At 36.4% G+C, this 141,307-nt stretch overlaps 1 long non-coding RNA gene across 2 annotated transcripts; it reads left to right on the forward strand.

The window, feature by feature from the left end:
• The first annotated feature begins 6,172 nt into the window (after positions 1-6,172).
• Positions 6,173-61,115, forward strand: LOC144617437 (uncharacterized). 2 transcript variants are annotated; one of them, XR_013549765.2, is made up of 5 exons: positions 6,173-6,424; positions 7,102-7,168; positions 57,646-57,838; positions 58,792-58,909; positions 59,447-61,115. It is a non-coding gene; the product is annotated as an uncharacterized LOC144617437 (long non-coding RNA). The 2 variants fall into 2 exon arrangements; XR_013557985.2 differs by lacking the exons at positions 6,173-6,424; positions 7,102-7,168 and adding exons at positions 47,042-47,405; positions 49,024-49,288.
• The last annotated feature ends 80,192 nt before the right edge of the window (positions 61,116-141,307 follow it).

The raw sequence follows: 141,307 nt of genomic DNA on the forward strand, positions 1-141,307 counted from the left end.
TAATTTTTTATATAAAAAGTAAACTGACATGAATGCATTAAACTTTACTAGAATAATCTCATCTTATTAGATGTTCAGTAAGTGCTGGCTACTTAATACTTTATTTTTCATCTATATGTTACTACATTGAGTCCTAAAAACAAACTTATGTGGTTGCACAAGATGAGGACAATGAAGCACAGGACAGAAGGTAAGTTGTCTACAGTCATACACCATTACATAGTGGACAAGGAATTTAAATCTGGGTCCCAATGACAAATAAAGATGAAACTTGAGCTCAAGACTCCCATCCATATGGACATATACAATATATAGCTAATCTTTCTAGCATTTATATGCATAGCATTAATTTTTTGAACAGTAAATTATATAGACAAAGGTCAGTGCTTTCAAACAGTTAACATTAGTTAAAATTTAAAAAATTTATTGACAGACATATATAGGTATATACATACTCTTGAGCTAGAAAATAACACAGAAAACTTTCATTCCTTTGAAATACCATTCTGTCCCATTTTTCTTACTCCTTTACAGAGGTAATGATTGGTGTGTACAGTGTATATTGTCCCACTCCACCTGTTACATTTTAAATCCATATACATGTATCCATAACCAATTATATTTTCATGTGTGCATTTGAAACATTCATACAAATACCTTATGTTTTCCATTTTGTTTTGAAACTTGCTTTCCAAATTTTTATTTCATCTTATGTGTTTGAGATGTACCATTTATATAGTTTTTTTAATTTTTTTTAACATTTATTTATTTTTGAGACAGAGAGAGACAGAGCATGAACAGGGGAGGGGCAGAGAGAGAGGGAGACACAGAATCTGAAACAGGCTCCAGGCTCTGAGCTGTCAGCACAGAGCCCGACGCGGGGCTTGAACTCACGGACCACGAGATCATGACCTGAGCCGAAATTGGAAGCTTAACCGACCGAGCCACCCAGGTGCCCCTATAGTTTTAAGAAATAGTTCACATTTTTAACTATTTTAAACTTAGTTGTCCATGGTGTGAACACTCCATTAATTATTTTTTTCATTTCCTTATTGGTAGTCTTTTTTTATTTTTTACAGGTACAAACAGTTGCAGTAAATACCTATGTATGCATTTCCATGTGTATCTTTGTGAGTGTTGCTTTAATGCACATAGCTTAGAAGTGGAATTATTAAATCACAGTATAAGCACATTTTAAAATTTTGTAGACATTGGTAATGTTCCTCAAGGAAGCTGACAATTTACACTGTGGACTCTATTTGCCAACCTGATGGCTATGATACAGCATCTTCTGCTTTTAAGTTTTCTGTTCTCTTGAGTAAATACCTGGGAATTAGATGGCTGAGTCACATGGCCCTTCTATGTTCAACTCATCAAGAGATTGTCACCTGTTTTTCAAAGGGGTTGTACCATTTCACATTCTTGCCAGAAGTGTATGACAGTCCAGATTCATCTACATTCTTGCCTGGTTCCTACATATTCTCACAAACACAAGGTGTGGTCAGTGTCTTTCATTTTAGGCGTCTAACGTACAGTGATCTTGGATTGTGCTTTTAGTTACATTTCCTGGTCACAGATGATACTGATCTGTCTGTCATATACTTAAAAAATTTTATATTTTATATTTATGTTTATAAAATTTTCATATTTAAAAAATTTATTTGTCTTCAGACATTTTAAGATAATTATAAACTCATGCAATTGTAAGGAACAATACAAAGGGATCTCATGAATTCTTTACTCGGTTTTCCCCAATGATAGCATCTTGCAAAACCATAATACCATAGCACAACCGGGATATTGATATTGATGAAGTCAAGAGAAAGAACATTTCCATCATCATAAGGATCTCTTACATTTCTCTTTTATAGCCACACCTATGTCCTTCCCATCCCCACCCCCTTCTTAATCCCTAGCAACCACTAATCTGTTCTCTATATTTTTTTTTTTCATTTTGAGAATGTTATATAAATGGAATCATACAGTATGTAGTTTTAAGGATTATTTTATTGAGTATAATTCTCTGGAGATTCATCCAGGTTGTCATATGTATCAGTAGATCATTCCTTTCTATTGGATAGAATGGATGTGTTAACAGTTTATTTCTTCATTGGTTGAAAGAAATCTGAGCTTCCAGGTTTTGTCTATTATGGCTAAAACTGCTTATAAACATTTATGTACATGTTGTTGTGTGACCATACGTCTTCATTTCTCTGGGATAAATGCCTAGGAACAAAATTGTTGGGTTGTATTGTAGTTGTAGATTTAGTTTTTTAAAAAACTGCCAAAATGTTTTCCAAAGTTGCTGTGCTGTTTTACATTCCCATTATTTACATTATTATTTACATCATTATTTTGCATACTTGCCAGCATTCTCTGTTGTCACTCACTGTCTTGTATTTTGCCATTCTGATAGGTGGAGTGCTATCTCATTGCATTGGGGTATTAATTTGCATTTCCCTAATGGGTAATGATGTTGAACACCTTTTCATATTCTTATATACCATCTGTTTATCTTTAATGAAATGTCTTTTCTCTTGCCCATCTTCTAATTAAATTGTTTGCTTTCGTTGTTTTAAGATCAAATTTTCATAGTTCTTTATATATTCCAGATATAATTCTCTGTATATGTGGTATGTAAAGATTTTCTCCCATTCAGTAGCTATTTTTTTTTTTATTTTTTAAACAAGGTCTTTCACAGAGCACAATTTTTGAATTTTCTTGAAGACTTACAGTTTTTTTTTCTTTTTATGGATTGTGCTTTTCTCCTTTTATAGATCAGCCTAAGAATTCTGCTTAGCCTTAGAAGCCAGAAGATTTCTCCCATTTTTTTTTCCTTATAGTTTTGGAATTTTGTGTTTTACATTTAAATTCATAATCCATTTTGAGTTTTTTTTTTTTTTTTTTTTTTTTTTTTTTTTAACCTATGGCTGTCCAATTGCTCTAGCAGCAGTTGGAAAATACTATCTTTCCTCCATTGAATTACTACTGCACCTTTGTCAGAAATCCATTGGGCATATTTATGTGGATTTATTTTTGGGTTTCCTATATTCTGCCCCATTGGTTTATGTGTCTATACCTCTGTCATTACCACAGTCTTAATTATTGTAGCAATATACAAAGTCTTAAAATCAGATATACTGATTTCTCCCAACTTATTATTTTTTAAATTTGTTTTGGCACTTCTGGGGTTGTTTTTTTTTTTTTTTTTTTTTTTTTTTTTTTTTTTTTTTGCATTTCTGTATAGATTTCATTTAATTTTATTTTTAAGTTTATTTATTTTGAGAGAGAGCACGCATGAGTTAGCATAAGAGAGGGAGGGGTAGAGAGAGGGAGAGAGAGAATCCCAATCAGGCTCTGCCCTGTTAGTGCCAAGCCTGACATGAGGCTTGTACTCATGAACCCTAGAGATCATGACCTGAGCCAAAATCAAGAGTCTGATGCTCGACCAACTGAAATACCCAGGTGCCCATCCATATAGATTTTTAGGACAAAATTTTACTACAACCATGTCTGAAATTGAGTTAAACCATGTCTGAAATTGAGGGAGAATTGGTATCTCTACTTAGCTGAATCTTTTGTTCTATGAGTATATTGTTACATTTATTAAGATCTTTGATTTCTTTTGTCAACACTATGTAGTTTTCAGCATTTAGGCCCATGCAATTTTTGTTAGATTAAACCAAATGTTTCATTTTTTAGAGGTTATAAATTGCATTTTTAATTCCAATGTCCAAGTGTTCATTGTTAGTATATGGAAATACAATAAATTTTTGTATATTTATCTGGTAGCCTTTAATCTTGCTGCATGTACTTAGTTCTAGGAGTTTTTGGTTTTTATTTAATTTGTAGATTCCTTGAGATTTTCTGTATAGACAATGATGGCATTGCAAATAACAGTTTTAGTTTTTACTTTTTTATTTGTATGCATTTTTTTTTTCATTTTCTTGCCTTACTGAACTGGCTTGAACTTGCATAATATGCTGGATAAGAGGAGTCAGCTCAGACATCTTTGCCTTATTTCCATTCTTAGGGAGAAAGCATTCAGTCTTTCTCCATTATGCATTATGCCAGCTGTAGGTTGTTTATAGATGCTCTTTACCAAGTTGAGGAACTTCGCTCTATTCTTATTTTTCTGAGAATTTTTATGAAGAATATTAAATTTTTTCAAATGCTTTTTCTGCATTCGTTGATATAATCATACAATTTATTCTTCTTTAGTTTGTTAATATGGTGTATTACACTGATTGAACTTGAATATTGAGTCTGTTTTGTACCCTTGGAATAAACTCCACTCAATCATGGTATATAATTCTTTTTATATATTGCTGAATTCTATTTAATATTTTTTAAGGTTCTTCTCATCTATACTCACAAGGAAAGTTAATATGTGATTTTCTTTTTTCTTTCATGGATTTTCCTTGTCCCTCATTTTGGTATCAAGATAATATTAGCTTCATAAAATAAATTGAGAAGTGTTAACCACACCCCAAAAGAGATTGTGCAGAATTCAGGCTAATTTTTCCTTAAATGTGTCATAGAATTTGCCAATAAAACCATCTCCTCTGAAGGTTTCTTTTGGGGGAGTATTTAAATCAAAAATTAAATTTTCTTAGAAGAGCTGTTCTAGTTATCTATTTCAAATTGGGTGAGTTGTAGTAGTGTTTTTTGAGTAATTGATGCATTTTGTCCAAGTTGTCAATTTATGTGTAGATTTACATAGATTTTTTCCTAGTATTTCTTTTTGTCTTTTGATGGCTGCAGGATCCAGTAATCCCTGTTCTAGTCCTGAAATTGTAATTTGTACATTCTTTTTTTTTGTCTTAATAGAGGCTTGTCAATTTTATTGATCTTTCTGAAGAACCACTTATTTTATTGATTTTCTCTGGTATTTTTCTGTTATATAAATTTTATCTATTTCTGCTTTTATCTTTATTATTTCCTTCCTTTTCCTTGTTTGGGTTTATTTTGCTCTTCTTTTTCTAGGTTCCTGAAGTGGGAGTTTAGATTATTGATTTGAGCCCTTTCTTCTTGTCTAATGTGTCCACTAGTGACATTATGTTTCCCTCAGCACTGTTTTAGTGTGTCCTGTACACTGTGATAAGTGGTATTTTTATTTTCATTTTCCAAAATATTTTTTTTTATTTCCCTTGAGACTCCCTCTTTGAACTATGGATTCTTGAGAGTATGTTTTTTGGTTTCCAAGTGTTGGTTTCCTGTTATCTTTATGTTATTGATTTCTAGTTTGGTTGCGTGGTAGTTGGAAAACATGATTCCTTTATATTGTTTTATGATCCAACATATGACCCATCTCAGTATAAGTTCCATGGGGACTTGAAAGGAATGTGTATTTCAATATTGTTGAGTAGTGTTCTATAGGTATCAACTAGATCCTTTTGTTTGATGGTGTTGTTGAGGTGTTCTACTCCTTGCTGATTATCTATTTTTTTCTATCAATTCTTGAGTAAAAGGTATTGAAATATCTAACTGTAATTATGAATTTTTATATTTCTCCTTTCAGTTCTGTCAGTTTTTACTTCATATACCTTGTAGCTCTATTTTTGGTGCATAACCATTTAAGATGGCTTTGTCTTTTCAGTGGATTGACGCTTTAATCATATATTGTGTCTCTCTCTATATTTGGTAATTTTCTTTACTCTGAAGTCTACTTTGGTATCAATATAGCCATTCCTGCTTTCCTTTGATTAATACTTTTGTGAAATACCTTTCTACATTCTTTATTTATAAACCTATCTATATTATTGTATTTCAAGTGAGTTTCTTATAGACAACATACAGTTGGGCCAGGTTACTCTATTCCAATCTTTCAATTTGTATATCTAGATGAGTGATAATTACATTGGTAATTATTGGTATGTCAGTGCTTAAGTCTGCTTTTTTTCTCCTTTTTCTCTATTTTTCATTTATGTTTTCTCTTTGCTGCCTTACTCTGGATAACTTGAACAGTTTTTACAATTCCATTTTAATTTATTTATGTTGCTTTTTGATTGTATCCCTTCTTACAGCTTTTTTACTGGAGGTACTACTGCATTAATGCCTTATGGAGATACAAGTGCAGATCAGCCTCCATTAACAACTGAGCCTCCATTTCCCACTCAGCCTCCATTAACATCTGAGGTGGTGGGGTGGGGGAGGGAGAGTGGGAGTTCTGGCTCCTTTTGTGATTTACACTGACAGTGTGGTCAGAGTGGCCTCGTTACCATTGTATGATGGTAGAATTCCAGACTCCCTACATGGTCCCACTAACAATGGAGGGAGGAAGAGTTGCCTTGTTACTGGCTGGAGGGGATGAAATCCTGGCTTCCTACTTGGCCTTCTCTTCTACCAATCTGGCAAGGATGTTGGATGACTCATTACAGCCTCCCAAATGTAAGAGTGTAGGCTCCCAACTCAGCCTTTGCTGGTAAGGGAACACATGGGGCCATGTCTTTTTCATTAGTGTCTGGTTAATGTAGGGAGGTTATTATCTTGAATTTTCTGTCTTGTTAGGCTGTCCCTTTCCTGTCCTTTAGCTAGAAAGGGCAGGCTTTCAAAGGGGCTTTTATTTTTGTCTGTGCCTGTAGGTATTTCCAGGTTGCTAGCTTCTTAGGATTGGGATATGTAAGTTAAAAAGAAAGCCTAGGGAACTCCTCACCATATCGTTGCTCAGGTCCTGAGGGTCCAGCCAGTCTGCTTTCTTCTCTTAACCTCTCAGAGTCTTCTTAAGTTCCTTTTATAAATAATATCTCACATTTCTAGTTATATTTAGGAGAAAAAGGGAAAAGTCCATCTACTCCATTTCCCAGAAATAAAAGTTCCAGTTTCTAGTGTGTGTTTTTGCCATTTATATATATTCTTTGAAGTGTCTATTTAAATCTTGTGTCATTTACTGATTTGGTTGTTAGTTTTCCATTGTTTACTTTTCGAGAGTTCTTTATATATTCTGGATACAAATCCTTTGTTTTATACATGCTAGCAAATATTTTATCTCCATCTGTGGCTTATCTTTTCATTCTTTGAAGAGTGCCCTTTGAATAGCAGAAATTTTGTATTTGTATAAAGTTCAATTTTCACTTTGTTCTTTATGTATCATGTTTTTAGTGTTGCAGTGAAAAAAATCTTTGCCTAATTCCACATCAAGATGATTTTGTCCTGCTTTCTTCTAGAGGTATTGTAGTTTGGGATTTTATATTTAGTTTTGTTACCCTATTTGAGTTAATTTTTGGATATGGTGTAAAGTATAAATTGAGGTTATTTTTTAAAATATTTCTATCCAAATATTCCATCACTATATATTTAGGTTTGTACTGATTTGCCTTTTCTGTGTTGATTTTCCTTTTTACTTTCATCAAAAATCAATTGTCCAGAAATGTATGAATACACTTAGGAACTCTCAACTCTGTTCTATTTAGCTTTTAAAAATCATTTTGCCAGTACCACACTACCGTTACTTCCTTTTAACCTTATAATAAATATTGAAATCAGTTGATAGTTATTCAACATTGTTTTTGTGTTTCAAAGATGTTTTGACTATTCTTTGTCCTTTATATTTCCATATAATGTTTAGAATGATATTATTCATAATTATGGTTCCAGTTTGTTTTTACACACACACACTTGAAATTAGGGTGAGGGGAATGAGAGGGAAGAGAAGAGAGGGGAAGATTTAATTTACATATGTCAGTAGTATAAAATTATTTCTCTGTTTACTATTATACTTGCATCATATTCTTTGCTTTGAATTTTTTTATCTTTTCCTCCTAATAAAGTCCTTTACTTCTTTTAATGACAGCATTTTTAATAAAATATCTCAGTTTTTGAATGTCAGAACATATTTTTATTCATTCTCAAAATATAATTTTGCTTGGAATAGAATTTGATGTCGATGGCTAATTTTAATTAGCATTATGAAGATATTTACCACTGTCTTCTGGAGACTGTCATGACAGCTATGAAATCTGTACTTAATCAGTATATGCTAAACCTTCAGGGGCCAGAACCCACTTACCAACTTGAATAGGTTAAGTTTAATGTAAAGAATCATCAACTGTGACAAGGGATTGGAATATCAAGGAATTAATTTGATAGTGAGAAGGAAAGCAGAATATAAACAATATAGGAATAACAAATATAAGAAATTGTTTCTAATGCCAGATTGAGATTCAGACCACCTTGAGTTGTACACACTTGTGACTCACTCAACCCCAGTTTTGACGGTTCCACAATGGTAGAAATTTATGAAAATATGCCTTCTAGGGATTGAGGAGAGCTATTTATGGGGAGTTATTGCATCAGAGGCACTCTTCCATGAAGCCATCTGTGTAGTAAAGATTTAACCTTACCAAAAGAGAGGTCTGGCCTTTGCCCTGGGTTCTTGAGATATATTCTCTAAGACCTTGGAATATTCTGCCTGGTATCTTTGTTTACAATATTGGATAGTTTAATGATGTGATTTATGGTACAGACTTTGAGCCATGTCATATCAGCTCAACTTCCAGAGGGGATGGAAATCAAGGTTGGCCACACAGGTGGTCAACTATGTCTGTGTGACCCAAAACAATCTCCACACCAAGACTTAGGTGAACTTCCCTTGTTGGCCATATTCACAGCATATTGTCACATATATTTGCTGAGAGGAGTTAACACTGACCATGACCTCAGTGGGAAGGGACAACTGAGAGCTCTGTGTTTAGAACTCTTCTGGACTCTGCCCCTGCATCTCTTCCCTTGGCTGATTTTAAGAAATCAAAATTAATGTATCCTTTTGTTGTGATAAACTATAAACGTGTGAGTTTAACAGCTTTCAGTGAGTTCTATGAGTACTTTTAGTGAATTATCAAACCTAAAAGTGGTCTTGGAGATCCCTAAACTTGCAATCCATTTCAGAAGTAATGATGATTTTGTGTATTGTTCTCTAACTGTATACCATCCAAAAGAGATGCCAAGGGAATCTTCTGGGTAATGAGTGCAGCTGACAACTGGGCAGTGCAGAAGGAGGGTGCTGAGGAAGCCATCTGTAGTACAGCAATGCAGCATTGGAGAAGTTTCCTGCACTGTGCTGCAGAAGCTGGGATTTGGGGAGGCATCTGTGTTGCAGGAACTGGACATATACTGTAGGAGCCTAATAAGAAGGTACACTGAACCAAGAAGCAACACCTCTATTTCCTGCCTTGTCTCTCCATCACCCTTTACTGTTAAAATTTAGTATCCTGTCAGCTGGAAAAAGAAAATATTTAAAGGGTCCATCTCTGTTTTTGCATAGCATTTAATAAAGTATGAATTTGAAGTTGAGGCACTATAAACATAGAGCTGGCACAATTAGATTTTAATTTCTGTTTGCATGATCTATTTTCTTTATTAATTTTTAAGACTTTTCTTAAAATCCTATAGTTTTACTATAACTAGGCCCCTTTCTTGCTTTCTTCCTCCTAGTCTGTCTGCGTTCTTTCTTTCTTTCTTTCTTTCTTTCTTTCTTTCTTTCTTTTGATTGTTTAATCTTGCTTGGTACATGAGAAGCCAATTCAATTTTAGAATACATGTTTTCATTTATCTCAAAAAATTAATAGATATCCTTTAGCTTCAATACCATTTTTTAAAATTCATTTCTTCTAGGACTTCCACTACAAGGATTTTAAACTTTTTTTTTCTGTCTTCACTGTCTTTTAGGTTTTCCTTCATTTTTTAAAAAGTTTCTTTTGTGTCTTTGTGAAGCATTTTTAGAGACTTTGTCAGTGCTTTGTTCCAAAGACAAATTTTCTCTTCATACATGCCATTCTATTATATATAGTCTACTGTGGTTTTATATCACTGGCTGTCACATTGGTTTATTTATTTATTTTTGTTTTATTTTTTTTAAACCATTTATCTTTACTTATACATCTAATTTTGTGTTCTTGGATGTCTTCACTAATTAGGGATTTAAAATGCACATAATATCTCTTTCATTGATAAAAGTTTTTCAAACAATTGCTGTAGGGTGTTTTATAATATTTGTCTTTCTTGTGTGCCTTATAATTTTTACTTTATGGATGAGTTTCAAAGGAAATTTTTCACCAGTAGTGAATCTTCCTTTAGGGTATTTGCCATTTGCCTTCAGTCTTGACCCATAGGATGCCAAGATCTGAATAAGCTCTTATGCTTGAAATTTGGTTTGAAGCTCCAACTGCATGTGCAGAGAACTGGCTTTCAAACTTTTTCCCCATTAGAACAGCATTTTTTCAAATGCTTAAGAGAAATACCAATAATCAAATATCTGAACTTTTCCTTACAAAGAGAAAAAAATGAGACTAAGAATTTTTTTCCTCTTAAATTTTCTGAACTTATTTATAGCAAATTCAGAGGCAATTGCTCCCAAGACCACAGTTCTAAGGAACAAACTTATGAAGTACTGTCTAAAGAATTTTGAGTACCTTGCAAAAAAAAAAAAAAACGATTTACTAAATATATATGCATGATTAGTGTGTCGACATGACTGAAACATTTTGAAAGCCCTGGATGATAGGCATCACATTGAAATATGTGCAGAGAATTTTTAGGGAATTATATGAAGACAAGCAATTTTTCAGATGTAAAGTGTGCTATTGAACATGAAATGTTGAAGGAATAGATGTGGCCAGATATTGAGTTTACAGAATATATTAATGAAGCCTCATTTCTCACCACTAAATATTAGAGAAGGAAGGACGTGAAGAAAAAGTATGTTGCCAAAATTGAGACTCAAACATTTAGCACAAGTTAAGATTTCACCAAGTCTATTACATTGATGTTTTTACATTGCTGTTTAGTGTGAACATTGTACAAATAGCTGTGTAGTCTGTTAGTTATAAATACTGATAGGTTTGTGCTATTGTATAGTCATATGACAAGGTGAAGAGATAGGTGCTTCTTTCTGGTAATGAGGGAAGCTTATGCTTAGTTTGAGCAGACATGAAAAGAGAAACATTTGCTCATTAGAAATGAGATCCCTTACTGGTGGATTAGGTTCAAATGGCAAATTAAAAAAAAAAAAAGCAGGGTTCATATCTCAGCTCCATAATTTTCTAATTCAAATAATTATTTTTTGTGAGGACCAGCATAACAGCTTTATGACTGTCCTCTCTGATATGATATGTATCTTTCCCTGATCACCCCTTTCAAGAAAAATCACTATACTGAATTTAGTGTTCATTGTTACAATTTAATGCATTTCTTGCTAATATTAGTATAACTATATGTATGCAATACAATATATTGTTTTGCTCTATATGTTTTAAAACTGATAGGGAGTATCTGGGTGCCTCAGTTGGTTTGTTAAGCATCCTACTCTTGATTTAGGCTCAGGTCATGATCTCACAGTTTGTGAGATCGAACCCCATGTTAGCCTGCTTAGGATTTTCTCTCTCCTTCTCTCTGCCCCTCCCCTGCTCTCTCTCTCTCAAAATAAACTTAAAAACATTTGACATAAATGCAACTTGTGTTTTTGCTTAACATTATGCTTGTAAGATAGATCTATGTTGATCCATAAAAGTTTACCTGTCTTAATGTTCATTTTTCACTGCCATATAACATTTATTTTTATGAATTTGACATAATAGATTCATTACCTTCAGTAACATTTTTTTATTCTCAATACTGCAATAATTATTATTATGCATAGGTATTTGTGCAATAATTTTTCTAGATGTATAAGTGAAATAGCTTAGGAATAGCATATTTGTGTCTTTAAGTTATCTGATATTACAAAATTGCTATCTAGAGTAGTAAATTTACCAATTTACCAAAAACAGGAGTTCACTATCCACCCTTAATAAAATGTGGTATTGTTAGGTATTTTAATTTCTGTTAATTTGTTGAGGAAAAGATGTTATCTCAATGTGGTCTAAATGGAATCTCATTGATTATTAATAGATAATATATACTCACCTGTTTATTGGCTGTTTTGGTTACCTCCTATGTGCCTATTCATATCTTTTCCTTTGAACTGTTTTTCTTTTATTCACTGATTTTTAGGAATAGTTTGAATTTTCTTCTCTTAGCTTCTAAGGTGTTTTTTTATGTATTTTATAATATTTCTTGATTCAAATCCAAGGTAATATTTATTCATTATTTCTTAACTTATTTCATTTTTAGTGCTTTCTTTGTCTTGTTTTAAAATATGACATATTTGGGGCACCTGTGTGGCCCAGTCAGTTTACCTATATGACTCTTGATATCAGCTCAGGTCATGATCTTGCATCGTGGGATCGAGCCCCACATCTGACTCTGCTCTGACTGTGGAGCCTGCTTGGGATGGTCTTTCTCCCATTCTCTCTCTGCCCCTCACCCACCTGTTCTTTCTCTCTGTCTCTGTCTCTGTCTCTGTCTCTCTCTCTCAAAATAAATAAACATTACATTTTTTAAAATTTAAAACAAGACATGTTTTTATTTGAAAGATAAAAAGTTTCTATCCCTTCTTATATGCTTTTAATCCAGCTCTTAGGACATGTGTGTGTATGTGATGAAAGAATTCAAATATGTATTATGGAATCCCATTATGGCATTCCTTAAGGATTTTTAAAAGAGTGAGTAAATCCTATCACTTCATTCTTGTTAAATTATTTGTAAATTAAATTATTTGTAAATGTGTCATTCTGGCCCTACTGGTAGGAAAATTACTCTTGTATTACTGCAATTTTAGTGTATCTGCTGATGGAGCAAGTACAATTTAGAAATGAAGTAAAATACAAAAGTATTGGGTGTGAGTGACAATTTCTAACATTATGTTTGTAAATGGATATTTCACTGAGAAAAATTCTACTTTCACCCAAAATATTTTCTCTATCAATATAACTTAATATGAAATGTAGAAACTTTGCAATTTAGACTATTTTCTCTCTACCTTCTGATGTCTTTTATAAATTTGTATTAAACAGTCATGTATATTTGGAAGAAGTTAAGACAAAAAATAGTTTGTCATTCAATAAGATATTTACCATTTCTGGTGCTCTTCATTTGTCCTTGAAGATCTGAATTTCTCCCTGGTGTCATAACTTTCAGCCTAAAGAACTCCAAATTTTCTTTTATTGTAGGTATACTAGTGACTAATTATTTGTTTTCCTTTATGTAAAATGTGTTTATATCTCTTTAATTCTTGATAGATATTTTTGCTGTATAAAGAATTCCAGATTGATTTTTTTTTTCTTTTGTTTTCTTCTTTGGTAAGTTAGAGATATTTTTCACTGTCTTTGTCCTCCATGGTTTTTGATGCAAATTTTCTGGGTATGTTGTCTGTTATTCTGTGCTTGTATGTATGTATGTATGTATGTATATATGTTTTCCTGACCTCAAGATTTTTTGTCTTATCTTTTGTTTGCCACCAGTATATATGTATGTATGTATGTGTGTGTGTGTATATATATGTATATATATGTGTGTGTATGTATATATGTATATATATTTATATATGTATGCACATATATGTATATATGTATATGTATACACATACATGTGTGTGTGTGTGTGTGTGTACGTATACACACACACACACACACCTGGCAGGGTATATGTTGGGGTGTTTTTGTATTCATTCAGCTTGGAATTTGCTGAGCGCCTTGAATCTGGCTTTCATCAAATTTGTGAACTTTTCAGCCAGTATTTTGTCAGATTTATTTCTGTCCCCCTCACTCTCCTTTGCTTCCTGGACTACAATTACACATATGTTAGATATTTTGATCTACTATAGGTTTCTGTGTCTGTTGATTTTTTATTTTTAATCTATTTTCTCTTTCTCTTTTTTTTCAGATTATTTCTGTTGACCTCTCTTTAAGTTCACTGAATTTTCTCTGTCATCTCCATTCTATTATTAAATCCAACTAGTGACATTTGAATTTCTAATAATGTATTTTTGCTTCTAAAATTTCCATTTGGTTGCTTTCTATGTATACTATTTCTCTACTAAGATTTCATATTATCTATTTCAAGTATATTTTCTTTCATATCATTGAATATATATTTATTATCACCTGCTTTAAAGTCATTTTGAGATAATTCCAACTTCTTATCATCTCAGGGTTTGTCTCTGTTGACTGTCTTTTCCCTTTAAAATTGGTCAAATTTTCTTGTTATCTGTATGTGACATAATTTGGATTGCATCTTAAACATTATAAATGTAATTCTGTGTAGCTCTAGATTCTGCTATATTTCTTAGAAGACTTGATGTTTTTTGTTTTGAAGGCAATTAATTTGGTCAGATTCAAACTGCAAACTCTGATTCACCTGTGGTAGATGACATCTCAAATCAAAGTTTAATTATTTTATATTTGGATGGTTTACTGGTAGCTTTCCCTAGTTGGTAGCTTTCCTTATTCATGCATAGTTCAGGGATTAGCCAAAGACTGGGACAGAGTTTATATGCACAATTTAGAGATTCCCCTTTTCTGGTTCCCTCTTTTCCATGATTCCATTATCATCTGGTTGTTGGGATCATTCCCTGGTTCCTCCATTCCCTGGTTCCACATAAATATGGAGGTCTTTCTATCAGAATATTAGAATTTTAGCCACTCCTCACTGAGCCAAGTCCATAGGAACATAAAGCATATATAGTACTATTCCCTTTTTCCTAGTGATAACTTCTCTTCAGAACCTGCCTGTCTTATTTCCTCCCCAAAGTCCTCAAGATGTTTGCAGTATTTTGTTCAGGGTTTATAGTTGTTATTGGCAGAAAGACTGTTTGATGCTGTTAGGAGCTTATTCAGCCATCGCACCAAATTTTTTTCTATAGAATAATGAAGGACTAGCATGGAATGGATTTTTTAATGACTAAATAAAAATTATTAATTCCTATGATTTATTCTCTCTAGATGTAGTCATCATAGGAATCTATTCTGGAAAATGCTGACTTTTTCAACATATGTTTAGCACTTCTTTAGGAATTGCCTTAAGAGCCTGTGATACATTTTTCAATTTATTAAGAATTGGCATTTATCTAAACACTGTCATCCACCTCAAGAAAAAATTTGATATTTCTTATATAGGCAAAAAATTATTTGGTACTAAATAAAAAAATAAGATGATTGTTATGGACTGAATTGTGTCCCCCTAATATTCATGTTGTGGTCCTAACCCCAATAAAAGTATATTTGGAGATAGGACCTTTAAAGAAGCAAATGAGGCCATAAGGTGAAGTCCTAATGTGACAGAACTGGTGATAGTGTAAAAGAGGAAGCGATATCAAAGCCCTCTCTCTTTCCCTGTGCACACACAGAGGAAAGACCATGTGAGGAGGTGGACATCCACAGCCAGGAAGAGAGGACTCGCCAGAAACCAACCCTGCTAGAACTTTGATCTTGGTCATCCATAGAACTAGGACAAAATAAGTCTCTATTGCTTAAGCTACCCAGTCTGTGGTATTTTGTTATGGCAGCCCAAGCACATTAATAGAATAACTTGTTTATATCATGTTTTGAGGGCACAAACGCTGGAGGTATATAAAGCAATGAAAAAAAGAAACTTGGGAAAGGAGAGAAACGAGTTCAAAAGCAGTCTGTACAATAGTAACATGCTTAAAGTCAGCAGTGTTCTAATGCAGCAACATTTAAGAGGAACAGTCTTCATGATGAACATCTGGGCTTTGGGGGAAGAAGCAGTTTCATGGCATGATGTTAACAATACACCTAAATGTGCACTGGTACATTATTTATCCCGTTAGTGACACTGTGTTAGACTACTCTAAAATGGCGCAGTGCAAATGTGTTTTAGACTGTAGAATGGTCAAAAAATACAATTTGTAGCTCTCCAATTTCAGTTCTCAGCATGCTTTCAACATGTATGAGTTTTTATTTTAAGCAGATATTTATTACCATGTTTAGGAACCCTTTGACCCCAGGTTGAAAAGATACTATTTATTTGGCCTAAATCTGTAGAACTGTCATGAATCCACAAGAGAAGTTACTTATGGAGCTTAGGGGAGATAAGAAAATAATCACTCATTACTCTTCCATCTAGCAGCTGTGACCCCAGTGGTGAGTGTTTGTGTGTGTGCCTGTGTGTTTAAATTTGCTAAAGGAACGCGATGGTAAATCACCAACAATAACAGGAGGATCAATACTCTCTCTTGCCTCTTTTGTGAGATCTGGAGCATGGCCTGAATCTGTTAGACGGAATTAAATGGCTCAGGGTGTCAGGGAGGATGCCAACAAATAGACCTGCCATGCTGTCCATTAACAAAGCCCCAGATGACCGCCGTCACCATTGTAGCCACTTTAAAAAAAAGAACATTTGGGACCTGCCGGTTAGAAATGAAAGGTGGTCTAGTTATTCACAGCAGAAATTATGTGCATTTCTAACCAATAAAGTGCACAATAATTCAGTGATAACACTGAATAAACTCCATGGAAAGGAGGAATCATTGTGTTTTACCATGACGGGGGAAATGACATTTGATGAAAAAAACAGATAGGGGCGGTTACTGTGAAACTCAGGAGCACAGCTCATGGCTTGCTTGCAAGTTTCCATCACATGCACACTCGTTCCTTTGCAAAGGCTAATGCCTCAGGCTTTCTGGGTTCTTTTGTCTTTGTACAACAACAACAGCACATCATGCATCTGGCCAATTGTGCAGTGGGATACCACAGGGAGGGTTTCCATCCCAGCACCAGCTGGTGATGATTTTATGGCTACCAGCATGAGGATTGATGGCTTTCATAAATTCACATCCAGCTAGTGTACCCACAGATGCTATTCTTATTCTTATCTTGAAACTTTACTAAATTTTAGCCTGAGAAATATCCTGCAGCAGTGAATTCTGAAAGCTGATTATGCACCACATAAAAAGTCTTTTTATCCATTTTCAATCTGCTGCCATTTGAATTCCATCCAGCTTCTGCTCTTTCTCAAATTAAGGTGAATGGGAGTATGGTATATAATTAGGCTATGTTATACTATTCACTACTTCATTCACCTTAATCTTATTATCTCTGCAGACATGCTAGGTCAATTCCAGAAACATCTGAACAGAAGATGTGGTTAATTTTAAATGAACTGGATATAACTAATAATACATTTGATTGAGATAAACTCTAAACTGAAAGAAATTGTCATAGGAACTTTATTTTGTTATTAACATTGACAGGAGGGACATAGGCATTTTACAGGCACAGTGCTGGGGCCAGAGTGTCTCTTTGTATTTGTGAAAAGCTGTGAAGACATGGGAAAATGTCTATAGATTCTCTATTTACTCTGCATTGGTTAAAGGTGAGTAACAGATTGTAAATTTTCATTTATGTGATTGTGAGCTTTCCAAAGGATGAACCTGTAGCATACTTCTGTAATAGATCAAAAGCATATAGTCAGCAAATTCTAATACTTGGCATTTCTAAAACAGAATGTTAGCATTGTAGGAAACAAATGGTAGTATTTTAGTGAACTGTAGTCTGCAAAAATACAGTAAATGCTTATACATTCCTGTAATGGAAATCAGATATAGATTGTTCTTATGCTGAAAAATGAAAGGAATATTTTGTAGATACATAAGCATTGTATTTACTACACGTATTAAATACATATAACCTATGATTTAACATAATTCTTCTTACACTTATAACATTTTAGATCATACGCTTGTGAATAAGCCACACTGAAGATCTGTAGAGTCCCAGTGCCCTGATTTCTGCACTGGTTTGCCCTTGTATCCAGCAATTTGGGGGCACTCTTAACCTCATTAATATTCTCTCTCTCTCTTTCTCTCTCCCTTTGTCTTCTCCTCTTGCCCATATTCTTCCCTGGTGTCAGCTACATAAAAGATTTCAGAAATCCGTTCTCTATCTTTACCTTTTTTTTGTTAGGTTCCCTGATTTATCTGCTTTCCTCTATGGACTCTGAACTGGCCAAATGTTCAGGTTCATTTCTAGTCTAGCTCAGAGCACATAGGAAGCTTCATAGATAGGGAGCTCAATATCCCCTTGTATGATTTTTGTCATATGATTTTTGTTCTTTCTTGGCTTTTGACTTTCTACTTGAGTACTTGACTGCCTAACCCGTTTTAACCACCTGATTTTCTTTGCTTATATATCTGCGGCCCGTACCTGCCAGTTTTCTGATTTCCCTAAATCATGAGTGTGCTCTTATTTTACTGCAGTATATGCATGGACTTTTGATTCCCTATCTAGTTTGTGATGCCCTGTCTCACCAAGACTCCAATTTCCCCCTACCATGCCTCATTACTTTAGCTGCAGCTTGGTTTTTCTAGGAACCATATTTATTTTTCTACCTTTCTTTTTTTAATTATTAAACATACATGGTTCTTGTGAAATAGCTGCAAATTACCCATAAAGTAATTCTGTTACTTTAACAGTATTCTGTTAATACTATTGTTAAAAGATGTTTCTAAATAAAATTTTGACGAATATTCTTCTGTGTAAATATTTGCCTGCATTTCACATACCTTTCTTGGACTAAATTAATCAAATTGAAATTATTGTGTTAAAGTATACAAATATTAGAGGCTTTTGAAATATATAGCTATATTATATAGTACAAATGGAGCAGAACTAGCACTGGAGAGTTATTCCCATTAGGTACATGGAAGTGCTTGTGTAGTCAGGGAAAGGGAGTAGGTGGAGAACACGGGCTTCTTTATATGAGACCATAGTATGAGAGAAACACGGTTTGTGCAAGTGCAAATTCAGACATGACCTTGGGATAAATATATGCATATTGCCCTCTGGTGATGCGTGCCACATTAATGTGCCATTCCCTTTTTGTTCTAGGATTCATGGTGGAATTTTCTTTCCTGTATCTCATTTTTATCTGTACTATTTAGTTGTATCATCCAATCTTGAGTTTTCAATATTTTCACTCTCTATGGCTCTGTTAAATTATTGTATTTTCCCCATTCCCACTCCCATTCTATTCCTGGGCCATCTTCAGCACATGTCAACTGTCTTTGGTTCTCAGTTGTTTCTTATGAGAAGCCAATGTTCAAATGAATTTTTGTTTTTCTGTATTCAATGTCATTTTTCTCTGGCTGCCTTCAAGATTTTATCTTTGGCCTTTGGCAGTTTTACTGGTATGCTTGGAGGCATTTGCTGGTACTCACTCTGCTTGGGGGCTGCTGAAATCTTTATAAATTTGTCTTTCACCAAATTTAGGAAATTTTTGGCTCCTATATGTCTTCAAATATTTTTTCAGAAAGCCCCTGTAGGACTCCAATTACATGTAGTCTATGTATTTTAGAATTGCCCCACAGACTCCTGAGGCACTATTAATTTGAAAAATTCTTTTCTCTTGTACTTTTTCAGATTGGATAAGTTTAATTGGTGTATTTTTTAATTCATTGACTCTTTCTTAAGAAAGTGTTATTTTGCTATTAAGTACATCCATAAAACTTTCTATATTAGATACTGCATTTTGTTTTTATTTCTAGAATTCCACTTGGTTTTGCACACACACATACACACATGTGTGTGTATGTGTATGTATGTGCATATATATATATATATATATATATATATATATATATATATATCCTTGTTTCTGGCACAGAGCTCCTAAAACTCTTGGAATTTTCTAAGCGATAGGAATTATAAAGGTCTCTTAATATTCATAATAAACCCCTTCAAATACACCTGAGTTTATTTTGGTGAGGTGAGTTTTGGACTTAACCTAAGGATGGGCACTGGTTGTCAGGGAAACCAAGCACATGATTAGAAGGTTAGAATTTTCAGTCCCATCTCCCTGATTTCCTGGGAGAAGGGAGGGGCTGGAGGTTGAATCATCACAAATGACCAATGATTTAATCAGTCAAGTCTATGTAAAGAAGCCTCCAAAAGAATGTGCTAGGAGAGTTTCCAAGTTGGTGAACACATGAAAATTTGGAGAGTGGTATATTCTGAGGTCAAAAAAGCTTTTTCCTCTTTCCTGTACCTTGCCCTCTGCATCTCTTCTATTTGGCTGTTCCTCAGTTAGATTCTTTTATAGTAAACTGATGGTCTATTAAGTAAAACATTTCTCTGAGTTCTGTGAAACACTCTAGCAAATTAATGTTACCTAAGGAACAGGAGGTGGTGGGGGTGAGGGGCCATTGAAATCTTCAACCTGTAGCTAGTGGGTCAGAAGCACAGGTAACAACCTGGACTTGTAACTGGCCTCTGAAGTCTTGTAGGACTGAGCCCTTAACCTGTGGACTCAGATGCTCTCTCCAGGTAGATAGTATCAAAATTAAATCAAATTATAGGGTATCCAACTGGGGTATCTGAGAATTACTTGTATATGTGGGCAAATTCCTCCTCTCCAAACACTGGAATTAGGTGTCAGAATCCTTATTTACTTATTATATTTCTTTTTATTTAATTAAAAAAATATTGATTTATTTTTGAGAGAGAGGGAGAGAGAGAAAGAGAGAGAGGAGGGGCACAGAGAGATGGAAACACAGAATCTGAAGAAGGCCCCAGGCTCTGAGCTGTCAGCACAGAGCCTGATGCAGGGCTCGAACCCATGGACCACAAGATCATGACCTGAGCCAAAGTCAGATGCTTACCTGACTGAGCCACCCAGGCACCCCTACTTTTTATATTTCTATTTCTCCGTTGGGATTTATTTATTTATTTATTTTACACATTACAAGCATATCTTCCTTTACTTCATTGAGCATATTTAAAATAACTGTTTTAAAACCTTTGGTACTTCCTTGCAGTGTCTGGGTGGCTCAGTGAGTTGAGCGTCCGACTTTGGCTCAGGTCATGATCTCACGGTTTCTGAGTTTGAGCCCCGCATCGGGCTCTGTGCCAACAGCTCAGGGCCTGGAGCCTGCTTCAGATTCTATGTCTCCCTCTCTCTCTCTGCTCCTCTCCTGTTCACACTCTGTCTCTGTCTCTCAAAAATAAATAAAGATTTTTAAAAAAAATTAAAAATACAAACTTTGGCAGTCCTAACATCTGCATTATCTTGAGGTTGGACTTTATTTTTTTCTCTTGAAAATAGATATTTTTGTAGTTTTAACATGTAATTTTAGAATGTAAGCTGGATATTATGAATTAGGTGCTGTAGATTTTGATTCTAATATATTCCTATAAAGAGAAACTCGAAACTCTGAATTCATTCTTCAGGGTTTTTTTAAGTTTTAACTGGGCTACTTGGAAGCTACCTCTTGAATGTATACTTATAGGGTTAGCCAGATATTTGAACAGAGTTATTTGAAGAATTTGCAACTTCCCCATTGTTCTTTTCTTTCTAGGATTCACTGCTTCATTTTCTAGTTCCTATGGATTTCCCATATTGGGTATTCTGCTTCCTCAACGTTCTGGTGTCTCTTTCTGGGCTTTATCCACATTGAATGCCAACTGTGGCCTGCTCTTAGGCTAACAACTATTAAAAAGTGGGAAACTTACCTTGTGTTATTTCTTTTATGTGTTGACTGCCCTCTGATATCTGGGCATTTTTGTTTTCTGTCTAGTCTCTTGAGTAGTTGTTTTCTGTATCCTGTCCAGAGGTCATAGTTGTTATTTACAGCATCTTAGTTTGATAGGAACTACTTGAGCATTATCAAAGTAGAAGCTCCCCACCGCCCATATTTTCTGTGCATGCATGTCTCATTCTCTTTCATTTGCAATTGAGGTCTAAGGCAGGTATATTACAGGTGGAGTGACTACAGCAGTCCGATTTATGAACTCTGAGGAGAATATTCCTAGAGTGGCTGGGCTTACCTTCTCACAACTGAGTCTAACTGCTGGGGGTTAGACTGTCCTGCCTCATCTAGAGTTCTGCCAGGACATTAAAAATGGGTCAGGACATTGTTGTCAGAATTTTAAAGTAATTTCAAATCCCTCATGTCTGCAAATGGAGGCAGAGTGAAAGATACCACAGGGAGAACTGGAATATCACTCTCTGTTTTCCAGAAGATGGGATTCTTGATTAACTGTCAAGAAGCAGGCAGAATGACAGGTTCAGCTTATACAAATGTACCTCAAGGTGCAGTCACTGAAGAACTTTATCAGAATCATCTGGAATATTTGTTTAAAAAAGGAGCTTTCTAGCCCACCTCAGACCTGCTGAATAATAAGCTCCACAGATATTTACATTCATATGGCGGTGATACCTACATTCATTAAAGTTTGAGAACCACTCCTCTGTATCAGTGGTTCTTAAGCCTGGCTGCACATTAGAGTCACCTGGGAAGCTTTTAAATCTTACGGATTTTAAGACTCATCCTCAGAGGCTCTCTAAATTGGTGTGGCTTGGGACACAGGCATTGGTGTTTTAAAAGCTGCCTGGATGATTTTAATGTGCTGTCAGCATTGAAAAGCACTGCTCTTTGTGAATAGTCTTTGCTTTTAGATGGTCAATAGAGTGACTTCTTCTAAGACTCTGAGGACAATGAGATAAAAGATGACATGAACTAGTAACTCTTCCAGGACATTTAGGCAGAAAATAAACCTATGAATATGGCACTAACTTCTAGATACTCTTGACACATCTGGAGGGATAAGACAATGCTATGAAGTCATTTTACAACGGCACAGTGGTACTTCTGATTTGTAAATCCTCAATCAAGACTGAACATGTTTCTTTATTATGAAGTTTGTGGACCCCAATTTGTAAATATCCCAGAGAGGGATATGGTACACCACTTTTCTCAAATTTAATTATGTGACCCTTTTTACTTGTGCAACATATGAACATCTTGCACAACCAAATCTTAGAAGCATTGTTCTAAGTGCCATTCATGTAGAACAAACATACTGGTTAATCAGAACTTAGAATAATATTATTTGCAATGTAACTAGTAAGTTTTTTTAATATCTGTAATTTTTTTAACCTTGAAAGTTTATGCATCAGAGAGGAAGGCAAATTATTTACTTATACAGCAACCTCACATTAGTATTCTTTTTCCCCCTAGGGTAAGGTAATGATGGCAGATGTCACCTGCATGTGTAAAAGGGAGTTTTACACTATAGATGAGGAACTCCAAAACTCTAGCTTTCAGAGCTTATATAGGAATTTCTCTCCCGGAGACAGGGAGAGAAATTTTTTTCTCTCTAATGAAAACAAATTCTTTCTGGGAAGAGATGGAGAAGATTCCTAGGTATTTATAACCACCACCCTTTAAAATGTAAACAAATGGCTCCTGATTTTGTTACTTGATGAAACAGAAACAAAAAAAGTTTTCAGGAAAATAATTCTTTAATTTTTTTCTAGATGTTTCTATATTAGTATTGCTGTTCAATCATCCTTTAACCCATGTTGCTAGCAATCTTTGCTCAGAAAGCTCTGAGCAGGCCAAACCATGAAAGTATTAACATTTTATTCATAATGCCATCTACTCTCAACTCAGAACATCCTCATTCATTCCAAGTATGTTCCCAATTCAACAGTATTTTCTAGTGTCTGGCAAAATGGTCCTTTCGTGATATAACAACCCAGATGAACTTCAGGACATACAGACCGACTTACAAAGCACCTTGTTACATGAGAAACATAAGTAAAAACAGATTGTCAACTCTCTGAGTCCATTTGGGCTACTTTAACAAAATATCATTGATTTATTGCTTTATAAACACCAATTTTATTTCTCACAGTCTAGAAGCTGGACATCTGAGATCAGGGTGCTGGCATGGCCCTCTTCCTAGCTTCAAACTGTTGACTTGTCAGTCATGTCCTTACATGACAGAAGGGGCAAGGTAGCTTTCTTGGGCCTCTTTTATAAGGGTACTAATTTGGGATCTAATCACCTCCCACCTCCTAATACCATCACATTGGGCGCTACGTTTCAACACACGAATATTGGGGAACACAAATATTCAAATCTTAGCATCAACCATCATGCAAAATGTTGCCTTATGTCTGACTACACTCATCAATCTTCCCTTTCTCTAAGACTTTCCCCAGTCCTTTACCTAAGATATTAGAATTGATGCATAGTCTTTTATATAATGAGCTACAATGCTAATTAATGATGAAGGTTACACCAAACCCACCATATAACCTTGTTATCCTAAGCTCAATATAATATTTTACTGACACTGCCCTCATTAGTCAACCATGGATTTTCACTATATGTGGCACAATAACACCATATCCTCCCTTGATAAGAACAAAAATCCCATCCATATATCTAAACTACCTTATGGGCATATAACTTCTATGGACATCTGCCTTGCTTTGAAGTTTTGAATGGAATGGAACTAAAGATATACCTGACAACCAAAAATAGACAACCATTTCAATTTCCTGAAAGCTTTGGAAGCTTTCTAAGATTATACCAGTCCTTAGACTGGTATATACAATTCCTTCATTGTATTCAGTTTAGGTATGAGTAACTAGACTCCTCAATCTAAGTTACAAGGCCTCTCTAGAATCTAATTTATTGATGAGTACATATAGGTTTTTTATGTTACTAATTCAAAGATACTCTTGAAAATTGTAATTTGCCATGATAGCTTATACACTGTCCTAACAGCACCATGATTTTTTTCCTTCCTGTTTTTCACTTCTCAAGACTGCATACAGCATTATGGTTAACAGGAGGAGCTCTGGCCTCAAACTGCCTAGGCTCAAATTCTAGTTCTGCCATTTTCTAGCAGTAGTAGGTATATTATTTTTTTTAATGCTTTTATTTATTTTGAGAGAGAGAGAGCACGAGCAGGGGATGGGCAGAGTGAGAGGTGATCCCAAGCAGGCTGTAGGCTACCAGCACAGAGCCCAATGCAGGGCTTGAACTCAAACCATGAGATCATAACCTGAGCCCAAATCAGGGGTTGGACGCTTAACTGACTAAACCACCCAGTTGCCCTGATTAGTAGGTATATTATTTAATCTCTTTGTTCTCAGCTTCCTCAGTAGTAAAATGAGCTTAACTATTACTTATGCTAAAGAGCTGTTAGAGAATTAAGTGATGTAATCATGTGAAGTGTTTAAAACAGACCTTATCCCTTAGTTCTCCGTAAATATTAATTACAATACAGATTCTCTAAGTCTGGTTTGTTAATTTCATCTCCGTATGTTGTGATTTTACCATTTTTCATCTGTGTCTATATCACTTCTTCCAGATATGGTGAAATGGGCTTCAACACAGGTACAGTTCACAAACTTTAAGTGTTAATGGCAAATGAGTATCAGGCCTAATTCACCTTATGAAAGTTGGCTGAGGGGATGGTAGTAAAGGATAAGAGATGGGGTGGAGGTTGAACAAGCCAGTCAGTAAATAAGTCAGTAAGCAAGTCAGCAATATATTTTTCCATGAAAAAAACTAATAGGATTTAAACAATTTGAGCCATAAATCTCAAGTTAGGGCAAAGAGTTAACCTGGGACAAAAGGAAATCAGTTATGACCGTAGCTGTCAGACAAAAGGCTGTGTTGATAAATGCCAACAGCTTGGCGTCTGCTATTTCTGCTGGTTCTTACTGTCCTAATAGTATGGAAGACACTTTTGCCCCTAAATTTTCCTACAGGCCTTTCAAGGATTTAGAACCTGCTGGAAAGATAATTTGGCAGAGAGATCACTGATAATATTTTCTCCCACAAGGATAAAAAGCATTCACAAGCCTATGTGCTTCCAACTCACTAGTCCCCAGGGCACTTTGCATGCTGTGATCATGCGTGTCCACTCTACATTGTATTCTGTAGCTGTTATTCACCCTTGGTTTTATTTTAAAAGTTTTACCGATGCTACAGTTCATTCTGGGACAATTTCTATTTTATTGTAAGAGTTTATGTATATATGTATGTATGTACTTAAAGGAATTTGAATTTTGAGTTGCCGTGGATATTTCTTATTGAAGTATAATTAACATATAGTGTTATGTTAGTTTCAAGTGTAAAATATAATGATTCAGAAATTCTGTACATTACTCAGTGTTCGGCAAGGTTGATAGTCCCCTTTATCTAATTTATCCATCCCTCTGTCTACTTTCTCTCTGGCAGCCACCAGTTCTCTGTACTTAAGAGTCTGGGATTTTTTGTTTTTTTGTTTTTGTCTTTTTTCTTTGTTCATAAAATTCTGCATTTGAGTGACATCATATAGTATTTGTCTTTCTCTGACTTATTACACTTAGCACTGTAGCCTGTAGATCCATCTAATTTGTTGCAAATGGAAACATCTCTTTCTTTTTTATGGCTTAGTAATATTCCATTGTGTGTGTGTGTATATATGTGTATATATATATATATATTATATATATATATATATATTAATCTTCTTTATCCATTCATCCACGAATGGACACTTGAGTTACTTCCATACTGTGTCTATTGTAAAAAATGTTGCAATAAACATAGGGGTGCATGTATCTTTTCAAATTCGTGCTTTTGTTTTCTTTGGATAAACACCCAGTATTGGAATTACTGGATAATATGGTAGTTCTACTTTCAGTTTCGTGAGGAATCTCCATACTGTTTTCCACAGTGGTTACACCAGCTCACATTCCCACCAACAGTGCACAGGGGTTCTTTTTTTCTCCACATCATCATTAACACTTATTATTTCTTGTCATTTTGATTCTACCCATTTTGATAGGTGTTAGGTGATATCTCATTGTGGTTTTGATGTGCATTTCCCTGAGGATTAGTGATGTTGAACATCCTAATGTGTCTGTTGGCCATTTGTATGGCTCATTTTGAAAAATGTCTATACAGCTCCTCTGCCCATCTATAATCAGATTGTTTTTCCCCAGTATTGAGTTATATAAATTCTGCATATATATACATATTAACCCCTTTCTGGATTATATAATTTGAAAATATTTTCTACCATTAAGTAGTTTGCCTTTTGTTTTGTTGATGGTTTTCTTCCTTGTGCAGAAGCTCTTTATTTTGGTGTAGTCCCAATAGTTGAATTTTGTTTTTATTTCCCTTGCCTGAGGAGACATATCTAGAAAAATGTTCCTATGGCTCATGTCAAAGAAATTAATGCCTATGTTTTCTTCTAGTTTTATGATTTTAGGTCCCACATTAGATCTTTAATCCATTTTGAGTTTATTTTTATGTATGATTTAAGAAAGGGGTCCAGTTTCCCCACTGTATATTCTTTTCCCTATTGTATATTCTTACTTCTTTGTCAAAGATTGACTGACCACATAAGTGTGGGTTCATTCCTGGGCTCTCTATTTTCTTCCAGTGATGCATGTGTCTGCTTTTGTGCTAGTATCGTAGTGTTTTCATTACTGTAGCTTTTTAGTATATCTTGACATCTGGGTTTGTGATGCCTTCAGCCTTGTTCTTTCTCAAGATTGCTTTGGCCATTTAGGGTCTTTTGTGGTTCCATACATATTTTAGTATTATTTTTTTATCTCTGTGAAAAATGTCATTGTTATTTTAATAGGGATTGTATTAAATCTGTAGATTGCTTTGAGTAGCATGTACATTTCAACAATATTGGTTCTTCCAATCCAGGGGCATGGAACATCTTCCCATTTGTGCCATCTTCAATTTTTTTCATCAGTGTTTTACAGTTTTTGGAGTGCAGGTCTTTAACCTCTGTGGTTAGGATTATTCCTAGGTGTTTTATTATTTTTGGTGTAATTGTAAATGCTATTATATTTTTAATTTCTTTTTCTACTACTTCATTATTAGTGTACAGAAGTGTAACAGCTTTCTGTACATTAATTTTGTATCCTGCAACATTACTGAATTCATTTATCAGTTCTAGCAGCTTTTTAGTGGAGTTTTTAGAGTTTCTACATATAGGATGATGTCATCTGCAAATAGTGAAAGTTTGTTTCTTCCTTACCAATTAGGATATCTTTTATTTCTTTTTCTTTACTGGCTATAATGTCCAGTAGTATGTTGAATCAAAGTGGTGAGAATGGACATCCATGTTTTGTTCCTGATCTTACATGAAAGCTCTCAATTTTTCACCAATGAGTATGATATTAGCTGTGGATTTTTCCATATCTGATCTTTATTATATTGAGATATGTTCCTTTTAAACCTACTTTGTTGAGAGTTTTTATCAGGAATAGATGTTAAACTTTATCAAATGCTTTTGTTTTTCACTAATCTGTTGATATAATCATACGGTTTTTATCCTTTATCCAGTTAATGTGATGTGTCATGTTGATTGATTAGTGAATACTGAACCACTCTTTATCCCTAGAATAAATTTCACCTGATTGTGGTGAATGATTTTTTTTTTTTTTTGATGTCTTGTTGGATTCAACTTCCTAGTATTTTGTTAAGGAGTTTTGCATCTGTGTTTATCAGAGATATTGGCTTATAGTTTCCTTTTTGGTAGTATCTTTATCTGGTTTTGGTATCGGAGTCATGCTGTCCTTATAGAATGAATTTGGAAGCTTTCCTTCCTCTTCTGTTTTTGTAATAGTTTGAGAAGAGTAGATGTTAATTCTTCTTTATATATTTGGTGTAATTCACCTGTGAAGCCATCTGCTCCTAGACTTTTGTTGATTGATAGTATTTTGGTTATTGGTTGAATTTCATTGCCGGTAATAGGTCTGTTCAAATTTTTTATTTCTCCATGATTTAATTTTGGAGGGTTATGTTCATAGGAATTTATCTATTTCTTCTAAGTTGTCTAGTTTGTTGATATACAATTTTTCACATTATTCTCTTATAATCCTTTGTATTTCTGTGATGTTGGTTGTTATTTCTCCTCCTTCATATCTGACTTTATTTATTTGAGTACTCTCCTTTTCTTGAGGAATTTGGATAAAGGATTATCAATTTTATTTTCAAAGAACTGGCTCCTGGTTTCATGGATCTGTTCTGTTGTGTTTTTTGTTTTTGTTTTGTTTTTGTTTTGTTTTGTTTTGTTTTGTTTTTTGCTTTTTTTAGTCTCTATATCATTTACTTGTGCTCTAATCTTTATGATTTCCTTTCTTATACTGGATTTGGGCTTTGTTGTTCTTTTTCTATCTCCTTTAGGTATAAAGTTAGGTTGTTTATTTAAGATTTTTCTTCTTGAGAAACGCATATATTGTTATAATCTTCTCTCTTAGAACAGCTTTTGCTGCATCCCAAAGATTTTGGACTGTTGTGTTTTCATTTTCACTTGTTTCCATGTATTTTTTAATTTCCTCTTTGTTTATTTTGTTGACCTATCATTGTCTAGTAGCATGTTATTTCCAGATTTTTTTCTTATGAGTTTTAGTTTCATACCATGTGGTAAGAAAAGATGTATAATATGATTTCACTCTTTTGGAATTTATTGAGAATTCTATTCTGGCCTAATACGTGATCTATTCTGGAGAATGTTCCCTGTACATTTGAAAAGAATGTGTATTCTGTTTGGGAATGGAATGTTCTGAATATATGTTAGGTCCATCTGGTACAATATGTCATTCAAATATGCCACTATTTCCTTGTTGATTTTCTGTCTGGATGACCTATTGATGTAAGTAGGGTGTTAAAGTTCCATACTATCATTATATTACTATTAAAATCCCCTTACTATAATTGTATGATTGTCAATTTCATCCTTTATGTAAGCTAATAGTTGCTTTATGTATTTAAGAGTTTTCATGTTGGGTGCATAAATATTTACAATTGTTATGTCCTCTTGTTGGATTGTTCCTTCTTATCACTAGGTAGTGTCCTTCTTTGTCTCTTGTTACAGTCTTTGTATGAAAGTCTATTTTGTCTGATATAAGTATTAGTACCACAGCTTTCTTTTTGCTTCCCTTTACATTGTAAGCATTTTTCCATTCCTTCACTTTCATTTTTCATGTGTCTTTAGATTTTAAGTGAGTCTCTTGTAGGCAGTTTCCAGATGGATCCTGCATTTTTATCCATTCAGTCACCCTATGCCTTTGATTGGAGCTTTCTTTAGTCCATTCACATATAAAGTAATTATCGATAGGTATGTACTTACTGCCATTTTTTGTTACTTGTTTTATGGTTATTTTTGTAATTCTTTTCTGTTCCTTTTTTCTTCTCTTGCTTTTTTCCCTTATGGTTTGATAACTTTTTTTGCCGACATGCTTGATTTCTTTCTCCTCTTTTTTTTGTGTATCTATGTTTTTGATTTGTGGTTACCATTAGGTTCATGTGTAACATTTTGTGCATATACAAGTCTATATTAAGTTGATGGTCATTTACATATGAACATCTTCTAAAAGCACTAAAGTTTTACTTCTCCACTTCCACTTTTTATGTATATGATGTCATACATTAAATCCTTTTATTTTGTGAACTCTTGACTGATTTTTGTAGATGTAATTGCTTTTACTGCTTTTGTGCTTTAACCTCTGTATTAGCTTTATAAGTGATTATTCTACTACTTTGATTATGTTTGTATTTATCTGTGATTTTTTTCCCCTTAATAATTTTCTTATCCTGATTATGGCCTTTTCTTTCCACTCCAAGATTTCCCTTTAACATTTCTTGTAAGCCTGGTTTAGTGGTGATGAACTTATTTACCTTTTGTTTGTTTGGGAAACACTTTATATTTTCTGTTCTGCATGACAGCCTTGCTGGGAACCAGCCTTGCTGGTTACATGTTTTTGTTTTTGCTTTTCCCTTAAGCACTTTGAATATATCAACCCATTCCGTTCTGGCCTGTAAAATTTCTGCTAAAAAATTAGCTGAGAGCCTTATGTGGTAACTGTTTTGTTTTCTCTTGCTGCTCTTAAAGTTCTATCACTACTTTTTGACATTTTAATTATGTCTTTTGGTGTGGACCCCCTTGGGTTAATTTGTTGGGTGCGCGCTGTCCCTCCTGGATCTGGATGTCTGTTTTCTTCCCCAGAATAGGTAAGTTTTCAGCTATTATTTCTTCAAATAAATATTTCTGCCCCGTTGTCTTTCTCTTTCCCTTCTGGGAGCCTTATCATGCAAATGTTATGATTGGTTATGTTGCTGAGTTCTCTCAACCAATTTTTATTTTTTATTATTTTTTTCTGTTCAGCTTTGTTGCTTTCCATCACTTTGACTTCCAGTTCATTAATATGTTTTTCTGCTTCTTGTAGTCTACTATTTATTCCCTCTGGTGTATTCTCAAATTTTAATTACAGAGTTCTTCATCTCTCATTGGTTCTTTTTCATATTTTCTCTTTGTTGAAGGTCTGAGATCCTCCACTCTTTTCTCAAGACCAGGGAGTATCTTTATGACATTCATTTGAATTCTCTATCAGGCACATTGCTAATCTCTGTTTCATTTAGCTCTTTTGTTGTGGTTTTGTCATTTTTTTTTCATTTAGGACATATTCCTCTATCCCCTCACTTTGTCTAACTCTCTGTGTTTGCTCCTATGTGTTAGGAAAGTCAGTTATGTGTCCTGATCTTAAAAGTGGTGGTCTTATGAAGAAGAGGTCCTACAGTGCCCAGACGTGCAATATCCTTTGTTCACCAGAACCAGGTACTTCATGGGTGTCTCCCAAGTAGGTTATGTGTGTCCTGCTGTTATAGCTGAGCTTCATTTGCCTTCAGTCCAGTTGACTGCAGTGACCCACTTTGTCTGTTGTGGGTGCACTGGGCAGGGTTTGGTCCCTGGAAGTCTGGAGCTGCCACAGCCCTGTAGTTGGGCATTGTCAGCACTCACACCAAATGTCTGCCCTTAACCCATCTCATGGGGCTGTAGTCACACAAACTTTCAAGGCACTCTGTGTGCCTTGTCTTCTGAGAGGCTTTCTGTGGTGGGCTATATCAGATGCCTGGACCCCGTCTGGGACTGATCAGCAGGGCACTCTCTGTGTTGCCAGTTAAAGGTTCAGTTGCTGGGACTACAGGCACATTCATATTTATGGTTCTCTTCCCCTTTCCTAGGGGCAGGAATCACTTTGGAGTGGCTCAGGTCCCTGCTGGAGTTGTTTGCTGGGTATGTGGAGACAGGAGCTGCTTTGGAGGTATGCCTTCCAAGTGGGTCAGGTTGGATGGGGCACATCCATGGGAGAGCATGGAGGTGAGGCATGCAATGTTATGAAGATAGGTGGAGAATAGTCTTGCTGGTTCCTGCAAGTATCCAGCTATTTAGGATGGGGGTTGGGGGGGAGAGGCTGGCACCAGAGAAATGGTTCCCACCAACACTTTTGTTCTTGGAGAGGTCTCCCAAATTTTCCTGCCCCTCCAGTGCACATTCTGAGATTAGTAAATAAGTCATCTTCAGTATACCCCAGGCCACAAACTGCTACTTCTATGCTGTATCTCGGCCAGGTTATTTGTTATGCTGGCTCTTTAAGGAAAGGGGCTCAGTTTTCTGTGACTCTCTCAGAGCTAAGCCTCCTGATTTTTAAAGTACCCAAGTTAAGCCCTGAAGATTGTAAATACTCATGGTTAAGCCTCACTGGTTTTCAAAGCCAAATGTTCCCAGTGTAGTCCCCCATGCCTGGAGTGCCTGGTGTGGGATCTGATCCTCCCACTTCTCTATCCTTGTGGTATCCCTCCCATTTGTGGTTAGTCTTACCAGGGGTTTAGTTCCCAACTGCGTTTCTTTCCCTCCTACACTTTTTGATGTGGCCTCCTCTCTACAGTTAACTCAGGAAAGTCTGTTCTGCCAGTCTTCAAGTTGCTTTCTGGGTTAGTTGCACTGATGTGGCTGTTATCTCAGTGTGTCCATGGGACAAGGTGAGCTCAGGGTCCTCCTACTCTGCTATCTTCTCTGGGAGTTCCTAGTTGCCTTTGATCTTGATCATCTTGGGGGTCTTCCTCTTCTTTATGGCTAGGTACTCTTTCTGTGTTTTAAAAGCTTTTTCATCCATGACAGTCTCACTTTTATTGATGCAAAGCTGATCCATTTATTTATTTAGGTTTATTTTTATGTGCCATTTTGATCTGCATTTTGGTGTTTCTAATTCATGTGCCACATATATATTGGGTCTCCAGTACATATGCCTGGAAATAATCTCCAAGTTTTCTGTATATTTTTCACTTTTTACGTTACCCCCTTTTCAGTAACTTAGTGTACCGATTTAAATTGCCATTCAGTTGCATAATTTAATTAGCTCATTTTTCTCAAGTAAGAAGCTCACTAGACACATAGTAGGGATTTATTGACTTTACAAAAAGAGGTTACAGTGCACTAGTATTCTACTTAATAGCTATTGTAAGCTATCTTTAGGCTTTATATATAGTTAATGACATAAATTAGAGTTAAGAAAACTAATGTTCACAGTAAAGCTCAAATGATGTAAATTAGAGTTAAAAAAAACTGTATTCTGAGCAGTAGTAAGCAGAACATTCATTAACTAGATGTAATTCCGATAAGGAGTGAGCCATAGCTGCTATGGAGATGGCCAAAGACATGACCAGAATATTTGATATCCCTATAATGCAGAAATCCCAGATTGTTGTGTGCTGATAAAAAGCTACATAGGACTGCAGCTGCTACCTTAAAGCTGGAGCGGAGAAAGACTCTTACTTCTGAAGTAGGCCACTGACACATGCTGTGCATATTTCCACAGGCCAGCCACAGGTGACCCAGCTGGTTCCTAAGAGGCATTAAATTTAAATGTCAGACTGATTAGCAACTGTATGTGTAGAAATACATGTGGTCTATTTGTGTGCATGTGTGAGTATGCCTATGAGCATGTGTGTGTCTCAGGAGAAAAGGGCATGGAAGAGATTAGAGTACAGCTGACCAAAGAAGCTGTATTTTCCATGACTGGTTTCGTTTGAGGGATGAGGCTTTACAGCCACACCCTCTAATAGATCTGGCTTGGCAATTTGTTGTATACAATTTTTCTGTATCAGTTTAAACTCAGAGTCCCAAAACATTTGTGCTTGCATCCTCTGGCTCTAAATAAATCTCCTATTTTCATACCTCCACCACAGCAGTTGGCCAACTGATACTTCAGAATAGCATTAGATGGCCAAATAAGTAGCACCATCTGCTGCAATTTAAGGGAATCCTCAGTGGTGCTGTGACAGCTGTCTGGTTCTGAGTCCTGAACACCAGAATTCATTTGTCAGAGAGGACACATATCCAGTGTTAGAATGGCCATTTTATATAAAAGGAATGATTTTTTTCTAGCAATGCTGTAGCCTATTTTTATGGAGGTCAGACTTCTGGAAACCATTGTCTCTTCTTTAAAATATAGCCCCAAATGTGAATGTTGACAAAATAGTCCCTCTGAGCTATTAGATTTAAAGCCCAAACTCTCAAGCCATGCTTTAATGTATGAAAAGTCATTATACCCTCCCTAAGTGCCTAATTACATTTATTTAATACACAGTCCTTAATAAGCTTGATTATCTGGTTTGTGAGCATAGAGTATCATAGAAGCTGCAAGCTAGAATTAGACATGGTAGGGTTAGAAGTGACTCAAATTCAATAATTAGAGGTGAAGAATCTGGTGGATTACTAGGTAGAAAATACTAAAATGCAGGCCATGATTTTAAACATGTTACAATGGCATACTTGTGCATTCATTCATTTAATCAATACCTATTTACTATGACTCAGGCACTTTTCTAAATACTGAAGTACATAGAAGAGTTAGTAAGATAAGATTCTTGCACTTAAAGAATCTGAAGTCTAGTCAGATGGGCTACCTCATTAATAATGCAAGATGGGTTGCACAAATACCATTAGAAGAACAGATAATATAACATGAGAATTCAGACTAGATTGGGATTACTTCAAGCACAGGAAGGATTCATTTAGGCATGGCATTTAAAATCGACTTTGAATAGGTGTGCATAGTTTGAATATACAGATAGAAACAGGATGGCATTTTATGTAAATAAAAGTGTGAGAAAACCTGGATGCCCAAAAACTATTGGAAATAGAAGACTATAAAGCTCTATGAGGCAGAGGTTGTGTTTGTCCTGTTTATTGCTGGGTCCCTAGTAAAAGGACAGGCACATAGTAATCTCTTGATATTGTTGGAATAAATGCAAGAATGAATGCATGTATGAATGAGTAGCTCAGTTATATTTATGTAAAGTGTGTATCATTAGATGAGTAACTAAAGAGGACAAGACCAGAAGAAAATGTATAAATGTAACCACCACTATAATCAAGATACAGAACATTTTCTCGCCCCACACACCAAAAAAAAAAAAAAAAAAAAAAAAAAAAAATCCATATGCCTCTTTGTAGTCAGTTCTCTCTTTCCATCTGCCCTTGGCTACCACCAGCCAGTGATCTGTTGTCACTATCAATTAGATTCCTCTTTTTAAGATGTTTATACATATATTAGAAACACATATAGGTGACCTATTTTGGGGAATGAACAATCATGGACCTTGAAAGGACTCTAATTAATAGGTTCAAGAAACATTTGACAAGGTAAAGAATTTCACTAGAGAGGAATTTATTTTTTAAAAGAATAAAATGAGGGCACCTGGGTGGCTCAGTTGGCTAAGTGTCCAACTCTTCATTTTGGCTCAAGTTATGATCTCATGGTGAGTGGGTTCAAGCCCCATGTCAGGTTCTTCACTGGCAGCACAGAGCCTGCCTGGGATTCTCTGTCTCCCTCTCTCTCTGTCTGTTCCCTGCTCACTCTCTGTCTCTCTCTCAAAATAAATAAATAAACATTTAAAGAAATAATAAAAATAAAAAAGGATAACATGAAAATTCTAAAAATGAAAACTGAATAATTGAAATTCAGAGCTGAAGATGGGTTTTGATGGCAGATTAAATCACAAGAAGAAAGGATTACCAAATAGGAAAATGTGTCAGTAGAAGACATTGATGATAAAATGAAAGCAAAGAGAAGAAAAATATAAAAAAAGAGCTTAATATGTGATAAATGGTAAAAAGTTTTGAGATTTTGTTTATGCCTTAAAACATGGAGATTTGTTTGGTCATTACTTTACTCCATGGCTATTCCCCTCAGAAGACTTCCACTGATTAGTGGCATGACCCCAACATGTTGTGGGGAAGTAGTAGCTCCAGGATTCTTCCAAGCATTAAATAAATTAGAGCCAGATGTTGAAGGTAGAGCTGAGAGTAGAGTACAAATAAACCTTTTCAAGAAAATCAGGTCAAATGAGTAATATTTATTTAAATAGATATTTTTGAGAGAGAGAGAGAGAGAGAGAGAGAGAGAGCATGAGCAGAGGAGGGGCAGAGTGAGAGGGAGAGAGAGGATCTGAAGTGGGCTCTGTGCTGACAGCACAGCCCAATGTAGGGCTCAAACTCACAAACTGTGAGATTATAACCTGAGCTGAAGTCAGACGCCCAACTAACTGAGTCAACCAGGCACCTCTATGTATATTTTTAGTTAATATTCAATCAAATTCATAAAAGTGTATTTTACATTTAAAAAATGCACCTACTTTAAAATATAAGGCAATGTGTTTGTCAAATGTTTAGAACATTTCCACCATCCCAAAAAGTGATTTCCATATATTTGGGGATTTTTCAGATTCCTTTTTAAAATTTATTATTGATTTCCATAGTAGTAAGATAGTATATTCTGTGTAAGTTCATTAATTTCAGAATGTATTAAGAATAAGTTTATGACACCATATTGTCTATCTTAGTAAAGTTTTGTATACACTTGAAAAAAAATATGTATTCTATTGTTGGGTGAAATGTTCTCTAAATGTCCATTAGCTCAGTGGGTGAACTGAGTGTCTACTTGTTTTATTGAGAAGAGTGTTGAAATTCCATACTATAACTGTACACCTATTTTTCCTTTAAACTGTTAAGCATTTGCTTCATAAATTTTGGAGCTTCTGTGTTAGGTACATGTCATTTAGGGTTTTTGTTCTTTTTTTTTAATTTAAGAACATATTTTTAGGATTTTATTTAAATCCAAGTTAGTTATCATATAGTGTAATAATGGTTTCAGGAGTAGAATTTAGTAATTCATCACTCACATACAACACTCAGTGCTCACCACTACAAGTGCTCTTTGATGCCCATCATCCATTTAGCCCATCCCCCTCCCCTCCTCCCCTCCAGCAACCATGTCTGTTCTCTGTATTTAAGAGTCTCTATGGTTTGCCTCTCTCTCTGTTTCTATGTTATTCTTCCTTCCTTTACCCTATGTCCATCTATTTTGTTTCTTAAATTCTAAATATGAGTGAAATCATATGATGTTGTCTTTCTCTGACTTATTTTACTTAGCAGAATCCGTTCTAGTTCCATCCATGTTGTTGCAAATGCCAAGATATCATTCTTTTTGATTTCCAAGTAATATTCCATTGTATATATTACACATCTTCTTTACTCATCAGTCGATGGACATTTGGGGTCTTTCCATAAATTTGGCTATTGTTGAAAGTGCTGCTCACTCTCAACAATAGCCAAATTTATGGAAAGAGTCTAAATGTCCATCAACTGATGAATGGATAAAGAAATTGTGGTTTATATATACAATGGAGTACTACATGGCAATGAGAAAGAACTAAATATGGCCCTTTGTAGCAACGTGGATGGAACTGGAGAGTGTGATGCTAAGTGAAATAAGCCATACAGAGAAAGACAGATACCATATGTTTTCACTCTTATGTGGATCCTGAGAAACTTAACAGAAACCCATGGGGGAGGGGAAGGAAAAAAAAAAAAAAAGAGGTTAGAGTGGGAGAGAGCCAAAGCATAAGAGACTCTTAAAAACTGAGAACAAACTGAAGGTTGATGGGGGGTGGGAGGGAGAGGAGGGTGGATGATGGGTATTGAGGAGGGCACCTTTTGGGATGAGCACTGGGTGTTGTATGGAAACCAATTTGACAATAAATTTCATATATTGAAAAAATAAATAAATAAATGTATAACTAAACAAAAAAAAAAGAAAGTGCTGCTATAAATATTGGGGTGCATATGCCCCTTTGAATCATCAGTTTTGTACCCTTTGGATAAATACCTAGTTGCACAATTGCTGAATCATAGCATAACTTTATTTTTAATATTTTGAGAAACCTCCATATTGTTTCCCAGACTGGCTGCACCAGTTTGCATTCCCACCAACAGTGCAAAAGGGTTTCCCTTTCTCCACATCCTGGCCAACATTTGTTGTTTCCCGAGTTGTTAATTTTAGCCATTCTGACAGGTGGGAGATGGTAACTCATTGTGCTTTTGATTTGTATTTCCCTGATGATGAGTGATGTTGAGTGTCTTTTCATGTGCCTGTTAGCCATCTGGGTGTCTTCTTTAGAAAAGTGTCTGTTCATGTCTTTTGCCCATTTCTTCCTTAGATTATTTGTTTTTGGGGGTGTTGAGTTTGATAAGTTCTTTATAGATTTTGGATACTAACCCTTTGTTCGATATGTCATTTGCAAATATCTTCTCCCATTCTGTTGTTTGCCTTGTAGTTTTACTGACTGTTTTCTTCACTGTGCAGAAGCTTTTTATCTTGATGAAGTCTAGCTCATTTTTGCTTTTGTTTCCCTTGCCTCTGGAGACATGTCTAGTAAAAAGTTGCTGCATCAGAGTCAAAGAGGTTGCTGCCTTTTTCTCTAGGATTTTGATTGTCTCCTGTCTTACGATTGTTTCCTGTCTTACATTTAGGTCTTTCATCCATTTTGAGTTTATTTTTGTGTATGGTATAAGAAAGTGTCCAGGTTCATTTTTCTGCATGTCTCTGTCCAGTTTTCCCAACACCATTTGCTGAAGACACTGTCTCTTTTCCATTGGATATTCTTTCTTTGTCAAAGATTAGTTGCACATACATTTGTGGGTCCACTTCTGGATTCTCTATTCATTCCATTGATCTATGTGTCTGTTTTTGTGCCAGTACCATAGTGTCTTGATGATTACCCTTTGTAATATAGCTTGAAGTTGGGAATTGTGATGCCTCCAGCTTTGGTTTTCTTTTTCAACATTACTTTGGCTATTCAGGGTTTTTTCTGGTTGCATACATCAAGTTTTTATTCTTTTTTTCACCTTTATTTTATTTTTTTATTTTTTAAAATTTACGTCCAAATTATTTAGCATATAGTGCAACAATGATTTCAGGAGTAGATTCCTTAATGCCCCTTACCCATTTAGCCCATCCCCCCTCCCACAACCCCTCCAGTAACCCTCAGTTTGTTCTCCATATTTATGAGTCTCCTCTGTTTTGTCCCCCTCCCTGTTTTTATATTATGTTTGTTTCCCTTTCCTTCTGTTCATCTGTTTTGTCTCTTAAAGTCCTCATGAGTGAAGTCGTATGATTTTTGTCTTTCTCTTTTTTTTTTTTTAATTTTTTTTTAACGTTTGTTTTTGAGACAGAGAGAGACAGAGCATGAACGGGGGAGGGTCAGAGAGAGGGAGACACAGAATCGGAAACAGGCTCCAGGCTCTGAGCTGTCAGCACAGAGCCTGACGCGGGGCTCGAACTCACAGACCGCGAGATCGTGACCTGAGCCGAAGTCGGCAGCTCAACCAACTGAGCCACCCAGGCGCCCCTGTCTTTCTCTAATTTCACTTAGCATAATACCCTCCAGTTCCATCCACATAGTTGCAAATGGCAAGATTTCATTCTTTTTGATTGCTGAGTAATACTCCATTGTGTGTGTATGTATATATATATGTATATATATATATACACCGCATCTTTATCCATTCATCCATCAATGGACATGGACTTTTTCCATACTTTGGCTATTGTTGGTAGTGCTGCTATAAACATAGGGGTGCATGTGTCCCTTTGAAACAGCACACCTGTATCCCTTGGATAAATGCCTAGTACTGCAATTGCTGGGTCATAGGGTAGTTCTAGTTTTAGTTTTTTGAGGAACCTCCATACTGTTTTCCAGAGTGGCTGCACCAGCTTGCATACCCACCAACAATGCAAAAGACATCCTCTTTCTCAGCATCCTTGCCAACATCTGTTATTGCTTGAGTTGTTAATGTGAGCCATTCTGACAGGTGTGAGGTGGTATCTCATGGTGGTTTTGATTTGTGTTTCCCTGATGATGAGTGATGTTAAGCATTTTTTCATGTGTTGGTTGGCCATCTGGATGTCCTCCTTGGAATAAAGCTTTTATTCTTAATGAATTGATGACCATTTTATTGTTATTAAGCCTTATTCTTTATGAATGGTCAAATTCCTTGTCCTGGAGTCTACTTTTATGATACTCAATAGCCAGTCCCAATTTATTATGATTCGTAAAATGTATATAGTTTTTCCTCCTTTTAATTTAAAAATATTTGTGGTCTAGGTTTTACATGCATTTCTTACAAACAGAACATAGGTGGATGTTGCCTTTTTATTAGTCTAACAATCCCTGCTTTTTATTTGGAGTTACATAGAATGTTTATTTTTTTAGCTGGATGTGTTTAAGTCTAGAGTCATTCCATTTGTTTTATATTTGTTGCTTCTGTTCTTCATTTTTCTCATTTTTTGTCTTTTTTTCTGATTATTTTTAATTATTTAATTTTAAGTCCTTTCTTGACTTATAAGCTATATATTTGTTTTGCTCTTTAGTGGTTGCTCTAAGATTTACAATATACAATTTTAATATATCATTGTCTATAGTCAAATATTATTACAGTGCTTCACATGTATGAAATCTTACAAAAATATATCATTTCCCCCTCCTTTTTTTTGTCCTAAGGTTGCCATATGTTTTACCTCCATATATGTTACAGTTCATTGTTAATAAGTCTTATGTCATAGCCTCAAATCTCAGGAACTTTTAATGTGAGAAAAAAATTATGTTTTTTTGCCCATTTTGAACATTTTTACACTCTTTATTGATTTTTGAAGATCCAGGTTTACATCAGACACCAAATTCACTTAGGTACTATTTGTATGAAAATGTTTTTGGTTTCCTTTTACTTTTTTTAAAAAAAAGATTTATTTTGAGAGAGAGAGCACACGTGAGAGGGAGTGTGAGCAGGGTAGGGGCAGAGAGAGAGAGGGACAGAGAGGATCCAACCAGGCTCCACATGGAGCCTGATGTGGGGCTCGATCCTAGGAACCGTAAGATAATGACCTGAGCAGAAACCAAGAGTGGGACGCTTAACCAACTGAGACACCCAGAAGTCCCAGTTTCCTTTTATATTTTGCTACATGTAAAAGTATAAAAATAACTGTTGCTGTTTTCAGCAACTTTGTCAGTAGAAACTTTGTCTACTGATGTACTTCCCTGCCCCTGATGAAAAGTCAGAGATCATTCTTATCTTTGTTTTCCTATATGTATTGTGATTTATTTCTCTGGCTGCTTTGAAGTTTTCCCTTTATCACTGTTTTCCAGTGCATACAAAGGTATGAATTTTTCTCTATTTATCTTGCTTAATGTTCATCAGCTCCTTGGATTTTCATTGCTTTGAAAAAAAAATTAGCTGGATTTATTTTCTTTTTTTTTCCCATTGTTTTGGCCCACTCCTTTGTTTTTGTATTTCCTTACACTCAAATGACAGGTATGTTTCACCATTGATGTTGCTCTACAAATCATTGAAACTTTTTACACTTTATCTCTCTCTGCTGTGCACCTCAGTTTAGGTGATTTCTATAGTCATGACTTGAAATTCACAGATAAAAGTAAACTTGTACTTGATACTGAAAAACTTAAGTCTACCCAGTTTGTTTTTTTAATCTTATATATGCAATTTTAAACTCTTTGTTCTTTAATTTCTATCATTTCTATCTCTGTTTTTAAACATATATTTTTCTCCTGGTTATAGAGGACATTTTTCCAAGTCTTCACATCTATTAATTTTGTATCAGATGCTGACCATTGTGATATGATTTTATATATATGATATATATACATACATATATATATATACACATATATACATATATACATATATATACAGATATACATATACACATATATATGCATATACACACATATACATACATATATATGCATATGTATATATGTGTATATATGTATATACATATGTATATATACATATATACATATACATACACATATATACACATATGTATACGTATATACATACACATATACACATATATACATATATATCTCATATATATTGGGTGAACCAGACTAACAGCATCTTGGACGAATCTACGATGAGGACCATTTTGTGACTTGAAACCTTAAGTACAGATGCCCTCTACCTTCCCATATTCTTTCCTTTCGTTTAATCCCACCTTTAAGTACACCCTCAGGGCATACCATCCTTGATTTGCCCAGGAGAAAATGTCTGTGACTGATGTACGCCTATTCTTAAACATTCTCCTCGAGGTTAGTTCCCTCGCATGTACTCCCAGCCTCTAGGATGGGCTATAAAAGCAGGTCTTAAGAGAGGTGGAGTTACAAGGATGTATTCATAGTTGCCTACGATAGGATTCTGTCCTGTAAGGCCTCTTAATAAATCATTTCTCATCTATCTGGTCTTATAGCCCCTTTGGTCTTTGGAGGTCATTTTGCATATACCTCACTTTCACAGTGTGTGTGTGTGTGTATACATATATATATTTTTTTTTCACGTATATGTGTGTGTGAGTGAATTTTGTCTTTATTAAAAAAGTATTGTTTATTTTGGTAGGCAGGTAAGTGGCCAATCAACTTGATCCTTTTAGGTTAGTTTTAATCTTTGTTATAAAAGTTTTAGAATATCTTTTTATCCAGGACTAGTGTAGCATTACTATTAAGGTCTGACTCGCTGGGGTCTCTGATCAATACCCTGAATTTTTATTGAGAATTGTACTCCCTGGTTAGTTGGAAGATAAATGTCTTCTACCCCTGTGTGAGCTCAGGAATTGTGTAACCATTTTGTTTTTTTGCTTGGTATCACTGAGCTTCACTTTATGCCTATACAACTTGCATAAGTTAGCAACACCCAAGTAGACCTCTATACAGATTTTTGAGGTACTTTCTCTGTGTAACTCATTCCTTCCAGGTCCCTGGCCTGAAAATTCTTCCTGCCTCAACTTTCTAAGAGTTAAATCTCTATTTCCTCAACTCAACAAAACTACCTTGATTGGTTTTAGTCCTTCTTCCCAGAACTGTATTCTTAGAAGAGTTTACTGAAGTGAAGCCAGGGAAATTATAGGACTTACCTCATTTGTGCTCCCTTTATGAGAGATAAGCATCCCTTGGCTCCTATTTTCCAATGCTTGATTACAGTTTCATGTATTTTTATTAATTTTTCTTCTTTGTGTAAAGCAATGTAATTAGTTTTTTTGGAAATTTCATGTTAAGAAAACTATGGTGCCAATAGAAAAAGACACTGAAATTTTGCATATTTGGTTCAAGATTAAAATGTTTATTTGATTTTATGAAATTAGTAATACAATATTTAAAATTTTTTTAATGTTTTTATTTATTTTTGAGACAGAGAGAGACAGAGCATGAATGGGGGAGGGGCAGAGAGAAAGGGAGACACAGAATCGGAAGCAGGCTCCAGGCTCTGAGCCATCAGCCCAGAGCCCGACGCGGGGCTCGAACCCACAGACTGTGAGATCGTGACCTGAGCCGAAGTCGGACGCTTAACCGACTGAGCCACCCAGGCGCCCCAGTAATACAATATTTTAATATAATGAAACAATCAGTGAAATGCCAGAAATTATGGACAAAATAAATTATAAAGTTTATGGTGATCTTTTAAAAGCTTTTTAATTATTAAATCAAGTGTCAGAACTGAATCCCTAAATCATTGATTCTCAAATTTTATGGTGTACAAGAATCAGCTGGAATCTTTGCCAAGGAGTAGATTCCTGAGTCCCAACTCTAGTATTTTAATTATGTTTTGAGTGGGGCCAAGATATCACCATTTTTTTCTTTTTTTTTTTTAAATATATGAAATTTATTGTCAAATTGGTTTCCATACAACACCCAGTGCTCCTCCCAAAAGATGCCCTCTTCAATACCCATCACCCACCCTCCCCTACCTCCCACCATCCATCAGCCCTCAGTTCTCATTTTTTAAGAGTCTCTTATGCTTATCACCATTTTTTTAAGCAATACTCCTATTGATTCTGATGTAGCAGTTCCAAGAGAAAATTCAAATGAAATGTCCTTGTGCTGTTGATATTTTCCTTATGAGTAACTGTTTAATGACAAATGACCATATTGATTCTGCTGGGTGAAAGCATAATTTAAGTGTTGCAATGTCTGGAGGCTATGTGGGTCTTATGTTCAGTCATTCCAAATAAGAGAATGTAGAAACTAAAAATTTTGTTTTCTTATTTGAACCTTTTGCCTCTCAACTCAGGAAAGAAAAGGTGGTATTTAAATTTGGTATGAATGAAAACATCTTGCAAGCTACCTTTGTGACAATATTTAAGTGACTTATAATCACAATGAAAACATATTTGAAATGTTTAACAGAGCTCTGTTGGAAGCTCAAACCAAACATCCAGAAAAGTGTGGAAAAAAGAAAATGCCATTTATGACAAGATTTCATAGCACTTGAGTTCTAGTTTTTTTTTTTAAAAATTTTTTTTAACGTTTATTTATTTTTGAGACAGAGAGAGACAGAGCATGAACGGGGGAGGAGCAGAGAGAGAGGGAGACACAGAATCGGAAGCAGGCTCCAGGCTCTGGGCCATCAGCCCAGAGCCCGACGCGGGGGTCGAACTCACGGACCGTGAGATGGTGACTTGAGCTGAAGTCGGACACTCAACCGACTGAGCCACCCAGGCGCCCCTTGAGTTCTAGTTTTAATTTTCTCCAAAAGGCATTTGGCATCAGGCAATATGCCATCTATACTATTACTCTCTGCAGTAAGTCTCTGAAGCTCAATGTCCAGGGAGGTATGGGAGACTGAGGACACTCTCCATGTACTGAGTTTTCCTCTATCTTCTGTCCAAATTAGGTCTTTTGCAGGGTTTGGGAAGAGAGGTCACTGTGCCCCAGAAAACCCTAAAAAATAAAAACTCTTGTTTGATGAATCTACTGATACATTGAATACCAGGTCACATTAGCATTCTCTTGACCCCTCCAAAGGATCAGATTAAAATCATAACAGGCCTAGGAGATTCATTTCGACAACCTTCTTAGGACAACTGTCTCATATTTGGCTTATTTCTTGGTTTCAGGAAAAATATAAGGGAGAGAAGAGTTGGTGATTCTGAGAAAGTTTTAGGAAAAATTAAAGTTCTTCCTTGCAATGCTGCAGCTCATGTATTTTTCTTCAAGCTGGAAACTTGCCAGTCTACATTACAGTGGAGCAGTCTCTAAACTTCACCTGGAACCATAGATTGGGCTCTGACTTGCTGGAGATTCTCAATCTATCCTGACAAAATTTGCAAAGTCCAAAAGTGCTGGTTCTTGCCAAAATAGAAAAGAAAATGTAAAAATGGACTTGGCGCTCCCAGATTTGTGCTTTGAGAAATCTAAATATATTTTAACAAAAGCTAATGTAAGAAATGCTAAACCCGGGGCGCCTGGGTGGCCCAGTCGGTTAAGCGTCCGACTTCAGCCAGGTCACGATCTTGCGGTCTGTGAGTTCGAGCCCCGCGTCAGGCTCTGGGCTGATGGCTCGGAGCCTGAAGCCTGTTTCCGATTCTGTGTCTCCCTCTCTCTCTGCCCCTCCCCCGTTCATGCTCTGTCTCTCTCTGTCCCAAAAATAAATAAAAAACGTTGAAAAAAATTAAAAAAAAAAAAGAAATGCTAAACCCATATCCCTAATAGTTTCTTTTCCTACTTAATAAGGTCTTTCCTTTATTGAAAAGTTACTGTATAGCCAGACATAAAGCACTCTGCAGATTTACCTCATTAAGTTTTTATAGCAATCTTTTGAGGTAGGTGTTATTTTTATGCCCATTTTATAGGGAAACTAACTGAGAATAAATACTATATATTTAATAACTTGCTTAAGAGTAAAAGCTAAATGGGGTAGAGCAATAAGTGGCAGTCAACATTTAAATCCAGGATGTCTGACTCTGAGGTTCATGATCTTAGTGATTACACTGTATTTTAATAACTCAATCTCTCAGCCTATCCTTTCCAAATATTCGCTACACCCATAGAACACATCTGTAAGCTCCATTCTTCCCCAACAATCTTCCCTGATTTAGGATAATATTTCATCAACTTCACTGAGTTTTGAAGCTAAGAATTTCTTATAGGTTTAGAAGTCAGTATTCTAATCACATCTGATAGGTCCCTTGTTGGATTACCTTTGGATCTCTCTTAAGTCTCCTTTTTATCAGCCAGAATGGGAATCCAGTACTATAGACATAAAGAGCTCATATTTTCTCATGACACATTAATTCCAGTGACTCTTCCTCTTCCAGTGTTGACCTGCCCTGGAGTAGTGCCTGGATTTTTCCTTCTATCTTCTTTCCTATTTCATAAAGTTCTGCTTGGCTTTTGTATTTGTACCTTCTAGGACTAGACTCTGTTCTTATGTTGTCATCTTTTGAACCAGACAGCTTCCACATACAGATGCAGTGTTTAATGATGACCACCACCTGGATTCCCTATTGGTATGGTTAGGTTGGGTTCCCTATTGCCACCTGACTGGATACACCTGAACAAACATTTTCTGAGTACAGGCTTTGTGTTAGGGCCTAAAATATATGGAAAGGTATATTCTCTGTCATTGTGATGTTCACAGTCCAAAGACTGTCCTTTATTAAGATTGAGACATTTCCTTTCATTAGTTAGCCTTATTCAAGGAATTTTTCCTATGCAACCACCTTCCTCCAGTTTCATCTTAGTAGGAATATTTCTGTTTTATCTGTTACAGTCCATGCTTGATAATCTGAGCAATGGCACTTCCTGCCTCTCCTCTTCCATGCCACTATGGAGACATGACCTGAGGCTGACCATTCCAATGCTTGCCTTCATCCTCTATGGATACATGCTCTAGTGGTGTGGACTTTCTGGCTCTATAAATCATTAGAGATTAATCAACTTTGAAGTTCCTAGCAAGTCTCTAAGTACTCTCACTGGGAGTGAAAGTTGTAGGGGAAAAGCAGTTGAAATCTTCTAAGACAGGTACTGGCAAACAATAGCCCATAGTCCAAATCTGGCCCTTCACCTGTTTCTGTAAATAAAACTTTATTGAAACACAGCCATGATTTTTCATTTATGTGTTGTCTATGGCTGCTTCTGTGCTATAATGGCATAAAAAGATGAGTAGTTGCAAAAAAGAAACATGGCTCACAAAGCGTAAGGTATTTACAATCTGATCGTTTACACATACTTGTTCTAAGACATTATTAAACTTTTTAGGGAGCATATTAAATAATAATGCTTGGTTATCTTAATTACTCTAATAGTTAAGAGAGTAAATTTAAGGTGGATGTGTAACAAAAAGGATACACTCTAATAGTTGTTGTTGTTGTTGTTGTTGTTTTTTTTTTTTTTTTTGCCATACACATATAGCCTGAGTAATAATCAACAAGGTATTTGGCTTGAGCTCTTATTCATATTTCTCACGCCTCTGGACATACCAGTTACCCTTGATCCCACATTGCTCTCATACTTCTTCCAAAGGGGATGTCAGCAGTCCTTTCATACTTTTTATGAAACAGTATAAGGTGTTTAGAATCTTAGGGTATTGTTTGATATCTTCTTGCCAAGTTGCCAAGCAACCTCTAAGCAGCACTTACACCTTAGTTTGTCCAACCTTCGTCAAATTCATGTTCTGCCACTAATTTGGCTCCCAACTGGAAGAAACCTTCATTCTAAGCTTGGTGCTTTTATATGTGATTTTGGCTGATTTATTTTCTGAATATAAAGTTTTATGGTCCTTGAAAAGGTGACTATGCTCCTCTAACAAATTCTCCAGAGACTAAACCAACTTTTTAATAATGATAATAATAATGATAAAAAACAATAACTTTGAATACTTATTATATACTATAGTTATAATGATAATGAGCATTATAATAAGCTATACTAGTTTTGAATGGTTATTATATATGTGGGAAATGGTTACAAGTTCTGCACATAAATTTATATAATCCTCCCAATATTTCAGTCAGTCTGGCACCAGAGCCCATGTTCTTAGTCACTATGCAAAATATTGCGAAGTCACATATTGCTAAGGAGTTTTTGTTGGTTCTTCAACATAGGCAGGTCGTAAGTGGTATTACTAGTTGAATGTCTTTGATGGTGTTCCCTAAAAAATAGGATACACACACACATACATATATATGAATATACATATTTCATATACATATATGTATACATACTATATGTTAAGTAGACAATATGGGGCACCTGGGTGACTTGGTTGAGCATCCGACTTTGGCTCAGGTCATGATCTCACAGTTTGTGAGTTCAAGCCCTGCGTTGGGCTCTGTGCTGACAGCTCGGAGCCTGAAGCCTGCTTCAGATTCTGTGTCTCCCTCTCTCTCTGCCCTCCCCTGCTTGCACTCTCTCTCTCAAAAATAAATATTAAAAAAATTTTAAAACGTATACAATAAATGTTTTGAAAGATGCATAGAAAATCTACTTATCAAACATATTATCAAAAAGTATATGGCAGGCACTGTTGTAATTTAGAAGGAATGGTTCAATTACTTGCATGTATGCATACTCTCCTACGAATCATTTTGATGAGAGTAACACACTTATGTAAATTAGATTGAAACACAGAAGCAAACAAACAAAATAAGTTTTACTAGCATACAGGATAATTTATGGAATTTAGGGGCAAGAAGTACAAAAAGTAGGCAGTTAGGGGTCAAATTAGTCTCCAGACTAACAGAGACTAACAGAACAAATCTGTTCTCTTTTAGTCTCCAGATTCTCTTGCTCCTTCTCCCCACCCCCTTCATATGCATATCTACCACTCAGTACCTTGCTGGCATCTTTCTGATCACTTGCCTCTTTGTAGATCTAGCCTCTTTCTGAGTGAACATGGAAGGCTGCACACTAAAAGCTCCTATAATATTAACTAGAACTGGATCCAAACTGCAGATTCCCAGGAAAGGAAATCAGTGAGTTATTTCCAACCAGATGTCCTCTTCTGGGTCCAATCAATAATGCCTGGCATTAGGGTTAAGGTGTGTTCACAAGAACTGCTAAGGGAACAGAATCCCTAAGATTCTGGGTCTTGAATAAGGCAGGAAAACTGAATAATAAGTTTGCTGTGTATAAAAGATGGTGACTTTCTCTCTCTCTCTCTCTCTCTCTCTCTCTCTCTCTCTCTCTCTCTCTCTCGCTTTCTCTCTCTCAGTGCCTAAAAAGTCATATTAATGTTTCCTAAAACCAGGTAGTAATACTTCTAACTGCTTTCTAAGATTATGGGAGATTCACTCACAAGAGGAAAAATACATTAAATATTAAAAATGTACATTCACTCCTTGAATGTTGCAATTCCATAATACCTGATATTTTTTCTATATCCCTATGCTTGCCTGTGATGCCAGTAAAAAACTGCAGTGGAGGCAAGTGCCAGACTTTCTGTTACCACCTGTATAGTCTCATCAATTGCAGACTTGATCCTTCATTCAAAATTGCCAGTGGCGTTCAATCTACAAAGATTAGCCACAGTGTGGATAGGATGAAATGGAACCATTTCCAGTGGTATCCTGCAGACCTGCAAAAACCAGAAAACTGGGCCGCCCAGTGAACTGGTTGGCACTACCTGGCGAGGGACCAGAACAACTTGCCACTTCACTGGCAGAATTCCAGGTACTAATTTCCTTTCCTCATGACTCTCCATAGGTCAGATGCTGAGTCTGAAAAACCATGTGGCCCTACTAAAGAGGAAGTATCAGGAGATGCTCTAATAGCCAATTGAATAGCTAGCCTCTCCAACATCAGCACTCCTAATATAACAAAAATTTTTTTAACTAAAAGTAAAAACCTTTCTCTTATTTGAATGACCTCGTAGTTAGAATTATTCTTTGTTTTTAGTGTATCCCTATTGGGAAGATTTATCCACACAATGTGGAGATGGAAAAATGAGACAAATATTAGAGTTGAGTGCTACAGTTGAGCCTTAGTTCTTACAAAACTAACAGAGATTAGAAGAAAAGTTTATGCTTTGGAGTAAAGACTTTATAGATCTATCACAGGGGCTTGCACAGGGTCTTCCAGGTACAGAGGGCTCATGTGCAATTATCTAAATTGCCTAAATTCTATTAGTCACAAAATTCTCCCCAGGTTCCAAAGCTCTGTCTGATAGTTTTAAAACATGGTGTAATAGGATAGATGGGATGCATATGGACCTCAGGATATACTCTGGAATGTCATCTTTAAAAGCCAGTGTATGGATTTCTTCTGTTTCTACTTTTTATTTTAAGTGACTGGTACTATTATTTTACAGAGTTGATTAACCTAAACTAAAAGAGATGTTTTCTCTAGAAATACAAAAAGTAGCAAATTGTTTCAGTATTAACTACCATGCTGACCAAGTGAAAGGTAGATTTAGTATGAAAGTCCTTAATTTATATCTATCTAAATCAGTAATTCCCAAGTTTGGCTGCATAGGAGAATCACCTGGGAGATTAAAACAATGCCAATAGCCAGGTCCCAACCCCAGAGATTTTGATTTGCCTGTAGTATTCCGTGGGCATCATTAAATAAACTTATTTTTCCAGTACTTCCAGATTTACAAAAAAGTTGCAAAGACAGTACAAACAGATCCTATATGTCCCTCAGTCAGTCCCCAATCTTGTTAATATGTTTATTATTGTGGTGCATTTGTCACAACTAAGACACCAGCACTGGTGCATTACTAGTAACTTAACTCCACACTTTATTAGATTTCATTATCTTTTGCATTCATGCCCATTTTTGGCTCCAGGATCCCATTCAGGGTACACCGCATTTTCTTTGGAGAAGTGTCTATTCATGTCTTTTGCTCATTTCTTCACTGGATTGTTTGTTTTTGGGTGTTGAGTTTGATAAATTCTTTATAGATTTTGGATACTAACCCTTTATCTGATATGTCATTTACAAATATCTTCTCCCATTCTGTTGGTTGCCTTTTGGTTTTGCTGATTGTTTCCTTCACTGTGCAGATTTTATTTTGATGAGGTCCCAGTAGTTCATTTTTGCTTTTTTTCCCTTGCCTCTGGAGATGTGTTGAGTAACAAGTTGCTGTGGCCAAGATCAAAAAGGTTTTTGCCTGCTTTCTCTTCGAGGCTTTTGATGGCTTCCTGTCTTACATTGAGGTCTTTCATCCATTTTGAGTTTATTTTTGTGTATGATGTAAGAAAGTGGTCCAGGTTCATTCTTCTGCATGTCGCTGTCCAGTTTTCCCAGCACCACTTGTTGAAGAGACTGTCTTTATTCCATTGGATATTCTTTCCCTCTTTGTCAAAGATTAGTTGCCCATATGTTTGTGGGTCCACTTCTGGGTTCTCTATTCTGTTCCATTGATCTGAGTGTCTGTTTCTGTGCCAGTACCATACTGTCTTGATGATTCCAGCTTTGTAATACAGCTTGAAGTCTGGGATTGTGATGCCTCCCGCTTTGGTTTTCTTTTTCAAGATCGCTTTAGCTATTCGGGGTCTTTTCTGGTTCCATACAAATTTTAGGATGATTTGTTCTAGCTCTGTGAAGAATGCTGGTGTTACTTTGATAGGGATTGCATGGAATATGTAGATTGCTTTGGGTAGTATCGACATTTTAACAATATTTGTTCTTTCTATCCAGGAGCATGGAATCTTTTTCCATTTTTTTGTGTCTTCTTCAACTTCTTTCATAAGCTTTCTATAGTTTTCAGTGTATAGATTTTTTCTCATGGTTACTTTAGGGTTTGGGTTTTTTTTTTTTTTTTTTTAAAGAATACCACAGAGAAGTACCTTCATCATGTATCAGGAAGTAAATACCATGAGCACTGAATGTGCACTAATGTTTGAAAACCACTGAAGGAGATAATACGAGGGATACCCTCTAGTCTTTCAAAAGGTACTTAAAAGGTTACCATAGCATCACTGCATGAAGTGACCTGTAGTTTAAGATGAGCATCACATTTTAGGTGTAGGGTTGTAAGTCTAGTACTTTCGAAGTGGCCTAATTTCTTCCAGCCAATATGTATTGACTTAGAATGTCTTGGCAGAGAAACTGTCCCTGCCCTGACATGGAGCTCTCTTTAGTCATGGACAACTGTGAACAAAATATGCACATGATCAAACATCCCCCCCAAATATGCTCCTTTATTGTGATACCATAAATATTGATATACTACTAATTATTAAAATGTGCAAAATTACTGTGAAAAAAGGGACCTCCTCTAACCCCAGGCTTTTCTTATTATTCTCAAAGCAGAGCCATTAACTTTCTCTAACGTATGCTTCAGGTGTTGAAAAGCTAATTCACAGCTCCCTGGCTGCCTACTTGTGGGGATAGCTTTCTTCTGCTATAGGCAGTAATTGCCTTCCAGCTAGCCCAAATTGCCCTAGAGAAGAAAGCATAGCTTTGCTTGCTTTATCTTGTGGATTTAAAGCAGTGTCTATACTTGCTTTGCATACAAGTTCTCTTACAGATATTTTTACTCTAATCCATGTGACTTCTTCCAGTTGGGGCATGAGGAACAAGATTCTGAAGGCATGCACTAATATACATTTTGTTTGTACTGGTAATGTATTGAAAACAACTCAGGGATTATCTTGTTGGGGGAAGGGAGCAGAAACTATTCTCACCGGTCCGAGTTAGTGGAGATAGCGTGAGAGATGGTGTGGATAAAAATTCACGCTCAACTGGACAGATCTGTCAGAAATATCTGAATGGATCAAGAAGCATTTGATTTGGTCAAAAAGGCTAGACTTAAAACCATAAAATGTAAGTATAACCTGTTTTTCCCTAAAGAAAACATTTTCCAGGTAAAACTAGGAACATAGCAAGATTAGTAGTTACTTTACTAGTTCTTCTCAGATATAATATATAGGATTGGATTGTGAAATCAGACTCACAAATCTCATCTAGCATAAAGTTTTACTATTAACTTCAAGGGTACAGGCAATCAAGAGGCACAGAGGGGAGCAAGGGAGAGCCTGGGATGTGGGGGGCAGCCAGCCATGTCCTTTCTCCCTGCAGCAAACATGTACCTCTGGTTCAGAATAAGAAGTGAGGTCTCCAAATGAGATTCCTGAGGTTACCTCACGCAGCAGAGGATGTTTAAGCAGTGAAAAATCTCCATTTTATACCCCAAGGTGGAGGAACTTATGTGAAAATCTGTAGGAAGTCATGTCTTACAAATCCAGAGATTCTGGTTTATTATCATAGATAAATCTTTAGCCAGGGACATCTTTCCAAAGGCATTCTGAATTCAAGTTCTCCTCCTCGTAGCATATATTATGAGTGTATCTGCTTGGAGATTCAGTTGACAAGGAGATCAGACTGGGTGACATGCCATCTGTTAACTTCTTCCGAGAGTGTACCCTAGTAAAACACGTAAATAAATATAAGCCCAGTTGCTATAACTCCTTCCTCCCCATGCCTCGGCCCATTTTTGCAGGAACTTTAACTCCAGTCATTAATCTCTACACCCCAACCAAGCACACACATTCTCCAATTTAACCTGACCTTGTCAATTCTTCACATAGGCTTAGAAACTCAGTTTTGGTTCCTCTGTGGGGTCTACAATTTTTCTTTACTTTTGCCCTGGCTTGCAGCAGTGAGATCTGCTGCAGAACCTTCACAAGTCCAGGGGACCAGGATCAACATCCAGACCAGAGATCTGTACTTAGGGATGCTTGAGGGAACTGGTGCCTTATGAACGCACCCCTCCCACTGTCGCTCTGAGGCAGCGATACATTAGTTCACCCTATTGTCTTTCTTGGCCTGGGGTTACTGTGAGTTTATTAACTGTTCTCCTGCTAGTTCAAACCCTTAATGTCTGTCCCACTGCAATCTGTCTTCCACGTTGCATTCAAATGTTCTTTCTAAAATGCAAATGTGATTGTGCCTTTCTCATGATAAGAAACTTTCAATGGCTCCCCAGTGCCATCAGCATAAAAACCCAAGCTTCTTAGTCTGTATGACATATTCAGAGTCTGATCATTAAGTACTTGTCCTATTTGACTGTTTTCCACTCAACCTAGATAACCTAGATAATTCAGTTTTAGCTCAGCCCTCCCTCATTTTTGGATTCTGTGCCATTATAATTGCTGCTCAGTCTGCATGGGATGGTCTCCCTACACACACTTTTTTTTTTTTTTTTTTTTTTTTTAAATCCAGGCTAGCCTTTTTTTATTCTGTTTGGTTCAGGTATCACCTACTCTGGAAATTTTTTCTGGCCCCAGTATTCTAGAGTGGATATTCTTCTAGCAAGAAGAGCAAAATGATATAAACTGTTGTTACCTTTGTTGGGTCTCTTGTCTCTCTTACTATCCTTTGAGAAAGCTTTCGGTCTTCTATTTCAGTTTTGGGATACAGAAAGAAAATGAAGATGGATGCAATGAAGAGCACAGACGGGAGATTTATGTCAAAGGGGTATGACGCCTTTACCTCTGACTGAAGGGCGAGGTGTGCTATAGAGAGATTTCTGGGAATACAGAAGGACGCGTGAGGTGGTGCCTCAAACCTGATGCTCATTGGAAGCTGGTTGAGCTTTTTGAGCATGAGTGCTGGGATGACAACTTGAAAAGAAAGTTTGGAGGATGCACTGAGACTGGGATAGGCTGCGGGCCAAAGATAAATAAAAGGGTGAGAGAAGGAGGAAATCCCCCAAGGCAGGCTGTAAGTGGTAACTCTATGGGGCAGCATGGGAGCTGAGTGAAGGAAACTCAGCTGACTGTGAAAAAGCAGGTGACAGATCCTGGGACTGAAACAGCACAGGGATTTGTAAAGTTTGCATGAAGAAAGGCCAAAGGGCTGAGGGAGTTGAGATTTGCAAGAGAATGACTGAAATCATGGTCTAAGAGTTTAGCCCGGAGAAAAAAGGATGGGAAGTCAAGAGTAGGCTGAGAAATTGTGAGAAAAGTATAGACTCACTCTACATCCTTAGCTTTTATTGTGGTTAAACAAAATAAACTCTCATTGCCAACTAGAGTCATAAGATTCCTCAACTGTGCTGTTCACAGCCATGTCATAGATCTACTTTGAATTTTAAGAAAATGTTCGCAGTGAAGGGATTAACAAGACTTTTATTCCATGAATGGGAATATAGGGGGAGCTGGACCTAAAATTAATTGTCACTGAGAAAACTGATAACATCTTTAAAATCTAGTTGTTCTTTTAGCTATCTGGGTGTTATCTGGAACAGAGAGATAAGAAAATGATAAAGCTTTCTCCTCTTCAGAATTACCTTCTTTGATTTCAAATATTTTCGGTTCTCTTGTCTCTTGGGCTAATTGTCATTATAGACAAGGGCTCTCGCTGCTAAGTTGCTTGCCCAACACACTGTGTAGCAAAAGATTAAAAGATAATTGGATCAAAAATTTCACAGGAAAAACACACCGAGATGAAATATCTCTCCGTTAGGCCTATCCCCGGGAGGAGCACTAGGATTAAGTGAGCCACAAATAGTACATGACGACCTCACCAAATGCCGCATTACTGAGCCTGAGTAATATGGTTATATAATAAGAAGAAGCTGCTTTACTCGTGATGAAAGAAAAAAAAAAAAAGAGCTGTTCACACTCTCCCATTTCATATGCCAGACAATCTGGAGTTGTTTTGATCCTCATAAATAGGGTTGATTTTAATGTGGTCATCAGAGCCTTTTTGGGATCTTTATAGGCCTGAGGCATTCTTACTGTTGGAGACAGCCCCCCACCTATCCCACATTATAATAAGTAAATTAGAATGCACCGAGGTGTTAGATCAATTCTAATTTGCATATTTATTTCTGTAATAATTATTGCAGTTATTTTGTTCATATATTTTACTACAGTTTAATTAAAATACATATTGCATTTAGTTTTGCAATGTTCTTTTATTTTGCAGCTGGTAATATTTTTCCAGATGTCTGTCAGACATTGTGTTGGCCTTTATAAAATTCATCAATTATAGGCACTATGCCTGATGATACCTCTCGATGAGTGGTCTTGTGCATAGGGAGAGAAGTTGGACTCTCTGAGGAGATATGTAAGATGAAATCAAGGTCGCTGAGAATGAGTTCAAGTCCAAGCTTTGCATCTAACCTATTTGACTCAGGCAGGACCTTTTGTCTCCTTCTCATTCACCAGTGCCAGCACCAATGCTGTTTTTCTCTGCTTTTAGTAGAAACAGATAAATAATTGGGCAAATACAATAAAGTGATAACACTTATGAAAGACTTATTACAGGTTGCTATGGGAACAAATAGAAAGGGCAGAAAGTTCAAGGAAGTCATTTTTTTTCCTTAGTGAAAATATAGATAATACTCATGCTGCAGCATTAATTTTTTTTTACAGGCTTTATATGGAGGATCAAATAACATCAGAAAACTTTCATACTTTAGGATACAGCAGAAACACCACAGAATTGGAATCAGAAAATTGGGTTTTAAATTCCAATTTGTTCCTCTGAACAATCTGGGAAAACTGCTTAGCCTATCTGGACCTCAGTCTCTACTTCTGTAAAAGAGCGTATGCTTGAGTTGAATAGTGTTCCCCTCCAAATTCACATTCTATCCAGAGCCTGTGGATGTGACCTTATTTAGAAATGATGTGTTTGCAGATGCAATCAAGTTAAGATGAGATCATACTGTATTAGAGTGGACACTTGTCCAAGAACTGGTGTCCTTATAGGATGAGGGACATTTGGAAACAAACATACAGGAATGTCAAGTATTGCCAGCAACCACCAGAAGCTAGAAGAGGTAAGGAAGGATCCTCCCCTTGAGCCCTTGGAGGGAGTATGGCCATGCTGACACCTTCATTTCAGACTTCTAACCTCCAGAATGGTGAGAGCATACATTTTTGCTGTTTGAGGACACCCAATCTGGGCCAATTTATTTTGGCAGCCCTAGGAAATTGATACAGGGGGTAATAACAGCACTTATGTACCTCACAGTGGTGTTATGCCAGGTCTAGTGAGGGTTTGACCTTGTGGGGTGAGAGTTAAAAGGGGTGCAGCCACTAGAATCCAACCTCCATGATATTCACTTTGGAGCAACCACACCCCATTAGGACACCTCTGTCTGCCTTGTTCACTGTATGTCAATCCTCTCACTGCCAGTTTCTTCTACCAGCTTCCAATCACCATGCTATTTGTTGACTCTTCATTTATAACTTTATTTTCTAGCTTAATATTGCATAGCCTAAAATCAGTGGTTTGATTTTTATGAATTTGCCATTAGCATCTCTGCTTCCACCTTTCTGCATTGTCCCAGTGGGCTAGGAAAGACATCCTGGAGGAGACTGTAAAGACAAAAAGCACAAATGATACTATAGCACTTCATAGATGGTAGTTATTTGGATAAAAAATTACCAGTATCCAAAGTGGATAAGGAAGTAATGTGCACCCATGTGGGGACACAGTACAGAAGGCACTGGCTTGGATTCTGGTCCCAACACCGCAGCTGGCTAACATGGCCATGTTGTATAACCAACTGGTGCCTGAACATCCAAGTCTGTAAAATACGGGGCGGAGGGGGGAGGCAGAGTGGAGTACATGAAGGTCCCCTCTAACTCCAGTATCTCTTGAACTCTGCTTAAGCTGAATTTTTAGAGGGATACTTTATGCAAGCATTCATAGAACTCTGAAACACACACACACACGTTTTCCTTCATGAGGGAGTCCTTTAATAGACATGGGAAGGACAGGGTCATGACTTGGTCCTGAGCCAAGGGATGTAGTGGCTCCTCCTCCCCAACGCTGCATGACTCTGGTAAAAGTTGACATGGGAGAGGTGGTTTTAAAACAAACATGGTGAGACTAAGTTTTCACTTTCATGAAAAAAAGGGGAACTCGGGAGGATTTGTACACAGAACAGAGTCTCAGCACCTATTCCCATAAGGCTGAAGCTTGCTACATTCTCCACTGGACACTCTCTCCCCAAACTGTGTGCATCCAAGTAAGACAAGAGTCTGGCTAGTCCCTGGCTGCACATGAGGGACTGATGACTCTATAGCTCTTAGTGTTTTTACACTATGCATATTGTTGTGCTTTAGAACTCCCTACCCTGCAGCCTCAACCTGAAGCATCAGGTGAGAAGCCCTCTTCTACTTCAAGCTCAGACCCAGGAGAGAGCAGCCCTACTCCTTGCTGGCTCTGTAAACTGAGGGGTCATCAAAAGAGACGGGTCAACGCTGGACAAGATGCAGCCAGTGGGAGAAGGCAGGGTTGGAAGGACCAGGGTGAAATGTGAGGCCAAGGGTAGCAAGGGTGTATGGACTGGGAAGGTTGGGGACTGGGCAAAACTGGGCTCAGATTAGGGGGCAAGATGTGGATGGGGGCAGGATTGAGCATGTCCTCAAAAGCCATGCTGTAGCAGCAAGCTGGGCAGGGGTGAGGCGCTCAGGGCCCCATTCTACCCAGGGCAGCTGCCTCGAGCTTCAGAGGCCAGGTGGCTGGGGCAGGCCCTGACTCCAGATGTGTGTGGGGAGAGGCAGGAGGGAGTCACTAGTGTCAGATGGGGCTGGGCTGGGGGGGGGCAGGGCATGGTGACATCCGTGGGCATGTCCCTGTGGGCCAGGTGGGATCAACAGGATCAGTTGTTTTGGAAGAGAGAAAGCAGGTCATCATTACTGTTTGGGGAGGTCAGGTGAACCGAGGTAGGACAGCTGGATAGAACTGTCTTAAATGTTCCCCTTCATTAATCTAAAATTAGTTTTCAGGTGACTTAGCAAAGCTATGATTAAGAACCAGAACTTCTGGGGCGCCTGGGTGGCTCAGTTGGTTAAGTGTCAGACTTCAGCTGAGGTCATGATCTCATGGTTCATGGTTTGAGCCCAGCATCAGGCTCTGCTGACAGCTCAGAGCCTAGGGCCTCCTTTGGATTCTGTCTCTCTCTCTCAAAAATAAACATTACAATATATTTAAAAAGAACCAGAACCTTGAAGTTATAAAATTAAAAGTTTGAGTCCCAGCTTCTCTCCTTATAGCTGCATGATGCCAGTAAATGTGCAGTTCTAAACCACGGCCCCCAAATTCATTGACATTTCTCTCATCATCTGGTAGGTCTTTGTCTCCTTTATCTTGAATCTAGACTCTGTGACCAAGATAATACTATGCAAATGGTACTGTGTCAGTTTCCAGGCTCAGGGTTTTAAAACTAGCAACTTCCACTTCTTGTCTCTTGGGGTGCCCACTCTTAGGACACAGCTGCCAAGATCCACGAAAGTCAAATAGCTTCATGGAGAACACATATGGGCATTCCAGCCAAGAGCCATACCTGAATATCTAAGTAACTGGCAGCATCAGCCACCAGACTGTGTAAGTGTGTGGGCCTTTGGATGATTCTAGTCCCCAGCCATCATGTCCTCCCAACCTATGCATCAACCCAGCTTAGAACAAAGATGGGTTATCCCAACCACATGGTGCCCAAGTGGCAGATATTTGAGCAAATTAAATAATTGTTGTGTTTTAAGCCACTGAGTTTAGGTTGGTTTGTTACACAGCAACATATATTTCACCTAGTAAGTTACTTTATCTCTTTAATCTGTTTTCTTACCCATAAAATGAGAGAAAAACATCCTCATGGTGGTGTTATGAAGGATAAATGAAATAACGTATTCAAAGCAAGAACCCCACATCTGTGAGACTCAGTTGATAGTAGTCACCATTGTTACACTGATATTTTTATTATTTTAATGGGCTAAAATCATGGGCTTTCAAAAGCCATATTATATTTCTAAGGTAGCCCCAAGACAAGATTTTTAGATATAATAGCAAAGATACACACACACACACTCACACACATACATGTGTGTGTGTATGATAGCTAACCTTTTTTTTTTTTTTTTTTTTAAGGATCAGAGAAGGCATCAAACCCTCTGGTACTCAAAGGGAGAAGAGTTTTCCATTTACTTGTGAATCTCAATGGTTGATGAAAGTATCCAGGCCCAGATTGTACAGAGCTGAGAGTGACTCCAGGAGCTCATCATGCAGATTAAATGGACTTCATGAAGAACTTACTGTGGTGTGGTTTGTGATGTTGTATTGTATTGTGTTATGGTTTCCTGGTGTAGGAAATATCTGAGACATATCTGATTCTATTTTTCTTGTCCATATTAACCAAAGCCCTTGCAGGAATTCATACCAGGTAGTTCAACTGGCAAGACTTCAGGAAGGGTCTACTTACTGAGCTATAGGAATGATGAAGGGAAAGGACAAAAGATGGTGAGGAGCCCAGAGACAAGTAACGATGGGGAGCCATTGCTGCCTTGTGACTAAGGAGACAAAGGAAACCAGGTTTGCTATGGAAGTTCATTAAGAGCTGGAACTGAGGAGGAGAGGCTGCTGGTAGGAGCTGTAATTATAACAGGAATCAGACACTACCATAGTCCTGGTGGAAAACCCTCTTGGCCTTTGAGTTCCTGCTGGTGCCACCCACTGCCCAGGCATAAACAATCCATTGGGAGGTGGGGGGGGAGGTCTAAATGTTGTAGACAATAGGGATCATCACAGAACAGAGTGAATGGATTTGCAAAGGTAACCAGACCAGAGAATAACCAGTAGTGATCTCACCCACTGAGGACAGAGTATTACTTGGCCTTACTACCTGTTTTGGTTCTCTGAATGCAACTGGGTGATGGTAGGCTGTCCAATAGTGTTACAGGGTCCCCCTCTCCAGTTATTCCTTCTCATAATCCCAAGTGGTGGAGAGATGGGAGGACTGATGATGGGGTAGAGGACATGAGGGCGGAAGGAGATAGAATAGGAAGAGTATCACATGGGTAGAGAGAAAAGTATGCATGTATGTCCTCAATAATTAGTTATAAGCATCTTTACTCTCTTTTTTGGGGGGGGGAGGGACTGTCTGGGGCCAACAATCCCAGGGAGAAACATCCAGATGAAAGTTCAATAGAGCAATGAAGAATATGTGACACAGAATCAAGGCCAGACCCTCCAGCATGAGTACAACTCAGGAAGATAGAAAAACCCACTGACATTTCAGAACTTGTCAGTCCTGATAAGTCATTATTTCCTTCCAGGATCTATTTTCAGTAGACCTCAAGATGCACACCTGTAAGCAATGGGGGCTGGGACCAAATTGGGTGTACTAACCAAGAGGATCCCTAGGAAGACAGCTTCTTCTGTTCCAAGGTTGTGTACTGCTTACGTGAAAGGGAGAGGTTATCAGCAGTTTAACCAAAGCTTTCTTATAATCCTTTCTGTTATGAAAATGTAAGTACAAGCTGGGAAATTTTCCTCAAATGATAATGCTTTGCTAAAGAAAACAGCTTAGTGTTCTGATTTTACTTCAGTTAATCTTAGGCATTTTATAAAAATATAAATTTAATGTTTTATCTAAAATCGGATAAGTAGTTCTAATTCAGATGAGGGGGCAGTGGTGGGGTGTGGTAGGTAGCTATGTATATCATCTTTATATTGTGGTTTCAATCTGGGCAAAGTTTAACTCATGTGTATATACTAATATATATTCACACATATATTCATATACATATATACACTTGACATTATCTAAAGTTCTATTTATGATTATGTTAATATTTTTATTTTTATATAATCCTTTTGCTTTTTCACAAATTTATTAGCAAAGACATTTGAAAGAGTACTATTTACTCATTGTCTTAAACATGTCATAGGGAAGGTTTTTTAATACTATTTTTAATTGATTATATTCAGCTTATCTCCACTGCTTTGTATAAATCATCCTGTAAAGACAAATGTGATGTGGGATTTTTTTTTGGGGGGGGGAGGGTGTGGGGTTTACTTTAGTTTTCTAGAAAAATGGGAATAAAAACACAAGTCCTACATACCTCTACTCAGTATTTGTGAACATCTGATGGGCTAATATATATTGAAATGACTTGCAAACTGTAAATAGCTATGTCTATTAATTACAGCCAAAAGTTTACTTCATGCTTAATTCTAGGGTAATAATAATTGTTAGCACTAACATTACTGTCAAATAGCACCTAAGATGTATTTACTTGCTTACTGCTATCATCTTATTTTACAAATGAAGAAACTTGATGAAACTGAATCACAGAAACTTTGCCAAAGGCACATACCTAGAAACTGGGCCTAGACAGGAGATGAACCAGGTTGTTAGTCAGCTATCTTTACACTAAAGCTGAAGTCAAATATTTATAGTTTCATACTCCATATGTTTAAAATGTGTCCTGTTAGACTTCTGGAAAGATGGTGGAGTAGGAGGACCCTGAGCTCACCTGATCCCATGGATACACCTAGACAACAGCCACATCAGTGCTACCAATCCAGAAAATGACCTGAAGACTGGCAGAATAGACTTTCCACAGTTAATCAGAGAAAAGGCCACACTGAAAAGGGTAAGAGGGGTGATGACATGGTTGAAAACCAAACCCACCATAAGATTACCACAAGCACAGAGAAAGGAAAGCAAATCCCATTCCCAGCACTCTAGAAACAAGGGGTCCACACTGGGTAGATGAGTCACAGATAACAGTTGGCTTTGAAAACCAGTGGAGCTTAATTTCAGGTACTTTAAAAATCAGTGGGCTTAGTTCTGGGAGAGCCAAAGGGCAATAGGAAACTGAGTCCCTACCTGGAAAGAGACAGCATAATAGCCCTGTAGAGATATAGCATAGAAGCAGCAATTGGAAAAGTGCCTGAGTTATATCCATACATACCAGTTTGATTGTAGCCCCAGAAGTCAAATCTTATAACTGGCAGCACACAGGGAGTGTTGCTAATCAGTGTGTCAGCATCCCCAACAGAGGGACTAGGGACAGACATCTGCCCAATAACAAAAGCCTCTCAAAGGACAAGGCAGGGAGAGTACCCTGTAGATTGGTGCTACTGCAGCCCCAACAGACAGACTGGAGGCAGGCATCTAGTCTGACACCACCCAATTACCAAGCCCAGAGTGGTCCCAGATAGGTCCTAAACCCATCCCACAACAGGTAAAGTGAGCCATTGCAGCTAACTGGACTGAAGGCAAATGAGGCTAATCCACAATATTAGGGCACACGCAACACACACAGGAGACATTCCTGAAGCACCTGAAGAGGGTACCAGAGGACCTCTTCCTCATAAGGCCACTACTTTCAAGATCAGGAGACATAACTGACTTTCCTAATACATACAGACACAGGATGTTAAACAAAATGAGGAGACTGAGGAATATATCCCAAAGAAAGAATGAATCAGAGATAAGAAAGAATAAGCCTGATAAAGAATTCAAAGCAATGGTCATAAAGATACTTACTGGACTTAAGAAAAGAGTGGAGGATCTCAATGAGATTTTCAATAAAGAGACAGAAAATATCAAAAAGAACCAAGCAGAGATGAAGAACTCAATAAGTGAAATTAAGAATACACTAGGGGCACCTGGGTGGCTCAGTTAGTTAAGCATCTGACTCTGGATTTCAACTCAGGTCATGATCTCACAGTAAGTTTGAGCCCCACACCGGGTTCTGTGCTGACAGCACAGAGCCTGCTTGGGACTCTTTCTTCCCCTCCCACACATGCTCGCTCGCTCTCTCTCAAAGTAAATTAACTTAAAGAAAAGAATACACTAGATATAATAAATAGTAGACTAGAGGAAGCAGAATGGATCAGCAAGCTGAAGGACAGAGTAATGGAAAGCAACAAAGCTGAACAGCAAGGAAAAGTAATAAAAAATGAAAATAGATTAAGGGAACTCAGTGATATCACCAAGCATAACAACATTTACATTATAGGGATCCCAGAAGGAAAAGAGAGAAACAAGGGGGCAGAAAATTTATTTGAAGAAATAATAGCTGAAAACTTCCCTAATTTGGAGAAGAAAACAGATATCCAGATCCAGGAGGCACAGAAAGCCTCCAACAAAATCAGCCCAAGGAAGTCCATGCCAAGACACATAATAGTTACAATGGCAGAAAGTATTAATAAAGAGAATTTTAAAAGCAGCAAGAGAATACAGTTACTTACAAAGGAAACCACATAAGGCTCTCAGCTGATTTGTCAGCAGAAACTTTGCAGGCCAGAAAGGGATGGCATGATATGTTCAAAGTACTGGGAAAAAAAAAAACAAACCCAAAACAAAAAAATAAAACATGTAACCAGGAATACTCTACCCAGAAAGGATATCTTTCAGAATAGAAGGAAAGATAAAGAATGTCCTAGACAAACAAAAGTTAGAGAAGTTCATCACCCACTAAAATATGCTTATAAGAAATGCTAAAGTAAAAGACCATAATCAGTACTAAGAAAAGTATGAAAGGAAAAACTTTCACAGGGAAATACAAAGATAATCAAAGTAGATTAATTACTTATAAACCAGTATAGAGGTTAAAGCACAAAAGCAGTGAAATCAATTGTATCTACAAAAAACATTCAAGGGATTCACAAAATTAAAGGATATAAAGTATGACATCATATGTGTACAATGGGCTCAAACTTAAGTGGCCATCAATTTAAAATAGACTGCTAAATGTGTAAGATATATATGAATCTAAAGGTAACCATAGTTCAAAAACTTGTATTAGGCAGATAGTAAAGAGGAAGGAACCCAAGCATAATACTAGAGGAGGCCATCAAACAACAAGGAAAGACAACAAGAGAAGAAAGGAACAGAGAACTACAAAAACAACCATAAAAGAAATAACAAAATGGCAGTAAGTTTACACCTATCAATAAACATCGAGCTCGATCCCATGCCTCTGGGATCATGACCCGAAATGAAATCAAGAGTTGGATGCTCAACTGAATGAGCCATCCAAGTGCCCCAGGAAGACAAAATTTAACTAGACCAATTATGAAGCAATGAAATTCATTCAGTAACCAAAACACTACCAACAAATAGGACTCTAGGATCAGAGGCTTCATAGGTGAATTCTACAAAAAATTTAAAGTTTATATTTATTCTTCTGAAACTATTCCAGGAAATAGAAAAGGAAGGAAAGCTTCCAAATTCATACTATAAGGCCAGAATGACCCTGATACCAAAACCAGATAAATAAAACTACACACAGATATCTCTGATAAACAAAGATGCAAAAATCCTCAACTAAGTACTAGCAAATAGAATTCAACAATATATTTTAAAAAATCATCTACCATGATCAAGTGAGATTTATTACAGGGATGGAAAAGTGGGTAGGTTTAGAAGGAATGTATCTCAACATAATAAAGACCATATATAAATAATATACAGATAACATCATACTCAATGGTGAAAACCTGAGAGCATTGCCCCTAAGATCAGAAACAAGAAGTGGATGTCCACTCCCACCATTTAAATAAAACACCTAGGAATAATTTTAACCCAAGAGGTGAAAGACATTTACTACAAAACCAATAAAACTCAGATGAAAGAAGTTTATGATGACCCAAACAAATGGAAAGACATCCCATGCCCTTAGGTTGGAAGAACAAATACTGTTAAAATGTCCAAACCATCCATACCAGTCTACAGATTTAATACAATCCCTATCATAATATCAAAAACATTTTTCATTGAACTAAAAAGTAATATTAAAATCTGTATGGAACTACAAAAGACCCCTAGTATGCAAAGCAATCTTGAGAAACAACAAATCATAATCCCAGTTTACAAAATATACTACAAAGCTGTAGTATTCAAAACAGTATGGTACTGACACAAAACAGGCACATAGATCAATAGGATAGAAAGCCCAGAAATAAACCTACCATTTTATGGTCAATTATTCTGTGACAAAGGAGGCAAGAATATACAATGGGGAAAACACTGTCTTCAACAAATGGTGCTTGGAAAACTGGACAGCTATATGCAAAGGACTGAAACTGGACCACTTTCTTACACCATGCACCAAAACACACTTAAAATGTATTAAAGACTTACATGTAAGACCTGAATCCATAAAACCCCTAGGAGAAAACATAAACAGGAAATTGTTTGACATCAGCCATGGAAACATTTTCTATAGATATGTCTCCTCAAACAAGGGAAAAAAAGCAAAACTAAAGTATTGGGAGTATATCAAAATAAAATGCTTTTGCATAGCAAAAGAAACTGTCCAGAAAACAAAGCAACCCACTGAATGGGAAATGATATTTGCAAATAACTCATAAAACTCAACACCCAAAAATATAATCCTATTAAAAATGGGAAGATGACATGTGTAGACATTTTCCAGAGAAGACATATGCATGGCAAACAGATACATGACAAGATGCTTAACATCACTAATCATCAGAGAAATGCAAATCAAAACTGCAGTGAGGGGTGCCTGGGTGGCTCAGTCGGTTAAGCATCCGACTTTGGCTCAGGTCATGATCTCACGGTTCATGGATTTGAGCCCTGCGTCCGGCTCTCTGCTGACAGTTCAGAGCCTGGAGCCTGTGTCTCCCTCGCTCTCTGTCCCTCCCCTGTTCATGCTCTCTCTCTCTCTCAAAAATAAGTAAACATTGAAAAAATTAAAAAAAAAACTCAGTAAGATATCACCTTACACTTGTTATAATGGCTAGACTCAAAACTATAAGAAATAACAAGTGTTGGCAAGGATATGGAGAAAAAGAAACCCTTATGCACTGTTGAGAAAGCAAATTGATGCAGCCACTGTAGCAAACAGTACTGAGGTTCAGAAAATTAAATAGAACTACCATATGATTCAATAATTCCACCACTGGGTATCTACCTGAAGAAAGCAAAGAAAAGATATGAAATGATTTATGCAACCCTATGTTTGCTGCAGCAACATTTATAATAGCCAAGATATGGAAGCAACCCAAGTGACCATTGATAGATGAATGGATAAGAGTGGGGTCACACACAAACACACTGGAATATTACTCAGCCATAAAACAGACTTGACATTTGCCATTTGCAATATCATGGACGGACCTACAGGGTACAATATTAAGTGAAATAAGTGAGTCAGAAAAAGACAAATACCGTATGATTCACTCAAATGCACAAAGGAAAAAGAGAAAAACCAAGAAAGAGACTTAAATGCAGAGTACCAACTAGTGGTTGCCAGAGAGGAGTTGTGGGGGAATGGGTGAAATAGATAAAGGAATTACTTACTGTGACAAGCAATGAGTAATATATAGAATTGTTAAATCATTATATTATATCCTTAAAACTAATATAACACTGTATGTTAATTATACTGAATAAAACATAAATAAAAAGTATGTCCTGTTGAAGAAATGAAATTGTGAACCATAGAGATCATTTAAAAATGTAACAGAGAGACCTTAGACCAGTATTGTCACTTATTCTAAACATGTAGATTTTCTTGAGGCACGTGAGAACATGTATGCACACATATATCTACTTCTGTAGTGGATTCATCCCCAGGTGTGGGAGTCAAGGAAAAGACCCTCATGGCAGAAAGGGGACATAGGACTTAGAACAGGACACCTTGGTAAGTTCTCTGTAATGTTAGAAAAACAGACATAAGGTAGAGATAAACAATTTGAACTTGTAGAGAAATTTTGAACCACTTCAAGTTCCTTTTTTGCCATCCTCCATTTTTCCCACAGGAAAACCCTTCCAATCAGAAGGCAGAGGAGGAGGAAGGAAGGAGCTATGGGGGACTGAGATGGCTCTGATCCCAGTGAGGAGGCAGGAAGGGCTCCAATGACACCCTCCCCCCAAATTATATTACATAATTATTTATCCCTTTGATACTATGTCTACCCACCCCTTTCCCTCATCACCAGCACCCCATTCCCATACATACATGAGCACCATTCATTCACCACTCATTATTATTTCATCTGCATAGATAACTTGTTACTGTCATAAAAGTAAAGGAACTGACTTTTAAATTGCTGCATGAAGGAGTTCTTCTATATCAGTGCCATTAAATTAAATTTCTGCTCTGGAGAATGCATAAAAATGGCTTGTGATTTTTTTTCCCTTGGGTGACTCATTTTGTTTGAACTCCAAGGCAATTCTGCAGAAATGGAAAGAGGCTATTTAAAAATGAGCTGTGAGATTGTCATTTAAAAGTCATTTTTTAAAGTGAGGGGATCTCTACCAGCACCAAATGATAGAAGAGAAATTTGAGAATCCTGAACTCAGTTCTCAAAAGTATCACCTTTGTAAAAGAAGCTTAAGAAATGTTAAGTAGCCTTTTAAAAAGCAATTCGAAGGAAGTGAAGGAATGGGAATAAAATCTTAATTTTTTTAAGTGAAAAATTATACCTTTTCTTATACGAAGAGAAGAGTTTCTTGGTACTTCTATCTTACATGCTATTTAAGAAATTATTAGCATTCACAGCAAAATGTAATACTTCTTGCAAAAACAAAACAGTATAAGCTACAGTTGTGCTATCATCAGTGGATGGTATAATATTTGAATCTTTTTATTAAGCTTCAAGGTCTTTGAGATATTCTGACAGCAGAATATAATGTTAAAGGTCAGCAATTGAACTTAAATTACAGTTTTTCTTCTTAAAATCTATTCTCTTTTTCTGCCAAAATAGTCTTTAGAAAATGCTCCTCTGGGGAATGTCTGGGGCTCATTGGGAAGACTTCAAATTCCAGGCTTTATCCTCCAGATTCCTCATCTGGCCTACCATCTTCCAGCCCAACCCTGTGCACACTTTTCCAACTTGTCCCCACATTCCTGGAAAGCCTTGTGCATGACATTACTTCACACAGTCCCAATCATTTTATTTGATCTGTACTAAAATAGAAATATCTTTCCAAAGAGATTTTCCAACTGCTTAAAACAATGTTGTTGTTGGCTTGTTTGTTTTTTCCCAGCTGTGCAATTCATAGTTCAAAGGAACTCTTTTCTGGAATTGCCATGAGGAGCAGCAAGGCGAGGGTAGACTGGGGAAATGGAAGAGGGAAATGAGGGATGCCAGCTTTCTGCCCCACGTCACACAGCCCCAGAGAGGGGCTTTTTATAGCCCAAATTAAATCCTAGAGTTGTTAAGATACCAGTCTGTGGAAATTAAAGCAAAGCGCACTGAAACCCTTTCCTGTTTGTGGTAGAAATCAGTGGAAATTCTGGAGGAGAAGAAGTATTTGGTTTTTTTCTCAGTCACCTCAAGCTTCAAAACTCTATTTCCTCTGAGTTCATTTAATTCATCCATCATTTCACTTTTGTCCACCAGCTGTCTGGCTTCTGCCTCTTGTGACCTAGACTTGCATTTCAAGTGCACTGTGACCCATTTCCTCCATTCCACACACACAGATGAAAGCACAAAGGCCTTGGTGTGGGTAGTTCTATAACATAATAATGTGAACAGCTTAAGAATGAATATTAGATGTCTAAGTTTTTACAGAGTATCTCTGCCATTGCTACCAATTTGGGTTGCTGGCTTTCTGCCAGCCTTCTGTTTTCCTCTTCTCCATCTCCTGGAGTATTCCTTCACCCACAACGTCATTTCTTTGGAAGATAGTTTAGTTGCTTCCTTCCGACCTATCCTTGCAGCCTTCACCTTTCTTTCTCAAATATTAAACCAAAAATATTTTCTCAGAAGAAATTCTGCCACCAGCCTGTAAAATAATGCCCTTTTGACTTATTTCTTCATACCTGTCTTAGTACATAAAAAGCATTTCAGAACAAGTTTCAGGTTTAGGGTGGCAAAAAGAGAAGGCCCTTAATAGAATTCAGTGTTTGGGATGTGGAGAAAAGACAAAAATGGGGAGAGGTCATAGGAAGTGGGGGTAGTGACAATGGAAACAGGCATGTCACACGGCACAATATGGTTTAGATTTGTTCTTGCTCCCTACAGTGCCTCTCCATTTTCTAGGTCTCCAATGATTTAACCTCTTGATTCTATTTTTTAAGCCATAATTGTAGCATTACAAGTTTATTTTGTTACTGTCTCCAGATTTTCAAATGTTGCCTTTCAGAATTACTTTTATCACCCCCACTCTACCAGCTAACAGTATTTTCTCTCTACAGATTCTTGCATTAATGATTTGGGATTATAATCTCTTATGAATTGTGTATTATTAAATCTCTTTTCCAGCAGATAAGATTAAAGAAGTTAGTAAGTTGCATAGGGTCACAAAATGAGTCATTAGAATCAGGGACAGATTTCAGACACTGAAGCTACAGGTCCTGCTTCTCAACAGACCTGCTGGCTGCATATTAATTTAACTTCTTCCATGCAAGAGAAGCTGAACCATACTGTCCTCTTCGCGTCATGCTCCCTGTTCAGACAGGATTCAGTGATTTTGATTGTCCGCCTATTGATCTAAATAATTTTTAAAGAGAGTTTACAAACATTCCTAGAACCTTCCATCTTCCATAAAGATCAAATGCCAGTCTTTTCAGAGTAATTGAAAGGATCCCCCTCTAAATAGTAAAGTACCATAACATTCTTCCCTACAAGCTGTCCATAAGCATTCATTTAACTTAATTAAGCCCATTATTGGGTACTTTTAACCTTAGGTTAGTTGAGCAAAAAGGTCTTTTCTTGACAGAAGGTTTGGAAAGAAAAGTTGGAACTTTTTAAGGAAACAACAACAACAGTTAAGGAAATCTTCAATACTTGGGGGGAGGGGTAGGAATGAAGGGACTTCTGACTTAGAAAAGAAGTCCAGAAAGGTGCCCAATCCAAGGTCTGTCAAACCAAAAGTTTGCTTGGGGCATATTCTGAACCTCTATTTCTACTGTTACATTCCCATGAGAAGTATTATGTGTCAGTGCAACTCCTTATCAGTTAGGAAGCAAATGAAATGACTTACTCTTTGAAAGTGATGCTGGGAGTAAGTGTTCAAAGTGAGAATCAAGGGATTAACACAAACAGCTAATGAAATGATGTGAAATAAGACATCCTCTAAGAGAGGCAGTCAAATGGAAAAGACAGTAGACCAGAAGTTAGAGGGTCTCATTATTCTCATGATGATGAACACATGGTAGTCATGCACACCAGGGAGGGCACACATTCATTGTGAAGCTCAAATCAGATAAGACGGAAAAGAATCATCAGCCCTATCGAGTGCAGGACATGGATTCACCCTCAAATATTAACTCATACCAGTGTGATGCCCGAGGGTGGCTTGCAGGTTAGTCAAGTTGGCAGTTCACACAGATCTTCACTAAGTTGGCTTAGCAGACAGAATGTAGGATGCCCAGTTCAGTTTGAAATTTAGATAAATGATGATTTCTAGAATAACTATTCTCCAAATTATTTATCTTAAATCAAATTTAATTGGCATTTTGTATTTTATGTGCTGAAGCAGAGAAACCTATTTACCAGGGAAATGTCTTTGGTTCAAAACTGGCTATCAAGATTACAGCTCAGGAACCTAATGTTGTTGGCAGAGATAGTAGGCCAAATCATTTATTACTTGTTAGAAGCTATCAAGAGAGCCATATACCCATACCAGCCTCTCTATACATTTTTCCTTGGAGGGAAATTAAATATGAAGCCCATTTAAAACACCCAGGTGGTTTCTTGGTGAGAAAGTTCTTCCCTCCTACAGGGATGTCAAGCCAAGGAAATGGCAGGGTTCATTTCCTTGGCATGGGCACTGCCTGCCAACATTTGCTTCTACGATTCTCCTCTTAGTCCCCATGGATGATAAACCTACCTATCCTCTTCTCATTGATATCTATTTTGTACTGAAAATGGCTATTTTTTTTTTAATTTTTTAACGTTTTTTTATTTATTTTTGAGACAGAGACAGAGCATGAACGGGGGAGGGCCAGAGAGAGAGGGAGACACAGAATCGGAAGCAGGCTCCAGGCTCTGAGCCATCAGCCCAGAGCCTGACGCGGGGCTCGAACTCACGGACCACGAGATCGTGACCTGAGTTGAAGTCGGCCGCTTAACCGACTGAGCCACCCAGGCGCCCCTGAAAATGGCTATTTAATTGAGCATATGTCATTCTTGCCTGACTCAGAACAAATCTTTCTCTTCAATTTGATTCTGCACATCTTTGCTTGTTCTCTTATATCTTGATTTTAAAATCTAACTTTCCACATTAATCTTATTTTGCAATAGTTAATTTTCATAGTGGTAACACACCTATGGTCCCTATACTCAAGGCAGATGCCCAGTATATGAATGAGAGACACATCAATACAAAAGGGTGCTTTTTTAGAGGTTCAAAGAAAATTTTTAAAAATAGGATATTTTTATGAATTTAAGGTCATCTTTTCTTTTTTCTGGCTGACTTACTATAGGAAGTAAAGGAAGATGACCTTTAAACAGACTGTAAAGACCCAGAAAAATAGTAAACTGTTGCACACCATCCTACCCCCCTTAATAAAGAGTCTGTAGCAGAGTCCCTGTGACCCCAATCTCACACTCAGGAAAACAGTTATAGTCATAAGCAAGAAGATAAGTAAGAGTTTCTTTAGAAGCCGTGCCAGAAAAAACCTCTGCCATCAAAATGAAATAAGTACTGGCCTCCTGAACCTCCAAGTCTTCAAGGAAGTTAGGAAGAGTGGGATCATTAGATAATCTTCCCTACAGGGATAAAGGCATTAGTTTTTATCAATATATTCCCGACAGGCAATTGTACTAATTGACAGAAACACTGAATAGGCAAAACCCATGTTATTAGTACCTGTTGTGTGTGTGCCAGGGACTAGATCGGATATCTTTGGGTAGTTACCTAAAGTTTAGCCATCCATATAGTAATGATTAGAGCTCAAAAATTGAGAGTGGTCATTTTTAATCCAAGAAAGCTCCTTATCATTGACTGCTTTTAGGTAATTTTTGGAAATGTAGGCAAATGGTATAATATTTAGAAAATAAGGAATTTCTTATAAATTATACTCATATGGCTACTTTTCTACTTTAACATTCTTTGTGTGTCTGCAATTATTTGTTCATAAAGAAGAAATCATTTTAAATCATCAAATGACAGCAGAAACTTACAAAATGCTCTGAGTAAATGAGAAATAAGGATTACTTAGAAGAAAATTCTAAGCAAAAGAAAGAATAGTTGGAAATAAATTAACTTTTTTTTTAATTACAAAGAATCTTAAAATGTACTCTCAGTGGACTGAAGCAATAGATGTTACCTATATATAAGCCACAAGGTTTAGGCAATTCAGAATTTCACACAAAAAGCATTTCTTAGTGTCACCAATGTTCTATTTAATTTCTTATAAGAAAAAAAATAAAAAGAGGGAATTATTCTAATAGAAAAAAAAAGAAAGACTTTCAACTCTTTTACAGTATTAAAATATATAGACATTGGAGAGATCATTCACTTCATAAATATTTACTGAGATCATTTCATTTATTAGACCCCGTGATAGAAGCTGGGAATACAGAAATGAACAATATAGTTAGGGCTCCTTTCCTTATGAGCCTACAGTCTAGCACTCTGCTGTCTAACATGGTAGCTATTAGTCACTTGTGGATATTAAAATTAAATAAAACTAAAACTTCAGCTCTTCAGTCACATTACTCACATTTTAAGTGTTTAATATATAAAAGATTTCCATTATCACAGGAAGTTCCATTAAATAATGTTGGTAGTGAGGGAATCAAATAGTAATCAAATCATCACATACATAAGTATACTATTACAAACTGTGATAAATGCTCTGAAATAAAAGATGAAGGTGCTCCAGAGCATAAAGCAGTGATTTTGACTAATCTAGAATATCATAAAAGGCTTTCTTGAGGAAATAATGGTTGGACAGATAGTGGAAGGACGAGTGGGAAATAAATAGCCATGTGGATGAAAGATAGAGTGATCATGCTAGAGGGAACAATGTGAGCAAAGAGCCTGAAGCAGGAGGAACTCCAAGGATCAGAAGCACCAGTGGCTCCCAGGACTGGGAAGCAGGAGAGGGGTATCTGAGGAAGCAGAACGCATTGGTAAGGGCAGGTCACAGGGAAGACTGAGTCTCCCTCCTGGGAAGGAGCCACTGAAGGATTTCTGCTTGACCATGACTTCATCACATTCTCATTTTAATGCAACAGAATGAGGCTCTAACCCTTTCAATTCTTGCATTCTTTTCATCAGCCCTGCTGAGAAGGTGGTGTTTAACAAGAACATGTCAAAGATTATTTCATGGAAGGCAATCTCTAGTAGCAAAGAGCAGTTTACAGAGATCTCTTAGATTCTCCTCTCTGAAGAAGGAGAAGATCTGGGAGAAAAAGAGCCTGCCCATCTGCATGTAAAATGATGAAGAGCCCAGAGGAGCCCGGGTGGCACAGTTGGTTAAGCATCCAACTCTTGATTTCAGCTCAAGTCACGATCTTACAGTTTGTGAGTTAGGGCCCTATCAGGCTCTGCACTGACACTGTGGAGCCTGCTTGGGATTCTTTCTCATTCTCTCTCTCTGCCCCTCCCCAACTCATGCACATGCACACATGCTATCTCTCTCTCTCAAAATAAATAAATAAACATTAAAAAAATAAACTTTAAAAAAAAACTTAAAGAAAGAAAAAGATGAAGCACCCAGGAGGATGCAATGTGAAAAGGGAGGAAGGTGGCATGCCTAATGTGGGACTTTCACAAGACCATTAAAGATTATAGAGGAATAGTAGTAATAATAATAATAAAAAGTGACATTTATGTGTGAATATTGCATGCCTAGCACTATGTTAAGTGTCTTACCTATCCGAAGTTATTAACCCTTTAAATGTGTGTGTATCCTATAAGATAACTCTTATTATTTTCCTTATCTAAACCAGTTGTAATCAAATCATCACATACATAAGTATACTATGAATCAGCATTACCTGGGAATATGTTAGGAGTTCAGAATATCAGGAGTGTGTTAGGAGTGTGAATGAGCCCTCTAAGTGATTAGACTGCTCACTAAAATCTGAGAACCAATGAACCAGAGCAAAATGCCTACATTAAAATGTCAGCTCTGTCCATTTCAGCTGAGCAATCTTAGACAAGTCACTTAACAATTTTGGAGATAAATGGCAAAACTATTTGAATGATGTTAACTCTCATCTTGTTTCCTTTTGTTGTGTTTCTACCATTCCAAAGTGATTATTTCAAATTATTTTTTGCGTGACTTGTTTATGATGACACATTAAATAAAGATAGCACATTTTAAATGAGGTAGTTTGAATTATAATCTGTACATTTATAACTTTCTCAAGAAACACTAAGAAGCCCATGAGTAAGGAATGTATAAAAGCAAAAGTCAAGAGTGATTTGATAAATAATAGATTTATATTGTCTATTCTTAACTTTTTAAACGAGTTATAGTTTAAATATTCCTTTGCCTTGCTTCTTTGGTTCAGAACTGTGCTGTTAGGTTTAGTTGAAGATTGGTCACTTTTATTATTATATAATATTCCACTCTAGTACTGTATAATATTCCACTGCAATATATGAGAACAGTTTTTGATCATTTGTTTTTACTATTGCTAACAAAACTTCTAGGAGCAAATGTGAATATGTATTTTGCCTTAATGTGTGGTGTTTCTGAAGGTGGATACCTAAGAGAAGAACTGTAAGATCATATGACATACACATCTTAAGTTTTACTAGATAACACCAAACCATACCATATCAACTTATATTCTCAATATAAGTGTATGGTAGCTATCATTGTTTCACACCCTTGCCAACATTTTTTTTTCTGTCCAGCATCTAAAAGACTAGATGATACACTCCCACATTTCCTTATCTAAGTCCTGAAATCTCCCTCAGAGACTTTAGCATCATGCTAGTAAGTTTTCTATATGTTACTACTTCAAAGATTCTTGGCTTCCTCATACTCTGTGACCCTTCTATCAAGTCATCCATTTGTTGGCAATACCTTGTCAACTGATCAAATTTCCACACCTCAAAAGTTTTTTTCATCATGGCTCTTAGAATTTGGGGAGGTAACAATTACATCCTGCTTCCATCCAAGTTCAGAATCAATTGAGAAATTTATTTCAGAGAAATTTAGGAACTTATCAAAGAGATGAGGCTTTAGCATTTATTGAATGTGCTGAAATGGAACATGTAGCTTAGGCTTGGGTGTAATGGGATTCCTACTACTTTTTTAACGTTTATTTATTTATTTTGAGAGAGGTAGAGAGTGAGGGACAGAGAGAATCCCAAGCAGGCTCTGTGTCATCAGCGCACAGCCTGACGCAGGGTTCGATCCCACGACATGAGCCAAAATCAGGAGTCCAATGCTTAACAGACTGAGCCACCCAGGCGCCCCCTTACTGCTTTTGTTCATGAATTAAAGCCTGCCCACCCAGATAGGAAGGCCTCCCATATAAAGAAAACACGAATTCATGCTTCCTGTTGACAGACTGAAGTACAGTCCTCTGGAAGGGACTGAGCAGCAAAGGCTTCTTTCCTGATCTTACCACCAAGGAAGTTGCTACCCCTCCTTTGAGAGAGGCATGAGAAGTTCTCCTCCTACAATTTTTCCTTCTGCAAATGAATTACCTCTCTTCCTGGGAAATGTGAGGAATAAGCATGCCCTTAGAACAATAACTTTATTACCTTCTACATCCCCGCTCCATACCATCACAGAACCTGTTCTCCATCTGCATGTGATCACACCGGTCCATCTATTCCATTTGTGCCAAAGTCGTCACATCTCTTCTGAGCACACTCATTCTCTCCCACCCCAGTTGTACCTCTGGTCTACTCGGTTCAACTGAGACCACCTGATGTCACCCAAGAATTTTTGTTCCTTGACTGGCAACCATTCCAGCTTTGTTAAGTCCCCACTTCTGAATCACCACCCATTTTTGCTTTTTCCCATTCCCACTTCTGGGCTTCTTTTTTTTCTCCCAGCTTTATTGAGGTATAATTGGCAAATAAAATTGTTTATCTTTAAGGTATACAGTGTGATGTTTTGATATGTTTACATACTGTGAAATGGTTATCACAATCAAATTAATTAACCTATTCATCCCCTCACAGAGTTACCTTTCATGTGTGTTTGTGGTGAGAACACTTAAGATTTACTCCTTTAAAAATTTCAAGTATACAAAGTACAACATCCATTCATGATAAAAACACTGAAAAATAGGTCTTGAGGGAACATACCTCAACATAATAAAGTCCCTATATGAAAAATCCACAGCCAACATCATACTCAATGGTGAAAAACTGAGAGCTTTTTCTCTATAGTCAGGAACAAGACAAGGATGTTCACTATCACCACTTTTATTCAACATAGTACTGGAAGTCATAACCACAGCAATTAGACAACATAAAGAAACAAAAGGCATCTAAATTGGTAATGAATAAAACTCACTACTTGCAGGTGACATAATACTATATATAGAAAACCCTAAAGACTCCACCGAAAAACTAGAACTGAAAAATAAATACACTGAGGTTACAGGGTATAAAAATCAGTGTAGAAATATCTGTTGCACTCCTATACACTAATAATGGAACAACTGAAAGTGAAATTGAGAAAACAACCCCAATTACAACTGCACCAAACACAGTAAAATAGGAATAAACTTAACCAAAAAGGTGAAAGACTGGTACTCTGGAAACTATACAACACTGATGAAAGAAATTCAAGATAATGCAAAGAAATGGAAAGACATTCCATGTTCATGAGTTCAAAGAACAGACACTGTTAAAATGTCTATATCACCCAAAGCAATCTACACATTTAATGGTATCCTTATCAGAATACCAAGAGCATTTTTCACAGAACTAGAACCACCCACGCTGAAATTTGTATGGAAGCACAAAGAACCTAGAATAGCCAAAAAAAATCCTGAAAAAGAAAAACAAAACTAGTGGTATCACAATTCCAGATTTCAAGTTATATTACAAAGTGGTAGCAATTAAAACAGTATGATACTGGCATAAAAACAGACACATAGGCCAGTGGAATAGAACAGAAAACCCAGAAATAAACCCACAAATTATATGGCCAGTTAATCTTTGACAAAGGAGGAATGTAAAGACAGTCTCTTCAACAAATGGTGTTGGGAAAACTGAACAGCGACATGCTACAGAATGAAACTGGACTACTTTCTTTCACCCTACACAAAAATAAACCCAAATGGATTAAAGACCTAAATGTGTAACCTGAAACCATAAAAATCCTACAAGAGAGCACAGGCAGTGATGTCCCTGATATCAGCCACAGCAACATTCCCTCGATACATCCCCTGAGGCAAGGATAATGAAAGCAAAAATACACTATTGTGGCTACATCAAAATAAAAATTCTCTGGACAGTGAAGGAAACAATCAGCAAAACTAAAAGTCAACCTATGGAATTGGAGAAGATATTTGCAAATGACTTATCCAATAAAGGGTTAGTATCCCAAATATATAAAGAATGTATACAACTCCACACTCCCCCCAAAAATCCAATTAAAAATGGACAAAAGACATAAACAGACATTCCTCCAAAGAAAACATACAGATGACAAACACATACATGAAAAGATGCTCAATATCACTCATCATCAAGGGAATGTAAATCAAAACTACAATGAGATGTCACCTTACACTTGTCAGAATGGCTAAAATCAACAACACAAGAAATAACAAGCGCTGGCCAAGAAGGGGAAGAAAAGGAACCACTGTGCAAACTGGTGCAGCCACTGTATGGAGGTTCCTCAAAACATTAAAAATAGAATTACCCTATGGTCCAGTGACAGCAACATGCAGAAGGATGAAACTAGACCACTTTCTTACACCATTCACAAAAACAAACTCAAAATGGATAAAGGACCTGAATGTGAGACAGGAAACCATCAAAACCCTACAGGAGAAAGCAGGAAAAAACCTCTCTGACCTCAGCCACAGCAATTTCTTACTTGACACATCCCCAAAGGCAAGAGAATTAAAAGCAAAGATGAACTAATGGGACCTCATGAAGATAAAAACCTTCTGCACAGCAAAGGAAACAATCAACAAAACTAAAAGGCAACCAATGGAATGGGAAAAGATATTTGCAAATGACATATCAGACAAAGGGCCAGTATCCAAAATCTATAAAGAGCTCACCAAACTCCACATCTGAGAAAAAAATAATCCAGTGAAGAAATGGGCAGAAAACATGAATAGAAAACATGAATAGACACTTCTCTAAAGAAAACATCCAGATGGCCAACAGGCACATGAAAAGATGCTCAACGTCACTCCTCATCAGGGAAATACAAATCAAAACCACACTGAGATATCACCTCACTCCAGTCAGAGTGGCTAAAATGAACAACTCAGGAGACTATAGATGCTGGAGAGGATGTGGAGAAACGGCAACCCTCTTGCACTGTTGGTGGGAATGCAAACTGGTGCAGCCACTCTGGAAAACAGTGTCGAGGGTTCCTCAAAAAATTAAAAATAGACCTACCCTATGACCCAGCAATAGCACTGCTAGGAATTTACCCAAGGGATACAGGAGTACTGATGCATAGGGGCACTTGTACCCCAATGTTTATAGCAGCACTCTCAACAATAGCCAAATTATGGAAAGAGCCTAAATGTCCATCAACTGATGAATGGATAAAGAAATTGTGGTTTATATACACAACAGAATACTACATGGCAATGAGAAAGAATGAAATATGGCCTTTTGTAGCAACATGGATGGAACTGGAGTGTTATGCTAAGTGAAATAAGTCATACAGAGAAAGACAGATACCATATGTTTTCACTCTTATGTGGATCCTGAGAAACTTAACAGAAGTCCATGGGGGAGGCGAAGAAAAAAAAAGAAGGTTAGAGAGGGAGGGAGCCAAAGCATAAGAGACTCTTAAAAACTGAGAACAAACTGAGGGTTGATGGGGGGTGGGAGGGAGAGGGGGGTGGGTGATGGGTATTGAGGAGGGCACCTTTTGGGATGAGCACTGGGTGTTGTATGGAAACCAATTTGACAATAAATTTCATATTTAAAAAAAAAAAAAGAATTACCCTATGGTCCAGTAATCACATTACTTGGTATTTACAAAAAAAAAAAAAAAAAAAAAAAAAAGCAAAAACACTAATGCAAAGGGATACATGCACCCTAATGTTTACTGCAGCATTATTTACAGTAACCAAATTATGGAAGCAGCCCAAGTGTGTGTGTGTGTACACACACACACACACACACACACACACACACACAAGAATATTAGCCACAAAAAAGCATGAAATCTTGTCATATGTGACAACATGGATAGAACTATAGAGCGTAATGCTAAGGAAAATAAGTAAAAGACAAATACCATATAATCTCCGTTACATGTGTAATTTAAGAAACAAACCAACTGAGAAAAATTAAAAAGAGAGAGACAAATCAAGAAAAGACTCTTAACTATAGGGGACAAACTGATGGCTACCAGAGGTGAGATGGGTGGGAAGGGGATGGGAAAAAATTTTTCAAGTATACAATACAGATTATCTATAGTCCTAGGCTTCTGAATATTTTTGATAGTCATATATGTACTGATTATGATTTCAAGCTATTTGATTTTACATGTGCTCTCATAATTTTGTAATAAGCATTTAATCCAATTACTCCTTCCCATACTCATCACATCAGTTGTTTTAAATTCTATTGTCTTCACATCCTATTTTCAATCCATCACTATCACCCAACAGACGATCTCTCTCTCACCTAAATACGTACAACACTATAATTCTTTCTGATTTTGCCTTGTTTTGTAGTCCTACCTTCTCTGCTTTGCTATATTATACATCTGTTTTGTATATGAAAATTGCTGTCTCCATTTTTGTGCTACTTCCTTACATACCTGGCCTATAGAATGATTTTTCATTTTTTAATAAAAGATTGAGTGAAGGAAACAGTCCCTAAGCCCCTGAGGTTTTATAGACGCTACTGAGAAGAGGCTGGGTGTTGATACAGAATCTAACTGTACCCATGTTGTATGTATGAAGGAGATCTCTAAATAGCAACTTTGCTTTCTATTAATGCAGCAGCAGTTTTCTGTATTCTCAAGTGGTATTATGTCCAGCTTGACATAATATGTTTTCTCTGCTCAATATTGCCTACTTTCAATCCTCATCCCCTTAGCATGTACACAGTAGCCAGTTTATACAGTAAAGGTGAGCTTGGCTAAATGTCTATAGAGACTTACCAATGCTACTGTTTAGAGTGTATAGTTGTGTTGTGAAAAATAACCTACTGAGACTTAATTGCCTTGGCTTTGCTGGGGAAATAAATGAAGGTATCAGAGAGATGATACCTGGTCATTTATTAGGAAACTTTACATGACAGATACAATTCACACATACTTAGGTAAGCACATGTTCCTCCTGTATTTTTTAATGTTTATTCATTTTTAAGAGGGAGGAAGGGGCAGGGAAAAGGGGCAGAGGATTCAAAGCAGGTTCTGCTCTGACAGCAGAGAGATCAATGTGAGGCTCAAACTTGCAAACCATGATACTGTGACATGAGCCAAATTCAGACACTTAATTGAGCACCCAGATGCCCCCACATGTTCCTCTTATTAACAGGAAGCAATAACTCTTCATAAACAAGAAAGCCCTTAATGTAAATCATCCAATGGTTATAATTGAAATTAGAAAATCAGTGTCAAATCAGCTAAGAGTTGTTTTTTATATGAGAACATATAAAAACATCCATATCTTAACTGGATTTAAATATTGTTATTTAGCTGTTACCCAGCATTATGTAGACATTTTCTATGGTCCTCAATCACTGTATCCTCAATATTCTTGCTTCCATTCTTTGCTATAAAGTGAATTTGGTTGCCAAACATTTCTGAAAATGAATCTTGCCTTTACTATAAACTATGTACATGGTTTAGTGTAATATATTTTACCCTTTCTGTAAAGGTAATGCCTGAAAAAGGTGGCATGCCTGAAAAAGGTGGCATGGATATTAACAAATTCCTTAATGTATCCTCAATGAAAAATAATACCAGAAAAACTGAAGACTTGGAAATTTCAATTGTATCATATGACATAACAAATCCCACTCTTAGGTCAATAGGAACTATATAGATGCAAGAAAGAAAATCTATTTCTGAGCCTTGGTCTAGAGTTTCAGATAAATTACAAATCTCCTCACACCCTTCCTAAAGGCTTAGCGCTTTCTTCATTGCAATGTTTGACAAATTGGGATCAACAAGATGGACCTGTAGTTACTTTTCAGAGAGCTATTTACTCTGGGTTGTTAAATGTGACAAATGATGGAGGGTACTACAGAGGCTCAGCTGTTCTGTGAAGGAAAAAAAAAAAAAGAAAAAAAAGAAAAGAAAAGAAAAGAAAAGAAAAGAAAAGAAAGAAAGAATTACCATTCCAAAGAAAGAATTGCTCTCACTACACATAAATGTTAGTCTTGTATTTAAATTCATATAAAATATAGCCCTAATTGCAAATTTACCCTTTATTAGTATCTCATAAACATTAAGAGAATTGTAGATGATTTGTCCTTTGAGAAGCTTCCTTAAATACAGTACTTAACCAATTAAGCATTAAAAAAAAAGATCACCAAATCTCAAATTCAAATAAAATGTCATAGAAAAAGATTTTCTAAGAAACTAGCTACAGAGGTGATTTCAATTACAAATTTGAATTCTTATGGTAAAGAGAGACTAGATTGTATCTTTCCTTCTCTGTTCCTTTTACATCTCTTATTCAGCCTAGTATAAATTTTAGATATTCTAAAACTGAAAATTATATATACAAAATTTAAGTTAAGCTGACCAAGTTTCAGCGATTTTCTGTCTACCGTACATGCCCCAGAGAGAGAGAATACAAAATGTTGGGAAGGAACCACGGAAAGCATGGATGCCCTGGAACCATGAGGCACCCAGATCTCTGTGCCAGGCCAGGCATCTATTTACCAGGAAGGTGTCTGCTGGGAAGAACCTGAACGGACCTGATGGGAAAGATGCTGGCCTCCCACCCCTTCCCTTATGTACTAAGACTCCACAACAGTATATACAGGATCAATGTGCAATCTTGGATCTTGGATCTTGGATCTTGGATCCAGGCAAACTAGTTAGGGGTTGGATGGGAAAGGTGATTTCTCATCTGGCATGGGAAAGAGATACTGATACAGTTTTTTAGTCCCAGGGAACTTCAGTCAATTTCCTAGCACAGAGGGTTTACTTAAACGAAGAGTTATATTCTGTGAGATAAGTGCTTTAATAATTGCAGAGTATCAGGAAACATATTTTTTTTAACTTAGAGTGAGTGTATACACATGAGTGGGAAAGGGGCAGAGAGAGAGGGAGAGAGAGAGAGAATCTGCAACAGGTTCTACACTGGTAGTGCAGAGCCTGTTATGGGGATGGAATTCATGAACCGTGAGATCATGACCTAGGCAGAAACCAAGAGTTGGTCACTTAACTGTATGAGCCACCGAGGTACCCTGAAACACATTTTCTTAAGATCTCAGGTCTTGGAGTTAGAAGTATCTCAGCTCAAATTACAACTCCTTTAGTAGTTGTATGAAACTGAACAATGAACTTAACCTCTCTAGCTGTGTTGAAAGAAATAACGAGTCCACGAACATGGAGGTGATGTGAGCTATAAATTGACAGTTATACAAAAAGCACTTAGAACTAGAAACGATATCTACAAATTAGATAGTAGTAGTAACTGAAGTAGTAGTAATAATTTACCAGTATAAGGGGAACTAGTTCTCCCCCCCAACTTTTTTTTTTTTTTTTTTTTTTGCTCATTTGTTCATTATTTATTCAGAGTAAACTGAGCTGGGAAGAGGAAGGCAAATTAAGATACCCTGTTATCTGTGACAGACAAATCATCCTATACTAGAGACCAATAATTCACTGTCTAAGTATGCTGGAAGTGCTCAGGCTCTGAGAGAACAATGTGTGGAACAGAGCAGTCACTCTGTCTAGTGAGGGAGAGGGAATGAGGCAAGACTCAGTAAAGAAGGTGCACGGTGGAGCCGTGTCATGAAAAATGAAAAGGCATTTGCTCAATGAAAAAGATGGAGAAAATATTTCAGATGGAATTGGTAGGATCTCAGCGAATGGGCCAAGAGCATTTCTGGAAGCCTGGGAGACATTAAAAGGACAATGAAAGTGTCAGGAGAGGGACTCTGTGAACCAAAGAAGACAGACCCTGGAAGAAACATCACCATTTATGAGCCACTATAGTCATGTCTTAAACAAGAATTTGGAATCTAATGTTCCTCCCAGTTTACTAGTATATTTCAAACTCCAATGAGCTGTGTGACATTAAAAAACATTTAATCACTATAAGCCTCTACTTCTCTGTCTATAAAATTAAGCTAAAATACCTTTCCCACAGAGTGATTGTGACAATTAATTAGGTGCTATATATAAAGGATTTAGCAAAAATAAGTGTTCAAAATGATGGCAAATATGCTGTTATAACCGGAATAACATGCTGTGATGCAAATGGCTGGCAGGCAAGAAGGCAGGAGTGAATCATGAATGTGCAGGGTGAGGTGGAAAGAGGAGTAGGACTGGCTAGGAGGGTTCTGAGAGTGGAGATGAGAAAGTGGATAAAGGGTACAGAACTGAAATCATAATGTTCAAAGCAGGTTTGGCTGTATAATTTGCAGGGCTCAAAGCAAAATGAAAATGTGGACCTCCTGTTGAAACAGCAGGAAAAAAAGTGCCATTAACGATACTCAAATAGAAAGCTTTTACCTTTAAAAATATCTTATTAATAGGGTAATGGCGATACATGAATAACAACATAAGCACAAAACCAGCAAAAAAATAATATTTTGCTACCATGGTTTTATATAGCACAATAAAAATACAACTTTTTAAATGTAGTATCTAAACTTATTGTGAGATTATTTACCTTACTTGTCTTGCCAATATTTTGTTAACCCAGCAAAATATATACTTTTAAAAATTTAATTTTCAAACGATCCAACTGAAAACTCTATCAGTGCTCTTGTCAAATGCAAGATCACACAATTTTTGATAATTTTTAATTTTGAGGTTAAATTTTTCCGGATGCATCTTATTTTATAGGTTGTGACAAGTTTTATAGGTTAGGATAAATTTCTAAGATATATTATTTTGAAGTACTACATTATAGTACTACATTTACATTTCACTACATCATAGAGCTAATGATTCTTTGGCAACAATATTTCTAAAGAGATTTAACTCTTCACACAAATCACTTTTGTGTAATCTGAATGTAATTTTAAATATAAATTTATACAATGGTGCCATAAAGTTTCCATTGACATTTCTTGTAACTTACTATACGAGAGATCAAAAGCAGCTTCATGATTTGTACAGAATTCAAAACACCTGTTTATGCATTCTATTGTTATCTTCACTTATAAGGAAAATTTAATTATAAAATTATCTTCCATGTTAAAATTCGTTCACTCAAAGCTTCATATAACAAGAAAATACGTTTCTGTCAAATGCAACAATCACACTGAATTTCTAAGCCTGTAAGTATTTGCTTTGCAATACTGTGTCTGTTTTCAAAGTTGGAGATTCTAAACTAAAACCTGTAATGACTCTCTGAGTTATTTACTTCCTGAGGAATTGATACACGTAATGTCCACGTACATGCTTTTATTTTGTAATAATTTACTGACAAAGTTTACTGCCTAAGCATCAGCAGCTGCCGTCACTGGGCAGTCTGGGGAGTTAATACTTGTGGAGCTGCTGCCTTGGGGCCAGGCTCCCCCACCAGCCTCCCTGCAGTCCCAGTGCTGTGCCCTTGCAGAGTCCCTCTTCTCAACCAGGACTGTGCTGTCTCTGCTGCTGCAGGCATTGTCGCTGCATCGGTCAGGGCTTCCCAGTTCTCCCAGACCGCCCCTAGGCACATGCATATGTGCTGGGTCAGTTGCAGGGTTCCTGGCCCCACCTGGGATGCCTCGGGGCCTGAGCCTGCACATGTCCTCAGTGCTGCCTGGTGCACCTCCCCTGCTCATGTCCATGTCTCACTGCCTCATCAGAGCTTGCTTACAAAAGCCGGGTTCAAAGGCAAAATTATCAAAAACTTTACGAGGATGGCAGCAGAGCAGTAAAGCAAACGTGGGGTGCTCCTGAGAGCAGGGCCCCATGCCACTGCACAAGCCACAGCCCATGAAGCTGAACAGGTCCAAAGGGAGGTAGGGAACCCTCCACGCATACAGAGGGACAGAAGTCTGTGAGAGAGACACACACTAGATACAGAATCCAAATTCTGATAATTGTGTGAAGGAGAGAAGAGGATGCTATGAGAGAAGATGAAGCCAGGGTTGCCATTCAGTTAGGTTTGGCCATAATCTCCTTGTTGTAAGGCAGGCCGTGGGCTAGGCTCCTGCAAGCTCATTGAACTGTAGCCCCTTCTGCCAAGCAGCACTGACGTTCATTTAGAACGAACACTCCCACTTCTCTGACTTAGGCGGTTGGCAGCATCAGCAAGGCTGCTAGGAAATCTGCCAGATTTTAAGCAGGATCTTAGCAAATGGATCCAGGCTTTGGAAAGAAAGCAGGAGGGCAAGCAGGGTTGTTAGAACCCTATCCAATTAGGTAAGCTTCGGGACAAGCTTTCAGCCGGAGAGACACCAACACAAATCTGGAATTTGGCCTAGACTTACAGACGTGAGGGCTGGGAACAGACCGGGGGTATCTTTACCTCTTTTGGAAACTTTTCTAACTCAAATGGTTTGAGGTCTTTGTCTCAGTGCCTCAAGGTACTCCTTGCAGACCTATTTTTTTGTTTTTAATTGTTGTATAAGCCATTATTTTTTACAAATTCCCTGGCTAGTCTAAGGGGAGTTATTTTATATGAAAATGTACTTGTGAAGCTTGGAATTACATCTTTTCCAAAACACAGACATTTCTGTTTTAGTTCTGAGAGGATCGTTTGGTTTCACAGAATTCCTTGACTTCTCTTTCCCTTTACATAACCCAAGGTTTGTTAATGATTTCTTTAATCATCTTCATAAATCCTCAAAACGTTTAAGTAGGCTCCCTAGGGTATGATATGAGAATGCAAATTACATACAAATGGTGATCCTATGAAACACAAATACCTCTTCTTTTTAGATTACTAACTAAAACTATTTTAGCATAGATAGAAAAATTTTAATATACTCTTGAATTATTAACTAATGTTCTACCAGCTCAGCACATTTTTATAAAAATGCTCTGAGATTTTATTAAACTTAAACCTTAATTTAAAATAGCAATTTCTGATAGGTCGGGGAAAACTGCTTTAAATGGAACAGTGCAAGTAATTTCATTGCTGTGTATGTAAATGATCCATTAATGTTTACTTGGAAAAAGTGTTCCCTTTGAAATGCCACATGCAAAAAGAATTGCTATAATGCTATCATTAGCATTTAAAATATACCAGTCTCCAAAAATTACATCTGAAAAAGGGTCTGAGTCAGGTTTTCTGTAGAAAGTATAACCAAATTATTCCATATTCAAATTGCTCTTTGAACCTAATAAAAAATGGATTTGCGCCCCGATGTCCAATATTGAGAGGCACTGCTCGCAATTCTTAACGGTTCAGGAGAGTAAGAGAACATGCTATCATAGACACTACTCACTGCCTACCCAGTATCTCCTCCCTTCTTCCTGTTTACCAAAAGAACCCTAGCTTTGTTGGCAGCAACACGGCCCAACAAAATAACACCTCCTGTCACTGTCTTTCATTTGAGGGCGAAGGCAGGAGACAGCAGAAGATGGTGAATTTCTGAGAAAACTTGTACTTGACTCATTCAGGTGTTCCCCCATCCCCCTTCATTCTCTTTTCTTTCTGCCTAGAACATGCAGATAAGACCAGACACTAAGGATTCGAGTCTAAGAACAAGAACATGCTAAGGATGGGAAAGTAGAAAGCTAGAAGAAAAACAGAACAGTGATAACTTCCAGTGAAGCTCCTGCAGCAGCCGTTGGCCGTCTCTGTCAGGACTTCTGGTTATATGAGAAAAGCAATGCCTGTTTATGTTAGTCAGTGTAGGCAGGCTGATTCAGAACTTATACACACTCAACTCATTCTTAACATACACGATGGGAAAACAAACTCTGTGAACACCTAATGCTCAGTAAATTTATTTACCAAGTCAGTGATGTCTTAAGACTGTATGTTTCAATATCTATTAACATAAATTTAAGTCTCAAGTTCTCAATTAGTCTGGCTCGTCTGCCCTACTTGGAAACAAATGGAAACTTTTACCGAGAAGAGTACGAACTTCAATTTTCAACTTTAAAAGAAACCAGAACTTTCAATATGTGTATTGAAAGCTCCAATTCATAATGAACTAGTTCCATACATAAATAGGCAAACTGAATTGGGATCTATTTGAACACTGAAGTCACGTTGGAACATTCCCCTGATTCTTCCGCTTTTAATAAATGTTTTTATTAATGTATGATGTGTGTGTGCACAAACCACAAGAATATAGCTTAATGAATTTTTTCAAAGTAAACATGTCTGTATAGTGACTACCCCAACCTAGAGATATCAGATACCGTTCCAGCAATACCATAGAATCCCTCCAAGTCCTTCTCACTGACATGGGGTCACACTTCCTCCCGAAAGGTAACCATTATCCTGACTTCCAACAACATCAATTAGATTTATCTGTTTTTGAAACTTTTTATAAATATACCAGTGTATATCCTTTGTGTGTGGCTTTTGTTCAACACTGTTTGTGTGAAATTTATTCATGTAGTTGCATATAGCACATTTTATCTATTTTCATTTCTGTTCAGTATTCCATTGTTTGAATAGACCATAATTTGTTTTTCCATTCTACTGTTGAATTACATTTGGATTGCTTCCTATTTGGGGCAGTTATGATTAGTGCTGCTATGAACATTTTCATTCATGTGTTTTGTGTAAAAATGTACACATTTCTTTTGGGTATATATCCAGTAATGGAATTACAGAGTGATAAATTATGTATACGTTCAGCTTTAGTAGATATAGCCTAACAGTTTCCAAAGTACTTTTACCAATTTACAATCTCCACAGCACTGAATGAGAATTCCAGTGATGCCACATCCATCCTAACACCTTCTTTTTTTACTTTAAAACTAAAAAAAAAAAAAAAAAAAATTGCTTTGGCTGGGGGGTTTGGTTGGTATCTTCTTTAGCTTTAAATTGCATTCCCCTAATGATTAATGCTAGTGAGCATTTTTCATAGGCTTGCTGACGATTTGGATATCCTCATTCATAAAGTAAATGTCCAAGACTTTTCCCCATAATTCTATATGGCTGTCTTATGTACTTTTATGAATTTTTATGGATCTTCTATATTTTGAGTAGGAGTGCTTTGTTATTTAAACACATTGCAAATATCTTCTACAACTCTGTGGCTTGCATATTTATTTTCTTCATTTTGACTTTTAATAAAAAGAAGATTTAAATTTTAATGAATTCCCACTTACAAAAATTTTATGATTACTGTTTTTATGCCCTCTTTAATAAATCTCTGTTTACTCCAGTGTCACTCTTCTATGCTATCCTTTTTCCATGCTATCAACTGGATACTTTATTTTTCAGCTTTAATATTTAGATAAACAATTCTTCCAATATTTATTTTTGTATTCAGTGTGAGCTACATATTTTTTTTTCGAGAGAGAGGGAGACAGACAGAGTGAGCAGAGGAGGGGCAGAGAGAGAGAGAGAGAGAGAGAGAGAGGGATTGAATATCCCAAGCAGGCTCTGAAGTCAGCAGAGAGCTAGACATGGGGCTCAAACTCACGAACCATGAGATCATGACCTGAGCTGAAATCAAGTCTGACACTTCACTGACTGAGCCACCTAGGCTCCCCTACAAATCATTTTTATATGGATGTTCAATTGACCCAATGTTCTTTACTGATAATAACACAATTGTTTAGCACTGTTTAGCAGAGTCACCTTTGTCATAAGTATTGACATATGTATGGACCTTCTTTCTGTGCTCTGTTCTTTTTTATTGGTTACCATGTGCTAATGCCAGATTATTCTTAATTACTGTGACTCTGTATGTCTTGATATCTGGCTTCACAAATCTTGTAAATTCTACAATATTGTTCTTTCAGATTGTCTTGACTATTCTAAGTCCTTTGCAATCTCATATAAATTTTAAAATAAGCATATTAATTTCCATCAAAAATTTTGTATAAATTTTTATTGACATTGCCCTGATCATTTGAGTTTAATTTACTTTTTTATTTGTTTCTTGAGAACATGGAATTGTTACCAAAACTAACTCTAGGTGAAGAATGTCTCAACAAATTCCAAGGCTGAAAGTCAGTGATCTAAGTGTCCATTCCAAGAAGAAAAAAGAGTAAATTTTAATATGTCTAACTTTTATTTTCATTCAATTAAAAGTATTTTGAATTTCAATGTGTTTTTTTTTCCTTTGACTTGGAATTTTTTGGAAGTAAATAACCTAAACTCCAAATATTTAGTGATTTTTTTTCATGTGTAGATTATAGATTTGTTTCTTCAAACTTTTATTTCTATCAATTATTTTGTTTCTTAAACTTTGAGCCAATGCCTTATTAGGTGAACACAAATTTAGAATGCTGACATCTTCCTCAATGACTTTTTAGAATTATAAATGTCCCTCTTTCCTTCTAGTAATATTTTTTTTTGTTTAAAGTGTGCTTTATATATATAAACACAAACTTTCCTTTGATTAGTGTTTGCAACGTATAGTTTTTTCCAACATATATTCTTTTCCTTTCAGACTTTTAAAATCCTTATATTGTTTCTCTAATATGCAGAATACAGATTTTTAAAATATTTTATTTACTTTGACAAATAAAAATTGTATGCACTTAAGATATACAACATGATCTCTTGCTATACGGAATATAAATATTTTAAAATCCAATCTGATAATTTGAATTATAGTAATTCAACCATATTTAATATCTATCTCTTTAATCACTCTTCTCATTACAAAGACACAGAATTCACAGGCAAACAGTTAATGTCCACTGAATCTGGGGCCTTCCTCTTAAAGATAGAGAAACATAAGGAGAAACTACCTGGTAAATAGTTAATGAGACTAACTATTGAGCTTGAGATCAGGTAAGGCTGCTTCTCATCCTGGGAAAAAGTCTGGACTTTAAATTCAGACTTGCGTTCACACCTTGCCTCAAACACTTTCTAGCCATTTTACAGTAGGCAAGTTTCTAATCTATCAGATACTCAATTTCCTTATACATCAGTGAGGAAAAAAAATAAATAATAGCTAAACCACAAGGATGATGTGAGAGTCTGATACAATTTATGAGAACAACTAACATAGGAACTGCCACATAGAAGAGGCTGAAGAGCAGGAGCCCTCTTTACAGTTTTAAGTAAACTCCTCTTGGATTTCTTAGGCTGCCAAGTAGCATCATTTGTGATGAGACATGAATTCAATAAGTGATTTTCTTTATATTCCAGGAAAGTTATTTTATGTTGTCCTCACAGAAGTCTGATTAACAAAGTGGAGTGTTTTATTATTTTATAGAAGAAACTTTGATCCAGAGACAATTGAATAAAGTTTAGGCATTGCCTTTTTACCAAAGGACAGGAGGAGTTAAGGTAGTTAATCAGAATACACGTTCTCTGATGTTATACTACTCAGAAAATTACCTATTGTTCAAACTTTATTTTGGCTTTTCAATCCTTTGCATAAACTGAAATATCCAAGAATTCATTTTGTTTGTTTTTATTATTTTCCATCACTACCTACCTACCATAGCTTTTTCCAACAGCACACTAAATATAAACATATAAGCCCATGGTGGGTGTTAAGAGGTCTGGTGTCTAAGCTTGACTATGCCAATCATTAAAAGTCACAGAAACTGACCTGTTTTTTGTCTGGGTTTATATTCTCTTGTGGATAAAATGATGGGGCTTAAATATATTTTTAAGGTCTTTTTCATAATTACAATTTTATGATTATATGCACCTAATGATTATAATGCTAACAATAAATTAATAAGAGAGTTCTGTCATAAAATCCTTGTTGGTACTATTGGATTTATTGTTGTAACTCATATTCAGCATGAATAACAATACCTTGCCTTGAAAACTCTGTAAATAACTCATCGAACCACTGCAGAGTTCTCCACAGTCTACATAATGTTTTCTGCTGGAATGTTCAATAAATAGTTACTGATATATCCTTGAGTACAGGAATGTTTTTGAAACCCCAATGCTTCTTTCTATTTCACAGTGGGAACAATCAGGATGGACTCTTAAAATTGCTTTTACAGTTTTATGACTTGTTTAGAACTCTTCATTCCATTCTCAAAGAAAAATGGGCATATTCAAGTTCACCTAAGATGAACTCCTGGAAAGCTATCCACTCAAAGATTGAATGATGTGCAGAAGTAACATGCACAGGAAATGAACTCCGGCAAGATATTTGCATTGATCACCCTTGGAATGTAAAAAAAAAAAAAAAAAACTAAGACAATGAAAGAATAGAAAAGAACTGGATTACTTGGCAACTGATAATTCCCACAGCAGACAGAACAAGGCTGATGTAGCAAAATACAGTAGACAGTATTAGGTACATGTGAAACCAGGATAGGAATAGTTTTCTATTTAAAATTTATTAGGTTGTTTTGCACAGGACAGTACAAAAGTGATTTGTGGTAAAGCCAATCTGAATAAAAGATGTTTTCAAAGGTGTAATCTTATTTCTTCAGGCTTTTACATTACCTATAATAACAAGAAAACATAATAACTCATAATCAGACAAATGTAGAATGTCTAAAAACTATAAACTCACACAATATGAGAGGATTTTGAAGATTTAACCTTCGATAGGAACTAAAGTCAGAGTACACTTCTGATAGAAAGACATAAAGAACCAAAGATTCAAAAAGTAGTTAAAGATGAACTAAGACTAGTATAAAGGCACTGAATTGGAAATCACTAGCAAGGGGTTATAGTTCTGACCAGGTCACTCTGTAAACTTAGATATAACTTCCTATTCCCCACCATGTGCTCTTCTAAAAGAAGTCAAGGGAGTTTGTCAAGATCAATGGTCTCAAACAGTGGTCCATGAATTCCTTGGAGACCCTGGAGCCATAAAGTGAGTGTAAATTTATTAATGTACTGAGCATTGTAAATAAATAGTATGTTTGGTATGCCTTATGAACTACAATGTATCAAGCACATTTACTATTTCAATGAAGGGAAATATGTAATAATTCCTTACTAGCTAGGTGACAGTGGGAAAAGTTATTTAATCTGTCTGTGACTTAGTTTCCTCATCTATAAATTGAGGATGCTAATAGAAATACCTTCTTCATAGGTGTGCTAGGACTATTAAATAGCGTAATTAAGAAATGCTCTTGGAAGAGCACTGAGCAAAAAAATTAAAGTTAGCCATTATAATTGTCATGATTATTATTACCATAATTTTTAAAAAGCATTGTTGATTTAACAGTAGCTTATCATTATGTATTTTTTCAGTGAATGAATATTAAAAATACAATGATGGACATAAAATTAATATACTGAAATCTGTTGCATTTTTTTACACTGATAATGAAGAAGAGAAATTAAGAAAGTAATTCCATTTACAACTGCACCAAAAATAATAAAACGCCTAGGAATAAACCTAACCAAATTGGTGAAAGACCCACATTTTGAAAATCATAAAACATTGGTGAAAGAAACTGAAAATGACACAAATGGAAAGATATTTCATGCCCATGGAATGGAAGAACCAATATTGTTAAAATGTCTACACTACCCAAAGAATCTGCAGATTTATGCAATCCCTATCAAAATGATGACATTTTTCAGAGCTAAAACAAATAATAATAAAATTCAACCAACCAGAAAGGACCTTGAATAGGCAAAGCAATCTTTAGCAAGAACAAAGCTGGAGGTATCACAATCCGAGATTTCAAGCTATATTACAAAGCTGTGATAATCAAAACAGCATAATACTGACACAAAAATAAACACATAGATCAGTGGAAGAGAATAGACAGCCCGGAAATAAACTGTTACACGGTCAATTATTCTATGACAAAAGACGCAAGAATATACAATGGGAAAAGACAGCTTCTTCAACAAATCGTGCTGGGCAAACTATACAGCTACATGCAAAAGAATGAAATTGGACCACTTTCTTACATCATACACAAAAATATACTCAAAATGGATTAACAACCTGAGTATGAAAACAGAACCCATAAAACTCCTAGAAGAAAACACCGACCATAAATTCTTTGACATTGGTAATGGAAACATTTTCCTAGATAGGTCTCCTCGGGCAAGGGAAATAAAAGCAAAATTAAACTATTGGAACTGCACCGAAATAAAAAGCTTTTGCCCAGTGAAGAAAACTATCAACAAAACAAAGGCAACATACTGAATGGGAAAAGATATTTACAAATGATATATCCAATTAGGAGTTAATATCCAAAATATATAAAGAACCTACACAAATCAATACCCCCAAACAAAAACAAAACAATCTGATTTAAAAATGGGCAGATGACCTGAATAGACATTTTTCTAAAGATATACAGATGGCCAACAGATACATGAGAAAAGATGCTCAACATCACTAATCATCAGGGAAATGCAAATAAAACCCACAATGAGATACTACCCTCATACCTGTCAAAATGGCTAAAATCAAAAAGACAAGAAATAACAAATGTTGGCAAGGATGTGGAGAGAGAAAAACCTTCATGCACTGCTGGTGGGAATGCAAACTGGTTCTGGCACTGTGAAAAACAGTATGGAGGGTCCTCAAAAAATTAAAATAGAATTTCCTTATGGTACACTATTAATTCTACTACTAGGTATTTATGCAAAGAAAATAAAAGCACAAAACTAAAAAGGTACACTCACTCATAGGTTTATTGCAGTGTTCTTTACATAGCCATGATATGGAAGCAACTCCAATGTTCAGCCATAGATGAATAGAAAGAAGATTAGTGGGTTATTACTCAGACATAAAAAAATATTTGAGACCTTGCCATTTGTAACATGAATGGACCCAGAGGGCACAATGCTAAGTCAAATAAGTCAGCCAGAGAAAGACAAATACCATATGATTTCACTCATCTGTGGAATTTAAAAAAATGAAGAAAAAAAGTAGACAAAACATTCTTTTTTTTTAAACTTTTTTTTAACATTTATTTATTTTTGAGAGACAGAGAGAGAGAGAGACAGAGCATGAGCAGGGGAGGGGCAGAGTGGGAGGCACAGAATCTGAAGCAGGCTCCAGGCTCTGAGCTGTCAGCACAGAGCCCGACGTGGGGCTCGAACCCACGAACTATGATATCATGACCTGAGCTGAAGTTGGATGCTTAACTGGCTGAGCCACCCAGGTGTCCCAAAAACATTCTTAAATACAGAGAACAAACTGCTAGTTGTCAGAGGGGAGGGGGTTGGGGGGATGGGTGAAATAGATAAAGGAGACTGAGTATACTTATAGTGATAAGCACTGAGTACTGTATAGAATTGTTGAATCCTTATATTTTACACCTAAGACTAATATAACAGTGTAATTATACTTCAGTAATTAATTCATTAATTATACTTCTAGATGGACACATGGAAAAAAATACAATGATCAGGTAGGCCTGCAAGGTCTATTCTGAACTTAGAAAAGTTATGTTCTGGTTATTTATTGCTACAAAACAAACCTGCCCCAAACCTACTAGCTTAAAACAACCACCTTATTTTGCTCATGATGTTGTGCATCAGGGTTCAAGACTCAATTGGGTGGTACACCTGATCCATGTGGATCAGCAGAAGCACCTGGGGCTGGAGACTCCATACCCAGTTTGTGGGAGGACACTGCACAAGGCTTGAATTGCAGGAGGAATGGATTGTTGAGCTCATTTTTGGAATGGTTGAGGTTGAGAATGCCAGGTGAGATAGTCTTCATACCCCCTTTCAGCTCTTAGATTCCATGAACCTAATTGGTACTGGCTTAATAGGCAGCAGAATGCTTTTACTGATAGAGTGCTTCCACGCTTCAGGCATTCTCAGTGCTATTTTTGGTGGCACATTTTTCTTTCTTTCCCAGGACAGGAAAGCAGCATGTTCTACCCACTTCAGACACATTTGCCATTTATAAGACTATAAGTGTTATTTCACCACTTATTTCCCTCTGCGTATTAGAGTGTGAGCTCTCTTCCTATTGAATATTTAAATATTGTCCTGGATTGCTCTTCCAAAATGTCAAATTTTGAAGATGAAAGTCAAAGAAGATTTCTGTTTTGGGGGTTTGTGGACCAGACCTCAGAAAGAGACAATGTAAATAGATGATTTTTTTTTTTTAAAGAGAGAGCTTGTAGGGCTATGCTAAATTGCCCAGCGTCCTATTCTTTTTTTCATCTAAAAGTATTTTTAAGGATCAAGTGGTTTCTGTTAAAGAGGCTTAAACATCTTCAAAGTGCAACTTAATTTGCATAGACAGAGAAGGTGCCTTTTAGCATGACACAGAACTTCAGACTTTGTTCTCTCAGCTCAAATCTATACACGGTTTAGATTTTTTTTTTTTCATTCATAGCTCTTCAAATGAAGAACTCAACTCCCAATTATCAGACCAGGAGTTTTCAAATTTTGCTCCAAGGTTGATTAAAGTCTTCTAGGATCTTCCAGGTTCACAAATGGCTGTTTTAAGTTCTTGGTCATATAATTCTTCTCTTGTTTTTGTTGTTGTTATTTAATCTTTATTTTTGAGAGAGAGACAGAGTGAGAGAGAGAGGGAGACCCAGAATCTGAAGCAGGCTTCAGGCTCCGAGCTGTCAGCACAGAACCTGATGTGGGGCTTGAACTCACAGAATGTGAGATCATGACCAGGGCCAAAGTCAGATGCTTAACCGACTGAGCCACCCAGGCGCCCCTTGCTTCTCCTTTTGTTTAAGGGCTGAGTTGTATGCTTCTGCTATTTTATATATACCATTCATCACTTCTTGTGTTTTATTTTATCTAGTGATAAATATCAGTTTAGATGTCTTTTATCTTGGTTGGAGCTGGTAGACTGCAGATCATATTACCTCACTGAGTATGTCTATCATTACTTTGTCCTATAACTTTGGATGTTCATCACAGCACACAAATTTGTGAAAAAGTGAAACTTACAGGTAAGACACAGATGGTTGAACAGATTTCCTGATTTGTTGTTGGCGCATGATTACAGGGTTCAGACGAAATAAATGATTAAGCTCTTATATAGTTGTTGTTTTCCTAGAAATTCTGAATAATTGTAGCCAATGCATTTTTCTGAAATCTAATTTCCATTTTAAGTTTTAGTATCTTGTCTCTACTGCCATTGAAGATAAAAACTCTTGTCAGAAACGTGCATTAAATAAACTCTTTTTGGGCTTATTTGCACTATTTTAGACTTAATTTTTGACTGCCTTACTATGATTATGATTACAAAATGTACCCTCTGTTGGCCCAATTACTTGGCAAAATGAAATGAGTATTATTTCCCTCTAACCTTTTAAGAATAGACAGTGATAGTATATGGATCTATTTTAAAAACCATTAAAAGTCTTGCTAGTTAGCTTTCTTTTCAGCTAAGAGGGGTTGAATGAGTCATGTCAAGTGATCCATGAGATTAATATAGACAAAAATGTCATAGCCTCATGCATGCAGCTGTGAATGGCATATCTACTTTGCCATCTGTATACTTAATGGACAAAATGTCCCAGTGACTGCTTCAGGGTTTAAAGTAACTCAGTTATCAGCAGCCACATTTCCTGTTGTCTAATACTCAAATTCAATTCTATTGGGAACTTTAGTCTGGCTTTTGGAGTAGGTAGAAAAATCTGCTAACCATATTACACTCCTTCATAAACCATATTGAATTAGACTATTAGCTAATACTGAGTAAAAGCAAATACCATTTGCTTTGAGCAAGTACTGTGTTTCATATGGAGGGATGTTCATTCTCAGTGCATTTATATTTTAGCTCAGTAGTGGAAATGAACAATGCATGATAACATAGCAGCTATTATTTCTGTGATAAATGAGATCCAAAAATAAACCATCCTAAAACGTAAATATATAGCATGTTTAATTTAAATTTTATTTGGATAAATTTTTGTAGTGATGGTTATATTATTCTTTCTACACTGAAAAAATATATAGCATTTTTTCCAGGGATAAATTTCCCCTTTCATATTATCTGCCAAATCAAAATTTTAATGTCTATGTTGCTTCTGGTATAATTCTCTCCATTTATAGAATGATGTTTTCTTACTAATTTTTTAGTACACTTTATTGAAGAGGTATAGATTTACAGAAAAATTTTACCCACCATTACAATTATACAGAATAGTTTTACCACAACTACCTTAAAAATCCCTTATACTTCCCCTATTTATTTCCTTCCCCTTTTGCCTCCTCCATGGACTCTTAGAAACTACTGATCTTTTGATACCATATGTTTTCACTCTTATGTGGATCCTGAGAAACTTAACAGAAACCCATGGGGGAGGGGAAGGAAAAAAAAAAAAAAGGAGGTTAGAGTGGGAGCGAGCCAAAGCATAAGAGACTCTTAAAAACTGAGAACAGGGGCGCCTGGGTGGCGCAGTCGGTTAAGCGTCCGACTTCAGCCAGGTCACGATCTCGCGGTCTGTGAGTTCGAGCCCCGCGTCAGGCTCTGGGCTGATGGCTCGGAGCCTGGAGCCTGCTTCTGATTCTGTGTCTCCCTCTCTCTCTGCCCCTCCCCCGTTCATGCTCTGTCTCTCTCTGTCCCAAAAATAAATAAAAAACGTTGAAAAAAAAATTAAAAAAAAAAACAACTGAGAACAAACTGAGGGTTGATGGGGGGTGGGAGGGAGGGGATGGTGGGTGATGGGTATTGAGGAGGGCAGGCACCTTTTGGGATGAGCACTGGGTGTTGTATGGAAACCAATTTGACAATAAACTTCATATATTGAAAAAAAAAAAAGAAACTACTGATCTTTCTATTATCACTTAGTTTTGCCCTTTCCATGATGTTGTCTAGTTGAGATCATACAGTATGTAACCTTTTCACACTGCCTTCTTACATTTAGCAAAAAGTATTTAAGATTTCTCTGTTATCTTTTTGTTGCTTCATAGCTCATACCTTTTTATCTCTGAATAATATTCAATTGTATGATGTATCATAGTTTGTTTATTCATTCACCTATTGAAGGACATCTTGATTGTTTCAAAGTTTTGATAATTATGAATAAAGCTGCTGTAAACATTCACGTGCAGGTTTTTATGTATAGTTTTCAACTCATCTGGGTAAATACTAAGTGTGATTCCTAGTCATACTATGAGCCTATGTTTAGCTTTGTGAGAAACTGCCAAACTATCTTTGAAAGTGGTTATACCATTTTGCATTCCCACCAGTAATAAATGAGAGAGCCTATAGCTCCACATCACCACCATTTGGTGCTGTCAGTGTTCTAGATTTTGGCTGCACTAATAGTTGTGTAGTGGTATCTCTTTGTTGGTCTAATTTTTTTTTAATGTTTATTCATTTTTGAGACAGAGAGAGAGAGAGAGAGACAGAACATGAGTGGGGGAGGGGCAGAGAGAGAAGGAGACACAGAATCTGAAGCAGGCTCCAGGCTCTGAGCTGTCAGCACAGAGCCCCATGCAGGGCTTGAACTCAGGAACTGTGAACTCATGACCTGAGCCGAACTCAGACACTTAACCGACTGAGCCACCCAGGCACCCCTCTCTTTGTTGCTTTGCTCATTTTTTAACTGGGTTGTTCCTTGCCTTGTTGTTGAGTTTAAAGAGTTCTTTGTATATTTTGCATAACAGCCTTTATCAGATATGTGTTTTGCAAATATTTTCCCTCAATCTGTGGTTTGTCTTTTTATTCTTGTAGTTCTCTGAGAAGTTTTTTCATTTTAGTAAAGTCCAAATTATTGTAATTTTCTTTCATGGATCATGCTTTTGATGTTCTATCGAAAAACTTATCACCAAATCCACTGTCCCTATCATTTGTCTAATGTTATCATCTAGGCATTTTATGGTTTTTCAATTTACCTTTAGGTCTATGATACACTTTGAGTTAATTTTTGTGAAAAGTGTAGGTTTTCTGGTGAGATTTTGTTGTTGTTGTTGGCAAATGGATGTCCAGTTATTCTAGCACCATTTTTTCAAAAGATCATCCTTTTCCATTGAATTGCCTCTACTCTTTTGTCAAAGATCACTTGATTATATTTGTGTGGGTCTATTCTGAGCTCTCTATTTTGTTCCTATGACCTATTTGACTTTTGTATGTCAGTATCATGCTGTCTTGATTACTGTAGCATGGCAGAAAGTCTAGAAGTCAGGTAATGTCAGTCTTGCTATTCTATTCTTCAGTATCATGCTACATATTCTGGGTCTTTGGTCTTTCCACATAAACTTCAGAATCATTTTTTCCACATCTACAAAATAACTTGCTGAGATTATTACTGAGTTTGTACTGAATCTATAAAGTCAGGAAGAATTGACATCTTTATAACATATAATATGGACACACTGGAGAATTCATATTCGATCCATAATCATGGAATATATCCCTATTTAGATCTTCTTTGATTCATTTTATTAGTTTTATAATTTCCTCATAGAAATTCTGTACATGTTTTGTTAGACTCATACCTAGGTATTCTTTTCTTTCTCCTTCTTTGGTGTGAACTTAAATGGTATTGTGTTTTTCCTTTCCCAATTGTTCATTGCTGATACATAGGAAAGTAATTGTGTTTTTTTTTTTTTTTTTTGTATTTTGATCATGTATTCTGCAGCCTTGCTATAATCACTTATTAGCTGCAGGAGTTTTGTTGTTGTTGTTGATTGTTATTTTCTATAATCATATCATCTGCAAAGACATACAGTGTCATTTCTTCTTTCCTTACTCTGTATAGTTTTTATTTTTCTTGTCTTACTAAATTTACTAGACTGCTATTTCAATGTTAAATGAAAGTTGTGAGAAGGGATATTCTTTCCTTGTCCCCAATCATAGAGGGAAAGCATCTATTTTCCCATCACTAATATGATGTAGTTATAGGCTTTTTAAAGATGCTCTTTATCAGGTTGAGGAGTTCTTCTCTATTCCTAATTTGCTGAGACTTTTTATCATGGATTTGCCAATGCTTTTTCTAACTCTAATGATATCTATTTACTATTTAAATATTGTTTATATTTTTTCTTCTTAATCAGATGATCATATGATTTTTTCTTATTTAACCTGTCAAAGAGATAAACTGCATTAATTGATTTTTGAAAGTTGAACCAGCCTTTCATAACTAGAATAAATCTCACTTGGTAATGGTATATAATTCTTTTATTATATATATATTTTGAAGAGTACTACCTCTATGTTCATGAGAGATACTGGTCTGTAGTTTTCCTTTCTTGTAAATCTTTATCTGGTTTTGGTATTATGCTGGTATTATGCTGGCCTCACAGAATGTTAAAAAATGTTTCCCTTGCTTCTATTTTCTGGAAGAGATTGTAGAGAATTGCTATCAATTCTTTAAATGCTTGGTAGAATTCATCCATAAAAACATCTTGGGGCATCTGTGTGGCTCAGTAGGTTAAGTGTCCGACTTTTGATATAGGCTCAGGTTGTGATCCTGTGGTTGTGGGATGGAGCTCTGTACAGGGCTTTGTGTTGAGCCTGGAACCTGTTTGGAATTATCTCTCTTCCTGTCTCTCTGCCCCTCCCCCTCTATCTCATGCACCCACATGCTCTCTCAAAATAAAAAAAACATTTAAAAAAAAGGTACAGTTAAAAAATCATCTTAGCCTTGTGCACTCTTCTTCCAAAAGTTATCATTCATTCAATTTCACTAGTATACATATGCTTATTCTGATTCTCTATTTCTTCTTATCTAAGTTTTGATAGTGTGTTTTTTTCAAGGAATTGGTACACTTCACCTATATTATCAAATCTCTGGGCATAGAGTTGTTCATAAAATTCTTTTATTATCCTTTTAATATCTAGGGAATAAGTAGTAATGCTCCTTTTTAATTTCTTTTTTTTTTAATGTATATTTTTGAGAGAGGGCAAGAAACACAGCCCAAGAGGGAGAGGGCAGAGAGAGGGGGAGACACAGAATCCAAAGTAGGCTCCAGGCTCTGAGCTGTCAGCACAGAGCCCAAATGTGGGGCTCAAACTCAGGAACTGCGAGATCATGACTTAAGCCAAAGTTGGACACTTAACTGACTGAGCTAACCAGGCACCCCTTAATTTCTGATATTAGTAATTTATGTCTTTTTTGTTTTCTTAATTAGCCTGTCTAGAGATTTATCAATTTTAAAAAAGTCTTTTCAAAGAACCAGCTTTTGATTTCATTGATTTTTCTATTGATTTCTTGTTAAAATTTCATTAGTTTCTACTCTATTTTTATTTTTGGATTTTCCAGCTATTTTTCCATATTAGTTTCTACTTTTATTATGATCTGAAAGCATACTCTGTATGATTTCTGTTCTTATAAGTTTGTTGAAGTGTGTTTTATGGCCCTATATGTGGCCTATCATGGGGAATACTCCCTGTGAGTTTGATATGAACATATATTTTGCTGTAGTTAAATGTAGTATTCTATAAATGTCAATTATATCCAATTGATTAATGATGCTATTCAGTTCAGCAATATTATTACTGATTTTCTGCTTCATGAATGAGTCAATTACTAATAAATGGGTATTCAGGTCTCCAGCTATGAATGGATCTTTCTCTTTGCAGTTGTTAGTTTTTGCCATACTTATTTTGATGGTCTGTTGTTAGGCACATATGCATTAAAATTATTATCCCTTCTTGGAGAATTGATCCCTCTATTGTTTATGCAATGCCCCTATTTATCCCTGATAATTTTCTACATTCTGAATTCTGCCATATCCTAGATTAACAGAGCTACTCCAGCATTCTTTTGATTAGTGCTACCATGGTATGTCTGTCTTCATTCATTCATTCATTTATTGTGAGACAGAAGAGATGAAGAGATGGACAGAGAGAGAGAGAGAGAATCCTTTTTTTTTTTAAATTTTTTTTAATGTTTATTTATTTTTGACAGAGAGAGAGAGACAGAGCATGAGCAGGGGAGGGGCAGAGAGAGAGGGAGACACAGAATCGAAAGCAGGCTCCAGGCTCTGAGCTGCCAGCACAGAGCCCGATGCGGGGCTCGAACTCACAGACCACGAGATCATGACCTGAGCCGAAGTCGGACGCTCAACCGACTGAGCCACCCAGGTGCCCGGAAAGAGAGAATCCTAAGCGGGTTCTGTACTATCAACATGGGAGCCTGACATGGGGCTCAAACTGACAAACTGAAATCATGACCTAAACTGAAATCAAGAGTCCGATGCTTAACCAACTGAGACATCAAGGTGTCTCTTCCCTTTATTTTTAAAGCATTTTTATCTTTCTATTTAAAGCGAGTTTCTTTGCAGACAATCTATAGTTGGGTCTTGGTTTCTGATCCACTCTGGCAATCTCTGTCTTTAAACTGGTATATTTAGACCATTCACATTTAAAGTGATTGTTGATGCAGTTGGATTAATATCTACCATGTTTTAACTGTGTTCTATTCATTACACTTGGTATTTCTTTTAAAAATCTACTCTAATTCTGATTTTTAATTGATTGCTTTATATGATCCCATTTTCTCTCTAGAAGAGAAGCATATGAATTATACTTCATTTTTAAAATTTTAATGGTTTGTCTTAGAGTTTGCAATATACATTTACAACTAATCTGTGTTAACTTTCATATAACAGTATGCTGCTTGATGGACAGTACAGGTACCTTATAACAGAGTATTCCCAATTCTTTTCTTCCATCTCTTATAGGACTGTCATTCCTGTCACTTTTCCATATACTGGAACCAATCAATATATTATTGCTGCTATTACTATGAACACACAGTTATCTCTCAGTTTAAGAATAAAGTAAAATATTGTATTTACCTTCATTTATTCCTTCTCTAATACTTCTCCTTTCTTTACCCCAAGTTTCTGACATATCATTTTCCTTCTCTCCGAAGAACTTTTAACATTTCTTGTAAATGTTTACTGGCAAAAATGCTTTTTGTTTGTTTGATAAAGTATTTCTTCCTCCTTCACTTTTGAATTGTAACTCTGCTACACAGAGTTCTAGATTAGTGGGGTGTTTTTTCCTTCAACTCTTTAAATATTTCACTCTACTCTCTTCTTGTGTGCATGATTTCTGACTAGAAGTCCAACATAATTCTATCCTTGTTCTTCTATAGATAAGGGAGATCCCCCACCTGCCTTTTTCAAGGTGTTCTCTTTTTATTTACTTTAAAATTTTTAATGCTTTTATTTACTTTTATTTTTTTACATTTATTTATTTGCTGAGAGACAGAGCATGAGCGGGGAGGGGCAGACAGGGAGGGAGACACAGAATCTGAAGCAGGCTCCAGGCTCTGAGCTGTCTGCACAGAGCCTGACATGAGGCTCAAACTCACGAATCATGAGATCATGACCTGGGCCAAAGTCAGACACTCAACTGACTGAGCCACCCAGGCACCCCTCAAGGTTTTCTTTTAGTCTTTGGTTTTCTACAGCTTAAATATGATACACCTGGGTGTAGATTTTTTTGTTTTTGTTTACTTATTGTTTTTGGTTATTTATCCTGCTTAGTGTTCTCTGAGCTTCCTGGGTCTGTGGTTTGGTGTCTATCATTAAAGACTTTAGAAAATTCCCCATCATTATTAATTCAAATAACTCTTCTGCTCTTTACTCTCTTTCTTCTACTTCCAATATTCCCATTATGCATATTTTATATCTTTTGTAATTGTCCCACAATTCTTGGATATATTCGTTATTCTTTTGTGTTCATATATTCTGTATTTTTCTGATTATTTTTTTGCCCACCTATTTTATTAGTTACAGGGAAGAGTGTGTTAAGATCTCCCATATGATTGTGGAAGTGTGTGTTGCTCCTTTTGGTTCTGTCACTTATTGTTATATGTCTTTTGAAACTATTAGTGTATATACATACAGGAATGTTACATCTTTCTTTTATTCTCCAACAGAAATCCTAATTTTTAATTGTACTTTGATTCAATCTCAGAATCAGACTGTTTAATTATGTAGTAGTATATACATCACATATTACTGGAACATATGGATGAAACTTTTTAGGATAACAAGATTTAATTCTTATTCCTTTTTGTCTTTCTGTAGTATATTTCTGGTTTTCATACTTAATTGTGAAGTGAGATTTCTGTCTGGTTTGATTTCTTTTTTTTTTTATTTTATTTTTTATTTTTTAAAATTTACATCCAAATTAGTTAGCATATAGTGCAACAATGATTTCAGGAGTAGATTCCTTAATGCCCCTTACCCATTTAGCCCATCCCCCTTCTACAGCCCATCCAGTAACCCTCAGTTTGTTCTCCATATTTATGAGTCTCTTCTGTTTTGTCCTCCTCCCTGTTTTTGTATTAATTTTGCTTCCCTTCCCTTATGTTCACCTGTTTTGTCTCTTAAAGTCCTCATATGAGTGAAGTCATATGATTTTTGTCTTTCTCTGACTAATTTCACTTAGCATAATACCCTCCAGTTCCATCTACGTAGTTGCAAATGGCAAGATTTCATTCTTTTTGATTGCCAAGTAATACTCCATTGTGTGTGTGTGTGTGTGTGTGTGTGTGTGTGTGTGTGTATACATATATATATATACATATATGTATATATATATATGTATACACACACACCACATCTTATTTATCCATTCATCCATCAATGGACATTTGGGCTCTTTCCATACTTTGGCTATTGTTGATAGTGCTACTATAAACTGGGGGTGTATGTGTCCCTTTGAAACAGCACACCTATATCCTGTGGATAAATGCCTAGTTGTGCAATTTCCAGGTCGTAGGGTAGTTCTATTTTTAGTTTTTTGAGGCACCTCCATACTATTTTCCAGAGTGGCTACACCAGCTTGCATTCCCAAGGAATGTTACATCTTTCTATTGAATTTACTTTATATTTGTTATTAAACATGCCTCTTTAGTAATTGTATCAAAAAACGCTTGTCTAATAATACAGCCACTCCATCTACCTTTTGTTAGTATTTACAAGATATACTTTTTCTATCATTGTACTTTCAAACTATGTGTTACATTTCAATTGTGTCTCCCTTAATAGCACATAGTTGCTAATATACAATACTGATATTTGCCATATATAAGTAACTTTGAAACTCTTTAAAATTATGGGAAAAAAACTGTAGATGTCATTTAAAAATATCTGAAGAGAAAAAGCTTCTGTACCGTGAAGGAAACAATCAACAAAACTAAAAGGCAACCTACAGAATGGGAGAAGATATTTGCAAATGACATACTGGATAAAGGGTTAGTATCCAAAATCTATAAAGACCTTCTCAAACTCAACACCCCTAAAAACAAATAATCCAGTGAAGAAATGGGCAGAAGACATGAATAGATCCTTTTCCAAAGAAGATATCCAGATGGCTAACAGACACATGAAAAGATGCTCAACATCATTTATCATCAGGGCAAATCAAAACCACAATGAGATACCACCTCACACCTGTTAGAATGACTAAAATGAATAACTCAGGAAACAACCAGATGTTGGTGAGGATACAAAGAAAGGGGAACTCTTTTGCACTGCTGGTGGGAATGCAAACTGGTACAGCCACTGTGGAAAACAGTGTGGAGGGTCCTCAAAAAATTCAAAATAGAATTATCCAAAGACCCAGCAATTGCACTACTAGGTATTTACTTACCCAAAGGACACAAAAATGTTGATTTGAAGGGGCACATGCACCCCAATCTTTATAGCAGTGCTATCAACAATAGCCACATTAGGGGAAAAGCCCAAATGTCCATCGATGGATGAATGGATAAAGAAGATATTTTGCATGTGTTTGTGTGGAACATTACTTGGCGATCAAAAAGAACAAAATTTCACCATTTGCCAGTTCCATCCAACATGGATGTATGGAACTAGAGCGTATTATGCTAAGCGAGATAAGTCAGGCAGAGAAAGACAAATATCATGTGATTTCACTCATATGTAGAATTTAAGAAACGCAACAGATGAACATAGGGGAAGGGAAGGAAAGACAAGATAAAATCAGGGAGGCAAGCCGTAAGAGACTCTTAAATACAGACAACAAACTGGGAGTTGCTAGAGGGGAGGTAAGTGAGGAAATAGGTAAATAAGTGATGGGCATTAAGCAGGGTATTTATTGGAATGAACACTGGGTGTTGTATGTAAGTGATGAATCACCAGTTTCCACTCCTGAAATCAATACTACACTGTATGTTAACTGACTTGAATTTAAATAATGTGTGTGTGTGTGTGTGTGTGTGTGTGTGTGTATACACACACACACATATGAAGAGAATGATGCTTGCGAGAAAGGAAATTTGCTTTCCTTATGTCAAGAGGAATAACAGTACAAGATTTTTTTTAGTGTCCAGGAAATGGATCATAGACCATGTGGTGATTGTAAATCCAGAATTCATCAAGATCTCAAAAATTAATATGTAGATGGCAGTGAGATTGTATAGAGTTATTGAACAAGAGTAAATGTTTCATTCTATGAATATCACAGCAATGGTGACCAACAGAACAGAGAGCTTGATAGAAGGGTAAGCAATAGAGCCCAAAGGCTGGCACACAATGGGAAGCAGTCTTGTTACATGTGCAGTGACCCTCTCCTATCTCTCAAGAAAACAAAAAGCTAAAAATGGCACTATATAAATCAATCAAAAGGGGATCTTAATGGGAATTGGGGTTGTACATATAAATAACACCATGGCTTTATGGTAATATTTAGAGAGTAAGAATTTGGAGAAACAGACTATATTCCCTGCTAAACATACTGTGGCCATGGAACATCAAGATTTCTGTTACTGGGGCATCTGGATGGCTCAGTGGGTTAAGCAGCCAACAACTCTTGGTGTTAGCTCAAGTCATGATCTTACAGTTTGTGGGGTTTAGCCCCACATCAGGCTCTGTGCTGGTGACATGGAGCCTGCTTGGGATTCTCTGTCTCCCTATCTCTCTGCCCCTCCCCTTCTCTCTCTCTGTCTCTGTCTCTCTCAAAATAAATAAATACATTTTAAAAAATAAGAAAAAAAGTTTTCTGTTACTGACCAGGATGGTTACACCTAGCGTTTGCTATTCACTTCTCTTCCTGTGCCCCATTCTACTCAGTGTTATAATTATTTCTGTAAATATCTATATCTCAAAGCTCTTTGAGCATAAGAACTACATTGGATTCCCTTTTCTAAAAGATCTACTCTCTTAGCAAGCTTCAAATATGTAATACAGTATTATTAACTATAGTCACTATGCTGTACATTATATCTCCATTACTTATTTATTTTATAACTGGAAGTTTGTACCTTTTGACTACATTTACCCATTTTACCCCGCCTCCCTTCTCCATCCTTGGCAACCACCAATCTGTTTTCTGTATCAATGAGCTTGTTTTTTTTTTATTAGATTGTACATATAAGTAAGATCATTTATTTTTTTCTTTTTCTGCCCGACTTATTTCACTTAGGGCAGACCCTCAAGATCCATCTGTGTGGTTGCAAATGGGAAGATTTCATACTTTTTTATGGCTGAATAATGTTCCATTGTGTATATGACATCTTTTTTGCCCATTCATCCATTGATAGGCACTTAGTTTTTTTTCGCATATGTCGGCTATTGTGAATAATGCTGCAATGAACAAAGGGATGCATATACCTTTCAAAATTAGTGTTTTGAGGATAAATACACAGAAGTAGAATTGCTGAATCATTTAGTAGTTCCATTTTTAATTTTTTGAGGAACCTTCATACTATTTTCCATAGTGCCTATACCAATCATTCCCACCCAGAGTACACAAGGGTTCCCTGTTCTCCACATCTTTGCCAACATTTCTTGTCTTTTTAATGATAGCCACTAAAAGGTATGAGTGATATTGTGGTTTTGATTTGCATTTCCTTGATTATTAGTGATGCTGAGCATCTTTTTAAAAATGTCTATTTGAGGCGCCTGGGTAGTTCAGTCTGTTGAGCATCTGACTCTTGATTTCAGCTCAGGTCACTATCCCAGAGACGTGGAATCAAGCCCTGTATTGGACTCTGTGCTGAGCTTAGAGCCTGCTTAAGACTTTCTCTCTCTCTCTCTCTCTCTCTCTCTCTCACTCAAAAAAAAAAAAAAGAAAAGAAAAGAAAAAGAAAAAAAGAAGTCTATTCAGATCCTCTGCCCATTTTTTAAAAGCATATTGTTAGGTTTTTTTTCTATTGATTTAAATTCTTTTTATATTTTGGATATAAATATACCAACCCCTTATCAGATATATGCTTTGCAAATATTTTTTCCACTCTTTAGGTTGCCTTTTTACTTTGTTGATGAGTCCCTTGGCTGTGCAGAAGCTTTTTTAGTTTGATCTAAAAAATTATCTCTAAGACCAATGTCAAGGTACTTACCATTTTGGTTTTCTCCTTAAGTTTTATGGTTTCAGGCCTTATATTCAAGTCTTTAATCCATTTTGAGTCAATTTTTACATATGGTATAAGATAGTGATACAATTTCATTATTGCATGTGACTGTAGAATTTCCCAACACCATTTATTGAAGATATTGTCCTTTACCCCATTGTATATGCTTGACTCCTTTGTCATAAATTGACCACATATTTATAGGTTCATTTCTGGGCTCTCTTTTCTGTTCCATTAATCTATTTGTTTTTACTCCAATACTATACTGTTTTGATTACTATGACTTTCTAATACAGTTTAAAATCAGAGAGCATGATACCTCCACTTTTGTTCTTCTTTCTCAAGATTGTTTTAGCTATTTAGAGTCTTTTGTGGTTCCATAAAGAATGTATGATTATCTAATACTGTGAAAAATGCCATTGGTACTTTGTGTTTGAACTGAATCTGTAGGTTGCTTTGGCTCATATGAACATTTTAACAATATTTTTCCAATCCATGAGCATGGAATATTTTTCCATTCATTTGTGTCTTCAAATTTTTCATCACTGTCTTACGGTTTTCAGTGTGCAAAATTTTTCACTTACGTGGCTAAATTACTTCCTAGATATTTTACTATTTTTTATTTATTGTAAATGGGATTGTCTTTAATTTCCTTCTGATAGTTTATTATTAGTATACAGAAATACAAGATTTTTGCATATTGATTATATAGCCTGCAAGGTTATTAAATTCATTTATTAGTTTTAACATTTTTTTGTAGAGTCCTTAGGGTTTTCTATATTCTTAATTCTCTTTATAACTCCCAGTAGTGCCTGGTATGGGAAAACTATTAGAGTAATTTTTAAAACAAATAAATGAATTAAGTAATCAATTAAAAATGGCAAAAAATAGAATCTTACGATCCTTTGTACTTTTTGGTTGCCCCAACCCCAACTCTTATCTATTCTCCGCATGTCAGTATCCTGATCTGTGCCCTATGAGAGTTTACCCGATAGGCTTATCATCAGAAATGCACTGACTTCTGGTTTCTAGTTCAGTCAATAAGAGGCACCTGCAAATTAGAGGGTAGAAAAATAGAATGACTGATGTATTTGTTTTTCCTCTGCCTCCTTCTTTCAGTTTCATAGTTGTGTTCCTATGATTTCTATCATACAGATCTTCTTCCAGAGTACCTAGATGATACTAGAATTTTATCCTGACCTTAACTCATATATAATGCATGAAAAATACTTGATAATTATTTCTGAGGAAATAATACTTATTGAATGTCTGTTGTTAATAGTACCATTTCAATATTTTACAACTTAGGGCAGGAGTAATTATTTTTATCCTCTAAGGATATATTTTTCTTCTTTTTACCTGAATACGCAATATTTTTCCTTCTTTTAAAAACTGTATTGCTTTCCTGAAGTTTGTTAATTATAGGGTAATTTCCCAATTGAAAACAGACTAATGAGAAAAGTATAAAAATATACATACATACATACATACATACACATGCATACACACACATTTTATCTTCATGTACCTTTAACTATACCATTTCTCAGCTTGAAACTTATATTTAAAATCTTTGTTACTTTTTTAAGATTCTTAGAATAAAAATACAACCTTGTGTGTGTTTTTATAAAATTATAAAACCACTATTGGTTCTTATAATGAATACATAATGATTAACAACAGAGATATTTATAGAAAAATAAGCACGTGAACCTAGAGATATTTAAATTGTTTTAAATCTTAATGGTTTTCAAATTTATCTCACAAGAAACTTATCCCTTCCCTTTAATTCCCCAAACACTTATTATAGGACTATAAAGAGAAATTCTTGACTTCTTTACTGAGGAAAAGGTATTATCCTTCTTTCCTGCTCTCTCTGGCTCTTTCCCCTGGGAGTGGAAAATTTTTACCAAACTGGTGATATGATAATAAATGGCCATCCACTTATGTAGATTTTTCTATTTGATAGTTAAGGTGATAAACATTGTTATCAGTCAATAACAATAAACCAGATCACAGAAATTTCTAAGTGAAAGGAGGTTTGAGAAAATTATCCAGTTCTATTCTCAACTTTGGAATTGAAAGAAATAATGCCCAGATAGGTTCTCACATTTATCTATGATCACGCATAGGTGAAATACTTGCATTAGATAAAATAGTTCTTTGCACCTTACATTTTTCCTTTGAAAACCAATGGCCATTATCTGTGTCTTTGTTCTATAAATACAAACCTAGAATACAGACAAGAACACTAAGTGAGCAGCCTTGTCTGTTAGTGCATCCCAAACTGTCATTACCACTAATGGGAGTCACCCGCATACAATAAGCAGAGAATCATTTCTTGAGATTTTTAAAGATTTCTGTGGGTGTTTTGACTCTTAGAATATTTACTTCTTTTTCTCTCTTATGGAAATTTTTTTTTTCTCCCTGACATTTCAGCGATCACAAGGCAGCTGGGCTCATCTAAAAACAACAAAAAACAACAAAAAAGGAAGTGACTATGTTACTGAGGGAAAATGCTAGTCTGTGTCTGAGAGGGCTGCAGACTGTCACCATTTTTTAAAAGCCAGCAAGAGCTAAAGTGATGGATGTCAGTGATGGTAATTTTTTTCTTTGCAGTGATTGCCATCAAAAGATGGCGCTATACATACTTTAATGTGACTACTATACCCAACTCAAACAGTTGCTTTGGAAAAAAGATGAAATTCTGACATTACTTAGATGAGCTGAAAATACTTATGTGATCTTCTTGTTATAATAAAATCCAACAGTGTTGAAAAAATAGAAATAATCAATGCATGGCTTTAAAAATTCAGTCTCACACATTTAGGAAAAGATTCTACTGCATTCCTAAGGCAACAGCTTGGTGGGTTCTGGGAAATAAGGAGGGAATAAGAAATATTATCTGGTTTTCGTAGATAGTCAGAATTGTTTCTTACAAATAGCACAATAAATTCACTGGAGAACTGACTGGAGAAAAACATTCTTTTGGCCGGTCAAAACATCTGAGCAAAAATTTAAAAATCAATTAATCAACCACACATTTTAGATCATTCAGGACTAACAAATGACCTAATATTCTATCAAGCATGATAAGCATTAGGAAATGCACTAAAATCACTGAAGCCAAATCAAATATTTCAATAGAAATATTTCAACTACAGAACCTAGAACTATGGCCTCAACTTTGAGCCACAGGGTGTGCAGTAACCAGTATGTGCCTCATCACAGATGTTCAGAATAGGCCTAGAGCTATTTTTAAGCTAGAGGCCTCTTTTGCTCTACTAGAAGCCTTGATGGGCAGTGGGCACTGGATAACAGCCCATGCTCTGAAACAACAGGTGCTAACCCTGTGCCCAAGAATGCAAAAATGGGGTACTTTTTTGGTCCAGGGGATGTTTTCTAATTTCCTCTCAAATGCCCCTTGGATGGCAGGTCGCCTCTCTGCTTTCCTTCTGTTCAGTCTTGTTGGTACTTGGCATTTCTCAGGATCCTAAAAGACACTGATGCAAGTCCTAGAAAAGCCTGTGTAATACTGATCAATGTACTGAGTCCTATTCCCAATTTCTTTCTTAGAAATGTCGTAATTCTGTAACTGACATCCTTGTCATCATTGTTCTATACTTCCCAGGCTCTTAATATTCCATGAATCAGATTTAAACATTTTTTTTCTCCTTTTCTTTGAAAATACTTTCACCAAGTACATCTGAACACTTAGCACTTACAAGGAACAATTCTAGACAGTATATTCTGACTGAAATGATTAAGACCTACAAATTTCTCGTTCTTGTAGAAAACACATTCTACATGAAGAGACGATTTGAAAACAAAATAAATAAGATAGTTTTGTATAATAAGTACTATAAAAATTAAATAAGGTATTTTGATACCAAGGGAGAACATTTTTTTTAACGTTTATTTATTTTTGAGACAGAGAGAGACAGAGCATGAACGGGGGAGGGTCAGAGAGAGGGAGACACAGAATCTGAAACAAGCTCCAGGCTCTGAGCTGTCAGCACAGAGCCCGACGTGGGGCTCCAACTCACAGACCCTGAGATCATGACCTGAGCCGAAGTCGGCCGCTTAACCGACTGAGCCACCCAGGCGCCCCAAGGGAGAACATTTTTATAGGATGGCTTAAGGGTGCCTATTAGAAGACCTGTCATTTCAGGGCGCCTGGGTGGCGCAGTCGGTTAAGCGTCCGACTTCAGCCAGGTCACGATCTCGCGGTCTGTGAGTTCGAGCCCCGCGTCAGGCTCTGGGCTGATGGCTCGGAGCCTGGAGCCTGTTTCCGATTCTGTGTCTCCCTCTCTCTCTGCCCCTCCCCCATTCATGCTCTGTCTCTCTCTGTCCCAAAAATAAATAAAAAACGTTGAAAAAAAAAATTAAAAAAAAAAAAAAAAAAAGAAGACCTGTCATTTCAGCCAGTGAGAATCACCCAAGGAAAGATTAGGAGCTACAGCATCTAGGAAGTAGAACTAGCTAGTACAAAGAGTCCAAGGCAGGAATGAACTTGACAAACTGGAAAATCAAAAAAAAAAAAAAAAAAAAAAAAAAAAAAAAAAAGCAGAGTGAGGCTTATAAATAAGTCAGAGAAGTGGGGAGGATGGATAATTTGAGGTAGAAAGGTAAGTGGGAACCAAATTTATAGCAGAGATGCTATTTTAGGCTGAAGGCAAAGACGTTAGAAGATTTTAGACAGAAGAGTAACACATCTGACTAATATTTTTAAGACAATACCCCTGGCTTCTATGTGGGGAATGAAATTGTAGGTGTAGTTTTTAGGGCAATCATGAAGTCTTTATGATGCTGGTTTCAGGTAACCTGGCTAATGCCAGGCAACAGATGATGATGATGTGACCAAAGTAAGTAGTATTAAGGTGGAGAAAAATGGAAAGATTCATGAGAGAGTTTAGAGGTATAATGCACAGAACTTGCTGATGGAAAGAAGGTAATGGTGAAGAAAAGAAAGAGATCATTTCTTTCTTGGTGAAGAAAATGGTGAAGAAAAGAAAGAATCTTTCTCAGGATTCATTCCCTGAGATGGAAATTCTGAGGGAGAAACATGGTTTGGATTATCCATATTCATACTGAGATCTCATGTATGCTACTTATCTTCCATTTTGCTAGTGTGGAGCAAACTTCAATCTCCCATGATACACTCCCAGAATTCTTTATAGTGCATCCTAAAGTATCCAGAGACCGATTCCCCAAGAAGTTTAAAGAAGTTTAACCTTTAAGAGCTGCTCACATGCACTGGTTCCTTCTAAGGTCTAAAAATGAGTCCTAGCAATATATTCAAATGTTCCTGTTTCTGTAACATTTACAAAAAGGGTGTAATTCAATTATATTGGTTAAGATTGCTTCCTAATTTCTTCAAATTTTCCTTCAGGTGGCCTTGGGGTGCCCATGCATTCAGTGATGGGGAAGTTGAGTTTGGGACATATTTAATTTAGGTTTAGTGGGATATAATGGCTTGTGGTAACTTCTACAAAGAGTTCTGGTATATAGATACCTTCTGTGAATATTGCTACTCACTCTACCGTGCCATGAAATTGTAGGGCCAGTAGGTGCATTTTAACATAGAAGAGTTTTACCAACACCTGGCAGTAGATGCTACAGAAGGAGAAAACAAGGCAAAAAAAAAAAAAATGTGTGGAAACAGAGGTTAATCTGTGGAAAATTCTCCCAATCTTTATACATGTTAAACAGATTCCTATCAATGCTTAGGTAAACTGGAAGTTTCCTCCCAGCAGAACTATATAGGCAGTGCAACATATATACAATCTAAATGCAACACACAATTTTTTTTTTCTTTTTTGAAAAGTATTAAGCACGATAGAATTTATCAGAATCCTTTTGTTTGTGAGGCACAAATCTGTAGCTGTCCCACAAACAGGGAGGACATCTGTATGTGAAGTCACATGTTTTATTTATCTGAATTACCTAAAAAAAACACAACAACAAAATCTGATCAACTCTGTCAGAGAAAAGACTGGGTTTATCTCCTCTAAATAGAAAATTTTACAAACCCATTGTCCTATGAAGAGGCCATCAAAAAGTATATAGCCAGAAAATGTACATAGTTATAACTGTTATGATTTCTTTTTTCATTCTAAATATTTATTATTAAATGTAATTTTGTTTTTCTAACTGTATGAGTTAAAAAAAATCAATTCCCCCAAGCTGTAAAACTTTCGGTTCCATAAAACCTAGATCCACCCATGCTTCTGTTTGAAGCCAGATAGAATATTGATGAAATTCAAAGGCATTATCTCTTTCTGAGAACCACAAATATTTGGATATGTTAAACAAATATCTGCCTGATGCCGCTAAAAGGCAATTGTCATGTAAACCAAAAGACAATCCTTTAACTTTCCATCTTCTTAACATTGACTTGTGTCGATAACCTCTTAGATCTTCTGGTCTACTTATCATTTACAGACTTTCTTTAGCTCATGAATTTCTGATGTTCACATTAGTTACCATCATTGTGACCCAGAACATGAACACGACTGCATTAATAATATTTAAGATTCCCTTACTATTTGGAGTGGGCTGTATTTAACAGGCATCTTGTGTTTTGGTTTGGTTTGGTTGGATTTCTTGGGGTGATTGTCATTGTTTGGAAGAATATTTAAAACCACTTTGGTTTAAAGCCTTATTCTCTGCTTAGTATTTCACAAGTGCACAAAAATCTTTGTCTTTTACATTTTATTCCTAAAGGTATAAGGAAAGTCTGTGGAGAAAATAGCTATAAAATGGTAGATATTTCTATTCCTGATGGGCTTGTGAAACCAGTCTCTTCTCAAAGATCTTAAAGTCAATACTGAAATGGAAAAGCTAAACCAGATGCTATTCTGCCTTATGTTCTATCAAGCAAATTGACAAATTATGATTGTCAAATCCTTATTACTGGCAGTGCTGAATAGAACATAATTTAATTTTCAGATCCTTTGATGTAGTTCAGGAAAAGTCCTATAGATATTATAGCAATTGGACTCAGAAAACTAACCTTAAAATACCTGGGTGTTAGTTCATTTCCCCGGTGCCACTGAGTAACTAAACAAAATACAGTCTTCAAATAATTTACTGTGTTATTTAAAAAGACTCAATCGATAAGAACAATAAGCACACTGTGAATAGATAATACTGTCAGGCTACACACTTAAATACTGGAGAAGCAAAGTTTCACAGTATCTGGGGCAGAGAAGTAAAGTTCTTAAAGGATATGAATTTTATCCTAGGTTTTATGACACATGATGGGCAAAGACTGTTTAAAGAATGTCATTTCAAAGATTAAATGAATTAAAACAAACACATTTCATCAATTTAAAATGATTTATTATTTGGGAAGTGATTGTGAAAAAGAAATACCAAAAAGGAGATGAAAGAAAATCTTCAGGGAGAAATTAGCTTGGCCTTCCCATACTTTAAACCAGGTTCAAATCATGTCTTCTCAGTGCTGTGCTGGTAAATATTTAACCTAATTTACAGTGTCACAGGTTCCCTTGTTATAAGTATAACCACATGACTGATCTCAAGCTACCAGCTGATATCACTGAATGCAAAGTTGGGGAGAGATGTGCATTTCACCACACAAATACAATAAACCTAAGTAACTTTAAGACCATAGGTAAGAGTAAAATGCAAAACAATTAGAAAGTGATGAATTTTCACTATTCATTACCTTTATTTTTATATTACTTATTTAATGGTAGGGCTAAATAATTTAATTTTTTTAATGTTTATTCACTTTTTGAGAGACAGAGACAGAGTGTGAGCAGGGCAGGGGGCAGAGGGAGAGGGAGACACAGAATTGGAAGGAGGCTCCAGGCTCTGAGCTGTCAGCACAGAGCCCGACGTGGGGCTTGAACCCATGAACTGAGCTGAAGTCGGACACCCAACCAAATGAGCCACCCAGGCACTCCTAAATAATTTAACTTTTAATAATGATTGTACTGAACAATCAGCTCACAAAATTTAACAATAATTTAACAATAATCTCGTGGGTCTACACAAGGTAGTTCCAACACACACTTTAGGCTATGTGATGTACTAAGCTTTATACTAAGTGCAGTGTGGAAAGCCATTAGGTGACTTTAAGGAAGGGAGAGAATATATTATATTTCCATTTTTAAAAGCTCATTCATGCAGTTGTGGGGAGAATGCATTGGAAGGAGATGGCAAAGGAAATGCAGAGCCAGGGAGAAGATTACTGGTGTCTGCTCTCAAGAGGCAAGCTGCCTGATCTCTGATGTAATGGGTTTCAGAGGATATAAACCCATTTTGTCCCCACTTCAGTGAAAGCACATTTAGACATTTACAAGAAAACCATAAGAGAAACACAAAACAACAAAGGAAATGGAAAAAAAAAAAAAAAGACATGGGAACTAAATGTGCTTCCAGAGCATAAATTCTCTCTCTTACTTCAGAACTAACCTTTAGCCACAGATGGGCTCTGCCGCTCAGATGGAGGTCCAGAAAACACAACCCTAACCCTGTTTTAAAATTCCTAATTCTTTCTTCTTTGGTTTGTCAAATGCATGTTTACGTCCTGCCTCCGTACCTATTGTCCTTTTGCAATATCTTTGCTTGCACCCGTTAGCTGCTAATCAGCTTCTTGGACCTCACCACTTTACACACTCCTCCCCAGCCACTCAGATTTCTCCTCTGTCACAAGGAGGCCTGTTCCTCCATGTCACAGCACGTTTTGCCATTGATACAACACTTCCACCTACTTCATCTCATTTAATTTCAGACAAACCCTCTGTGGCAAGGCGATACTTAGAACATTCAACAGGGATACTTCTTAAGATTTGTGGGGATTTCAAAGTTGCGAACCTCAAATAGCACGTTTTAACTATAAAATGCAAAGCAGTACTATTTTTTCAAAGCAACTCTGTAAGTACACACTGAGTGCCACATATAAAGTTATTAAAATATACTCTGTCATTAATTTTTAACTAATACTGGAGGTCTTCAAACTATAGTATGGAGACTTCCCAAGAGGTATGCGGGAACTTGGTTAGTTTAAGGAAAACAATTTCCAGGCCATAAACTTCCGTATATATTGTCCCCTAAAAACTGATTTAACAGAGAACTTACAACTCAACAAGTCTTCCTTCCAACTTCCTCTTTACATTCCATCTTCTTTCACTTTATAAAGGAAAAGCATACCTCTCACTTATTCCTAATGCTATCATGGTGCATTATCATAGGATAGCAACATCTCTGAGTGACTAATGGTAGGACAACTTAAAATACTGCTGCAAGTGTTGGGAAAGTAAATGATCTAAATTAATGGGCAATAATCCTTTTCAAATCCAGTACTTTTGAATTGTTGTCTTTCAACAGAATTGAAGGAGAGCTTGATTGAGTTGTTGGCTGATATATAATTAAAATAATTTTTAATGATAAATCACTTGGGCACATAACTTGGAAAGTGTTCAAAGAATTGTGCATCAATATAGTAACACTCCTTCCATTTTTATCTATATTTTTATGTGGACACTTGTTTCATAATTCCATCTATAAAAACAAAAACCTTGGCTCAGTCTAGTAGCAAGTTATATTTATCCATAGATACAAGCTTCATATATCTTAGGAGATACATTTCCAATAATTTTTTTCTTTTATGCTGATGACTTCTCAAAATTTATTATATTGTTATGTTGTTTCTATCTATTGCATACTACTATAAATTATAATGATAATTCAACTCGAAATGTTTTTTAAACAGAATTTTATGGTCCCAGATTTACAAAAACTTCAATGCATATATTTCTGTTGCAAAGAAATATAATAGAGTGATCAATAATAGACTTTCACACATAAAATATACCTTATTTTTTGGTATATAAAATTTTGTGGTTTAAGTAGAATGGAAATATAAGTTTACAAAGCCAAAATTGATACAACTTCCTCTTAAAAAGAGCGTGTTCATGTGATTTTGTAATGGGTGATAGTAGTTATCAAGTCATTTTGAAGAATGACATTGAAGAATGACATTTAAGAATGACATAATAGGGACGCCTGGGTGGCTCGTCAGTTAAGCGTTAGACTTCCACTCAGGTCATGATCTCACAGTTCGTGGGTTCGAGCCCCACATTGGGCTCTGTGCTGACAGCTCAGAGCCTGGAGCCTGCTTCGGGTTCTGTGTCTCCCTCTCTCTCTGCCCCTCTCCCACTCACACTCTGTCTCTCGCTCTCAAAAAATAAATAAAACATTAAAAACAATTTAAATTAAAAAAAAGAATGACATAATAGTGATATTTAAAATTAACAATACTTGTAGCATTCTAGAAATTACATCATTTTCAAATAATTAAACTTATGACAGAAAACTTTAGATGTTGACTTAAAATGTATCAGGGGTTCATAAGTTTTCAAAGTTCTTTTCCCATAGATGGGAAAAAATTATTGAAGACTTCTGCTTTTCACTGTAGAACATCATTAGATTGAATACTTTCATGTATTTTTCTCATCTCTGTTCACCAAAACAAGCAGCTGGTTGTCCCCACCCCCTCCCCCAAAGCCACACATTTTAAAAATCGCTTCAGGAGAGTTTCTGCAGGGTCAAGCAGAAAACAACCAACCATGTGACTAGTTGCCTGCTGAGCAGTTAACAAGGCTCATACCCCAGCTAACTGTCTCACTTCTACACAATAGCCCCTTGGTACACAAGCCTCAATTTCATGCCTCAGTAAAATTACAAATCACCACATGTCACGGTCCGTCATGGTCACTTGCACAGTGTTGACACCATGAACATTAAATTTGTAAATACTATGAATCTACTGAAATTCCCCATTTACAGATGAAGAAACTGATAGTCGGCAGGCTAAGTGACTTACCCAGATTTACACAGCTGGTAAAAGGCAGATCGATGTTTTTTTTTTTTTTTTAATTTTTTTAAATGTAGATTAATTTTTGACAGCGAGTATGAGCAGGGTAGTAGCAGAGAGAGAGGCAGACACAGAACTCGAAGCAGGCTCTAGGCTCCACACTGTCAGCACTGAGCCAGACGTGGGGCTCAAACTCACAAACCGTGAGATCATGCCCTGAGCCAAAATCAAGGGTCAGACACTTAACCGACTGCGCCACCCAGGTGACCCCCAAGTTTTAATTTTTAAATCCCATAGATAGAAAGGGGGTATATAAGTAGAGACTGAGGAGGCTTTCTTCACCTGAGACTTTGAATGGCATCAGAACACAGAAAAGATGAGGTCTTCCAGAAGCCCAGATTTAACCAAGAGAGAAGGTCATTTTCCCTATCTCTGCACAGAACACAGACTGTTTTTGGCCCTTGAAGGACTGACTGTTCTGGAACTATCAGGAGTGGGTACCTTGACCAGGATAAATGTCATTCTAGGGTGTACCCAGTAAGGTTATCCTCAGAGAGGTTCTTACATCCTAGGATACCAATAAAGAGCTAAGAGCACCACGTAAAAATGGTGGTGTTTAAATACATGCCAACTGGTGGAGTGGTTCAAGAAAACATGTTTGGCATGTTCAAGGGGCAGCAAGGAGTAGAAAGAAAGGAGAGGAGGTCAGAAAGATAAGTAGTACCAGACCACGTAGGGCTGTTTAGGGCATGGTAAGAAGTTTATGCTCTACATGTACTAGGAAGCCATTATTGCATTTATTAGGTCATGTGATAAAATGGGGGAATAGGACAGAAACAGAAAAGATTTCTCTTTCTCCAGTTTTACTCAGTGTAAAACACAAAGATACACTCTCTAGGTTTTAATTACAGAGTCATGTTAACCATCCAACCTCTGACAAATGACTAAGTTGCTCCCATGAATTGAATCAGAGAGAAATGGAATATTAATCTATTGAAGATGATGAGTCAAAATCACCCTGAAAAGAGAAGTGGAATAACTGTACTACTGGGTACTGTCACACACACACACACACACACCCCATACTCACACACATGTATCATTATTATAATGAATATGTGTAAACATATCTAGGAACCAGTTTTAAAATTCATTGTTGCTAAAACGCCAAAAAATGCATCTGCTACTAACTACTAAAAATTGTTACTTGACATATTTTTCAACTTCCTAACCTTTCCAACTCAGTGTATGTCCTTTCCCTGATTTAATATTCTGACTCTTCTTGTCTACTGGAAAAAGAAAAGTAAGAACTATTTATCCTCATGATGAAATATTTAGACAACTAAGGCTAAGATTTCCAAGAATTACTAACTGCAATTTATGCCTCTTGGAGCACTTAATAGCTTACAGCTTATCTTATATATCTATAGATATATATAGACACATATATGCATAGATATATATGACAATGCAGATGTACAGTTTGCTGTGTTTTCTTATTTTATTTTATTGTAGTGATTACAAAATGATATGAAGCAAGAAGGATTTTGTTTTCCTTGGAATAAAATGGAACATTCATAAGGTCCAATCATTCCAGTGGCTTCATGCAGCATATGGCAAGATCTGTTAGAATTTCCACCACTATTTGAGTGCATAATTGTTTTTTCCTATAGAAAAAAAGAGAATATCTTCCTACTTCCCACAAGCAAGTGATCCTGAATTTCCTACACCATGTGAAGCTATGCAAGTAGTGTTGGACAGCCAATTCCCTCAGTTATATTTATAGTTTGTGGGCTACTAGAGATCACGTTCAGGTGCTACCAACCAGGGCACTGAGATCCTGCCCCCCAAATGACACTCATGACATTGTCATGCTTTTTGTCAGCTATTCTAGAGGCAAATCTGTCTCCTGATGTACAGCCTGGTCTTTTTAGTGAGACAAGGTCTGAGTTTGAGTCGCAGCTCTGCTACCTGCCAGCTCACAGACTTCTCTGACCCTCTGAGTCCCCCACTGCACAATATAACTAACAATACTTGCCCTAATGGGGTTGTTGTGGTGATTAGAAATAACCACTTTGCTTGAAGCCTTGTACCTAGTATACAGCTATTTTTTTCTTTTTAATTTAGCACAAGATGCTTAGTCACTTGACATGTATATTCGATACAAATTACAGAAACGGTACGTGTTCATCGACTCTAAACGCTACAGTGGCTTCCTACTTCAAAACCATGTTAATGAGTTTATTCTCCCTAGATAAACTCATTAACATAGGATGGAAAGATTACTATCAGGCCTTAGCCTATCTTCATATAACAGCATTTCTTACTACACATCTCACCGTCTATTCTGATTCATCTACATAATACTGCTCAACTACTGATGGTTTTTGTTCAAACATGCAAATGGTTACTTTTTGTCTATATGTCTTTGATCATATTGTTTCTCCCTCCCTAAATTTCTTTCACATAATCCTCAAACTATGAAAATTCTGCTCACTGGGGCACCTGGGTGGCTCAGTTGGTTAAGCATTCAACTTTGGCTCAAGTCATGATTTTACGGCTCATGAGTTTGAGCCACATGTCAGACTCTGTGCTGACAGCTCAGAGCCTGGAGCCTGCTTTGGATTCTGTGTCTCCCTCTCTCTCTGCCCCTCCCCCACTCATGCTCAGTCTCTCTCTCTCTCTCTCTCTCTTTCAAAAATAAACATTAAAAAAAATTTTAATGAAAAAAAAGAAAATTCTGCCCATCTTTCAAAGTCCAGAGCAAATGCCTACTCAATGAAGTCATCCTGATTCCTGTAGTGAGAATTAATGTTACCTATTTCCTGTTATTCTAGTATATAGCCACCTGATTACATTATAGGTATTTGCATAATTTTGTCTTGCTTCCTTGAGGAAAAATATTTGGCATAGGTTACCTTGCCTAAATATGTTTTGATGGATTGATGTAAAAAGTCTTAAGATATCAATGTTATTAAATAAAGATTTCTACATAAATCAGGCTTTATAATAATTGCTCGTTCTTTATTTTCTTTTAATGGCACAATAATAGCTAATAATCTACAAGCTCTTTTAATAAAGTTCTTTATATATGTGTATTCAGGTCAAACTTTGGGTCTTGCAGACCAACTGTTTACAATTTAATTACATATAACTCAACTCAGGGTCTCACTGAAATTTCTTTTAGTAGAGTTCCTATATCAACTCCTCAGTGGTGGTGGTTTTTAAACATCTACCTTGAACTTGTTCTCGTACTTGGTTTTTCTACCCCTAAGATTCTTTATTTCTTCATGTCTGTCACAGGAACAGGCCACGGAATGACTACAGGTTCTGGCTCCAGGTCTAATATCTTCACCAACAAGCATTAACATACCTTCAAACAAACTATGTTCAAATTATTTTGGTCCTAAGAAGTTTACTTTGAATCGACATGCTTTTTATAAGAAGGGATGTTTCTGTCATAATGTTGTTCCCTTCGCAAATGGTTCATCTGGCTCAGAAGTCAACTGTTAGAAAAAGGAACAGAGGTTTTTGATTAAGACTCTTTCATCTCCCTCCTGGGACAAGAAACATCAACAGGCAACATGTGGTAATGTGACATGGAGAATATAAGCACACATTTGAAGGAATGATGCCTACCACTGAAGCTCAATAGTGTGTTCCCTGAATCAGCTTCAGCAACTGACAATTCCATTTGTGCCCTTTACAGGAACACCTATTTAAGATATTTACAACTCAGATATGCAGGTTGGTTCTGGTATTACATGCTCTATATATTCTTTTCAATCTTTTCTTTCCCATGTAAAAGTGTAAAAATAGATTTTTATGGCGGTTTCAGGGCATCTTTGGTACCACAGTAGCTCAAGAAGAGCTTTTTATTTTTTAGAGTCAAATTGTAAATGTCCTCAGACTGTCATGTACAGGAGACTAAGCTCTTACACTATTTAAAAGTTTTATGTGATCATAAATCTGTTCCATAGTCAAGTTACTGTTTTATAAGACATTGTAACCTTTTTCTTTCTCATTTCCTCCATTTTTCCAAGAGATATATGTGAATTTTATTACTTTTATTTTGTTTAGAAAAATCATGGTGTCTTTCATTTGGAAAACATATTTCCATCCATTTCATTCATTAACGGCTTTTGCATGAATTAAGAGAACAGCATATGGGTGCAGCAGTCAGTCATTCTTATTCGAACTGGAATTCACGAACACGACGAGTACAATGCTTGGCTACAGCACTGCTGCCCAGTAGCCCCAAGGGAGCCCCACCCACAGGGGATCTTACCATCTATACCTTGTATACATGAGCCCAGCGACACATCAGTACTGATTTCCCCAAGGCTTTTCTTTAGTTTAGAATGAAGTCTGTCGTGTACTTCCAAGCCTCTGGAGTTTACCTCACCCTCTTTCACTATAGCAAGCAACTTCTAATCGGTCTTGCAAGAAAGATAGTTTTAAGTTGAGAAATCTAAAGAAATTGAAGAATTGCTTCAGAACTATAAAATGAGAACTTTTTTTGTTTGTCTTAGAGCACTTTTCTGTTGAGACTTTTTTAGGTCCATAGAGTCTGTGTTGCCATAAATCCATTTAGCCTCCCAAGGAGGGAATGACCAGTAACAAAGTACCTGTTTTCTAACTGAGGGTGTGCATAGCTGGGGCTATGGTTATTCCCTGGAGGCCACATGATACTTTTTAAAGGTAAGTATATGCGTGTGTCTCTATATTGGAAGATAGGGGATATTAAGTTTTTGAATTTTGAGTTCTAGGTGCTTAACTCCATTACAAAGAAGGATTCTAACAGATACATAAATTTGCACTTTGTGTCTGTAATAAGCATTTTGTCTTTTTTATTTCAGGTTTCAAAGATCTATCGTCTGATTCTTAATGGAGCCCCATCACACCACAGCAACCAAAGAGGATAAATTTCCATCTCTGCTGTCTCGGAAGCTAGAAAAAGAATACATGACTTAGTCAGACCAGGGGTTCCTTTCACCTGGGACTTAGAACCTTGAAGGAGAACTGCAAGAATTTAGAGAGATTTAGAGGTTGACCATGGTGCTAATGATGGAGACAGAGAAAAATGGGGGAGCCAGTACTCCCGTGGCAGTGCCATTGGCAGTGTGTCTAATCACACAGTGCCCAAGACATGAGTTTGGTTTGGATCTTGATTTGGTGGCCTTTAGTGGTTCCCAGCTATTTCCTTGGTCTAGTTCCTTATGTTCCCCAACGACCTGTATCCTTCCAATATATTTTTCTTCCACTTTGAGTTTGCTTCCGTTACTTAGAATAGAATTGGAACATTTTAGAGAAAAGTCACAGCAGCCAGGCCATAATAATGACCTATATGCTTCTTCAGCAGAGAGACCTCTTCAGCAGCCAACTAGAAGAGCTTCAAATGTAAAGCTCCCAGAAGTGGAATGGGTTGGATTTTTATTCTAGTTCAACAGAAAAATGCGTGGGTATATAGAAAATACATCTGGAAACGGACATAATTAGAAGAAGCCATACTTGGGTGATACAGAGTAAGAGGAACCCCAGGCCCAAAGCCAGGAACCTTCCTCCACCACTTAGTTAGCCTAGTAACCTTGGGGAAAGTACTCTCTATCTCTAAACACTTGTCCCTTCATCTCTGCAAGATGGATAATACCAGTACCAGAGTTTATTTCACTGTTAAGAATAGAAAATAAATGTAAGGTAAGCAAATAAAGGATATGATTAAAGGAATCTTATTGTTACTTTTACATTTATATTCTACAATAGATGAGTATCAGGCACCTGACCTAGGTTCCATTTTACAATGACTTCTAGAGTAACTCATAAAAGTCCTACTTCTTTCCTATAGATTGCAGCCTTGTCATGGTGGGGAAAGGGCCGAATTCACAGTCAGATGGGCCTGAGTTTGAATCCTGATTCACAATTTATAACCTGTGTGATTCAAACTCTCTATGTATAATAAGCATTTTATATAACAGAACAATATAAAATAGAGATGCTCATCTCTATTATCCTTAATAGGAATATTAAGGATAACGATATATGTTTTAACAAAAATGTATTTAAATAATTGTGTATAAACGAGTGTATGTGCACTAGTTCTGTCATTTATTAGCTATGTAACATGATAAGGCTTAATTAACCTCTCTGAAATTCAGTATTCTCAAATGTAAAATAGGGGTAATAACTGAAACTATGTCGTGATTTTTACGGTATTAAATGACTTAATGTACAAATATTTAGATTATTGTCTGGCATAGAGTAATTTGTAACATTAGGTATATTTTTAAGTAACACACTTTAAACATATCTGTTATTTAGTAAACACTCAACAAATAATTATGTTACTATTAGTTTTTGCTTTCTTACAGCTAAAAAATATCACAATATCCAATGAGAATTCATTCCTTGAGATCAGAGAAAATAGAATATGCACACTCCTACCTCGTCCCATATCTACTTAACAGAAACATTTTTAAGTTCTTACCATCTGCCAAGCATTTATTTCCCATCAACCACAACTAATTTTAAATTTCAAGGAATGCCACAGAAGCCAGGTAAGTTGCAGCTGCTTGACCCTCATGACTGAAACTGCCCCATCTATCCTTCTGTATCACACCTTCTCAGCCATTACTTTGTGTTCTCAGTTTTATTCATTCATTTTTATCGTGTTCCACCTGGACCTGGAAACTGGTCTCTAAACTCTCTGCTCCTGTCTGTTATGGTGTTAGTTTCAGAACCCTCAAGGGATGCCACTGCTAGGAATTAACTCCAGGTCTACACTCAAGAAAATGTCCTGAACCACTGGAGCCAGTTTCTACTTTTATGCCATTTATTGAAAGAGCTCTGGCATGACCTACTGAGAAGAGAAATCAAACATTATCGGGCGTGGTCAGGAGAAAGATCGAATGAAAGGGAAGTGGTGCAGGAGGCCAACCTAGCAAGTCCTCTCAAACAGTGATAGAGATAACACGACGTAGAGCAAAATATAGGGGGTGTTGTTCCAGAAACTGTGTATGTTTTGAAGGGATACTATAATAATGCAGCAATAATCAAAATATTTAACAACACACGTCAAGAACATCAACCAATCAGAATTAGGCATAGAGCAATCACAATGGGCGCTGATGATAAACAAGGACTTTGCTACAGTGATGTATACCAGCTGAATATTACCCTTAAGAGGACACATCTGTGGTAAGAAGATTCTTCAAAGGATGTATATTAAAATGTTTTAGTAGAAAAAAAATGATTACATAATGGTCTTCTAAAAGAGAATGCTGAATAACTTCAGGAGTCATATTTGTTGAATAGAGAGTATGCAAGATTGGGACCAGAGCTAAACTGTAGTGATTTGCATGTGTTTTCTTTTGCCTTGGTTAGAGGAGTGCATAAGCAAGACATCAATTATATAGTTCTTGACTGGTGGAAATACTGAGTTGGGTAAAAAGTACAACATATGAAAGTATGGTTAAAAACAAAACTAATGCAAATGAGTAAATGATGAAAAATGGTGGAGCAAATTTATACATGTAAATGATTATCAAACCAGAGGTTAGATTCTGGACTTTCCCTAGGAATTTATGGGGTCATTATTTAACTTTTTAATTAAAAAGTTATGCACTGGAAAACCACGTGGGATAGAAGTTTTCACCTTCACTGTATCCAAAGCTCCTTCACGATCTCTTGTTCTGGTCTCCTGCCTCTACTAGCTCTAAATCACTCAGGCTTTACATCCATATCTGGTTTCCTTTCTGTCCCCAGCTCATCCCAAAGGTGGAGTATGGTCCTTTGAGTCATTATTACTTTAGTTTTTGCTACTATAATAGTTGAAATGCAAGGTCTTGTTTTAATTTTAATTATCTGCGGGGCGCCTGGGTGGCTCAGTCGGTTGAGCATCTGACTTCGGCTCAGATCATGATCTCGCGGTCTGTGAGTTCGAGCCCCGCGTCAGGCTCTGTGCTGGCAGCTCAGAGCCTGGAGCCTGTTTCGGATTGTGTGTCTCCCTCTCTCTCTGACCCTCCCCCATTCATGCTGTCTCTCCCTGTCTCAAAAATAGATAAACATTAAAAAAAATTTAATTATCTTCACATAGGCAGTCATGTTTTTCTCTGTTATTGTCTACTTGTGTTTTTTTTAGTAAACTGGTCTTTCCCTATATTTCTATAGGAGTATTTTACTCTTGGGGTACTATCTTACATATTATTACAAATTCCCTACAAATTAAATATATCACTAATATTCTGGGGCACCTTAGTGGCTCAGTCAATTAAGCATCTGACTTTTCAGCTCAAGCCATTACTTCATAGTTTATGGCATTGAGCCCTGTGTCTGGCTCTGCACTACCAGTGTGGAGCCTGCTTAGGATTCTTTCTCTCCTTGTCTGCCCCTCCTCTGCTCATTCTCACTGTCAAAAATGAAAAAAAAAAAAACTTTAAATACACACACACACATATATACATACACATATGTGTTACTAATATTCTGCCAGTATGTGTGTAATTTACCTTTGAAGTTATTTATGGTATATATGCCATTATAAAAGGCTAAATTTTTCAGAAGTTACATTTATCAATTTTTTTCTCTATAAGTTATTCTCTGAAAACCTTGCTCATGTGAAGATCAAATAAAAGGATAAGATTTGTTTTTGGTTTTCCATTATAAAAATATAGATTCTCATCACAGAAAAAAACGGATAGGGTAAAAAGGTACAAATTAGGAAATAAAAATCAGGCGAAATTTCTTCTCTAAGATATTATAAATGTGCTTTATGTGTATATATATTAACATTTTTAATAGAAATTTAAATCATAACTACTATACAATTTTATAACCTTTAATAAATTGCAAGCATTTTCTCTGAACAGTCATGAAAGCTTGAGTAAGAGTTTTTTGAATAGAATATATGCTATTTCTATTTTATTAACTACACTCCCCATGTTTCTAAGTACTATTATAAACTCTCTTTAAAATTTTTTTTTTCTGCTACATAATGATTAGCTGCTGCATATGGCTGTCCATGTGAGTAGCACTCTATCAACATTGTCACCTGTCATTTGGAAGTATTAGTTCTTGACATTTATGATTTGGTGCTGGTACAGGTATCCCTTTTGTTATTTGAATCCAGTCCTTTTTTAAAACAATGTGTTGAATTGCAAATATTGAGATGGTAAAAGCTTATACTCCCCATTTTAAATGGAAGAAATGAAGGCGCATTTCCAAATCTGTCCCAAATCCCACAATTTAGCAATCCCACTCCCAGGTATTTACATAGGAGAAATGAAAACGGAGACTTGAATATTTATAGAAACTTAATTTGCCATGGATTCTAACTAGAAACAGCCCAAATATCCATCAGCTGGTGAAAGGTAGGCATAGTATGGTACATTCATAGTATTGTTCAGCAACATAAAAGAATTATAGATAACTTGAAAAACACAAGAATGAATTTCAATACATTTTTATAAGGACTCAGACACAAAAGACTAATACTGTATTATTCTATATACGTACACTTTTAGAAAAAGGCTGAAATTTAGTGACAGAAAGCAGATGGGGCTGGAAGAGAGAGGATTGTGGATAGATCATGGCAATTTCATAGGGTTAACAGAAATACACTCTATCATAATTCTGGTTACTGATTTTACTGTTTAAAGTTACACATCAGCAAAGATGTTGACATTTTCAACATGTGATTTCTTTTAAATGCTTTTTTTTGTATGTTAGGCTAAATAAGGTGCCTCTAAGTGAAACAGTTGCTAAGTCTATAAAAGGTATTTGGTTTAATTCCCACATTCTAGGGGAGTGGGAACTCTACTGATGGGGTAACAAATATCTTTACAAGTCAGGTGGTTTTATTTCCAACAAAATTTAAGGGAGACATAATTTATTTATCCACTTACAGATTAAATATAATTTTAGTGATAGGGCACTCTGTTTCTTTGACATAATTGGGAGTAAGTTCAAATAAATGAATAACATTGCATAAAAAATTCCTTTCCACCCCAGCTACTTATTTACCTATTTATAAGATGAACAGGTTTTTTAGGATTTGCATTTGTAAAGAAATTCAATATAGGATTCAAATTGAAGCTTAAAGCAGTCTTATTTCAAAAATAAGCACATTCAACAGTAATGTTCGTCTAAAATATGCAATGTGGGGGCACCTGGTTGGCTCAGTCAGTAAAGCCTCCGACTCTTGTTTTTGGCTCAGGTTACCATCTCACAATCAGGAGATCAAACCCCATGTCAGGCACTGCGCTGGGTTTGGAGTCTACTTTAGTTTCTTTCTCTGCTGGGGCGCCTGGGTGGCACAATTGATATTGGCTCAGGTCATCATCTCACAGTTCGTGAGATAAAGCCCCACCATGGGCCTTGTTACTAAGCCATTTCTATTCTATTTATCCTATTCTATTTAGATTCTATTGGGTACAATTTGAAAAGGGATATAACAGTTTTAATTTTAAATGCCAGTATTTCCAAAACACTAGAAATTATATTTCTTAAAACTAACCACTTACGGTAAAACATTTATATTTTTTTAAAATGTATGAGGGGCTAGTTTTCTGTAATTCTTTTAGGGATTATTTGAATGAAAATCTTTAATGATGATGACATGAACTATGTAACATATATTTAACATGTTCAATAAATTTTCATTCCAACAATATACTCCAAAAGTGAAGAATATCAATCCAGTTATTTTTATATAATATAGTAACAAAACAGCAGAAATATATTATTTCTTGAATTTAAAATTCTATAAATATATTCATTTTTATCAAATCAAATTTTCATCAATTTGATCATTCATTTTAACTGTAATAAAAATAAATAAGTGAAGAAAAATATGAAAATATTAAAGAGTGAAATAAAAATCACTCCCAATCTCATGATCAACAAATAGCTACTTTTTAGGTTTTTAGTGATGCCCCTCCTTCTGTGTATGTGTGTGTTTATGAGCACAGTTTTACAGGCTATGACTTACGTGGTCTCTCTTGTTTTCTTGTTCTATTCTTAACATCACATCATAAAATTGTTTATGCATTGAATATTCTACAAAATTTAAACTTTAATTTCTGTGCAATTTTTATAATTAATTGTAAGGAAATTGGAAGACTTCTAGGACACAGGTTCTTTCACTTTAGCATGAGTTATAATAGAAAAAAAGTCACCAAAATGGCCAGTAGAGGAAAATTTAAGTTTAAAATGGCATAACAGCAATCTTAAGAAATGAGAAGAAAGCTGGAGGTATCAAGTCCCAGATTTCAAGATACACTACGAAACTGTAACTAACCAACAGTATGGTGCTGACACAAAAATAGACACACAGATCAAAGGACACAATAGAGAGGTCAGAAATAAACTTGTTATTATATGGTCAATTATTCTATGACAAAGGATGCAAGAATATACTATGAGGAAAAGACAATCTCTTCAACAAACAGTGCTGGGCAAACTGTATAGCTACGTGCAAAAGAATGAAACTGGACCACTTTCTTACACCATACACAAAAATAAAACTCAGAATGAATTAACGACCTAAATGTGAGAACTGAAACCATAAAGCTCCTAGAGAAAATATAGTCAGTAATGTCTTCAACATCAGCCATAAGAAGCTTTTTCTAGGTAGGTTTTCTGAGGCAAGAGAAACAAAAACAACATTAAAATATTGGGACTACGTCAAAATAAAAACTTTTTGCATAGTAAAAGAAGCCATCCAAAAAACAAGACAGCCTACTGAATGGGAGAAGATATTTGCAAATGATATATCTGATTTGGAGTTAATATCCAAAATATACAAAGAACTTATACAACTTACATAACTCAAAACCAAAAACCAATTAATCCAATTAAAAAATGGGCAGAAGGCCTGAATGGACATTTTTCCAAAGCCATTCAAATAGCCAACAGACACATGAAAAGATGCTCAACATTACTTATCAGGGAAATGCATACCAAAATCACAATGAGGTATCAGCTAACACCTGTCACAATGGCTAGAATCAAAATGACAAGAAATAATGAGTGTCAGTGAGGATGTGGAGAAAAAGGAATTTCCCCACGGTGGGGATGCAAAATGGTAGAGCCAATGTGGAAAACAGTATGGAGATTCCTCAAAAAATTAAAAGTAGAACTACAGTATGATTCAGTAATTCTGCTACTAGGTATTTACCCAAAGAAAACAAAAACACAAATTCAAAAAGATATATGCACCCCTATGTTTGTTGCAGCATTATTTACATAGCCAAATTATGGAAACAACCCAAGCGTCCATTGATAGATGAATGGAAAAAGAAGAATGGTATATATGTACACACACACATGCACACACATGGGAATATTACTGAGCCATAAAAAAGAATGAGATTTTTGCCATCTGCAACAACATGGATGAACCTACGGGTATATTGCTAAGTGAAATCAGAAACTCAGAAAGAAAAATACCAAATGATTTCACTCACATGTGGAATTTAAGAGACAAAGATTCTTAAATACAGTGAACAAATGGTGATTGCCAGAGGGGAGGTAGGTGGGGGGGGGGGTGGGGGATGGGTGAAGCAGGTGAAGGTAATTAAGAGTACACATACTGTGAGGAGGACTGAGTAATGTATAGAATTGTTGAATCACCATGATGTACACCTGAAACTAATATAACACTTAACATTAATTATACTCCAATAAAAAATCATAAAATGACATAATATTTCAATATTAATCCATTTGTTAACTCTAAGTTTAAAGAAAACAATAGTTAAATAACATGCTTATTTTTTTAAGTTTAGAATGAAACGATATATTTTGTGCTTTCTGCAGATGATGAATTTAATAATTATTTATTTACCTCTTCTAAGATTTTCAAGAGAGTCAGGTGTGTTGTGCGTTTTCTGAGTCCTTACATATTTGTCTGATGATTTTTTCTGTTGCCTTGACCACAAAGATCAAGTCTGTTTAGGATAAATGCTTGAGTTGTGACTTCATCTTTCAAATTCTGATTTCCCAGAATAGTTCTCAACAGCAGCATTTAGATAGCTAGTAGCAAAGGAATAAACATCATTTAGGTCAACTTTTTTTATTACTGTGGTGGTAGTAACTGTTTCTGGGTTTGTTCTGTCTAGATATTTATAGAATTTTGTCTTGAACTTAATTATGCAAAAAGTATCCATATGTGGTTCTCTTGTCATCAAAACTGCTTGAAAGAATATGATTCATTTCATCTGCACCACCAGATTCTTTCTCAAACTATTAATTATAGTTGCCAATTTTTTTTTAATTTATATTTTTATTCTTGACTTTTGCCTTATTGTACTTGGTTTACACCTGCAGAACACCTACAATTTTTGCATATTAAATCTTCTTTTTCTCTTTAGTATTCTGTTATTATTTGTATTCCTTTCTTCTTGTCTATTATTTTTGGAGAATGTGCAAGTTAGATTTTAACCTGTCCTTCCTTCTCTCTTTTTTCTGCTATACTGACTAGATAGTATTTTCTATGCACAATTTTATTCTTCTACTGAATTTTGGTTTTCCTATTTTTTATTATTATTTTAATCTCAGTTTATTTGCTTTGCACTTCTTCTGTTTTTTTCTCAATCTCTTCTCTTCTAGTAACTGTCTCATCCTATTCCATTCACAACTCTGCTCACCCTATTGTGAACACCCAGAAGGTTTTCTTCTGGTTCTTTTAGTTGATCAACTGCAGAGATCTGCTATTCTCTCTGATGCTTCAGAATTATTTCTCCTTCATTTGCATTATTTTCTCATAAATCTCATGTGTTCTATCTTTCTGCTCCTGTTCTAAAAAGAGAAAGTTTAATGCAAAAATGATGTTTGCCAACAGATAGGTGGTGAGGATCTTCCTGGGCTCCATTCACTGTCTTCTTGACCTTAAAAAGTCTCTGTTCAGAAGCATAGATGAGGGAAAGCAAACAGATGGCCAAACACATAGAAATGTATCATGTCTCTCCTGTACTCACACAGCTTTTGAGTTGAAAAAGTATCTTCCTTAACTCTACAGCTGGCTTCCTGGATTCCCTCAAATGAGAATGAACACACACACACAGACTTAAAGCCACCACTTTAAGAGATATGCATATCTCAGTGTCTATCCATTACTACTTTATATACAATATTTTGCTATTATTTGATAAGATTGAGCATGCCATTAAGAGTCCACCTCTCTCATGTGTGTATATGTGTGTGTGTGTCTCAATCTCTCTCTCTCCCTCTCTTTCTTTCTCTCTCTCTCTCTCTCTCACACACACACACACACACACACACACACACACACACACATCTCTGGCCATGTTTTCTTAGCATCTCGATATTCACAAAGCAGTGCCAGCACAATACTAGAATGCTGAAAAATTCTATTGTTGATGTAGAAGCCTGTTTAAATAATATTATCTTTTTAGATACAGTAATATTTTATGGAGGTAACATAATTCTCAATCTAAGAACTAAGCATTCTAAAACATTTTACATTTAGGTTATTTCCAAAGTTTCTTTTTTTTAATGTTTATTTATTTTTGAGAGAGAGAGAGAGAGAGAGAGAGAGAGAGAGAGAGAGAGACTGTGAGCAGGGAGGGGTAGAGGGAGAGGGAGACACAGATTCTGCAGCAGACTCCAGGCTCTGAGCTGTCAGCATGGAGTCCGAAGCGGGGCCCAAACTCATGAACTGCGAGATCATGACCTGAACTGAAGTCAGGCACTTAACCGACTGAGCCACCCAGGCACCCCAATCAAAAGTTTCTTTTAGCTACTTCCCATTCCTGCTAATCCTGTAGTAAAAATCTCCATATAGAACAGTGGGTCCTACCTAGAGGATTTCGGTTTGAAGTCATCACCAGAGTGAAACGTAAGGGATACTTTGAGAGTCAGATTCTATTGCCATGTTACTTTCAAAAGCACTCTCCAGGGTTTTAAAGGGATCAGCAAAAAAGGAGCTGTCTTGTTTTATAGCAAAGTTACTACACTTAAAAAGGCAATTCAAACACCTTTTCTTCTCTTTCCACATGAGAGAATGGGGAATCATCATTTTGTTTTCTAGCCCTCTTTTAGGAGAACTATTGCTATGGTAAACAAACAAGAATGCATCTATCAATTCTGGTAAAATCCTTTCTTGCTATTGGTTTCCTATAGCTTAAACAAATTTCACAAAAATTCCTATGAGCCAATGAGAACTATCACCTTAGTGAGAACAGCATTGTGTTGAAAGGTTTTTAAATACAGGACAATATTTGGAGAAATGTCATTGTTACTTTGGACTTGAGAAAATTTAAAGCAAACACTTAAGTCTTAGAGTCAAAAGGTGACAATAGAAAGCTTATTTCCTATTCACTCACAAACCTCATCAAAACCACTTTGATATCTAGATTCTCACCTTCTCAAGTTGTATTACATCTATGTGGTTGTCGGTAAATCTGGACTAAGGTGTTAATTGGTAAACAATTGATCCAAAAGAATTAAATTACAACAAAAAGCATTAAAATTCTTTTTGAACATGAAGCCTGTTTGCTTTCAGCACCACCCTCCACGTCACATAAAACTTACTATGTTTGTTGGAATTTGAATGGACTTACAATTATTGAAGTTATGTATTTCAACTGACTATATATTCATATCCAGAGGAATCCAATCTATTTTTTATAGGACATTATATAGGGAAATGCTTTCTTTGCTCACACTTTGGCTGAGCAGCTTAAAGATTAAATAGAATCTTCCTTGAAATAGACAAAGACATTTTTGAATGGAGTAAAAAAAAATCCCATTTCATAGGTAAAACTCAGAATCCCAAAGAATTTTTGAGTTCCTGAGTTAAAACAGCTTGACTGTAAAATGGCAGATTAGATATCTAGGTCTTATTTTTTTTTTCCAGGTAGCTGTCAGCCACCCAGAGAAATATACACCTTTTCAAATGCCAGAGTTAAACAGAAGAAACTAAATAAAATTTTATGTACTCTTTTCTTAAATTTTAAATTCAGGAAACAGTAATGTGCTCAATTTGTCTCTTTGGAAAAGAAACCTAAATTGATTAAAGCCTTTATTTGATCCTTTTTATGGATTTTGGCTTGGTGTAAAGATCTGGGTCTCTTCTTCCTTTGGGATAAAGGAAGGCTGTCTTTGTTTTGTCTACACCTGCTGCTTGGGTATTTCACACGGAGGAGGTCATCTGGTTCCCAGTACGGTTGGTAGTTTATCCGCTTGTCTGGAACAGAAAGCAGCACATTCCTTAATATGAAGAGTGGGCCTCAGATCCCATGTAGTTACACAGCTTGTGTAAATTCAAGCTGCTGGTGGAGCACGTATCTTTTGGATTTTTCTCCCAACTTGTCTTGCAATCCTGGACCCAGCTGAATTACTTTATATTAAATATTAATTAGTATAAATCTGCAATTCTTTAAACAGAGAAGAAAAAGAATACCTTAAATTCAGGTAAGGGAATAAAGAAAAACTACTTTGATATATTACCTTCTATGAAGTCTAATGTGGTAACTTAAAGAATAAGGGAATTACATGTTTTATGTTTTCTTTCTTTTTCTTAACGTTTATTTTATTTTTGAGACAGAGGGAGATAGAGCATGAGCAGGGGAGGGGCAGAGGGAGACACAGAATCTGAAGCAGGCTCCGGGCTCTGAGCTGTCAGCACAGAGCCCGACGTGGGGCTCGAACTCACGGACCGCGAGATCATGACCTTAGCTGAAGTCGGACGCTTAACCGACTGAGCCACGCAGGCACCCCATGTTTTACGTTTTCTAAGTTCCAATGTTCAGAACTAGTACATGGATGCAAAAACAAAAACAAAAACAAAAGACAATAACATGAGTGTTCTCTGTTGCCATCTCACTCATCTCTTGAGGATTCTTCTGGCTTTTCACATATTCTCCTGCTTAAATCCCTCGTAAGTTCTCTGTTATGGTAAGAAAAACTCCAACCACTTCACACCACAGACATCATCCTTTCCCAATTCACCTTTCCCCAGCACCCCGGCTTCCTGCTTTGTCACTGAACCACAGCTTTACACATGGCACACCGTGCAACAGGGCCATTTCTCTCCCAAACACTTGTACATCCTATCCACCTTCTGTCCTCTTCCTCCTTCACGACAAATGTGCAGAGGGTCAAGTGAAAGAACTTACAGACATTGTACGGACCATCAGCAATGCAAGAGACCTTACCTGCCTTTGAAAAATTAAGTAGAAACTAGGTCTGCTCAACCAAGGCACTGTCAATCCCCAGTTCCTAGGACAGGCGATAAGCCATACACTACCCTCATTTCATAGTTCAACTTGATCTCTTAATGAAGAAAAAATAAAAGAAAAAAATGAAAAGATATGAATTGATCAAGGGAAGGTAAGGCAAATACCACTGCTTGCCTCCTCAAATTTTATTCCCTTCTTAATAATTAATAACTTCTCAATTCTATTTAGGACAATCAGAAACCCAGCCCTTCAGTCTCTCTCATTTTTTCTGCTTGGAATGCAGACACAAAGTTTCCAAAGGTACAGAAGCTTTTCTTCAACCAAGATGTGACTATCACAAATCAAAGGCCTCTGCTCTAAGGATGGTAGAGAGGAAAGACGTGTCACAGAACTGTCACTAGCCCTGGTTTGTTTCCACCATAATTTTTGTCCACAGGGATAAATCCACTGCTATTTGAAAGTTTTGGTTGTTGCAACTGAATGTATTACTTACCGACATAAGGGGCCAAACAGAAATGTCAATGGTACAATTTTATTAAATTAACAACTTTCCCACCAGATAAATTAATTGACAGCTATCATTTGTGGCCTATCATAATAGAAAGGACTTGGGGCGCCTGGGTGGCTCGGTCAGTTGGGCGTCCGACTTCGGCTCAGGTCATGATCTCACGGTCCGTGGGCTCGGGCCCCACGTCAGGCTCTGTGCTGACCGCTCAGAGCCTGGAGCCTGTTTCAGATTCTGTGTCTCCCTCTCTCTCTGCCCCTCCCCTGTTCATGCTCTGTCTCTGTCTCAAAAATAAATAAACGTTAAAAAAAAATTTAAAAAAAAATAATAGAAAGGACTAAAAGTAGGGTTTTGAATATATGTCTTCTCTCACTCCCAGAAAAACAGAGGGGAGAGGTCAGTGACCTAATGTTCAATTTGCCATGTCCTTATTTAACTCTTCCCTTACCCCTTATGTCCGTCCCGCCACCTCTCAAATAGCAGCACCTAACATCAGAAGAGCCATGTGAGGATAAGCTTTTATATACACAGTCCCAGACCATTAGAAAAAATCCCTACCCAAACAAAGCAGGAATGTGTGAACTGAGTAAATAAATGTGTCAGTACTCTTGATTTTTCTATAGGCCATTACCCATCTGCTTGCTCCACAACCCTCATTCTCAGATTCCTCATTACCTACCTCCCCCTTACCCCCAGCCCACTCAATTATCAATATTCAATCCCCACTTAGATTCTAGTCCTTCACTTAGTCGCTGTTGAGACTTATTCTCCTTCCTTTGACTTCTCCCAGGTCTAGGAAACAATTTCCTGAACTTGCCCTCAGTTCCTTACCTCACATCTCAAACTCATGTGAGAGCATCTGCCCCTAACACAGGAGTCCTTGGATCACTTCATCCCACTTGAACTCTGGCCAGAGAAGGGGATGAGATACATTTATGGGTAAAAAAAAAAATAGTCTTTCTAATCATGCCTGAAACTGGCTGCCAAAAAAACGAACATTTAATGGCCAGAATAACTTGTATTTAGAGTAGACTGATTTATCTTCTTTTTCAAACTCACAAAATCCTATGTTGGAGGTCAGTTGCCCTCTAGCCTATGGAAGAATAATGATTCTTTACACCTTGCTGGATCACTCTATCTTCATTCTAAGATGAGGGGCTATTTCAGGAACTTGTTTGGTGACAAAAGTGACCTTTTGCCAATTTCAAAGATAAACAGCCTCAAGCAGTCAAAATGATTTCACAAGTTTTCATCAAAAGCTATAACTCTGACTTGAACCTTTCAATAGTAATGGCTTCAATGATTGAATTAATGCATCTGGAACAAAATGTAAAGGAACAGTACTTCAGAAAGTATTTTTGAAGAACTAGCAGCCAGGCAAAATTACAGAATGGTGAGTTATAAATTTTTATAATTTACAGACTGCTCTGTAACCTAATGGGTCGCCTGCACCACCTGTACACTTCTCTCAAAAACCTTCTCTTTCCCAAAGATGCAAATGGTTACAGACATCCTTGGATGCAAAAGAGGGCCTTGGTACCTACTATAATCATATGTATTTTGGGGAAAGGGCAGTTTCTCCAGAAGAGTCTGATAATATGACTCTGCTCTCTAATCAAAGATGACACAACCAAAGATGGGCACTTGATAATGCCAGGTATATTAGAGTCCTTCCCTGGCAATGAAATTTATAACTAAGTGATCTGAATTGTTGTAGCACAGATATCCTTTAACAGAAGAAGTGAAAATTCAAAGCTGTCACAGCTGAGGTCTGTAATATGGGATGAGAGGCAAAAAAAAAAAAATCCATTTTTGGAGACAGAGATCAAACAATGTCAGACGTTCAGAAAGAATCATAGATGAGAAATGGAGAGAAATGATTTCTCAGTCTCCCTACAGTGGGCCAGTGTTTGGTTGTAGTCCATTCCCAAGTCCTGCCAATTCACAGCCCTTATGGTACTTGAGATATTCTTATACCATCATAATAAATTCACTCTTTTTGCCAAATTTAGTTCCATTGGGGTTCTTTTACAGATACGATAATTTTCTGCATTCTGTAGTTTTTGCAAAGCTTACGGGAAAATGTTTCATTTTAATAACAGAGATATTTTCTTTCATTCATTTACTGAAGCTGTTTTCTATAAACCATGTGCTACCTCTTTAGACAGTCACAGCCAAATCACATATGTGTTCCGTAATCAAGGTACACATGGGGAGACGAGACATGTATCTCAGTATATGAGTACATGTAGCAAGTTATAAGGGACAGGACCAACATACTATAGAAAAAGATTATTTCTTAGTAACTCAAGGAAATTTCAGGAAGAGATGGAATTGGAGTCTGCAGGTGACAAATGGGCATCATTTAAAATGTGGGGTTAGGAAGGAAACATACTTTTTGGGTAGAGGGAATATGAACACAACTATGAAGACGGAAAGAAGGAAGAGATACAAGCAACAGTTCAGTGTAACCAAAATTAGTCTTGCAAGAAGATGTAGAGATTAGGATTTAAAAGGAATGTTTGAGCCAGATTAACAGAGGCCCTTAAAATCATGTGATTTACTTAGAATTTATCATGTTAGCCATAAGAAGTCAATAAAGATCTGAGCCAGGGAATGATATCAGGAGTGATTCAGAAATGAATCAGGAGCACCTTGGGTGGCTCAGTCGGTTAGGCATCCTACTTCAGCTCAGGTCATGATCTCACAGCTCGTGGGTTTAAGCCCTGTATCAGGCTCTCTGCTGTCAGCACAAAGCCTGCTTCAGATCTTCTGCCTGCCTGCCTGCCTGCCTCCCTTCCTCCCTCCCTCTGTCTCTCTCTCTCTCTCCCTCTCTCTCTCTCTCTCAAAAACTAAACATGAAAAAATTTAAAAAACATAGAAATGAATCAAATGGCTGAACAAATGATGTGACTACAGAATAATAAGGATGCCAGTGAGAAAGCTACAGTTCGGTGTCCAATGAAGCAATATTAAGAACTGGAGAAGGAAGAATTTTCTTCAGTAGTAGTATTTTTTTTCTCTTTTTGGTTCCAATATCATTAAGGAAGAGTGACATTTTGAAAGTGTCATTCAAAAAAGGTAGCAGAAGTGCTTCAGGAAGAGGCTGGGGGGTGGGGAGGGGTAGAATGATTTGTCTCCAAAGATGGGAGCCAACAAACCCACTGTTAAGGAGCTGGGATCCTCGATGACACAGCAGGGATGCATATAGTAGTCTGGATAGGGAATTAATGAGAACACAGAGTGAGAGAACAGAGGAAGGGTTTTTCATCCAATAGAGTAATTGTAAAATGAAAGGATTAAGAAAACAGAAGGTAGAGTTAGACTGAAGACATTGGATGCAAATCTATATCCAATTAATATTGATTGCCTATACAGTTCCAGGTATATTCACAAATGGTGAATTACATTGCTATGTTACCTACATACTGCACATCTAGAGAAATTGAGAAACTGGCCTGAAATAAGCCCATTTTAAGTGGTACAACTGAAACTTCAACCCATTTTCTGGTGTCTTGATTTTAACCCTTTGCATTGTATCACATTGTCTCTCATCAAAACAAGGAGATGTGAAGGAACATAAACATGAATCCAGGTCTATGCTTTAATAGGAATGCTGGTTTCACTGAATATCCAGCCGTCTTAAACCAGCTTCTTTAAGTACTAAACCCAAATCAAAGTAATTCCACTTAGGCCATGGCTATTGATAAATAATTAACATGAAATTACTAAATAGATGCCAGAGGTAAGCAATTATATATTTTGATATTGTGACAAAATCAACAAAGTGCAATCACCAGATTGTTTTTTCCTAGTTTCATAGCTTGTTAATTTTGTGACTATTCATTTGAGTAACTACATCTGAAATAGGAGCATAAAAGGCTAGTGGCCATTTATTCATGTATTATAAATGCTAAATTCCAGAAGTGTGTGACGTCTACATGAATATAAAACAAATTTATT

The sequence above is a fragment of the Panthera onca genome, chromosome C2, assembly GCF_046562875.1.
Source record: "Panthera onca isolate mPanOnc1 chromosome C2, mPanOnc1 haplotype 2, whole genome shotgun sequence".
NCBI lineage: Eukaryota > Metazoa > Chordata > Mammalia > Carnivora > Felidae > Panthera > Panthera onca.